Source organism: Mesoplodon densirostris, chromosome 11 (assembly GCF_025265405.1).
Source record: "Mesoplodon densirostris isolate mMesDen1 chromosome 11, mMesDen1 primary haplotype, whole genome shotgun sequence".
Lineage (NCBI taxonomy): Eukaryota > Metazoa > Chordata > Mammalia > Artiodactyla > Ziphiidae > Mesoplodon > Mesoplodon densirostris.
The window spans coordinates 59,280,451-59,424,629 of NC_082671.1; the positions used below are offsets into that span (position 1 = coordinate 59,280,451).

Consider the following 144,179-nt stretch of genomic DNA (forward strand, 5'->3'; position numbering starts at 1 on the left):
CTTATGCCTTAATTGTCAGTCTTAAATTGTTCTTTTTTGTTTCTTTTATTTTGTTTTGCTTTTTAGTTTGCTGCTTATTTTTTTCAGTGGCATGATACCATGCAAGAGAAACTGTTCTAGATTGTTAAAATTTTATAATACCTTACATGTAATTAAAAGTGGAAAATGTAAACAAAATTAATGGAGCAATAACTAAAAAATGAAAAATAATATTTTATGGTTCGTCTTACACCGAAATTAATATTAACCTAAAACATCATAATTTAGCACTGTTAGCTAGCAGACTTATTAAGATTCAGGGCAGTAACTAGCCTAGAAAAAGTACTTACATTGGCTTTCCACAAAACTAAAGCAGGTCTACCTGATGCATTAAGAATAGTAATGATATATTCTAGAATATTATAGCTTTAAATAAATTCTTGTAATACAAGAAAAAAGTTTGTAGATGTATTAATTACAAAAGGTAAAGTATTGTGAAAAAAATTTGGCAAATCAATAGGCAGAAATCCATCTAATACTCAGAATACAGAGGTTAATTAAAAGTAAGTTCTTAAGAGCCTGAATTCTTATAGTATTTTCACACAGAAAACAATGTTTCACAGTTACAGGCTGTAATGATAAACATGAGCCACCATCTCTTGAGTCACACAGTGGAAGAGATTTTAGAATGTGAATGATACCCCAACATAGATGTATATTTCAGGCTATTCACAATTAAGTTTTAAAAACATTATTTTCAATAATTATAATTCACTAAAACCTTCAAAAGTTGAAGTTTTTTCCCTCCATTTAGGGACCACTTTGAATAAAAATTTCCAACTGTTTGAACAAAATGTCATCAAAATTTAGAGGACTTGCTTACAAAAATGTTCAATAACAATGTAGGACAAACAGACTGATTATATTATAAAGTAATTCTTAAAGGACTCAAATGTTCATGAAATTCAATTAAGGAAAGGCAGCAAAGAGAGAAAGCTTTTAATGACATGCCGAAGTATTCTTTTTGTATTCAACATTAGTATTGTCTCAAAAACACTGTAATTCAGTTACATTAACTGTGCATATATAAAATTGTTTGAAACTGTGACAAGTGCAGCTTCTGTTTGGTAAAATATAAAGCCTCTTTGAATGCAACTATGAAATATATGTAAACCACAACCAATTCCAGGTATATCTTGGCTACACAGGTACATAATTTAGTAAGAACCCTGTTTTACCCATGATGCTATGATCCATCAAATTTGTATTCATATTATTATTGCAGAAGTAATTTTATCTTTAATGTTCTTCAGTTCCATGTGTCAAGTTACTGTCTGCAGCTATAATCACCTTAAAATAACTACTATATCTGAAAGTAAATCCTGTTGCTTTTCAGTAGGTTTGTAGCTTCAGATTGTCATGTGGTCAATGACATAACCATGAGAGATGATAAATGTTGGCACACATCTTGTACACAAGTTACAGATTCACATCAACTTAACTGAAAAACAAAATATCAGAACTTAATTTATCATTAAGTATTTATTTTTCTTTATTTGAGCTCCATGATGCAAAAAAGATTATAAAAGCATTACCAAAAAATATAAAAAAGAAAATAATTGTTGGCAAACCCACTACAGCAGCAACAGTCCTACTACTCTTTGTATGTTCTATCACAGGACTGAAAGGCCCCAATTCCTTATAGATACTTCACTGACACCTGATCTAAAATTTCCCAACCCCAGCCATGGTGGCTGGACAAATCTCTCCAACCTTAGCATGCAATGGTACAACTAGCTGGTACAACAAGCATCCATCAAGGATAGCAGCATTAAATACTTCCTACCCAATGCAGCAAGTTAGTTGCTCCAAGCTGCTCATGTCCCAGCACACTTAATTTTATCAGCAAGTGCTGATAAAATGAACAGCAAGGTCCTACTGTATAGCACAGGGAACTATATTCAGTATCCTATAATAAACCACAATGGAAAAGAATATGAAAAAGAATATGTATGTGTGTGTATATATATATGTGTGTAACTAAATCATCACTTTGCTGTATACCAGAAACTAACACAACATTGTAAATTAACTATACTTCAATTAAAAATAAAAACAAAACAAAACAAAAAACCTCCAAGACCAAAGCTGAACTGGGCATGCCACTAGGACCACAGGCATAAACCATGACTGTCCCAAGCAACTGAGATGATGTTCACTGTACAATTAAGTATTATCCCCATTTAACAGATGAAGAAAGAGATGTATAGAGACAGAGGTTAATTTACTGTGAAGACAATTTATTGTAAAGCTTAAGCTTCAAGGCACTTCACCTGAATATGCATGCCCTTTCCAAGCCCTGTACATAATTTTGTAGTCACAATTTTGTATTCTTTTTTCCATAAAGAGGGCTCCTTACAACCTGGATCTGCCCCTGTACAGAGGTTTAATAATTAACCCAAATTCACATAGCCCACAGTACCTAAAAAGGAGTTAGCACTGGTATTGATTTGATTTGGAGAATATACAGTCATATCGGAAAATGAAAAAATAGTATTAGTTGTTTTTTTCCCCCCCAAGCAGAATCCTAACTAGTATTCCTATCTTGGAGCCTTTCCTTGCTATATTCCAACCTACACACCAGTAACGTCACAAATAGTCATAAAGTACCACTTTCATTGTGTTACTTCTGAATTTGAATGAGTCTTCAATAGCAGATCAAATTTCAACTTCTCAGTCTGTCTTTCAACCTGTCAAGCAAATACCACACACACTGTAAAATATTTAAATATATAATCTTATCTCCAATTAGTTATGTAATGTTTATTTTCTTCTTTGTCTTTCTCCATCTGAACTTTCTTTCATCCTTGTTTCTGATTTGCCAAACCCTATCTAAAACTATCCTATGTTCTACTATTATTCACAGTATCTATTTTTTAAACCACATAGTTTGGCCTCTGACCTTAAACATTTTCAAGCTTAATAGCATGTCATATTCCCCCTCCCCCTGATAAACTATAAATCTATCAGAAAGAGACTAAATTTCGGTTATTTTGTACCCCGACCTGGCATAGCACCTGGTGCATAGCATTCAACAAATGTTTTGCACAGGTGAACATTTTAGGCCTACATTTACAAAGGCAAACCTCTACCTCACCTAAATTTAAACAAGGTTTTAATCTGTGTCTTTCTTATGACACTGGTCACATTCTTCAATCTAAGTTATAAAAAGGCGATCTCACTCTGAATAGCATATTCTGGCCCAATATGACTTGTAAAAAGTATAAAACAAAAATTAGAGTTCTAGGTCAATGATTCCCAAATAAAAATATTTTTTTAATTGGTAAGACTGACAAATTACTGATATTTTAATTTTGTCAAGAGAGGACTTAAAGGGGGAGAGGTACTTTAAAATCAAAAAAAGTAAGAGGAATATAATTTTAGAACAGTCCTTAAATTGAAAAACCTGACATTATCACTGATTAGCAAGCTTCAGGGACAGTAGATTGGGAACTGCTATCAGAGATGTATAAATTAGTTTCAGCTTAGATCAAATGTCTTTACCCTAAATGAGACTTTGTTTGAAGTGAAATGTTATGACATCTTGCAAAGATGTCCACAAACCATAACACTAAAGGCAAACCAAGTTAAGTAATTTAAAAAGGAAAATAAGGGAAGCTTACTTCTTTGCTAGCCCTTTCCCTCACGAAAGACATTTTATGTATAACTGGTAGAGTCCCTGAACTGAAGAGCAGCAAAAAGTCAAATGCCAAGAAAAACTGTAAAGACCTTTGCAACTATAAAGATGCTCCTATTAGATGATTCTGTAATTAAACTTAACATATATCAGGTGCCTATAATATACAAGAATACTCTCCCTCAGTTTAATGTATACAATCAAGTTGTTATGACCGAAACATAAACTTGCTAGAGCCTGCTTCATTCATTCCCTTGACAAAAAGGTATAGTCCCTTAAGTGTTTTCCTGTCCTTATGCAGACCCCCTCCCCACACTGTCTGCAAAATAATCCTGTCAAGTTCTTTAATATCTCCCCTCCCAATCCATCTCTTCTAAGAACTCTTGCTAAAGATTAGGTCTCCAACTTGATCGATTATTTATCTCACATCCTTTTCAACTTTTAAGAACCTGTATTTCATTGCTTCTCTGTGGTGTCTGTTCTGCTATCCTTCAAGGTTTAACATAATTTCCTGTTTCTCAATTCTCTAAATATCCGCAGCCCTTTATTTATCCACAGACCACTTTTACAATACACATGTTTCTATATAGCACTGTGTAGTGGTTAAGCACATTGTTCTCTAATCCTAACTCTGTCACTGATTAGCTAGGTGACCTTGGGTGAGTCACTTAACGTTAATGGTTTCCCCATCAGTAAAATGGGGATAACATCTGTACATACCTCATAGGGTTCTTGTTAAGAGTAAATGAGCTAATATACAAAAAGCACTTAGAACAGTGCTTGTTATACATTAAGTGCTGTTTATCTAGTATTATAGTCATTTACCTAATTCTAATCTCACCATTCTACCATATATTCTTTTTGTGGGCCAAAATTATATCTTTTCACTTCTGAATCCCCCCATACAGCTTAACAATGTCCTAAACATGTAGGCATGTAAAAATATACTTGTTGAATACTTAATGTTGAATGTTATAAGGGAGCAGTTGTTCTGAGGGGACTCTGTAAATGTTCTCCAGTTATTTCACTTGTCTATATTTTAAGTTCCTAACAGTTCCCAAAATTTTCAACCACAAAACCATCCTAACATCAGAGGGAAAGAAACAAGTACTCCAGGATGGTCTGGGATAAGAATTAAAATTTCTATTCTATAGTAGCTCCAATCAGCTGCTAGTGATTACTAAGCATTGTCTGGGATTCTGAGGCCCTTTATAGTCTCATGATCAGATGCCATGATCAACTAATCTTGTCAACTATTATAGTAGAAAGTGGAGGTACTCATCTTTTCACTACAAATCTGCAGTTTGACCCTAAGGAGCCCATTCACCCCCCTGCACTCCCACCATGCACAAGAAAATTCATTTAAAATTACATATTGTATCTTAAAATTTCACAGGAGTTTTGTATTTTGCTCTATAATGTATCCATGTTAGTTTAAATTTTTAAATATATTTTTCTCTGATCTCCGAGGAGATCTGATGCTCCAAGGAGATGTGTCATGTTTCTTCTGTGGTTTCTTAAGCCCCCTGTTACCTAATACCTCCAGGTACAGCACTACCTCACTTTGAGAAACACAGTCTTTGACTACACATTACCTGTGGTTTACTGCTTTTACATCCTCCCAATAGCAACTAAAATATTACTCCCTGGATAACCAGAAGTTTGAGATATATAACAGAATAAGAATAGCACTTTTACATTTTCATGCTTAAAATGTAACACATTAGGGCTTCCCTGGTGGCGCAGTGGTTGAGAGTCTGCCTGCCGATGCAGGGGACACGGGTTCATGCCCCGGTCCGGGAGGATCCCTCATGCCGCAGAGCGGCTGGGCCCGTGAGCCATGGCCGCTGAGCCTGCGCTCCCCGGCGGGAGAGGCCACAGCAGTGAGAGGCCTGCGTGCCACAAAAAAAAAAAAATGTAACACATTAAATGCTTAAGCAATTGTAAAATGACTTCATAGCTCATTTAATATTCACATTTTAGAAAATATTATAATCAAATTGTATGAAATTATAATCATATATCAACTAAATCTTGTGAAGCCTGTAAATGAATTTTCACTTTTCTCCAAAGTGGAAGTTTGATGGTAGAACACTAGCCAGGAATAATCAAGATGAATTTCTAAAATAAAATGCTAACATATTCTTCAACAGGATAAATGTGCCTGCTAAAATTATTGGGCACAGTTACAATATTTGGTGAATACAAAAATTGTCTTTCCTCTTACAAATTCGTTAGAATTTAAATGTGTTATATTCTAACCATATACCACTCTCCTGGGTCTTCTTGTGAAAAAAATTGTATTTAATGGCTTAGAGTTTCAATCAAAACAATTTTTTTCATCAAGGAATTTGATCAAATGAAATTATAGGCCCACATGATTTCCATCCTAGTGGACTTCAAGGTCAATAGCAATGAATAGGTTATATAAAACTAAATTGTCAACCCATGAAGTTTTATGTGATTACTCCTAAATACAAAGTACATTGTAAATTCTCTGTAAGTTATTAAAGTAAAAACTATTTATTTTATCTCACTTTAAAACGACCTATATTGGATTTTTATGGTTGATAGTGCCCCCCCCATCAATGTATTTAAGGGCCGCAAGGAATGTCCTCTTCCATAATACTTTGCAAATTCATGCGATTATATATTGACCTAAAAGAAACCCCTCCCAAGAAAGAGGGGCAGGGCGGGAAGAAGGCAGAAAAGGGCTCAGGTGCTCAGAGGCCTCATTAGAGGAGGACGCGGGACACAAGGTGAGCAGAGAACCGCATGGAAAGTAGCCCCACCCGTGAAGCCTTTGGAAACACAGCGGGGAGAAGCTGGATTGCTTCTGGTTTAGGAATAGAGACTTGGTGCTAGGATCTCCCATCTCAGATAACGATTGACAGACGCACTCCTGGGCTTCCCTGGTGGCGCAGTGGTTGAGAGTCCGCCTGCCGATGCAGGGGACACGGGTTCGTGCCCCTGTCCGAGAGGATCCCACATGCTGCGGAGCGGCTGGGCTTGTGAGCCATGGCCTCTGAGCCTGCGCGTTCAGAGCCTGTGCTCTAAAACGGGAGAGGCCACAACAGTTAGAAGCCCGCAAAAAAAAAAAAAAAAAGAAAGACGCACTCCTGACAAGTTCTTTCCAGCTAAGTCTGTGCATTCCCCACCAGGGCTAACGGAAGAGGCGCCATTATGGGAATGAATGTCCAGGGACTCAAATGCTACAGTCTGAGGCTCCAGCAGCACAACTCACCGGGATCCCCCGACCCAATTCATCTCCTCAGAACTTCGGCGCAAGAAGACACCGGGGTCGCGACAGGCTGTTGCTCTGACTTCTTCGTCTTGGGATGAGCGACACGTTCTTAGGCCTCAGATGGCCCCTTTTCGGCTCCAGGGAGTATGGCCCAGCCTCCCAACAGCCTCTGTGGCCTGGGGTAGGCTGCTTCCGGGCCTCCCGACAGGCTCTGCGGCCTGGGTTAGGCTGCTTCCGGGCCTCCCGACAGCCTCTGCGGTTTCTGCGGAGAACGTATCCTGACAGAGCCGCAAGCGAAGCTCTGGGGAAGCAGTCAGCCCGCCTTAAGGAGGAAGAACACAGATTTAACAGCTCAGGCAAGGGAAACCTAAGTAAATGGAATATCGGATTATGGCCACAGGGTTAGTGTTTCAAACCACCTGCACCATAATTTTGTTTAGTTCTGTATTGGTTTCAGACTTTTCATTCAGGTCAAAGACCAGACTTGGTGGAGAAAAAAAGAGGACAAAGTTATAGATCCATAATCCTAAAGATAATGTTTCCTTTCCCACTTACCACTCTTTCTCCAAATCCTTTAAAATCTTTCACTTGTAGTTTTAATATTCAGTAAACAGTTGTCTATTAGAAACATTGCACCATAGTAATTGATTATTCTGTATATTTTGTTATTTTTTGAGAGACCTTCATCAAAACTTAATTTAGCTGTAAAGGCCCAAAGACTTTAAACTCCTTACTGAAAAAAAACCTCAAAACAAAAATTGGGTTTTGCTGTTCATATCTGTGTTATGTTTGTATATCCTTACAAAAATTTATCTTACAAAGTGTTCTATGATATTTTGGTTAGAATCTAGGAATCTCTTATCCCAAACAAATGCACAAAATACTTTTTTTTCCCAATTGTCATGATTATTTTCCACATTTTAACCTGGGGAATATCTCATAATTTCAAATATAATACGTTTTCTGTTGTCATTAGGAAATAGTACCTAAAATAGGATTATGTCCCAGGATAGACATCTTGTGTAATCATATAAATACTGATTTTTATAACAAAAATTCAGTGAAGTACTAAAAAATTAGACTAGTTATTAGGTAGTTATTTGTAACAGCTGAAATGTTGACTTAAGATCTCATCATCAATGTTATGCCTCACATGAATAAGGCTAGCATGACTGATAGATAATAAGAGTCAAAGACTGAGCTGTTTTAGGGCCAGAGGGCAATTAGGTAACCTCTTGGGTCAGGAAACTGTTCAAGAAAGAAATACAGCACTGATAAAATATTTAGCATTTGTTGAAAAGGAAATCCATCCAAAATTCCTAAACCTTAATTTATCTTTATTACTAAAAATTATTTACTTTCTGGTGATTTACTATCTAAACACACAAGCATATATTATCTACATGATATATATTTTTATTTACATACCTATATATGTAGATCTCTTTATTATAAAAAATTACTTACATTTTACAGTTTATAAATCATATAGTTTTCCTAATATATGTAAATATGTGTATATGTTCTCTAACATATATAAAATGTATTTAATCCTGCTCTTCCATGGACATTGGTAGTATCCACTTTGACACGAACATTGAGAGTATCTCACTTGAGAACAGAGTAATTTAATAATTATTGCTTATTTTTAATTTTTATTTACTTTCAATATCTTTGTCTAAGATGATTTCTCCCCTCTGAAGAAAATTGTAATACTTCCCCATATAAAAACATGTAAACTTGACAAGCTTGAGTGGAAATTAGACTGAACTATGTTTACTATAGTAAGCAGTGATTTTTTTTTTTCCACCTCCCTTTTCTCTAGTTTGGAACTCAAATTAAATTAACATTATCGTTGCTTTAATTGCATCATGCCAGTATAAAAAAATGAAAGAAGTACTTTGACATTCATAGTTTCTTATTTAAATGGCATATATTTCCAACTGGAATTACCTATCTGGTTTTCTATCATCTCTGCCTTTCCTGAAGGCTTAAGCCTAGTCTCAGATGCTCAAATCAATCCTGGCCCTTGGGGGCAGGGTGGGATAAAGGGTGGGTGTGGAATTTAAGTGGTGATAGTTAAGCCTGTACTTTAGTGGCTTAACAACAAGTTAAATCTTATATTGACCTTTTCCCTAGTTCTAGTAACTGGACTTCAACCTTCCTTGTACCACATTTCTGGCAACCTAATTTCTCTTCTTGATCATTTTCTTTATACCCAGTTCCTCAGTCTAACAAGGTTTTCACTCCAGGCTTTAAAAGCTTTTTCCTGTACCCCAGCTTCATTACCAGTTGGTAAACTGACCTGCCTACATATTTAGGCCTGCATATTTAGGTCTCTAATTTTCTTTGCTTCTAGACTTCCCACTGCCCTGCTCCTCCCCTGATCTTGTTGTCCTATGCCAGTGATGCAGGCCACTTCTCTTGACTGCCGGCTGCTTTCTGACCCATGCATCCCTCTGTGTATCATGTTCTGCCAGCTGAACATCCTCCTACCACCCCCAGTTAAGTTTATCCTGACCCTCCACATGTCCTATCATAGTCAGGAGATGTGACATAAAGAATTAAAATTTATAAATGTAAGGCAGCCTTATTTTGACACATGAAAAGCATGAGATTAGGAACAAAAATTTTTTTGAAAATAACCACTATGACACTATGATCTCTATGTACAGACTTAGAAAGTCTTAATGGAATGATAGATTACTGTGCTAATATGGCCAGCTATAAAGAATCTTGCATGAATTTGCTACTCATGTATTAGTAAATCTGCTGAATTGAATGCAAACAAATGAAGAAATCTGTGATGATTCTTGGAACTCATATAGGTACCTGGAAAAGGAGGAGTTTGGAAAGTTTAAGAATATGGTTACTAATAAAAGTGAGGGTAGTTCTTTATTCACCATAAACTGAATAATGAAGATCACAACACTGAGGCAAGTTTTATATTCTAGCACAGGGTTTGGCAAACTTCTCTTGAGGGCCAGATAATGAATACTTTGGGCTCTATTTCATTTACCCAGTTCTGCCACTGTGGCTTGAAAGCCAAGAAGTAAATAAATGGGTGTGGCTTGAAAAACAATAAGTAAATAAGTGGGTATGGCTATGTTCCAATAAAACTTCATTTATGGACCCTGAAATAAAAATTTCATATAATTTTCACATGTCACAAAATATTATTCTTCTTTTGATATATTTTCAGCCATTTTTTAAATATAAAAACTATTCTTAGCTCATGGGCTATATAAAAATAGGTGTTGGGACAAATGTGGCCCAATGTTTGGGTTGTAATTTGCCAACCTCTGTTCTAGTTTAATGCATATCTTCCCAGGCTTCCAACTGACTAGAAATGTGTGTGTGTGTTGTGTATGGGGGAACGGGCGCAGTGGAGAAACAAAAATGTTTTTGCATTTTTGAGAATAACTCATCTTTGCCTAAAAACATGCCTTTTACATTTTTAAAAATATTAAAATTTTGCTTGACTGTTTAGCAGTTAAGTTCTCCATTAGAGATGTAGAGAATTTTTTAAAACACTTTTGATTTTTATCAAATAATCAAAATGGAAATGGGAAGTAGCCAGGAGATTATCTGTAAACCTAAACAAAACAAACAAAGCAAAAGCTTACAAAAGACAAAAACTGTTGCAAAATGAGGTAAGATCCTGGAGAAGCTATTTCTACCATCTAACTCCTGTTTGATTCCCAAATGGTTAACTTTTGATTATAAAGTAACATACCTCTAAGTAACAACTCTAAAGGACATAAGGGGGTGCTAGAAGTGAAACACTGCTCTCATTTATTTAATAGTCACCTTGTAAATAATCACCAATGCATCAGATCTCTATTGCTAAAAATAGCAATTAAGGGGTTGGAAGATTTTCATTATAAGGACAAGTAAACTTTGGAATGGACGCATAGCAAAGAATTATTTTCTATTATACAGAAGACTTATCTCCTATTTATTTACAAAAAAATAGGCTCAACTTGTCTGATAGGTTCTGGGACTTCATGTGAAATTACAGAGACGGAAAAAAAATTTAATGGGGGAGGGAGGAGTGCAGAAAAACAGATCCAAGTACTTGATACTTTGTTTTTTTCCAGTGCCCCTCCCATTTGTCACTTTCATCTCTCTCCCTTTCAGATTCATTCCATACCCTTTTCATTATATGTTGATCCTCTTGTCCCTCTTCCCTCATCTCCCCAGTTCCTCCTCCCTTATTCGTTTTTTAGCTCTTAGAAATCTCCCTTTCTTTTTGCTCTTCCTCTGTGGTATCTGCTAAAACCTTAGAGAAGTGATGTATTTTCTGAAACTTCTGTGGGTTTCTAAGTGACGCTGAGCATGCTCAGTCGCTAGGGCAGGTTTTGTCGCCAGCAGCTGCCCTGATTCGACCTCTCCAAAAATAGACATTTAACTCTCTGAACTGTTTAAGGATGTAATTCGTTTTGCTCTCTCTTCATTTTCAAGGTTCAAAGGAAAGCAGCGAGGATTCCAGGGGTCCCGTCGCCCCTACAGCCAATGAGGGGCCTGAGAGGGAGGAGCTTGGGGCTGCTTGGTGCAGCTTGAGCTTCTGAGGGAATCATCCCCAGTAGACGCAGTGGAGTCTGAGCTGTGCTGCATGTCACAGAACAAAATCTTAAAAAATAAAAACAAAAAACAGAAGAGGAGAAACGCTGCAGAGTATGGAACGCTATAGAACTTTCTGAAACATTTGCTTGGGATTCCCGGGGAGCATGATCTTTTAAAACCAATTCTTTCTGAAGCCGGTTTGGGTAACTGGGAAAATGATACATATGCTAAATGCAGCAGCTGATCGAGTGAAATGGACCAGATCGAGGACTGCTAAAAGGGCTGCCTGCGTGGTGGCTGCAGCATATGCTCTGAAAACCCTCTGTCCCATCATTGGCAAGCGTTTAAAGCAATCTGGCCACTGGAAGAAAAAAGAAGCTTACCCGGCTGCAGAGAATAGAGAAATACTGCATTGCACCGAGGCCACTTGTAAAAAACCTTCTCCTGGAGTGAATGCAGATTTTTTCAAACAGCTACTAGAACTTCGGAAAATTCTCTTCCCAAAACTTGTGACCACTGAGACAGGATGGCTCTGCCTCCACTCGGTAGCTCTAATCTCAAGAACATTTCTGTCTATCTATGTAGCTGGTTTGGATGGAAAAATCGTGAAAAGCATTGTGGAAAAGAAGCCTCGGACTTTCATCATCAAATTAATCAAGTGGCTTATGATTGCCATCCCTGCCACCTTTGTCAACAGTGCAATAAGGTACCTAGAGGGCAAATTGGCCTTGGCCTTCAGAACTCGCCTAGTCAACTATGCTTATGAAACCTATTTTACAAATCAGACTTATTATAAGGTGATCAATATGGATGGGAGGCTGGCAAACCCTGACCAGTCTCTTACTGAAGATATTATGATGTTCTCTCAGTCTGTGGCTCACTTGTATTCCAATCTGACCAAACCTATTTTAGATGTAATCCTGACTTCCTATACACTCATCAAGACTGCTACGTCCAGAGGAGCAAGCCCAATTGGGCCCACCCTTTTAGCAGGGCTTGTGGTATATGCCACTGCTAAAGTGTTAAAAGCCTGCTCTCCCAAATTTGGTAAATTGGTGGCTGAAGAAGCTCATAGGAAAGGCTATTTGCGGTATGTGCACTCCAGAATTATAGCCAATGTTGAAGAAATTGCCTTCTACAGAGGACATAAGGTAAGAAAGAAATTAAGGTGACGGGTGAAATGTGAGACTGTTCAAGCTGCCACTGCAGTGCTAGATACCATCTGTTGTACTGTTGATGGACCCACTTCTTTAGGGTTTTAGATTCTTATGACATTCAAACCTGTATTAAAATATATGCTTCATTACCTTTTTTAATCATAAGCTGTTAAAGAATTATAGGTAGAGTGCAAACTTTTCTAAAGTTTCATGAAAATAACATTTTCAGCATTCTAAAAAAGTCTACTTAGTCTCAGTTATCCAAATATGCTCAGAATTATCTCTAAAGCATTTTCTTAAAACTGAAATCCTAAGTAGATGGTCCTAGAACATTGAAGAAAATATATGTTTAGAAACTAAGTAAACATACTTCCACTGAGATGGAAAATTTAGGATAGTATTGTTTGTTTGTTTGTTTATCAAGAGAAAAAAAGTGCTTACATATGAAAGACAGGTGTGACAGTTTTGCATGCCTGGTCCATGATGGAGTTCCTCGGTTCTAAGAAGTGCAGGAAAGTGGCTTACAAATGGCATTTCCATTACTCTTAATGTTCAGTACCATATTTTGACACAAATAAAAAAAGGTAGTGAAATGAAATTTTGTCTAGCTTAGAGGGAAAAGCTAAGATTAGAGATGAGGAAAAAAGGAGTTCCAGAATGTTATTTTTAAATATTAAAGATATTCAACATTAAGCAGGTCCCTTAAATAGTTAACCTGATTACATAAACTTGCAGTACATTAAAGACTTTTTAAGGTGATGCATCTGAAATGTTAATACAAATGACTTGGCAAATGAAATAGTAAGTTATTCTAAAGTTGAAATGGTATTATAATTAAAAGGCAGAATTATTTAATTTTGAAACATCATCAATAACAACAAAAAAAGAAATTTTATAGTAGTACCAATCTGAAGAAGAAAATTTAAAGCAAATTTAGGACTTCTATTCCCACTTGAAAATTGGCTTAATATGTTGTAGTAATAATATTTATGTCATTCTTGAATCACTGAGCTCAGTGATATAAATTATAGCATGTTGTAGGCTTCTTGCATTTAAGACAAAACCTAGTAAATTGAGTTAGTTCAAAAGTGGAGTCTAATTACACATATACATGTCATGTGTTTATTTTCAGATATTTTTGCTGCAATCAAAATGGATAAGTTTCTGTTTATTCATGTCTTATGGAATATCATTTAATTTTAACATCTTATACATATAAATTTGAAAACATAAGTATAAATCACTTGTATATATTTATATTTAACATTATATTTACTGAATATCAGACATTTAAAAAATAATACAGATGTGATTACAACTAAATAATGACTAATTCTGACATTAATCTGTATTTATTGGTTGTTAGAATCACAGGTAATAGTATACTAAGTAAAACAAAATAATATGTAATTATCTTTAAAGAAAGTCCTCAAACATACATTATTTATTTTTATAGTTCATACTAGGTTAATTCTTATCTCTTTTTCTCTCCATAGGTAGAAATGAAGCAACTCCAGAAAAGTTACAAAGCTTTAGCAAATCAGATGAACCTCATTTTATCCAAACGTTTGTGGTACATCATGATAGAGCAGTTCTTGATGAAGTATGTTTGGAGCAGCAGTGGACTAATTATGGTGGCTCTACCTATTATCACTGCAACTGGCTTTGCAGATGGTGGTAATGGCATTTATGTTTAATATTAAATATATGTTTCTGATTATTTCTCTTTAAGGTGTCACTGCTGGAGTTATGTCAGTGAATTGTGTAGCCATTATTCTATAGTCCTTAATGGTCAGAAACAATGGCAGACTTTGCAACATCCAGTAATAAGACCAGCAATATGAAAGAAGTGACTCAAAAGACCTTTACAGTTCCATGATATTTCAGAAACCTCTGATGTAGTGTCTTTGGGAGTTGATCTTGAGCAATTTTAATTATACTGCCTAATATAGAATGATTCTCTAGTTTACAGTTCAACTCAACACAAATTAATACCTTCAAAAGGAGTATAATAGAAAGTCTCCACATGTGTTGTAAATTTCAGTTCTGCACATAGCATGCATTTAGTCTATAAATATTCTATAACTAGATCTGCCCTGATTTGAGATTTGAATAGTTGGTTGACTACATTAGACAATTAATAATACTGTTTCGGGGAGAGCTTCATGCCATGTAACAAGGTCTCCTCTACTTGTAGGTAATATAGAAAACCTCCTATTTGGTGGTATTGTGGGGATAGGGATTGTCAAGTTTCAGGGGTCTAATTCTATCCTACCACTGTCCCAGTGGGTTTTTTTATCAACATTTTTCATCCTTTGGAACAACTAAGAAAGGTAAAGACAAGGAGGACAATATTAAAATGTTATGTAATACTTGAGATGGGAGTTTGGGTCTTAATTGGCAGGACAGAGGGGGATTAATTAAAGAAGCAGCATTTTCCTCTCTTTTTCCAAAGTAAAATATTCCCCCTCCTCTTTAAAAACCACTTGACCAAAATTGGTCTTAGTGTTGAAGGAGCTAGACAAAAACATGGGCTTTGTGGTGAGACAGAGCTTTGCTCAAGTCTTTGCTTTCCCTCTTTCTGTCTGTGTCCTTTTAGTCATGTTAATTAAACTGTCTAAACCTCAGTTTCCTCATCTGTAAAATGAGAATCAGAAAGGCTACTTCAGAGTGGGGTGGTGAAGATTTAGTAGAATAATGTATCAAGAGCATGTATCAAGAACATTGACATGGTGACAATTATTGCCTAGAAAACAAAAGGCAACACTAAGAAAAATGTAACAGAATTCACACTATTTTACAGTTGTTTTTGGTGTAGAATTAAGTATTAATAGTTATTTGTTTGAAGTCATCCAATAAAAACAAGTAAAAAATTACCATATGCTTTAATATATTAAAACAGTGCTTTAATGCTTTACCAATTCTCACAAAAACACCTGTCAAATTTGAGTCATTCTTAACCTAAAATTGTTCATTTTGGTAAAGTAGGATTTGTCAATCCCTTGTGGTAAGTGCTCTACATATACCAAATGTACTGTGCAACTCAACTGTCTAATGGTGTATTTAGACCACTAGGAAAACTGAATTTTATCTGTTTATTTAATGTTTTCAAAATTCATTTTAAAAAGCTTCTATTGAAAAAAGCATTGTTAGTATTTTTAGATTTAATCCTTTCATAATGAAATAAAATAAATTGCTTTTTCAAAAGAGTATTAGAGAAAAAAAGACAAAAATGTACGGTCTTAAGATTAGTTTTACTAAGAAATTTAACAAAATTGTCAGATACTCATAGTGAATATCTATCCATCAGTTTATGGATATTTTAAAAGTTTCATGTATAATGTGTATTAGAAACTACCCCAGTGACAAAATTATGGTGTTGTTCTGTTAGTCTTTGGAAGAACTGGTCTTATGAGAAAACCCTGGAGTATTCAACATAGAACATAGAAAATACAGCTATTAATGGTGACAAATTAACCCCACAGAGAGCAATAAGAAGTAAACAATGTATACAAACAATCTAACAATCTTCTGTAGGTGATGTAATAAGATATTTAAAAATAAATCCTACAAATCTTGAAAATACAATAGTAAATTAAAGAAACAGCATTAAAAGTTTAGATTGAAATTGTGATAATAATCACATTGATGTAAGTGAAACAAAATAATTCTTAAAGCTTCTTTTCAAAAGAAAATTTTATAAAAAGAAAAGCAATGTAAGAATTTAATAGAAGAATAAAATGAATTCATATGATAATATTAAGAGAGTGTGCTTTGATATCTTCTATAATTTCTAAGGTTACTGTGTGTATGCTTATAATGTTCGTATGTATGTATTTATGAAATATATTTGACTTATGATGACATACCACATGAAAACACTAACTTATCATTTTACACAGACAAAATAATTAAGTTTTTTTTTAGATAATGATATTATCTTTGAGGCTTTAGGTCTTGGAATTAAATACTATCTATCCTAATCTAGTCTTCAATCTTAATTTATACTTACGCCCTGAGTTGTCTCTTACATTAGAGATAAATTAAGCACATGATAGTACATATTTTAATGCAAAATTAGATGGAAAAAATGGATGAATAAGAGGGATGGCAAAGAGGAAATGGAGAAAAAGCAGAAAAGAGGAAAGAAAGAGAAGAGTAAAGGAAGAAACAGGCCACTGTTCAAATCTTGGCTCTGCTATTTAGTAGTTATCCATCCTTAAGAAAGTTACAGAAACTTTATATGCCTCAGTTTTCCTTTCTTAACCATAGGAATAATAATATATATTTTACAGAATTGTTATGAAATTATAATGTGCCTTGAAGCAGTCCATGGCAAATAGTAAGAATTTAGGTGGAAGCAATGGTTAATATTTATTACATTCTTACTATACAGGCTCTGGTATCAGATTGCCTGGGTTCAAATGCTGGCTCTTTTGCTTATTGGGCTGTAACTTTGGACAAATCATTTAACCTTTTTGTGCTTCAGTTGCATTGAATCTGTAGGTTGCTTTGGGTAGTATAGTCATTTTCACAATATTGATTCTTCCAATCCAAGAACATAATATATCTCTCCATCTGTTTGTGTCATCTTTTTTTAACACCTTTATTAGAGCATAATTACTTTACAATGGTGTGTTAGTTTCTGCTTTATAAGTGAATCAGCTATACATATACATATATCCCCATATCTCCTCCCTCTTGTGTCTACCTCCCACCCTCCTTATCCCACCCCTCTACGTGGTTACAAAGCACCGAACTGATCTCCCTGTGCTATGCGGCTGCTTCCCACTAGCTATTTTAGTTTGGTAGTGTATATATGTCCACTTTGATTTGTTTCATCAGTGTCTTATAGTTTTCTGAGTACAGGTCTTGACCTCCTTAGGTAGGTTTATTCCTAGGTATTTTATTCTTTTTGTTGCAACGGTGAATGGGATTGTTTCCTTAATTTCTCTTTCTGATCTTTCGTTGTTAGTGTATAGGAATGCAAGAGATTTCTGTGTGTTAATTTTGTATCCTGCAACTTTACCAGATTCATTGATTAGCTCTAGTAGTTTTCTGGTGCCATCTTTAGGATTCTCTATGTATAATATCATGTCATCTGCAAACAGTGACAGTTTTACTTCTTCTTTTCCAATTTGTATTTCTTTTATTTCTTTTTCTTCTCTGATTGCTGTGGCTAGGACTTCCAAAACTATGTTGAATAATAGTGGACATCCTTGTCTTTTTCCAGATCTGTGTAGAAATGCTTTCAGTTTTTCACCATTGAGAATGATGTTTGCTGTGGGTTTGTCATATACGGCCTTTATTATGTTGAGGTAGTTTCCCTCTATGCCCACTTTCTGGAGAGTTTTTATCATAAATGGGTGTTGAATTATGTCAAAAGCTTTTTCTGCATCTATTGAGATGATCATACTGGTTTTATTCTTCAATTTGTTAATATGGTGTATCACATTGATTGATTTGTGTATATTGAAGAATCCTTGCTTTCCTGGGATAAATCTCACTTGATCATGGTGTATGGTCCTTTTAATGTGTTTTTATATTCTGTTTGCTAGTATTTTGTGGAGGATTTTTGCATCTATATTCATCAGTGATATTGGTCTGTAATTTTCTTTTTTTGTAGTATCTCTGTCTGGTTTTGGTATCAGGGTGATGGTAGCCTCACAGAATGAGTTTGGGAGTGTTCCTTCTCTGTAATTTTTGGAAGAGTTTGAGAAGGATGGCTGTTAGCTCTTCTCTAAATGTTTGATAGAATTCACATTTGAAGCCATCTGGTCCTGGACTTTCATTTGTTGGAAGATTTATAATCATAGTTTCAATTTCATTACTTGTGATTGGTCTGTTCATATTTTCTATTCCTTCCTGATTCAGTCTTGGAATTTCTAGGAATTTGTCCATTTCTTCCATGTTGTCCATTTTATTGGTATAGTGTTGCTTGTAGTAGTCTCTTATGATGCTTTGTATTTCTGCGGTGTCCGTTGTAATTTCTCCTTTTTCATTTCTAATTTTATTGATTTGAGTCCTCGCACTCTTCTTGTTGATGAGTCTGGCTAAAGATTTATCAAGTGTGTTTATCTTCTCAGAGAACCAGCTTTTAGTTTTATTGATCTTTGCTATTATTTTCTTTGTTTCTATTTCATTTATTTCTGATCTGATCTTTATGATTTCTTTCCTTCTCCTAACTTTGGGTTTTGTTTGTTCTTTCTCTAGTTCCTTTAGGTGTAAAGTTGATTGTTTATTTGAGATTTTTCTTGTTTCCCAAGGTAGGCTTGTATAGCTATAAACTTCCCTCTTAGAACTGCTTTTGCTGCATCTCATGGGTTTTGGATCGTTGTATTTCCATTGTATTTTGTCTCGAGGTAGTTTTTGATTTCCTCTTTGATTTCTTCAGTGATCTCTTGATCATTTAATAACATATTGTTTTGCCTCCCTGTGTTTGTGTTTTTAACAATTTTTTCCCCTGTAATTCATTTCTAATCTCATAGCATTGTGGTCAGAAAAGATGCTTGATATGATTTCAAATTTCTTAGATTTACCAAGCCTTGATTTGTGACACAAAGTGTGATCTATCCTTGAGAATGTTCTGTGTGCACTTGAGAAGAAAGTGTAATCTGCTGTTTTCGGATGGAATGTCCTATAGATATCAATTAAAGCTATCTGGTCTATTGTGTCATTTAAAGCTTGTGTCTCCTTATTAATTTTCTGTATGGATGATCTGTCCATTGGTGTAAGTAAGGTGTTAAAGTCCCCCACTATTATTGTGTTACTGTTGATTTCCTCTATTATAACCATTAGCATTTACCTTATGTATTGAGGTGCTCCTATTTTGGGTGCATATATATTTATAATTGTTTTATCTTCTTTTTGGATTGATCACTTGATCATTATGTAGTGTCCTTCCTTGTCTCTTGTAACACTCTTTAATTTAAAGTCTATTTTATCTGATATGAGCATAGGTGCTCGAACTTTCTTTTGATTACTATTTGCATGGAATATCTTTTTCCATCCCCTCACTTTCCATCTGTATGTGTCCCTAGGTCTGAAGTGGGTCTCTTGTAGGCAGCATACATATGGGTCTTGTTTTTGTGTACATTCAGTGAGACTGTGTCTTTTGGTTGGAACTTTTAATCCATTCTCATTTAAGGTAATTATCGATATGTATGTTCCTATTACCATTTTCTTAATTATTTTGGGGTGTTTTGTAGGTCCTTTTCTCCTCTTGTGTTTTCTGCTTGGAGAAGTTCCTTTAGCATTTGTTGTAGAGCTGGTTTGGTGGTGCTGAATTCTCTTAGCTTTTGCTTGTCTGTAAAGCTTTTGCTTTCTCCATCAAATCTGAATGAGATCCTTGTCGGGTATAGTAGTCTTGGTCATAGGTTCTTCCCTTTCATTACTTTAAATATATCATGCTACTCCCTCTGGCTTGTAGAGTTTCTGCTGAGAAATCAGCTGTTAACCTTATGGGAGTTCCCTTGTATGTTAGTTGTCATTTTTCCCTTGTTGCTTTTAATAATTTTTCTTTGTCTTTAATTTTTTTCAGTTTGGTGACTATGTGTTCAGCATGCTTCTCCTTGGGTTTATCCTGACTGAGACTCTCTATGCTTCCTGGACTTGGGTGGCTATTTCCTTTCCCATGTTAGGGAAGTTTTCAACTATAATCTCTTCAAATATTTACTTGGGTCCTTTCTCTCTCTCTCTTCTCCTTCTGGGACCCCTATAATGTGAATGTTGTTGCGTTTAATGTTGTCCCAGAGGTCTCTTAGGCTGTCTTCATTTCCTTTCATTCTTTTTTCTTTATTCTGTTCCATGGCAGTGAATTCCACCATTCTGTCTTCCAGGCCACTTATCTGTTCTTCTGCCTCAGTTATTCTGCTATTGATTCCTTCTAGTGTATTTTTCATTTCAGTTATTGTACTATTCATCTCTGTTTGTTCTTTAGTTCTTCTAGGTGTTTTTTCTTTAAATCTTCTAGGTCTTTGTTAAACATTTCTTGTATCTTCTCAATCTTTGCCTCCATTCTTTTTCTGAGGTCCTGTATCATCTTCACTGTCATTATTCTGAATTCTTTTTCTGGTAGGTTGCCTATCTCCACTTCATTTAATTGTTTTTCTGGGGTTTTATCTTGTTCCTTCATCTGGTACATAGTCGTCTGCCTTTTCATTTTGTCTGTCTTTCTGTGAATGTGTTTTTTGTTTCACAAGCTGCAGTATTGTGGTTCTTTTTGCTTCTGATCAGTTTTATTTCTTCTTAATGAGGCTATCAGTGAAAGCTATTATTCAAACCCCTTTTAACCCAAATTCATAAAATCCCATAATTATTTTAGATCATCAGCCACATTCTCTGAGCCAAAACTATTCTTAGCACTTTAACTGATACAGCAGTCACTATTTTGGTAGCTTGCTGAGAATCCTTTGTTAATTTTTTGTGGCTATCTAAATTTTATCACACATTTAAATGTGTTTAAGAATATCTACATTCTGTTCCCAGCCTACTTAGCCATTCAGGTCTTTCTCTCATCACTTATACTAACACTCAAAGCCTTTCTTTTTTCATTCTTCAAGGAAACATACTAACTTCAAGGGAACTAAAGATAGTTCTCTAGAGCAGTACTTAACTCTCGAGCTAGGAGGTCCCCATAAACTCATGGTTTTTCTGATACTCAAGTAAAATCAGTGCTTAACACCAACCCATACTGTAACTTGACGAGGTTATTATTCAATTGGCATTGCTTGAAATTTCCCTTCTTTGAGACATTGCTTATGCTGTACTTGTGATCTTTTAAAATTGTATGCAGTCTTTAAGGCCTCACTCCCAGTCTACTCCTCCATGAAGTATTTCTTGTCTCTTGCAGAAAGAAATTATTTTGGCATCCTTCAAATGTGTCATATTGGCTCTCCTCATAGGCTGCCCTGCATTGTTATTTGGGAACTTGTCTTCTTTCTCCTATGAAACTGTAAGCTTCCTAAGGAAAGAATCTGAAAATTACATTTAATCCTTGCATATCCTGTAACACCTTGCCTAATTTCTTGTAAATCCTGCTGTTCAGTAAATATCTGCTGAGTGAATTTTACCTTATATTATGCATGGATCCCTTTCAAACTCAGCTGAGCTGTCTATGAGCAAGTAAAGGTGAAAGTATCCAGTAGTTGTAGCAGGGCACATGTTAAATATTTGCATGTCATGGAGAAAAAAAAAAAAAAAACCCTTTTCACTTAGATAAATCCAAGCAAAATAAATAGCAAAGTGGGCCCATGGCTATTTATATTATTCTAATTTCTTCATTAATTTACAGCTTTCAATTTAGAATTTTGGTGATAGTCCATAGAAAGACTGGATAGAGAATCAAATTGATGCCAAGATTAAAGTAATGACCTGGAGAGAATAATTTTAAAGAATAATATTAAATGGAGTAGATATGCAATAATAACAATAACACTTAGAGAAAATAATAACACCTAACATTTAAGAGCAATTATTATAAACTCTGGATTAGGCTAACACTTTGCTTGTATTTCCCCTTTAAATCTCACAACAACCCTCTGAGATAGAATTGTTTGAGATATACTATTATTTCCCTCATTTACACATGAGAAAGTAGCATGGAGAAGATTAGTGGCTTGCTCTACTAACTTTACTACTTGCCATTAAGTAGTAGAGTCTGGACTCTAACTTGGTTTGACTTCTGGCTTTTAACCATAATTCTGCATTGACAGTAATTTAGGATATTTATCTATCCATCCATCCATTCAATACACATTAAGGAGTACTGTGTTCTAGACACTCTGGTGAGTACTATGAATAATGAATAAAATACAGTCTTGGGGCCTCCCTGGTGGCACAAGTGGTTGAGAGTCCGCCTGCCGATGCAGGGGATATGGGTTCGTGCCCCGGTCTGGGAGGATCCCATATGCCGCGGAGCGGCTGGGCCCGTGAGCCATAGCCGCTGAGCCTGCGCGTCCGGAGCCTGCGCGTCCGGAGCCTGTGCTCCGCAACGGGGGAGGCCACAACAGTGAGAGGCCCGCATACCGCAAAAAAAAAAAAAAAAAAAAAAAAAAAATACAGTCTTGCCCCTTAAAGAAGTTATAGTCCACTGGAAAAGCCAGACAAGTGTTTCCAGGAAAACCTGTACTAAAGAGTTAACTCTTTAAGAAAGATCTTGGCAAAAAAGAAAGTATATTAAAGTCAGAAAATATTATATATGCAAATACCAGAGAGTAAGCAGAATATTGCATGGTTGGGGTGTTGCTAAACTCTAGGGTGAAAGTTGAAACAGGTAGACAGAGCTAGATTATGAGGGTCAGCTACTTTGCATTTCTATTAAAGAATTAACACTAGAAATATTAGCTTAGATTGTAGTTAATGGTATTTTATTGACTGAATCAGTAGTATTTTATTTCCTAGCTCTAATAAGGGCAGGACGTTGACTTTGGTAAGGGTTGAAAGAATGCTAAATTAAAATAGTCTTAATTCCTATAGATTTAATTCTTCTAACTCTCCTTCTAGAAAAATAATAAGACAAAGGAAGATTTTTTTTTTCTTTCTTTCTTTTTGCGGTATGCGGGCCTCTCACTGTTGTGGCCTCTCCCGTTGCGGAGCACAGGCTCTGGATGCGCAGGCCCAGCGGCCATGGCTCACGGGCCCAGCCGCTCCGCGGCATATGGGATCCTCCCAGACCGGGGCACGAACCCGTATCCCCTGCATCGGCAGGCGGACTCTCAAGCACTGCGCCACCAGGGAGGCCTGGAAGATTTAAATAAAATCTGGTACAAACACTATTTTTAAAATAATTCATTAATTCCTAGGAAATTGCTGATACTAATGAAAAATTTTCATACGGTTGTTTTAGTCACAGTCTCATAGTACAAAACAAAACATTTAGTTACTTAAAAAATTCAACAGTTTTGTAATTTGCTTTTAGATCTAGAGGATGATCGAAAGCAAGCTATGGTTAGTGAGCGGACAGAAGCGTTTACCACTGCTCGAAATTTATTGGCCTCTGGAGCTGATGCTATTGAAAGGATTATGTCTTCATACAAAGAGGTACTTGCATTTCTTGTTATCAATTTGATTAAACTAAGATATATGAAAATGAAGCAAAAATGTAAATTACCACATATGTTTATTATTTTGGAAACATCTTTTCTCTACCAAAAATTGCTGAGTATAATCAAGATAAAGGACAACAACTCCCAAGTCTATTGCTGCTAATACCTTTCAGTTTTTATACTCTCAATTGTCAACTCCTTTTTCTGTCTATAGTGTGACATATTTGCTCTTAAATTTTACTAAAAGGTCCTTTGGTATGGATTTTGGAGCCAGAGTGCCTAAATCTAAATTCTTGCTCTAGTATTTACAAATTATATGAACTTTACCTGTTTCTGTCTGTTTCTTCATCTGTAAAATGGGGATAATGATAGTGATGACTTTGTAGTGTTGTTGTGATAGTAAGCACTTTGATAAGTGTTAGCCAATAATATTACTTATATACCTTGCAAACTTTTACTTATACTTCATGACAAGTCAAGCCTTACCAACCACGTATAAAAAACCCTTTTGTGATTCCACTTTCTTTCTGACTTCCCTGCAGAGTCAGGGTCTTCCTTCTCTGTGTTCATAGTACATCTGGTGCTTTACCACATTATTATTATCTATCTTTTGCGTAAGACCCTGAGTGGAAAGCAGGAACTATCTTATTCATCTTTACATTCCTAATATCTATTTTAATGCTTGGAATATTGTATATGGTCAGTAAATATTTGCTGAGAGAATGGTAATAAGACCTACAGATAACACAGGGTTAAGATTAAAAAACACTTTATTCAATTCAGATATTAAATAATATTCCCATGGACAGTCATTCTCACTACTAATTACTCTTGTGGCTTGTGTATCAATATAAATTGCCAGAGCATCATTATAAATTTAGCTATCTATTAAATTATCCTTGGATAAATTATATAAGATAGTTGCAAAGTTTGTGATTTGCTGACAAAACTTTTCAATCTCATTTAACAACTGATTTATTGAATTGGGTTTTTTTAAAAAAGGTAAAACCAGTTGTTTAGGGCCACAAAGCATGACAACTCAATTAAAACTTTTTTTTTCAAATAGTAATTTTGATAATCTGGAGACAGTTTTGGGGATAGCTTTTTCAGCTAATAAATTACTTATTATTAAAATTAAATGAGAAATCAAAATTTTATATATCTCACATTCAAACACTTTGCTATCTGAGTCATAGAGAGAATATCAGATCTTTTTTCTAGATTGTCTCCAACACAAGAAATTATTGCATTTTGTTTCATTTTGCCTGTATGTGCATTGAATCATAGAACTTTTACTTCTAAAGAATCTTATTACTCCTGTGAAAGCACATGAAAGCATCATGGATTCTCCACTAGCTCTAGAGGGAACAAGGTTTCTTTTTAGACAAACCCCCTTGTCTTATATCCGAAAGTAATTTGTCCACAGTCACGTTCTCATTTCTTTTTTTTTTTTTTTTGACACTCTTTGCCCATTCATCCCTGCATCCTGGTCTACTAACTCAATGCCTCCTGCCTTTCTTTAATTGACCTCCTCATTTGTTTCAGGTTTTTTTAATGCAACTATACTTACTTAGGTTTCTTTTGGATCTATATTTTGTTAATCCTTAGTTCTGATTTCCTCTACTTGGTAACTCAAGAGATTCTTCTAGATAACAGTTTAGAAATTATCCTATATAATAGCTATAACATTAATATATAGAAATGAAATACTAATCTAATTATAGACCTCTCACACAGTAGAGACATGTGGTAGAAGGCTTTTAACAATAATACCTGCTCATTCACTGTTTAAGTTTTGCACACACAAAAATCTTACACAATGTTGGTAATGTATTAGTCCATACTTTATTGTTTAAGAGACATTTATTAGTGACATGCCTTGCTTATTGATACCAATTTCCTACTAAACAGTTCTGTAAGGGAATGGTTTTTGTTGCTTCCTTTTCACTGAGAAAGATGGTCTTGATGAGTCACCTTTCAGATGAGTCACCTTGATAACAAGGTGTTCTTTTAATAGAAAAGCAGCAGAGATTCAACCTAAATTGGACAACTGGCAGAATAGGAGCAAGATACCACTCTATTGAGCCTTTTGAACTAAAGCAGAGATTTATCTCATCTTATAATCTCATCTAGAAAAAAAGTCATACTTAATATTTTTCTTTGGGCATATAAATCATGTTTGGCTTGAAAAGAAGCTGAATTTTGTGGGATTTGGACTGAAAAGGATTTAAAGCTTTTCACTGAGCTCACACCAATATTGGTATCCACTAGCAGGGGTATTTTCTCTGGCCAAACTTAGGAATTTTGACAATCAGTTTGACTCAGAAGTGTCTTTTCATAATAAGAAAAATATGCATTTTTCTTCTATTTAAAATCTTCTATTTTTAATTGAAAAAAGATATCAAAATAAAGAATCATTATTTCACTGAATGGATTTAAGCTTTTCACAAACCTAATTTCTGGAAATCAAATTTTCATGCAAACGGGGGCCAAATCAGAAAATTGATTGAAAGATTTTTAAGTCTCACTAATATTCTGAAGTCTTTACATTTCGCTTTGAACCCTGACTTGAATGAATAATTTTTATGTGTTTTTTAATTCCAATCAAACTTAAGCTGTCAACTTGCTATGCTGCTTTCTTGATAAGTTTTTTAGTGTTACTGGTTTTAGTTATCAGATGTACTATCTACTTTTCATGTATAATAAAATAGGATCTTTAACATTAAATCAAGAGGCTTATATGACTGCACATTTGTTTAAAAGTCTGTCTTGAGTATACTATTTTATCTCCCTATGTTGGTTTTAGATAACTGAATTAGCAGGCTATACTGCTCGAGTATACAACATGTTTTGGGTCTTTGATGAAGTTAAAAGAGGCATTTATAAGAGAACTGCTGTCTTGCAAGAGTCTGAAAACCATAGCAAGAGTGGAGTTAACGTAGAATTACCCCTCAGTGAGACACTGGAAATCAAAGGTATTAAACTCAAATGTTTTTATATTTTTTCTATATTTAAATGTTTAACGACAGAACCAAAGTTTTTTAGAAGATAGCTTTAAACAGATGTAAGAAACCAACATTTAGTTATTTAAACAGTTATTCCTAAAGTTAGTGCTGCATTTTGAGGAGTAGTGACTAATATTACCATAAAAAATATTATGCTATTTTTATTTAGGACAAAATGTCTAGAATTATTTTTAGAAACTGCACATATGGCAGAATGAATTGTTTGCGTTTAAAATTCAAATAACAGAATTAGAGCTAATGTCATACTATTCTCCATCATTCTATCATTTGGCTTGGTTATTATAGTTTTAAAAATTATAGTTTTCTATGTCTTAATTTCCTTTTTTCAACTGTGTTTTTTTTTCTATAGGAAAGTTTAATTGAGAGAAATAAGTAGTTATAAACAGTGTGGCTGAGTTATACCAGATAGAGTTTAGCTTTGCTCTCATTATGATATTAACATCATATTACAGTAAAATAATATTTCTGAGAAAGATTTTCCAAATAGATATGTCAAAATGTGCAAATTTACATTAGACTTTCTTTAGATATAGATATATTTACATTTATTTCTATGATTCATTAATGTAAATTATCTTTATAGTGAATTTATCTGTTATGCTACATTATACTTTAAGTTATTTAATTAGCAATAACACATGATAGCTTTTGAAACTTAAACTTTTCCTTAACTTATAGGAAAAGTTATTGATGTGGATCATGGAATTATTTGTGAAAATGTTCCCATAATTACACCAACGGGAGAAGTGGTGGCTTCCAAGCTAAACTTCAAAGTAAGATGATATTCAAGAATCTTCTGATTGTTGCCAACAGAATAATACAAAACAACTCAGAATTCATGTACTTTATATTAAATACTTGGAGGAGCATATGGAAAGGAGGGGAAATCAAGAAAGGTATGCACAGAGGCTCAATTACAGAAGCAGTTACTTCCTCAGAAAGCAGAGAGAAAGAAAAATTTGATTTCTACTGCTTTATGGCCTGGTTGAAAATCAAAATTAGAGTACACTGAGAGCCTATACAAAGTAACTTTTGGGAACAATAGGAAACTTCTTCAGAAATTAATATCTGGAAATACATTTTATTTTTTACCTTATAGGAGTTACTCAAAAAATACAAACCTATATTGTTATATATTTACTAAAATATGAGAGAAGTCATCAGCAAGTTTACATTCTCTAAATTTAATTTATATCTTCAATAATCACATCTTCTATTAGGAAAAAATGATCAGAAGATTCATGAATTGGAATTTAGCTTTTAATTCTGTTGAGAATAATAGTTATTTGTTATTTAATACTCTGTCTTGATTACAAAAACTAAGGTGCAAAAATAGCTAATAAATCTGAGACCCTGATTTAAAGTATTGTAAAATTCAAACACACATTTTGGAATCCAAGTACAAAATAATTTGCTGATAAGTATAATGGAGTTATCTGTGCGTAGTTCAAACAATGACATGATTGGACTTGATAACAGAATTAGAAACATGACCGTATATGTGCATTTAATGATTTTAATATGGACCTTAGTCTAGGTTTAATTATTAAAGATGTATTTGAAAATGCATAAGCCTGCTGGAAGAGGATAAGAAGTACTGAACAGGGAGAAATTCTGAGTTAATAAACGTAAGAGAAATTGTGTTTTAACTACAATTTGGATGGGCTCTATTTTTCCATTAATGGACCTATAGAGTAGCAATAAGGTGCTAATGATGCAGCATAATCTTAAGTAGATTTAAAATAAAGCCTTTGAAGAGGCCTACATGGGGTATTTAACTATTTGCTATTACTTCAGCAATTTTTAATATATGACTTTTTATAGAGGTTTTTCATCAGGTTAGGTTTCATAATATCAATTCTTGTTGCTCCATTTATTAAATAGAGGAAGAGTCTTGAATTCTCCCACCTACTAACTAAATACATTATTGTGGACACATAACACTCTTTCTGTGAAAAAATTCAGAACTCAGTATATTTTTATATAAAATGAATGTTAAAATACTTAATCTAGTGAAAGTATCATAAATTTTGAGGTTCTCCAATGGTATATTTTAATATAGTATACTTTTATGATAATTATTTATTTCTGAGTCAGACAGGGAGTTTTATTTAAAGTCTCAGGTCCCCAAAGTATAATACAAAATTTTGTTTCCTCTGCATGGATTGATAAATAAACAGGTTTCTAGAGGAAAACATTCTCGTTCTTATGTTAGCCTTTTGGAATTAAAAAACCATTTGGAGAAGAAAATTTCAGTAAATGTGGGAATTCTTTTGCCTCACACTGTTTACTAAACATCAGAAAACTTATGCTAAAAAATGATATGAATGTAGAAAAGTCTTCTATTACGACTCAAAATGTGTTAAATTTCTGGGAATTCCTAGTAGAGAATGACCCTATTAAATATTTTGTTTATATACCTTTTGCCATGGCACATACCTTTAAAAAATCTTTTGAAAAGTGTTTATGCTTCTACAAAATTAAACTTTCTTAACCCTCTCTCTACTGAAAGAGCAGAGCAAATCACAAAACCCTTTCTGGGTTCTTCCCAGGATTTTTTTTTAACTTTATTCTATCAAAATGGCATTTCAGTTTGCCTACAATTAGGGAGAAAAAATATCTGTGGTCAGATTTTATAGACTCAAGCTTGCTCCTGTCTTATGTCCTTGTGGTAGCTATCTTTATTGCCTGGAATGCTCTTCCACCAGATCTTACTTGTTGCTTCTTGTCACCAGGCTAAGGCAAAATGGTATCTCCTCAAAGAGGACTTTACTGACCACCTAATCAAAAGAAGCCCCCTTCCCCTGCCAACCTCACAATGCCACCATCTTTCCCTAACACATCTTCCTTTTTTGCTATCATAATAGCATTTATGACTAGTTAATTTTTTGTTCATGTGTTTATTGCCATCTTTGCCATTGAAATGTAAGCTCCACAGAACAGGAACTTTGTCTTGAGCAGCACTGTATCTTCTGTGCCTAGAAGAATGTCAAGCACATTTAGATATTCAATCAATGTTTGCCGAGGAAATGACTAATTACTTAGAATATAGATCTGAACCATTTTTGCTTTACATATATTTATTACATACATTCTTAGTTCTTTTATCAAACCTTCATATCAACCTTTTTTTCCTTCCCTTCCTCCCTTCCCCCTTCCTCTCCCTACCACATTCTTTCAGCAAAAAGATTTTAGCTTATGTTATACACAGCAAATGAGTAATGGATATACATGGATATGGTTCCTTATACTGACATAATACAAGTAATATAATGCTCTTTCACCTTTGAGTTTTCAACATAATGTATTCTACATCATGGACCTTAGATATTTGTATCTATACTGTACAAAGCTACATATACAGGCATACTGTAAATTTCTACCTCTCGTACTTTTATACTATATATATATATATTTTTTTTGTGTGTGTGTGTGGTACGCGGGCCTCTCACTGCTGTGGCCTCTCCCGTTGCGGAGCACAGGCTCCGGACGCGCAGGCCCAGCGGCCATGGCTCACGGGCCCAGCCTCTCCGCGGCATGCGGGATCCCCCCGGACCGGGGCACGAACCCACATCCCCCGCATCGGCAGGCGGACTCCCAACCACTGCGCCACCAGGGAAGCCCTACTATATTCATTTTTTAGTCACTGATTATAAAATATCATTTGTTCTTAGAAGTAAATCAGATTTTTAAATGTTCCTTTTTCTTGACCCTTACAATACCTTTAAAATAGCACATTGACAACTTCCTGATCCTATTGGGTGGAATAAGAAGTCATGAAATTTAACTGTTTAAATGATAAGTAAGCTGAAAGATTCTAAGAGAATCATCCAATCAACAATCGATAAATAGCTTAATTCACCCCTAGACATAAGACTAAATTACAGTCTTCTTGCTTGTCTCTGTCTTAATTTCCTAAACATATTTTCTCCATCTGTGAATAAACCAAAATTAGAATCATTTTATGTCTCTCATTATGGGCATTTGTGATTTCTGTAACATTTCAGACTACTGAATTAAACAACCCAGCTGACTTGTAGAACTCCAACTTACAAATACAACAGAGTTGTGTCTTAATTGAAGTAAATTTAATCAAATATTAATATAAATAAAATAAATTCAATCTATTTTAATTTAAATTAAATTTTTACAATTTCTTATTTCCATGTGGTTATGTTCCTATGTATTTGTGTAGTATGTGATGGCAAGACCTCAATGAAAATTTTGGGAAGTCAGTGCTCATTTGAAGAAGATCCATTTCTTTGGAATTGAATCATTTTATGATGCTTTTAGCGTCAGAGCGTAGTCAAAAGCCAGATTTGATGGTCTCAATCCCGATATGTTTTTCTTTGATTCCTTGCCCATCCTAGGTTATCATGTGTTTGAAAGTTTTTTAAAAAATCCCTTTTAAATGCTGCCAAATGAAACCATTTTTACATATTGTAATTTCTAATTTTATTTCTTACCTTAGGTAGAAGAAGGAATGCATCTTTTGATAACTGGTCCCAATGGTTGTGGGAAAAGTTCTCTCTTCAGAATTTTAAGTGGGCTCTGGCCTGTGTATGAAGGAATCCTATATAAACCACCTCCACAACATATGTTCTATATTCCACAAAGGTAGGTAAAGTTTCTTATATCACAATGAACAATTTCCTTTTGCTTTTGAATTATCTTGATTCCTTAAGCTCTTCTGTGGGTAATCTTTAAGCATGTTTTTATTGAGAGATGCAATTAAGGAAATAAAAATTATCCTAAAAAGTTTTATTACTGCTTTGATTATAATAGTTTCCAGGATACTAACAATTCTTTTCATTTTCACGTCATTGTAATGAACACTCAGAGACTATAGATGTTAGTCTCAAGGAGTAGCAGGCTACTCCAAAGAGTAAGTATATTGCCTTAGATGTCAGATTATCTCTTCTCACAAAAAATTAATAGTTCTTGGATAGTATACTAGTCTTTCCATCAAGCTGCATACATTCATATGTTCTAAAATTGTTCAATTATGTTTTAAGAGCCTCTGTGAAATAATCTTTATCACAATTCTGTTATATAATTAATTAATGATTTGAAACTACCTTAATTAAAAATATTTTACTCTAATAATGAGTGTAAAAGTAAGCATAGAAATATTTAAAAGGAACATTTTTCTTCTGAAGTTTTTAACTATCTTCCTTCATAACAATTTACAGGTGTCTAAACAGAAAGTTATACTTGAAAATTTGGAATATTCATTGTGGGTGAGAGAAAATTAAATTTAAAGAGAATTAAAATTAAATTCATCTGACCCAGTAAGTTTTCCATCTGTCATCACCCTGGGTTAGGTCGACGTCACAAAAGTACTCCTATTGTGTTAGAGGACTATTCTGTGGAACCTAATAGAGCACCTATGCTGAAATTATATTACAAGAGCAAATATAAAAGTTACATCAGGGCCTCCCTGGTGGCGCAGTGGTTGAGAGTCCGCCTGCCGATGCAGGGGACACGGGTTCGTGCCCCGATCCCGGAGGATCCCACATGCCGCGGAGCGGCTGGGCCCGCGAGCCATGGCCGCGGGCCTGTGTGTCCGGAGCCTGTGCTCTGCAACGGGAGAGGCCACAGCAGTGAGAGGCCCGCGTACAGCAAAAAAAAAAAAAAAAAAAAAAAAAAAAAAAAAAAAAAAAGTTACATCAAGTATGATGCTATCACATCTCTCTTCATCTTTTTCCTTTGTCAGAAAGTGTTTGTACAGTCCTGCCCACTGGACTAATTTTTAGATCATATGTTGTAGTTATGTGGATGAGGCTTTGTGGGGCTTTTTCTTTAAAGTAAGACCTATCAGAGTAGTAGGAAGCTATCTGAAGTGTAGAAGGATGAAGAACTGTATTGCCAGTAAAAAAATATTGGATGTGAGCAGTGCTATGAATACTTATATTTAACACAAAATAGATAACATCTGTAACAGCAGAATCATTGTCTCTTTCTGTCTGTGCTTTAGAATCCTTTTGGGAAATGTTCTGGATCTGAAAATTAAATAATACTGCCAAAGTTTAAGTTTCAGACATTAATGCATTAAGTAGACCGATTTTAATTTCTTATTTAGGTTTTAAAGCATAAAATCATGAGGAAATATTCTGTTACATCATAGAATCTACTCTTTTAATGCAGATAAAATTGTATACATAAATTTTTTTATTTTTTGCCATTTTAGATTTCATTTATAATATAGATACAGTTCTTGAATATAGCTATACCCTGAGCAATAAAAGACATTTCTCAGACATAAGAAAGTGCATAATCGGCAAAGTTATCCTTCAGAAATGAAGGAGAAATATTTTCCCAGACAAATAAAAGCTGAGGGAATTCATGTTCATTAGACCTGCCTTACAAGAAATGCTGAAAGGAGTTCTTCAAATTGAAATGAAAGGCTGCTAATTAGTAACAGGAAAACATATGAAAATATACAACCCTGGTAAATGTAAATATATAGTCAAATTCATAATACTCTAATACTGTATTATGGTGGTGTGTTAACCATCTAACTCTTAGTATAAAGGTTAAAGGACAAGAGTATTAAAATAACTATAACTAGTACAATTTATTAATGAATACACAATATAAAAAGAGGAAAATTATGACATTAAAAACATAAAAAGGAGAGAGTAAAACTTGCAAGATGTTTTATATACGCCTCATAGGAACCAGAAAACAAAAACCTACAGTAGATTCACAATAGATAAAGAGAAGGAAATCAGAGCATACCACTACAGAAAATCACCAATTCACAAAGGAAGGCTGCATGAGAGGAAGAAAGGAACAAGAGACAAAACAACCAGAAAACAATAAGATGGCATTAGTAAATACTTACCTGTCAATAACTAGTCTAAATGTAAATATATTGACTTCTCCAATCAAAAGACATAGAATGGCTGGATGGATGAAAAAACAAGACCCAACTTATTTGCATTATAAGACATTATAAGACACTCACTTCAGCTTTAAAGACACACATAGACTGAAAGTGAAGGGATGGAAGAAGTTATTCCATCTAAATGGAAACCAAAAGAGAGCAGGGATAGTTATACTTATATCAGAAAAATTAGATTTTAAGCCAAAATTGCTAAAAAGAGACAAAGAAGGTCATTATATAATGAAAATGGGGTAATTCATCAAGAAGATATAACAGTTGTAATATATGTACACTCAACGTCAGAGCATCTTAATATATTAAGCAAATACTAACAGATCTGAAGGGAGATAGACAGCAATAAATTAATAGTTAGGGACTTCAGTGCCCCACTTTCAACAGTTCATCCAGACAGAAAATCAACAGGGAAATATTGGACTTGAACCAATATTTAGACCAAATGGATTTAGTAGACATATACAGACATTCCATCCTATGGCAGCAGAATACACTTCTTCTCAATCATGCCTGGAACATTCTCTAGGAATATTATATGATAAGACACAAAATAAGTCTTAGCAAATTTAGGAAGATTGAAATCATACCAAGAATTTTTCCCATTATAACAACATGAGACTTGCAATCAATAACAGGAGGAAAGCTGAAAATTTTACAAATACATGGAAATTAAACAACACACTCTTGAGCAACCAGTGGATCAAAGAAGAAATTAAAATATCTTGAAAGAAATGAAAATGAAACACAGTATATGAAAACCTATGTGATGTGGCAACAGCAGTTCTAAAAGGGATATTTATAGCAATAAGTTAAGAAAAAAAGAGATCTCAAGTAAACCTAACTTTACATCTCAAAGGAACTAGAAAAAGAACAACAAATAAAGTCCAAACTTTGCAGAAGGAAGGAAATAATAAAGAGAAGAGCAGAAATAAATGAAATAGAAACCAGAAAACCAATAGAAAAGATCGATAAAACTAAGAACTGATTATTTGTAAAGATAATATTGATGAGCCTTTAGCCTATCCCTGGGATGCAAAGTTGGTTCAACATTGCAAATCAATAAATATGATACACCACATTAATAGAATGAAAAACAAATATCATATGATCATCTCAACAGATGCAGAAAAAGCATTTGACAAAATGCAATATCCTTTCATAATATTAACTCTCAACAAACTGGATCTAGCAGGAACATACTTCAACATAATAATAGCCACATTTGACAAACTCAGAGTTAATATCACATTCAATGTTGAAAGAATGAAAGCTCTCCCTCTAAGATCAGGAGCAAGACAAGGGTGCCCACTCTGACCATTCTCATTCAACAAAGTACTGGAAATCTTAGATAGAGCAATCAGGCAAGACAAAGAAATAAAGGCATTCAAACCAGAAGGGAAGAAGTAAAATTGCCTTTGCAGATAATATGGTCTTTCATGTAGAAAATCCTAAAGACTTCACCAAAAACATTTAGAACAAATCAATGAATTCAGTAAAGTTGAAGGATACAAAATCAACATACAGAAATCAATTGTGTTTCTATACACTAGCAACAAACTATCTGAAAAGAAATAAAGAAAAACTATTCCATTTACAATAGCATCAAAAACAATAAAGGAATAAATTTAACCAAGGAAGTGAAAGACCTATACACTGAAAACTATAAGACTTTGAGGAAAGAAACTAAAGAAGACACAAACAATTGGAAAGATATCCCATATTCATGGACTGAAATAATTAATATTATTAAAATGTCTATACTGCACTAAGCCATCTATAGATTCAATGCAATTCCTATCAAAATTCCAATGGCATTTTCCACAGAAATAGAAAAAACAATCCTAAAAATTTTGTGGAAGTACAAAAGACCCTGAATAGTCAAAGCAATCATGAAAAAGAAGAACATGGTTAGAGGCATCACACTTCCTGTTTTCAAACTCTGTTACAAAGCTATAGTCATCAAAACAGTATGGTACTAGTATAAAAATAGGCATAAACCAATGGAAGAGAATAGAGGGCCCAGAAATAAATGCCTGCATATGGTCAATTAATATTTGCCAAGAGAGTCAAGACTACTCAAGGATAATCTCTTCAATAAATGGTATTGGCAAAACTGGATAACCACATGCAGAAAAATGAAATTGGACTTCTTCTGTCTTACACCACTCACAAAACTGAACTTGAAATGGATTAAAGACTTAAATGTAAGACCAGAAACCATAAACCTCTTAAGACATAGGAAAAACTCCTTGACATTGGTCTGGGCAATGATTTTTTGGATATGACACCAAAAGCACAAACAATAAAAGCAAAAATCAGCAGGTGGAACTACATCAAACTAAAAATCTTCTACACAGTGAAGAAAACCATCAACAAAATGAAAAGCCAACCAATGGAATGGGAGGAAATATTTGCAAGTCTTATATCTGATAAGAGGTCAATATCCACAATATATAAGGAGCTCATACAACTCAATAGGAAAAAAAAAAAGCACAGTTTAAAAATGGGCAGAGGATCTTAATAGACATTTTTCCAAAGAAGATATACAGATTGTCCAACAGGTACATGAAGAGGTGCTCAACGTCACTAATCATCAGGGAAATGCAAGTCAAAACCACAATGAGATATCACCTCACACCTGTCAGAGTGGCTAATCTCAAAAGATAAGAAATAACAGGCGTTGGCAAGGATGTAGAGAAAAGGGAACCCCTATGAACTCCTGGTGAGAATGTAAGTTGGTGGAGCCACTATAGAAAGCAGTATGGAGTTTCCTCAAAAAATTAAAAAGAGAACTACTGTACGATCTAAACTCCCATGTTCATTGAGGCATGATTCACAATAGCCAAAATATGAAAACAACCTAAATGTCTGTCAACAGATGAATAGAAAGAGATGTGGTATGTATGTATATACAATGGAATATTCTTAAGCCATGAAAAAGGAAATCCTGACATTTGTGACAACATAAGTGAAATAAGTCTGACAGAGAAAGATTAATACTGTATTGATATCACCTATATGTGGAATCTAAAAAAGCTGAACTTGTAGAAACAGAGTAGAGTGGTGGTTACCAGGAGCTGGAGAGTGGGGGAAATGGGGAGATGTTGGTCCAGAGTACAAACTTACAGTTAGAAGTTGAATAAATTCAAGGAATTTAATACACACCATTGTGATTAGAGTTAATAACACATTATATACTGGTAGTTGTTAAGAGAGTAGACCAATGTTCTCACCATAAAAAAAGTGTTAATTATGTGAGTAATAGAAGTGTCAGGTAACAATATGGTGATAATTATTTTGCTGTATGTAAGAATATCAAATCAACATGTTTATAACTTGAACTTACACCATGTTATACGTCAACTTTATCTCAGTAAACCTGGAAGAAATATCACTGAGCTGTACACTTAAAAATGGTTAATATGGTAAATTTTATTTTACATGTATTTTACCACAGTTTTTAAAAGTGGAAAAAGAAAGGAAAAAAAGTGCAAAAATTCTAGTCTTTGCCCTCACGAGACCTATGTTATTTTGCAACAAACATAAATCACTAGGAAACTTTTTCTTAATTATGAAATTTACTCTTGCCTAGGCAAAAGGTCAACTACAACTTAGTTAAGAAAAATGAGAATGAAAGTCTATTTTTTAAGGCTTAATTTTTTTTAAGAATTAATGTTAAAAGTCATTTTATCTTGATTATAAAGCTTCTAGAAACATGAAAATTTGTATTTGTTTAAAATCCTATAGGACCAATATCTTTCAAAAGAGCATAAAATTTATTTAAATGTATATGTAAACTAGGAGAGCCTAAATATAGTATTTACATCTAGTATTCTAAAAGCTATTCATTTTTTCAAAAAAGTTTGAAAATAATCTTATGTGCCTTTATGATTTAAAAGAAAGCTGCTACATAGACGGGAGGGGAGTTTGGGGGAGAATGGATACATGTATATGTATGGCTGAGTTGCTTTGCTGTGCACCTGAAACTATCACAACATTGTTTATTGGCTATACTCCAATATAAAATAAAAAGTTAAAAAAAAAAAAGAAAGAAAGCTGCTACAACCTATTTCAAAATATTTGTCAGTAGGTAATCTTAAACTTTTCTTTTTAGGATATTCTTATTAATGAATATTATCTAGTATCTTATTGCATTAATTTATAGCAATAGAATATAGGTTAAGTACTAGTTTGGCAGAAAAAAACTGTAAATTAAATATAGAATTGAGTCTTATGTACCTACAGAATAAACTTCATAAGTCACAAACAGACCTTTATAATAATCCCCTTGTTTTCACTTTTCATGATAGAAAGATTTCTTGGTAGAGGATCAATCTCTTTATGCAATGATAAAATGTAAATTAATTGTTATTTTTATGGTGAAAAAGGAGTGGGTTTTGTTAAAATGGGTTTCTAATAATGTCATGTAGTGTACAGAAGAAAAAGTAAACTGAGGGAAAAAATGTTCTGATTAAGTATATTGGGACTGCTTATTTTTTTAATGAAATTTTCAGAGAATTTGAAGAGCTGCTATGGCTCAGTTTCAAGTTGGGAAACCTGAATTCCTGAGAAATTGTGAAATCACCTCAATATTTTCCCAGTTAATATCTTCTGTTACTTCAGCAATGTTAATAATGAGAACCAGATAAAAGAAAATCTTGGCCTTGTTTCAAGAATACAAATAAAAAGTTATTTGTGATGGTAGATGGTAAAATTCTTAGTTTTGCTCAGATAGTTCTTAAACTATTTTGGCAATCTTAGGCTGTTTGAGACTGAATTTCCTGAGCAATGTGACTATACTTTTTAAACTGATAGCTGAAACTCATTGTTCCCTACTGTATTAGCCATCTGACCCTCAGGAAAATTCTTACACTTGAATACAGATACTGAATTTCTTTTGTCAGTTCTTGGTGCACTTTGTCTTAACCACTTAAAGGTTGATTTATGATCTCCTGCTCTAGCTTTCACTAATCCACAAATTTATGGCTCATTAGTCATTTAGTAATTCCCTAGTACATCTCTGTCTTCAGCCATTAAAGACTCTGAAGCCCAATCTTTTTTTCTTTTTTTTTTGGCTGCGTCTGGTCATAATTGTGGCATGCGGGCTCTTTGTTGCTGTGCGTGGGCTACAGAGCACATGAGCTCAGTAGTTGCAGCTTTCGAGCTTATTTGTCCCGCGGCTTGTGGGATCTTAATTCCCCGACCAGGGATCAAACTGGCGCCCCCCACATTGCAAGATGGATTCTTAACCACTGGACCACCAGGGAATCCCTGAAGCCCAATCTTTAATTTGTTTAGTTCACTTGCTAACAAAATACTGTTGTATGCTAACACTTACCAAAATGGGAAATTGAAACATTTGGTGGGGTTTGGGGAAACAGCATGAAGGAGAGGAAGGGAAGGAGCGAAGAAGGAAAGAAAGAAGGAAGGGATGGAGGATGGAAGGGAGGGCAGAAAGCAAGACAGAAGATAATAGGTGTTTACTGACAAAAGGCACCAAAATCTCGGGTTCCTTTGTACTACTTAAAAAAAAAAACTCTCCAGGGTATCAGTTGTATACATCACATATTTCTCCCCAGCAACATTCTCCAGTTTGGCAACAACCCACCATGTAATTCTGTTTCCAAAGTTCCTTCTGTCACTACCCTTTCTTGGTAGAAATAGCTAGGGACAGAAATTTTAACCATGATCTTCTTACTACTGTAAACTTTATGCCCAGATATTTACACTAAGGCCAACAGATCTAAAATAGATTCAGACTTCCTACATATTTGCATGAAAAGATAATTTGTACACATTTCTGCCCGTACTTGACTTTGAAGTATGAGAAGTAAAAGGTTAAGAAAGTGAAAGGATTATAAGGATTGAATTAAATTTGACTAAGCATTTTTTAAAAGAAAAGAAAAGAAAAAAATGGGGGTGGAATAGTAGGGATATTTTATTTCATATCTTGGGAAAATTACTGTACTTTATTCTTTGTCAATGCTCTACTCTTTTTTTTTAATCAATGTTTATTAATTCCCTGCTAGAAGATACTTTAGAGGATACTGAATAAAGAAAGACACACTCTTAATGTGTGTTTGTGTCTAATTTGGTTATAAACAAAAACATGCAACTATGTCCTATAAAACCCAGGATAAATGCCTCAAGAAAGACAAGAGATGCTATAGAAATATTCAAAATGAGAAAAAATATTGTAGAACAACATGTCACTTGACCTGGGTTTTGAAAGTTAGAATTTTAACAATTGTCATAAATTGGATGTTTCTCAAATGTCTAAGTAGAGCAGAAATGCCACAGATTCAAGTAAGCATGAGTCTTCTGTTTTTGTTTTTAGGATACTTCCTTCTAAGCAGAGCTGTTCTATCCACCCTCCTTCTAATACACCAAGCTGAGTAAAGCAATTATTTATTATTAATATTATGTCATTGGTACATACTGAAGATAATAGCATCCATCCCCTAGGTCCTTAATCATTCCTAAGATGTTCTTTCAGCTGAAGTTCTTTGAATTACTTTTTAGAGTTCTCTAGTGCTTTGGGGGTCTGCCCTTTCCCTAGTATCCACCTAAGAAGCTCATCTCCTCTTTTTGAATAAATGACATAATCTTAGCAGGTTAAATTTTAGTCTATTACAAAGTGAAAGAGAGGCATGGACATATATACACTACCAAACGTAAGGTAGATAGATAGTGGGAAGCAGCCGCAGAGCACAGGGAGATCAGCTCAGTGCTTTGTTGCTTTGTGACCGCCTGGAGGGGTGGGATGGGGATGGTGGGAGGGAGGGAGATGCATGAGGGAAGGGAAGTGGGAACAGATGTATATGTATGACTGATTCACTTTGTTATAAAGCAGAAACTAATAAAAAAACAAAACAAAACAAAACAAAAAAAACATTTTAGTCTATTAGTGCTTCTTGAAAAACATAGCAAAAGAAGACAGTAACTTGTTTCTACAACACTCATTTTCTTTTTTGGTCAGAAGATATTTGAAATTATAAATAACATATTATCAGCTCAGTATTTATTTACTAACTACTTCATTCACAAGATATTATATTCAAGTATCATGTTACTTAATCTTCTAGACTAAGTGTAAATGCTGCTTAATAGATAAAGTAGCTATGAATCATAGTTTTAAATTAAATACAACATTAAAATCCTAAATTTGGTTGTACACAGGAATAATAGCACGACTAATTAGATTGTACAGAGAATTAAATATAGATAACATTACTTCTATCTTTTAACATATGAACAGTACCTATTGATCACTCTCTGCATGTCATGCTAAATAGATTATTTTAAATGATTAAATTTGAGTTCAAAGGGATTATAAACTTTAATACTTAGAGTTGCACACCAGTTTAAAGCCAGGGTCAGAGTTCACCAAATCTTGGGATACAAATCCTCTGTATTCACTGCCTCTCATTGCAGGTTAATAAAATAATCTTATTAAAAACATCTACCTCAGGTAGAAAAAAAAAAAAGCCCTACAGTTTGACCTTAAAATCTTTTCTCAGACAGTCTTAATCTAAATTAATAAAATAAAAAGATTCACTAACACTGTCCCAAATATATGGGGAATAACAAACTATCATTCTTTTATAGTTTGCATTCACTTCCAAAAATTTCTATATTCTTCAACTGTTTCTCTTAGAAGAGCTTATGACATGAAATCTCATCTTTTAGAAGTGCCAACATGTAATCCATTGTTTTCTTTGATGGCATTTCCACACATCCCTTTAACGATATAAGTTATGTATTTTTTAAATAAGGTGAATTAATATTGATTTTTATTTTGACAGTCTTAATGACCTCTTGAGATAATTGGTGGATCCTAGGGCATCTTGAGCAAGGGCTGAGCATCTCTGGTCTAGTACTACTAACACAAGCAATTACTATATATTAGTCACTGCTTACATATATTACATGTTTCTGATTTTTCTGTATGACAACTCATAAAGTTGGTGTTAGTATCCCTATTTTATAGATGAGAACACTTGGAGAGGTTGAAGTCATTCCACTGATAAATTTTGGAGACAGCATTTAAACTTTGGTGTGTCTGATTCTAAAGTCACTTTGTCTTGCTTATTGCTAGCGGCAGGGTACATGTTCCTGAAAAATTACTACTCTCCTGCCTGCCCTTCAAAGTGAGTATCACCAGTTAAGGTTGTTTGCTTGGTATGCTGAATCTGTACTAATATCAAGCTATTGTTTGGAAGCAGAGGTCCTTATAATTCTTGGGGTATAGGGCAATCCAAGCCAATTTTAGCATAAAGTTTAGCACAGATACTTGGCTGTCATTCATTTATGTTAATGTGAAACAAGCTATATTCTTGTGTAAAAGTGAAATTCATTTAAATTAAACTATGTTAAAATCACTTTCAAATTAGAATATGTTCTCTGTTCTTTCCTATTCTTCTGAAATCTATTTCTCTATAAAATATAAAATAATCTTTCAAAAATATACCCGTAGTTTTAAATCAGACTTCTTGCAGAAATGTAAAATAAGCAAATCTTAATTTTCATGATGCATTATGGCATAAAAAATTATTATTTACCCTTTAAGTTGTCAAAAGAAGAGATTATCTTTTGCAACAAAGACTGTATTTTGTGTTAGGAAGTTCAGCAGAATGGACAGAATACTTAAATAACACTGGTAACAGCAGCATTGCCACAACTGTACTGCATGCTAAGATGTGCCTGCGTCAAATAAGTTCTGTAGATATTTTAAAATATGAACTTTCTTTTGAATTGTTTCTTTATGAATGCCTTCCAAATCCAGGATTTCCTCTTAGGAGGGATAAGAGAACTATGTTGTACAACAGCATTTTTTAATCCACACATTTAAAACTAGATAATGACTATTAAGGAACCAGAAAGCACATGAGACCAGAAAGGTGGCTAGAAGACCTAATTTACCTCCTTTCTCCATGGAAGAGAGGGTGCCCTCATAGTCAGTAAAGAATTTTTGGTGTGATACTTACTTTTCTTCTTTTTGCCTAAGATCTCAGATTAAAAAATGAGGGTGTGATCTGGAAGAGGACGTACATGAGAATATGGGGTCGTGCTACTTTAGATATCTTGATGACTGTTTTCTATTGAGTCTCTAGCTTTCGGACTTTTTGATGAATCTCTAGGTGCCAAAACGAGATAGGGAGAGCCTCTGAAGGACAAGGAGTGTATTTACTTAAGTAAGATGCAGGCTAGCCTGAGTGGACTGTTGATCTGAAAGGGCACTGTAGTAAAGGAAAAATGTAATATGGCTTAATCCAGGCATACTCATGGAGCCCCATACCTAAAAGGTTATACATACACTGATCTTGTTGCCCCCAAATTAGACAAATCTGGACTTGAGGAGAGGGAGTTGTCACTGGAACAGATTTTGCCCTTTTTGAGTCACTGTTGAATAAATCTTTATAGAATATAATCTAGAAAGGGCATGTCTCTGTACAGCACTCTGTACAGCACTGGGGGTATTCTACTAAGTCTGTATTATACCTATTGGCATACTGTAACTGTGCAATGAATGTCTGATGAATGATTTAATAAATGAGTGAATGAACATCTCCACTGATTTGGTTTCTACTGCCAAATTGGTCTGGCTTATACTAATTAGGAAGCAAACTATTTATTTTCTTGCTTGCACTAGGTATGTCACAGAATCTTCTTTGTGATGGCAATAAATATTTGTCACTTAACATATCTTTTTTAAAAGAAATTATTTTAGCCACGAATAAGGCTCAGTAGTATTGCTATAGCTAATTCACTTCTATTCCTTTGCTTTCTGACTATTAGATTCAAATCAAGTAAACTTTGCATAAATATCTTTGGACAATTGGCTCAGAATGATAAACTATACATTTTAGTACCTCCTGTGTATTAATTGGTACAGTTCAGTTTTTAAAAATCTCTAAAAGATCTATAAATATAAGAATGATTTCCCATAGCTTTTTATTTTTTGCTTTAATTTTTATTTATCACTTGGAAAAATGTTAAGGATACATTTTTTTCATATTTAACTCTTTTATAGGCTAATTTATAAAAATGATAATGGAAAAATCTTCCTTTGCATATAAAAGTTTTCATTATTTTATGAGTCAATTATTAGGTTAAACCAAATGGAATTGCAATTTTTGTAGGTCAAATATAAGGAATTTCATACAGTAATCTAATATAATGATAAATACAACAAAGTTGACTTTTAAAAAGTTTGCACTCTTCCCAGTTTGGGAGTACTTTGATTATTACACTAACAGTATTTTTATCACTACTTGGAAATAAACATAGTCCCTGCTCTTAAAAGGCTGTGCACATATCTCCTTTGGTACCTAGAAATATCTTACCTTAGAAATGTAATTTCAATAATGGTAAGTATATCTTTTCAGTTGGGAATTTCTTCTTTTTTGCTACATATTTATTTTAAGACTATTATGAGTGACTTATGCATTGAGGACTCAAATCTAATTGTTGCTGTTCATGAAAAAATTCTGATGACATGATTGGTTCTAGAATATACATTTATATGAATTATTAATAGCTAGATTTTATGGCTTTCAGATTGCTAACTTATTACTATGGTAACACAGCAGTACTTAGCTGTACCTTATTCTTAAACTTAACACATCTCATGCCTTAAATACATGAGTATTGCTGTAAAATTTTTATCAATATTGTTCACAATTAAATTCTAGTTGACTGTGAAATATTTAGCATTTTGGGTGATCATTCCAAAGACTTCAAGTACAGAGCTAACATTTCTCAGTGCTTTCTTCTTCCTACTTTGCCTCTATTAAAGAGGAAAAGAGAGAATAGTATAAACCCTAATAAATGTCAATACATTTTGCCAAGAATCATATATTGTCAGATATTTAATATAGAAAAGTAGGCAGTATAATACAAATTATAGAAGTACCCTGAGACCTTGTAATATAACTGTAAAAAGCCATAATCCCTGGGAGTGGATTTGATCTCTAATAATTTTACTTTAATTTTACTATTATAATTAACAGTTTTAAATATAGATGCATTCAAAGTAATTTCAGATTACAAAGGAAATTTTGATAATTGCTCAAATAATGATAATCTAAATTATAGTATGACACCTGTAGCTTTATTCCAATATCTTTTCCACAACAAATAGAGGTAATTCTGGATTTTACCTAGAGAAAATAAATTGAAACTAGATAACATTATCTTTTTGATATCTACTAATTGTAAGCAATCTATTTCTTTTGTTGTTTGGACTATGTTTATACTTTCTGATGGGCCAGAGCAAGTGACATGGTAATTGATCTACCTGAAATATTTAGAAGATAATCTGAATAGGTCTATATATCTAGAAAGGAAAGTTTAGTAAAGAGTACTTTAAGTCCTTATCAATTATGTATAACTGTGGTAGCACTAGAGAAACTTGAGCTAACTTAAAATGTTAAATTCCAGGCCTATGAGCAGGAGAAAGGATCACAAGCAAACTAATCATATAAACATGGGATATAGGGTCCTCCATTTTTTTGTGCTTTCAAATAGATTCAACATCAACCCAAATTTCCTTGCTATAGCCTTTCCAGAGAATTCAGTTGTAACTTTATAGTAGTATTTTTAAATAATTATATTAATAAAATCTATTAATAGAGTATCCTTAGTTGCTATGTACCTCAATAAACACATATAGAACATGTTATTTTTACCATTTCACATGATCATAAAACAATTGAGAAAAAAAGGAACTTTAATAAAGCAATATTTTTGGGTCCTTAATGAATATATACTTTTATGAAATATTTTTATATAATTTCATCAATATTCCGTTCACATAAATTTTCAAAATAGCAATTTTCATATTCTATTAAATCATTTTGAGTAACAGTAAATCAAATAACAAATTATGTAGACATTTAATTTAAATCTCTTCCTGATTGAATTTTTTAAAACTTAGTAGCTAAGAGTGTCTTCCTTTTAGCTCTGTTTTTACTTTTTTAAAATTTTGAGAATGCATATTCAACATATTATTAGGCTTATAAACACAATAAGAAATTAAGCATTGCAAAGCAAAACTTAATTATAATTAAGAGTTTTTATGAGATAAATTTTCATATCTGTTCATCAAAGAGAATTGACAGATTTCAGAAGTCATAAAGAAGTCATAAATAATATTAAATGAATCTTTTAAAGAAGTTACAAAGTTTTAAAAATCAATTTTATTTGTTTATTTATTTACTTATTTATTTATTTTTGGTCGCGTTGGGTCTTCGCTGCTGTGTGTGGGCTTTCTCTAGTTGCAGCAAGCGGGGCTACTCTTCGTTGCGGTGCGCAGGCTTCTCAGTGCGGTGGCTTCTTTTGTTGCGGAGCACCAGCTCTAGAGCGCGGGCTTCAGTAGTTGTGTCACGCGGGCTTCAGAAGTCGTGACTCGCGGGATCTAGAGCGCAGACTCAGTAGTTGTGGCACACGGGTTTAGTTGCTCCACGGCATGTGGGATCTTCCCAGACCAGGGCTGGAACCCATGTCCCCTTCATTGGCAGGCGGATTCTTAACCACTGCACCACCAGGGAAGTCCCGAAGTTACAAAGTTTTTTAAATTAATTTTTTTTGGAGTATAGTTGCTTTACAATGTTGTGTTAGTTTCTACTGTACAGCAAAATGAATCAGCTATACATATGCACATATCCCCTCTTTTTTGGATTCCCTTCCCATTTAGGTCACCACAGTGGATTAAATAGAGTTCACTGTGCTATACAGTATGTTCTCATTAGTTGTATATTTTATACATAGTATCAATAGTGTATATGTATCAATCCCAATCTCCCAATTAGAAGTTACAAAGTTTTGCTTCTTCAAATTCCTTTTACAAAGAAAACATTTGGCAGCCTTATGCATATTGATACCTTTGAGGTCCCATAAATTGCTGCAGTGAACTAAGTGGTGCTCCAGTTACTAAAAGAAATATTTCTGGGTAAACGAGATACTTAAGTGTTTAACAGAATATACTCTCTAAAATCTAGGTAATTATGTATTATTTATTAATCATGTTGAGAATAATAAAAATTTACTATGGGAATAAAACCACATGTCTTTTAGCTGGCTAAATAGAAATTCTTTTGTATCTGCTTTTTTCTTTTTTTTTTTTAAATTGAAGTATAGTTGATTTACAATGTTATGTTAGTTTCTGGTTATAGCAAAGTGATTCAGTTACATATATATTCTTTTTTAAATTGACCTATAGTTGATTTACAATGTTAATTACTGCTGTACATTGAAGTGATTCAGATATATATATATATATGTATATATATATATATATATATATATACACACACACACATTCATACATATCTATACATTCTTTTTATTTCTTTCCCATTATGGTTTTTCATAAGATATTGAATATAGTTCTCTGTGCTATACAGTAAGACCTTGTTGTTTATCCATTCTATATGTAAAAGCTTACATCTGCTAATCCCAACCTCCCACTCCATCCCTCCCCCAAACCCCTCCCCCTTGGCAACCACCAGCCTGTTCTCTATGTCTGTGAGTCTGTTTCCACTTCATAGAGGGGTTCATTTGTGTCATATTTTAGATTCCACATATAAATGACATCATATAGTATTTGTCTTTCTCTTTCTGACTTACTTCACTTAGTATGATAATCTCTACTTGCATCCATGTTGCTGCAAATGGCATTATTTCATTATTTTTTTATGGCTGAGTAGTATTCCATGGAATAAATAAACCACATCTTTATCCATTCATCTGTCAATGGGCATTTAGGGTGTTTCCAAGTCTTGGCTATTGTGAATAGTTCTGCTATGAACATAGGGGTTCATGTATCTTTTTTTTTTTTTGAATTTTTGAATTTTATTTTTTTTATACAGCCGTTTCTTATTAGTTATCCATTTTATACATATTAATTTATATATGTCAATCTCAATCTCCCAATTCATCACACCACCACCACCACCACACCCGCCCCCCTTGCCACTTTCCCCCATTGGTGTCCATACGTTTGTTCTCTAAATCTGTGTCTCTATTTCTGCCCTGAAAACCGGTTCATTGTAGCATTTTTCTAGGTTCCACATATATGAGTTAATATACGTTATTTGTTTTTCTCTTTCTGATTTACTTCACTCTGTATGACAGTCTCTAGATCCATCCACGTCTCTATTGACCCAATTTTGTTCCTTTTTATGGCTGAGTAATATTCCATTGTATATATGTACCACATCTTCTTTATCCATTCATCTGTCGATGGGCATTTAGGTTGCTTCCATGACCTGGCTATTGTAAATAGTGCTGCAATGAATATTGGGGTGCATGTGTCTTTTTGAATTATGGTGTTCTCAGGGTATATGCCCAGTAGTGGGATTGCTGGGTCATATGGTAATTCTATTTTTAGTTTTTTAAGGAACGTCCATACTGTTTTCCACAGTGGCTGCACCAAATTACATTCTTACCAACAGTGTAGGAGGGTTCCCTTTTCTCCACATCCTCTTCAGCCCTTGTTATTTGTAGACTTTTTAATGATGGCCATTCTGATTGGTGTGAGGGGGTACCCCATTGTAGTTTTGATTTGCATTTCTCTAATAATTAGTGACTTTGAGCATCTTTTCATGTGCCTATTGGCCATCTGTTTGTCTTCTTTGGAGAAATGTCTATTTAGGTCTTCTGGCCATTTTTGGCTAGGGTTTGTTTGGTTTTGTATTTGAGTTCAATGAGCTCTTTGTATATTTTGGAAATTAAGCCCTTGTCAGTCACATCATTTGCAAATATTTTCTGCCATTCTGTTGGTTGTCTTTTCATTTTGTTTATTGTTTCCTTTGCTATGCAAAAGCTTGTAAGTTTGATTAGGTCCCATTTGTTTATTTTTGTTTTTATTTTTATTGCCTTGGGAGACTGACCTAAGAAAACATTGGTACAATTTATGTCAGAGAATGTTTTGCCTATGTTCTCTTTTAGGAGTTTTATGGTGTCATGTCTTATGTTTAAGTCTTTAAACCATTTTGAGTTTATTTTTGTGTACAGTGAGAGGGTGTGTCCTAACTTCATTTATTTACATGTGGCTGTCCAACTTTCCCAATACGACTTGCTGAAAGACTGTCATTTTCCCATTGTATATTCTTGCCTCCTTCATCAAAGATAAATTGCCTATAGGTGTGTGGCATTTTCTTTTCCAGTATAGGTTATTACAAGATGTTGAATATAGTTCCCTGTACTGTATGGTAAGACCTTACTGTTTATTTATTTTATATATAGTAGCTTGTATCTGCTAATCCCAAACTCCTAATTTATCCCTCACTTTCCCCTTCCCCCTTTGGTAACCATAAGTTTGTTTTCAAATGAACTTATTTACAAAATACAAACAGACACACAGACATAGAAAACAAACTTATGCTCTTTTTTAAGATATTGCCCTTTCACATAGGTAGATAACTAAGTTGAAATGAACTTTTTTGTCTCCATAATGGTTTATTGAATGCCTACTACGTGCCTGTAGTACTGTACCAAGTGCTCTACATTGCTTTATAAAAACCTACTGCTTCGGGGCTTCCCTGGTGGTGCAGTGGTTGTGAGTCTGCCTGCTGATGCAGGGGATAGGGGTTCGTGCCCCGGTCCGGGAGGATCCCACATGCCGTGGGGCGGCTGATCTCGTGAGCCATGGCCGCTGAGCCTGCGCTCCGGAGCCTGTGCTCCACAACGGGAGAGGCCACAACAGTGAGAGGCCCATGTACAGCAAAAAAAAAAAAAAAAACCTACTGCTTCATTTAATCCTCATAACAAATGCAGTAAAGTGAGTTACTTTACAAATGACGTAACTATAGCTCAGAATTTGGGTCACATTGCTAGTAAATGGTGAGATTGAGATTCCAGTCCAGAACCATCTCTCCAAAGCCTATTATCACAACCATGACTCTATACTGTCTTCCCCAAAATGTAGATATAAAATATAATTTCATCAAATATTTCCAGTTAATCAAGTCTTATGGTGGAATCCTGTAGAAACACCATTGAAACGAATGTTCAGATGTATTTTAATCATTACAGTCTCAGTTATGTATTGTGTCATGGCTGTTCTGTGGATTGAATTATATTTGGGGTTTATGCTAAGGGTATCTATACTTCTGATTTACATTAAGTTGGAACTGGCATCACTTTGTAAGTTAGCTAAAGTATTTTTTTTAACAGAAAATATCTATATTTTCCAAAACAAGAGAAAATATATGAGAAGAGTGGCATTGTTTTACATTAAGTTCTTTTTACATAGATTTACATCACAGTTTTTTTTAATTCAAAGTCACAAAAATTATAATTATCCTCATCAGTTCACTCAGCCCCATGTAATTAATTTTTTTATCTTTATCTTTTGTTAGCACTTTTATGAATTTATCAGTTTTCCATTAGAGTTCTGAAAATGCTTATTCATTCACTTCAGCAGTATAGTCAGTTACCAGAAACAAGTACTTGTCAGAGTCTTTTGAATTCTGTGAAGATGAAACTCTTTTACAAGAACATTTTTGCAAGAACATCAAAATACACCCAGAACTGTCTATAAATGACAAAAGACTTAAAAATGACCATGGTTAAAGATTTGATGAAAGTTCATAATAATGCAATTGACAAGGAAATTTAGTTATTTCTGAGATATACATTTTAAAGTAATAATTAAAATTATGACTTATAACATTATACCAGAACGTATAAGATTTTTATGAAATTCATGTAATGTCTGAAACATTTATATTAACATATTTCCATACAAATAACCCAAAGAAAGTTTAGTATTAATTTTTTGTTTGAATTTTTTTAAAATTTTTTGCTTTATAACAAATTTAATCAGTTATACATATACATATGTTTCCATATCCCCTCTCTTTTGCGTCTCCCTCCCACCCTCCCTATCCCACCCCTCCAGGCGGTCCCAAAGCACCGAGCTGATCTCCCTGTGCTATGCGGCTGCTTCCCACTAGCTATCTACCTTACGTTTGGTAGTGTATATATGTCCATGCCGCTCTTTCACTTTGTCACAGCTTACCCTTCCCCCTCCCCATATCCTCAAGTCCATTCTCTAGTAGGTCTGTGTCTTTATTCCTGTCTTACCCCTATGTTCTTCATGACATTTTTTTTCTTAAATTCCATATATATGTGTTAGCATACAGTATTTGTCTTTCTCTTTCTGACTTACTTCACTCTGTATGACAGACTCTAGGTCTATCCACCTCATTACAAATAGCTCAATTTCATTTCTTTTTATGGCTGAGTAATATTCCATTGTATATACGTGCCACATCTTCTTTATCCATTCATCCGATGATGGACACTTAGGTTGTTTCCATCTCCGGGCTATTGTAAATAGGGCTGCTATGAACATTTTGGTACATGTCTCTTTTTGAATTATGGTTTTCTCAGGGTATATGCCCAGTAGTGGGATTGCTGGGTCATATGGTAGTTCTATTTGTAGCTTTTTAAGGAACCTCCATACCGTTCTCCATAGTGGCTGTACCAATTCATATTCCCACCAGCAGTGCAAGAGTGTTCCCTTTTTTCCACACCCTCTCCAGCATTTATTGTTTCTAGATTGTTTGATGATGGCCATTCTGACTGGTGTGAGATGATATCTCATTGTAGTTTTGATTTGCATTTCTCTAATGAGTAAAGATGTTGAGCATCGTTTCATGTGTTTGTTGGCAGTCTGTATATCTTCTGTGGAGAAATGTCTATTTAGGTCTTCTGCCCATTTTTGGATTGGGTTGTTTGTTTTTTTGTTATTGAGCTGCATGAGCTGCTTATAAATTTTGGAGATTAATCCTTTGTCAGTTGCTTCATTTGCAAATATTTTCTCCCATTCTGAGGGTTGTCTTTTCGTCTTGTTTATGGTTTCCTTTGCTGTGCAAAAGCTTTTAAGTTTCATTAGGTCCCATGTGTTTATTTTTGTCTTTATTTCCATTTCTCTAGGAGGTGGGTCAAAAAGGATCTTGCTGTGATTTATGTCATAGAGTGTTCTGCCTATGTTTTCCTCTAAGAGTTTGAAAGTGTCTGGCCTTACATTTAGGTCTTTAATCCATTTTGAGCTTATTTTTGTGTATGATGTTAGGGAGTGATCTAATCTCATACTTTTACATGTCCCTATCCAGTTTTCCCAGCACCACTTATTGAAGAGACTGTCCTTTCTCCACTGTACATTCCTGCCTCCTTTATCAAAGATAAGGTGACCATATGTCCATGGGTTTAACTCTGGGCTTTCTATCCTGTTCCATTGATCTATCTTTCTGTTTTTGTGCCAGTACCATACTGTCTTGATTACTGTAGCTTTGTAGTATAGTCTGAAGCCAGGGAGCCTGATTCCTCCAGCTCCGTTTTTTGTTCTCAAGATTATTTTGGCTATTCGGGTTCTTTTGTGTTTCCATACAAATTGTGAAACTTTTTGTTCTAGTTCTGTGAAAAATGCCAGTGGTAGTTTGATAGGGATTGCATTGAATCTGTAGATTGCTTTGGGTAGTAGAGTCATTTTCACAATGTTGATTCTTCCAATCCAAGAACATGGTACATCTCTCCATCTATTTGTATCATCTTTAATTTCTTTCATCAGTGTCTTATAATTTTCTGCATACAGGTCTTTTGTCTCCTTAGGTAGGTTTATTCCTAGATATTTTATTCTTTTTGTTGCAATGGTAAATGGGAGTGTTTCCTTGATTTCACTTTCAGATTTTTCATCATTAGTATATAGGAATGCCAGAGATTTCTGTGCATTAATTTTGTATCCTGCAACTTTACCAAATTCATTGATTAGCTCTAGTAGTTTTCTGGTAGCATCTTTAGGATTCTCTATGTATAGTATCATGTCATCTGCAAACAGTGACAGCTTTACTTCTTCTTTTCCCATTTGGATTCCTTTTATTTCCTTTTCTTCTCTGATTGCTGTGGCTAAAACTTCCAAAACTAGGTTGAATAAGAGTGGTGAGAGTGGGCAACCTTGTCTTGTTCATGATCTTAGTGGAAATGGTTTCAGTTTTTCACCATTGAGGACGATGCTGGCTGTGGGTTTGTCATATATGGCCTTTATTATGTTGAGGAAAGTTCCCTCTATGCCTACTTTCTGCAGGGTTTTTATCATAAATGGGTGTTGAATTTTGTCAAAAGCTTTCTCTGCATCTATTGAGATGATCATATGGTTTTTCTCCTTCAATTTGTTAATATGGTGTATCACGTTGATTGATTTGTGTATATTGAAGAATCCTTGCATTCCTGGAATAAACCCCACTTGATCATGGTGTATGATCCTTTTAATGTGCTGTTGGATTCTGTTTGCTAGTATTTTGTTGAGGATTTTTGCATCTATGTTCATCAGTGATATTGGCCTGTAGTTTTCTTTCTTTGTGACATCCTTGTCTGGTTTTGGTATCAAGGTGATGGTGGCCTCGTAGAAAGAGTTTGGGAGTGTTCCTCCCTCTGGAAGAGTTTCAGAAGGATAGGTGTTAGCTCTTCTCTAAATGTTTGATAGAATTCGCCTGTGAAGCCATTTGGTCCTGGGCTTTTGTTTGTTGGAAGATTTTTTTTTTTTTTTTTTTTTTTTTTTTTGCGGTATGCGGGCCTCTCACTGCCGTGGCCTCCCCCGTTGCGGAGCACAGGCTCCGGACGCGCAGGCTCCGGACGCGCTGGCTCAGCGGCCATGGCCCACGGGCCCAGCCGCTCCGCGGCACATGGGATCCTCCCAGACCGGGGCACGAACCCGTATCCCCTGCATCGGCAGGCGGACTCTCAACCACTTGCGCCACCAGGGAGGCCCTGTTGGAAGATTTTTTATCACAGTTTCAATTTCAGTGCTTGTGATTGGTCTGTTCATATTTTCTACTTCTTCCTGATTCAGTCTTGGCAGGTTGTGCATTTCTAAGAATTTGTCCATTTCTTCCAGGTTGTCCATTTTATTGGCATAGAGTTGCTTATAGTAATCTCTCATGATCTTTTGTATTTCTGCAGTGTCAGTTGTTACTTCTCCTTTTTCATTTCTAATTCTATTGATTTGAGTCTTCTCCCTTTTTTTCTTGATGAGTCTGGCTAATGGTTTATCAATTTTGTTTATCTTCTCAAAGAACCAGCTTTTAGTTTTATTGATCTTTGCTATCGTTTCCTTCATTTCTTTTTCATTTATTTCTGATCTGATTTTTATGATTTCTTTCCTTCTGCTAACTTTGGGATGTTTTTGTTCTTCTTTCTCTAATTGCTTTAGGTGCAAGGTTAGGTTGTTTATTCGAGATGTTTCCTGTTTCTTAAGGTGGGATTGTATTGCTATAAACTTCCCTCTTAGAACTGCTTTTGCTGCATCCCATAGGTTTTGGGTCGTCGTGTCTCCACTGTCATTTGTTTCTAGGTATTTTTTAATTTCCTCTTTGATTTCTTCAGTGATCACTTCGTTATTAAGTAGTGTATTGTTTAGCCTCCATGTGTTTGTATTTTTTACAGCTCTTTTCCTGTAATTGATATCTAGTCTCATAGCATTGTGGTCGGAAAAGATACTTGATACAATTTCAATTTTCTTAAATTTACCAAGGCTTGATTTGTGACCCAAGATATGATCTATCCTGGAGAATGTTCCATGAGCACTTGAGAAAAATCTGCATTCTCTTCTTTTTGGATGGAATGTCCTATAAATATCAATTAAGTCCATCTTGTTTAATGTATCATTTAAAGCTTGTGTTTCCTTATTTATTTTCATTTTGGATGATCTGTCCATTGGTGAAAGTGGGGTGTTAAAGTCCCCTACTATGAGTGTGTTACTGTCGATTTCTCCTTTTATGGCTGTTAGTATTTGCCTTATGTATTGAGGTGCTCCTATGTTTGGTGCATAAATATTTACAATTGTTATATCTTCTTCTTGGATCGATCCCTTGATCATTATGTAGTGTCCTTCTTTGTCTCTTCTAGTAGTCTTTATTTTAAAGTCTATTTTGTCTGATATGAGAATTGCTACTCCAGCTTTCTTTTGGTTTCCATTTGCATGGAATACCTTTTTCCATCCCCTTACTTTCAGTCTGTATGTGTCTCTAGGTCTGAAGTGGGTCTCTTGTAGACAGCATATATATGGGTCTTGTTTTTGTATCCATTCAGCCAATCTGTGTCTTTTGGTGGGAGCATTTAGTCCATTTACATTTAAGGTAATTATCGATATGTATGTTCCTATTCCCATTGTCTTAATTGTTTTGGGTTCGTTATTGTAAGTCTTTTCCTTCTGTTGTGTTTCTTGCCTTGAGAAGTTCCTTTAGCATTTGTTGTAAAGCTGGTTTGGTGGTGCTGAACTCTCTCAGCTTTTGCTTGTCTGTAAACATTTTAATTTCTCCATCAAATCTGAATGAGATCCTTGCTGGGTAGAGTAATTTTGGTTGCAGGTTTTTCTCCTTCATCACTTTAATTATGTCTTGCCACTCCCTTCTGGCTTGTAGAGTTTCTGCTGAGATATCAGCTGTTATCCTGATGGGGATTCCCTTGTGTGTTATTTGTTGTTTTTGCCTTGCTGCTTTTAATATGATTTCTTTGTGTTTAATTTTTGACAGTTTGATTAATATGTGTCTTGGCGTATTTCTCCTTGGATTTATTCTGTATGGGACTCTCTGTGCCTCCTGGACTTGATTAACTATTTCCTTTCCCATATTAGGGAAGTTTTCAACTATAATCTCTTCAAATATTTTCTCAGTCCCTTTCTTTTTCTCTTCTTCTTCTGGAACCCCTATAATTCGAATGTTGGTGCGTTTAATGTTGTCCCAGAGGTCTCTGAGACTGTCCTCTGTTCTTTTCATTCTTTTTTCTTTATTTTGCTCTGCAGCAGTTATTTCCACTATTTTATCTTCCACCTCACTTATCCGTTCTTCTGCCTCAGTTATTCTGCTATTGATCCCATCTAGAGTATTTTTTATTTCATGTATTGTGTTTTTAATCGATGCTTGTTTCATCTTTAGTTCTTCTAGGTCCTTGTTAACTGTTTCTTGCATTTTGTCTATTCTATTTCCAAGATTTTGGATCTGGGAAATAGAATCTTTTAGCTAAAGTATTGACTCCTAATATTTCCTTGTATTTCTTCTTAGTAGTCTCAGGATACCAACTAAAAAATTGTTCACTGGCCCTGATGGTCAGTATCTATTTTATGCTACTGTTATTATTACCAGATATTAATTTAAGATAACATCATATTATATAAATGCTTAAAATGATGGAAATAAACAAATAAGTTTTTGTCCTAATTCTGTTTTTAAAAAATATATGGTTAGACTGGAGAGGGAAGAAAATCAGAGAGCAGGAGAAGACATATGGAATATGGTAGAAGAAAAGTGACTAGAAATGATGCAGCCACTTGGGAAAACAACTGGTCAGTTCCTCAAAAAGTTAAACATAGTTACCATATGCCCCACTCCTAGGTGTATGCCCACTATTCATAATAGCCAAATAGTGGAAACAACTGAAATATCCAGATTAACAAAATATGGTGTATCCATACAATGGAATTTAATTCAGATATTAAAAGGAATGAAATACTGCTACATGCTACAACATGAGTGAACCTGAAAATATTATGCTGACAGAAAGAAGACCACAGATTGTGTGATTCATACATATGAAAATATGTGAAATTTCCAGAATAGGCAAATCCACAGATACAGAAAGTAAATTAGTGATTGCCAGGTGTTGGGAGGAGGAAAGAACTAGGAGTGCCTGCTCTTAGGTATGGAGTTTCTTTTGGGGGTGAAGAAAATGTTCTGGAATTAGATACTGGTGATATTTACATGAGCTTGTAAATATAGTGAAAATCATTGAATTTTACACTTTAAAAGGGTGCATTTTATAATGTGAATTATATCTCAATTTAAAAAATATGACTAGCGATTCCTTATATTTGCGAAGACTCCATTGAAAATCTTATTACATGAATGAATATATGTATAATTGAAATATAAATATTTTGATTTTCAAATATTAGTTAAATCTCTTACAAAATAAATTTTTGTGCTATCTATCCTTCAACTAAATCATTTGCATGTTATGGGAAAATAGGTAGAGAATTGATCTACAAACACAGTTTGTATTTAAAACCTTTAATTCTCTCTCTGTACACACACACACACATTGTTTTTTTTCAAGTAAGTTGCTATAAATAAATCTTCACCCCTAACTTCTTTAGGGTGTACGACCCTTTAGCAATGCAGAGGTTAGAGGCGCTGACCCCAGCACAGTTGAAAATCCATGTATAATTTATAGTTGGCCCTTTATATCTACGGTTCCACATCTGCAGATTCAACCAACCACAGATTGTAAAGTACTGTAATATTTCCTATTGAAAAAAAACCATGTATAAGTGGACCCATGCAGTTCAAACCCATGTTGCTCAATGAGGAACAGTATTTTCAAAGAGCAAGAATAGCCTCTAGGGCCTCCCTGGTGGCGCAGTGGTTGGGAGTCCGCCTGCCGATGCGGGGGATACGGGTTCGTGCCCCGGTCTGGGAGGATCCCATGTGCCGCGGAGCGGCTGGGCCCGTGAGCCATGGCCGCTGGGCCTGCGCGTCCGGAGCCTGTGCTCCGCAACGGGAGAGGCCACAACAGTGAGAGGCCCGCATACCGCAAAAAGAAAAAAAACAACAAAAAAAAAAAAAAAAAAAGAATAGCCTCTAACATAGACATAGTGTGATGATCAAATTCATGAAAATTAACACTGATATAATATTATCTGAACATACATTTTTTGGTTCTCAAACCGGCCCTTGTACACAGAGGGCAAGAAGAGACAGAAGAAAGAGGCAGACCACTCCAGATTGGTGGATGGCAGGTTTAATAAGCAAGGGAATTTACATTTGAGGCTTGTCATGGGCAGCCTCAAGGTGAGCCTCTCCACTTCTATCCACCAGAATCTTTAATGTTTACATAGAGGCCTTAATGGGGTTCAGTCATGTATACCATCCATATGGTCTCAACACCACATTGCTCCCTCAACTCTGTGTCCTTGAAAATAGTTAGTGGCTGTGGGAACTGTGGGTTGAGCATACATTCCAAGGTCAGGGAAGGGGGTTGGAGTGTCAGATTGCCTGGGTCCAGCTCACAGGTCAACTGGCAGTGAAGTCCTCTTGATTACCTCCTCCAACAACTTTCCACATTCAAATTTTGCCAATTGTCATAATACTACTCTTTATAATAACTTGTTTTTCTCAGTCCATCATCATACATTATATTTTAGTTGCCATGTTGCTCTAGTTTCTTTTAATGTGAAAGAATTCCTTAGCCTTTCTTTGTTTTTTATGACATTGATATTTGTAATGAGTGCAGTACTGTTGTTGTTGTTGTATATTCATAAAGTCCCACAATTTGGGTTTATCTGATAGCTTCCTAATGATACAATACAGTTTACACATTTTTTTGCTACCTGCATAATAATACTACCTGCATTAGTTTCCAAGATCTACTGAAACCAAAAAGTTGCTGGTCTGAAACAACAGAAATTTATTTTCTCACAGGTCTAGAGACCAGGAGTCCAAAATCAAGGTGTTGGCAGGGCCACCCTCCTTCTGGGAGCTCAAGGGGAGATTTTTTTCTTACCTCTTCCAGCTTCCAGTGGTGCCAGGCTTGTGACAGCATAACTCCAATCTCTGCCTCTGTCTTCACATGACTTTCCTCCCTGTGTTTTTCCTCTTCTTTAAAGGTATTTATTGGGTTTAAGACCCATCTGGTTAATCCAGGATAATCTTATCTCAAGATCCTTAACTTAATTACATCTGCAAACACCTTTTTTTTTTTTCCTAAATAAGATCACATTCAAAAATAATAGGGGTTAGGACTTGGACATATCTTTGAGGTCCACAATTCTACCCTCTATACTTCCTAAATGCTGTTGTGACCTTCTCAAAGGATAGTATCAGGATGCAGCAAATGTACACAGAACGAGGAAATAGATTTTTGTTCAAAAAATTATGAATTCATGCTGATACTCTAATTCAAATTAAACATTACAGTATATTTTTCTCACCTTCCCACATTTCATATTTGTATCTTCCTTCTTCCACAGGGAGAACCTTACCTCCTAACGTTATTAAAATGTTTACTTACTTGGTCAATCCTACAACATAGTTTCAGAATTGCTACGCCTATAGCAACAAGAAACATGAACAATTAGTTTTAAGGTTTCTTTGTGGTTCTTTTGGTTTTCAACTGAAATTATGTAACCAAATTTGAAAGTTACTTGGATCAGTCCCTCCTCCCCGTTTTATGTGGTTATGTTATTCATTTGATATACTTTTCAGTTCATTTGTTTCTGTTTGTATTCAATTTTAGGGTTTCTTCTTTCATTTTACTGGTTAAATTAAAAAAATAATAACACTTTAACATGATTCTAACAGTAAAAACTATATAGAAAGTATTCTTAAAGAGGTCTTTTCACTCCCTTATCTATTCTGCCTTGTTCCTCCCATCTCCTATAGGTAACTGATTTCGTCAGTTTCTGGTTTACTGTTTCCTTTTGTAAATATAAGCAGACAGATGTACATTTTCTTATTTTGCTTTCATTTTATATAGAAGTGGTATACTACATATTAGTGGTTCTATCAAATGGGGGTGGTTTTGTCCCCTAAAGGGACAAAATAATATTTGGAGACATTTTTTTTTTGTCACTGCTGCAGTGGATGCTAGTAGCATCTGGTGCGTAGAGATCAAGTGTTCTGCTAAACATCCTATAATACACAGGATATACCTCAGTGACAAAGAATTATCTGATTTAATATCTGATTTAATATCTCCATAATACCACTGTTGAGAAACCCAGCTATATATCTACTTTGCACTTTGCTTTTCAACTTAACAATATATTATGTAAATCACCCTATATCAATTCATAGAGATCTTCCACATCCTGTTTTATAGCTGCATGGTTCAGGTTCTATAGTTTATTCAGTCAGTCTCCTTCGTATGCACATTTAGGTTGTTCTCAATATTTTGCAATTACAAAGAATGCTGTAATGGATAACTTTACACATTTTTTTGTGAATGGTTGTGTATTTTTGGAAGTATATCTTTAAAATAAATTCCTAGAAGTGGGTCAAAGACCACATGATATATTGGTTTGTAGAATTCTCTCCAAAGGGTTGTACCATTTTGCATTTTCACATTGTATGAAAGTTCCTTGTGTCTCCATAGACTTGCCAATTGAGTGAGTTGTCAAACTTTTGAACTTCTACCAATGTGATAAGTAAGAAACTCAGTATAGTTTTAATTTGCATTTCTCTTATTGTGAATGATACTTTTTAAGTTTTGTTTGTTCACATTGCTGGGTCAAAACCTCAAATTTTATGTTTAACCCAAATAGTTTTGGATGAAATACAGAAGCAACATTTATAAAATACAACAGAACAAGTATGTATTTCTCTGCTGAAAACATCCAAGTATTTCTTGTAGAAACTTTTCTTGTGGCTATGTCTCTATATGTTTTTACATGAATATAACAGTGTTTTATCCTGCCACACCTGAGAGAGAAATACTCATCACCAGGTAATAAATATAATCCTAGAAATATGGTATTTAAAGTCTGCTCTGGAGTTTTCAGACCACCAGAATGTCACATGGGGTAAACTAAACTGATTTTGTACTAAGATTCTTGTGTTTTTGGTGTTTTACAGGCCGTACATGTCTCTTGGAAGTCTTCGGGATCAAGTCATTTATCCAGATTCAGTGGATGACATGCATGATAAAGGCTATACAGACCACGATCTAGATTGTATTCTACATAATGTTCACCTCTATCATATAGTTCAAAGAGAAGGAGGTAAGGTCTATAATTTGTGTTTTTTTCATGTATTTAAATTAATTTTTAAAAAATAAACTTGGGTTTAATTTGAACGTATGCTGTTGTTGGAACATAGCACATAAGTAAAGATGGAGTTCACAGCTTTTGTTGCTTTTCCATTATTGACATGCTCTTTTCTGCTTATGTTATATTTCATGCAGCACACTAAGCTTTTTACTAAGTCTGCTGCTAGCATTTGAAAACAGTTTTTTTGAGGGAGTCATATTTTAATGTACATGTGTCCCTGAGGCCATAGTCAATCTAAATCTATGTAAAGTTCATGACAGAAATATTCTCCTGTCAAGCTCTCAACTTACATTAAATGTAATAATTTGAGAAGTAGGTATCACAAACTTATTTATTTTCAGACCCACAGTCTTACCAATACACTTTTTTCTCTAAAGCAACACATAGAGAATTAGATAAAACATAGAAACTTCTGTACTGTAGTATTTCAACATAAAACATACTTTTGAAAAAGTAGGAATAACAGTTATACATATTAGCTCAAAAAAGAATTACTTTCAAAAAACAGAATTACTTTCAAATAACTTGATAAAAAATATAATTTGATAGCCTAGAAAAACTAATGAAATAGCAAGCTAGAATTCTAGGTTAAATTTTGCATGGGTTTGATGTTTTATTTTTTAGCCCATTTACATTATCAAAAGAAGCAGGGTAAAGACCTAAATGTAAGGCCAGACACTTTCAAACTCTTAGAGGAAAACGTAGGCAGAACACTCTATGACATAAATCACAGCAAGATCCTTTTTGACCCACCTCCTAGAGAAATGGAAATAAAGACAAAAATAAACACATGGGACCTAATGAAACTTAAAAGCTTTTGCACAGCAAAGGAAACCATAAACAAGACGAAAAGACAACCCTCAGAATGGGAGAAAATATTTGCAAATGAAGCAACTGACAAAGGATTAATCTCCAAAATTTATAAGCAGCTCATGCAGCTCAATAACAAAAAAACAAACAACCCAATCCAAAAATGGGCAGAAGACCTAAATAGACATTTCTCCACAGAAGATATACAGACTGCCAACAAACACACGAAACGATGCTCAACATCTTTACTCATTAGAGAAATGCAAATCAAAACTACAATGAGATATCATCTCACACCAGTCAGAATGGCCATCATCAAACAATCTAGAAACAATAAATGCTGGAGAGGGTGTGGAAAAAAGGGAACCCTCTTGCACTGCTGGTGGGAATATGAATTGGTACAGCCACTATGGAGAACGGTATGGAGGTTCCTTAAAAAAACTACAAATAGAACTACCATATGACCCAGCAATCCCACTACTGGGCATATACCCTGAGAAAACCATAATTCAAAAAGAGACATGTACCAAAATGTTCATAGCAGCCCTATTTACAATAGCCCGGAGATGGAAACAACCTAAGTGTCCATCATCGGATGAATGGGTAAAGAAGATGTGGCACATATATACAATGGAATATTACTCAGCCATAAAAAGAAATGAAATTGAGCTATTTGTAATGAGGTGGATGGACCTAGAGTCTGCCATACAGAGTGAAGTAAGTCAGAAAGAGAAAGACAAATACTGTATGCTAACACATATATATGGAATTTAAGGAAAAAATGTCATGAAGAACATAGGGGTAAGACAGGAATAAAGACACAGACCTACTAGAGAATGGACTTGAGGATATGGGGAGGGGGAAGGGTAAGCTGTGACAAAGTGAAAGAGCGGCATGGACATATATACACTACCAAACGTAAGGTAGATAGCTAGTGGGAAGCAGCCGCATAGCACAGGGAGATCAGCTCGGTGCTTTGTGACCGCCTGGAGGGGTAGGATAGGAAGGGTGGGAGGGAGACGCAAAAGGGAGGGGATATGGAAACATATGTATATGTATAACTGATTAAATTTGTTATAAAGCAAAAAATTTAAAAAATGAATAAAAAAAGAAGCAGGGTAGTACAGTAATTAAGAATGTAAGCTTCAAAGTCAGAGTTCTAGAATCAAGTCTTAAATAGATGGGGGACCTTCAAGATGGTGGAAGAGTAAGACGTGGAGGTCACCTTCTTCTCCACAAATACATCAAAAATACATCTACATGTGGAACAACTCCTACAGAACACCTACTGAACACTGGCAGAAGACCTCAGACTTCCCAAAAGGCAAGAAACTTCCCATGTACCTGGCTGTGTGGCTGACAGGGTCTCAGTGTGCCTGTTGAGTGTCAGGCCTGAGCCTCTGAGGTAGGAGAGCTGAGTTCAGGACATTGGACCACCAAAGAGCTCTAGGCCCCACGTAATATCAGTCAGTGAAAGCGATCCCAGAGATCTCCATATAAACGCTAAGACCCAGCTCTACTCAAGGACCAGCAAGCTCCAGTGCTGGACACCACATGCCAAATAACTAGCAAGAGAGGAACACAACCCCACCCATTAGCAGAGAGGCTGCCTAAAATCATAAGTTCACAGGCACTCCAAAGCACACCACTGGACACAGGACCTGCCCACCAGAAAGACAAGATGCAGCCTCATCCACCAGAACACAGGCACCAGTCCCCTCCAACAGGAAGCCTACACAACCCACTGAACCAACCTTACCCACTGGGGGCAGACAATAAAAAGCAATGGGAACTATGAACCTGCAGCCTGTGAAAAGGAGACCCCAAACACAGTAAGTTAAGCAAAATGAGAAGACAGAGAAATATACAGCAGATGAAGGAACAAGGTAAAAAACCCACCAGAACAAACAAATGAAGAGGAAATATGGAGTGGACCTAAAAAAGAATTCAGAGTAATGAGAGTAAAGATGATCCAAAATCTTGGAAATAGAATGGAGAAAATACAAGAAATGTTTAACAAGGACCTAGAAGACCTAAGGAGTGAACAAACAATGACAAACAACACAATAAATGAAAAAAAAAATCTCTAGAAGGAATCAATAGCAGAATAACTGAGGCAGAAGAACGGATAAGTGACCTGGAATATAAAATAGTGGAAATAACTACTGCAGAGCAGAATAAAGAAAAAAGAATGAAAAGAATTGAGAACAGTATCAGAGACCTCTGGGACAACGTTAAACACAACAACATTCTAATTATAGGGGTCCCAGAAGAAGAAGAGAAAAAGAGACAGAAAATATTTGAGGAGATTATAGTTGAAAACTTCCCTAATATGGGAAAGAAAATTGTCAATCAAGTCCAGGAAATGCAGAGAGTCCCATACAGGATAAATCCAATGAGGAACATGCCAAGGTACATATTAATCAAACTATCAAAAATTAAATACAAAGAAAAAATATTAAAAGCAGCAAGGGACAAGCAACAAATAACATACAAGGGAATCCCCATAAGGTTAACAGCTGATCTTTCAGCATAAACTCTGCAAGCCAGAAGGGAGAGGCAGGACATATTTAAAGTGATGAAAGGGAAAAACCTACAACCCAGATTACTTTACCTAGCATGGATCTCATTCAGATTTGACAGAGGAATTAAAAGCTTTACAGACAAGCAAAAGCTAAGAGAATTCAGCACCACAAACCAGCTATACAACAAATGCTAAAGGAAATTTTCTAGGCAGGAAACACAAGAGATGGAAAAGACCTACAAAACCCAACCCAAAACAATTAAGAAAATGGTAAGAGAAACATACATATCGATAACTACCTTAAATGTAAATGGATTAAATCCTCCAACCAAAAGACATAGATTGGTTGAATGGAAACAGAAACAAAACCCGTATATATGCTGTGTACAACAGACCCACTTCAGACCTAGGGACACATACAGACTGACACTGAGGGGACAGAAAGAGATATTCCATGCAAATGGAAATCAAAAGAAAGCTGGAGTAGCAACTCTTGTAACAGACAAAAAAGACTTGAAAATAAAGATGAGACAAGAAGGACGCTACATAATGATCAAGGGATCAATCCAAGAAGAATACAACGATTGTAAATATTAATGCACCCACCATAGGAGCACCTCAATATATAAGGCAAATGCTAACAGCAATAAAAGGGGAAATACACAGTAACACAATATTAGTAGGGGGTTTTGACACCCCGCTTTCACCTATGGATAGATCATCCAAAATGAAAATAAATAAGGAAACATAAGCTTTAAAGGACACATTAAAGAAGATGGACTTAATTGATATTTATAGGATTACATCCAAAACAACAGAATACACTTTCTTCTCAAGTGCTATGGAACATTCTCCAGGATAGATCATATCTTGGGTCACAAATCAAGCCTTTGTAAATTTAAGAAAATTGAAATCATAGCAAATATTTTTTCTGACCACAATGCTATGAGACTAGATATCAATTACAGGAAAAAAAACTGTCAAAAATACAAACATATGGAGGCTAAACAATGCACTACTAAATAACCAAGAGATCACTGAAAAAATCAAAGAGGAAATCAAAAAATGCCTAGAAACAAATGACAATGGAGACACAACGACCCAAAACCTATGGGATGCAGCAAAAGTAGTTCTAAGAGGGAAGTTTATAGCAATACAATCCTACCTCAAGAAACAAGAAACATCTCAAATAAACAACCTAACCTTACACCTAAAGCAATTAGAGAAAGAAGAACAAAAAAAAAAAACCCAAGTTAGCAGAAGGAAAGAAATCATACACATCAGATCAGAAGTAAATGCAAAGGAAATGAAAGAAACAGTAGCAAAGATCAATAAAGCTAAAAGCTGGTTCTTGGAGAAGATAAACAAAACTGATAAACCATTAGCCAGACTCATCAAGAAAAAGAGGGATAAGACTCAAATCAGCAGGATTGGAAATGAAAAAAGAGAAGTAACAACTGACACTGCAGAAATACAAAGGATCATGAGAGATTACTACAAGCAACAATATGCCAATAAAATGGACAACCTGAAAGTAATGGACAAATTCTTAGAAAAGCACAACCTTTCAAGAATGAACTAGAAAGAAATAGAAAATATAAACAGACCAATCACAAGCCCTGAAATTGAAATTGTGATTAAATATCTTCCAACATGTATGGACACCACAGGGAGAAAGTGGTGGGTGGGGATGGTGTGATGAATTGGGAGATTGGAATTGACATATATACATTAATATGTATAAAATAATTAAATGATAAGAACCTGCTGTATAAAAGAATAAATAAAATTAAATTAAAAAAAATCTTCCAACAAACAAAACTCCAGGACCAGATGGCTTTACAGGTGAATTCTATCAAATATTTATGAAAGAGCTAACACTGATCCTTCTCAAACTTTTCCAGAATATAGCAGAGGGAGGAACACTATATAATAATAATGGCCATATGTGACAAACCCACAGCCAACATTGTTCTCAATGGTGAAAAACTGAAACCATTTCCACTAAGATCAGGAGCAAGACAATGTTGTCCACTCTCATCACTATTATTCAGAATAGTTTTAGAAGTTTTAGCCACAGCAATCAGAGAAGAAAAAGAAATAAAAGGAATACAAATTGGAAAAGAAGAAGTAAAACTGTCACTGTTTGCAGATGACATGATACTATATATAGAGAATCCTAAAGATGCTACCAGAAAACTACTAGAGCTAATCAATGAATTTGGTAAAGTACCAGGATACAAAATTAATGCACAGAAATCTCCTGCATTTCTATACACTAATGATGAAAAATCTGAAATAGAAATTAAGGAAACACTCCCATTTACCATTGCAACAAAAAGAATAAAATATCTAGGAATAAACCTACCTAAGGAGACAAAAGACCTGTATGCAGAAAACTATAAGACACTGAAGAAAGAAATTAAAGATGCTGCAAACAGGTGGAGAAATACACCATGTTCTTAGTTTGGAAGAATCAACATTGTGAAAATGACTATACTGTCCAAAACAATCTACAGATTCAATGCAATCACTATCAAATTACCGGTGGCATTTTTTACAGATCTAGAACAAAAAATTCACAATTTTATGGAACCACAAAAGATCCCTAATAGCCAAAACAATCTTGAGAAAGAAAAATGGAGCTGGAGGAATCAGGCGCCCTGATTTCAGACTATACTACAAAGCTACAGTAATCAATACAGTATGGTGCTGGCAGAAAAATAGAAAGATAGATTAATGGAACAGGATAGAAAGCCAAGAGATAAACCCACACTCATATGGTCACCTTATCTTCGATAAAGGAGGCAAGAATATCTAATGGAGAAAAGACAGCCTCTTCAATATGTGGTGCTGGGAATGCTGGACAGTTACATGTAAAAGAATGAAATTAGGGCCTCCCTGGTGGCGCAAGTGGTTGAGAGTCCGCCTGCCGATGCAGGGGATACGGGTTCGTGCCCCGGTCTGGGAGGATCCCATATGCTGCGGAGCGGCTGGGCCCGTGAGCCATGGCCGCTGAGCCTGCGCGTCCGGAGCCTGCGTGTCCGGAGCCTGTGCTCCGCAACGGGGGAGGCCACAACAGTGAGAGGCCCGCATACCGCAAAAAAAAAAAAGAATGAAATTAGAACTCTCCTAACACCATACACAAAAATAAACTCAAAATGGATTTAAGACCTAAATGTAAGGCCAGACACTATGAAACTCTGAGAGGAAAACATAGGCAGAACACTCTATGACATAAATCCCAGCAAGGTTTTGTTGACCAACCTCCTAGAGAAGTGGAAATAAAAGCAAAAATAAACAAATGGAACCTAATGAAACTTAAAAGCTTTTGCACAGCAAAGGAAACCATAAACATGATGATAAGACAACCCTCAGAATGGGAGAAAATATTTGCTAATGAAGCAACTGACAAAGGATTAATCTCCAAAATATACAAGCAGATCATGCAGTCAATATCAAAAATAAACAACCCAATCCAAAAATGTGCAGAATACCCAAATAGATATTTCTCCAAAGAAGACATACAGTTTGCCAACAAACACATGAATAGATGCTCAACATCACTAATCATTAGAGAAATGCAAATCAAAACTCCAATGAGGTATCACCTCACACTGGTCAGAATGGCCATCATCAAAAATTCTATAAACTGTAAATGCTGGAAAAGGTGTGGAGAAAAGGGAACGCTCTTGCACTGTTGGTGGGAATGTAACTTGTTACAATCACTATGGAGAACAGTATGGAGGTTCCTTAAAAAACTACAAATAGAACTACCAGATGACCCAGCAATCCCACTACTGGGCATATACCCTGAGAAATCCATAATTCAGAAAGAGTCATGTACCACAATGTTCATTGCATCACTCTTTACAATAGCCAGGACAGGGAAGCAACCTAAGTGTCCATTGACAGTTGAATGGATTAAGAAGATGTGGCACATATATACGATGGAATATTACTCAGCCATATAAAGAAATGAAATTGAGTTATTTATAGTGAGGTGGATAGACCTAGAAACTGTCATACATATTGAAGTAAGTCAGAAAGAGAAAAAAAAATACTGAATGCTAACACGTATATATGAAATCAAAAAAAAAAAATTGGTTCTGAAGAACCTAGGGGCCAGACAGGAATAAAGACACAGACCTAGAGAATGGACTTGAGGCCATGGGGAAGGGTAAGGGTAAGCTGGGAATGAAGTTAGAGAGTGGCATGGACATACATACATTACCAAATGTAAAATAGATAGCTAGTGGGAAGTAGCCACATAGCCCAGTGAGATCAGCTTGCTGCTTTGTGTCCACCTAGAGGGGTGGGATAGTGAGGGGGGGGGGGAGACGCAAGAGGGAGGAGATATGGAGATGTATGTATACGTATAGCTGATTCACTTTCTTATACAGCAGAAACTAACACATTGTAAAGCAATTATACTCTAATAAAGATGTTGAAATAAAATCTTAAATAGCTCTGTTCTCTGTATCTTCACCTCTAAAGTGGGAATAAATATCTACCTTATAAAGATTCTGTGAAGATTAAATTAGACTGTATGTAAAGTATTTAGAACAGTGGCACATAGTAAATGTGTAAGAATCAGTTGCTAAAGGTAATAGAACTAGTTGATATTGATACCATGATATTTTGTCTTTGTGTGATGGTACTTGATATTTTATATAGAAAGTTCACATGTATTAATTTATTGATCCTTACAATAAGCAAATGAGTTAGGCAAAAGCGGCATTATTCTATTTATTTTATTGTGTTTATAATATCATAATTCATAAGTGCTGTAAATATGGAAAGAAGGTTTTCTTTTTGTTTCATATGGTCAACTTTTCCCCAGTTTTAAAACACTGTGGCTGAATAACAGCTGCCTGTTAATTTTGGGTAAGTTATTTTGGGTAAGTTTGAAATCGAACAATCTGAATAGAAATTTATAATAAACATGAGATATTCTATCCTTTTAGAAGTCAAAAGAAATTCTGGAACTGTTTTTAAGAATTTTCTAACCTTAATAATGTAATAGTAATTGTTATGGTTTATTGAGTACTTACTCTGCAGAATATAACATATTAAGCAATTTACAGTGTCATCCTGTTTAATATTTGTGACTGCCTGATGATGTGGGTTTTACCAACTTCCTTTTACAGATGAAATTCAGAAGTTTAATAGTTTACCCAGGGCCCTCAGCAAGTGGTGGAACAGGGATTCAAACACAGATGGGACTTGAAAGTCAATATTCTATATTAGGCTATGCTACTGCGCTATGCTATCTTAGCTTCTTAGATGCTAATAAGACTTGCTATATCCTTACACATTAAAAAAAACAAACGCTAAGGAAACCCACTTTACTTGCCTAGTCCTTAAAACATGAAACGTGTTTTAAAGCAAAGCAGGAAAGCATTTAAATTTGCAAGGGCATCACTTACTCTGGAAGAAGCCTGCTGAAGTTCTAGTAAGATTAGCTAACACTTTGCTTAGAGATATTCTTTGCTTTAGTAAAAGATGGATTTTAAAACTATGTTTTATTTCATCAAAGATATTACAAGATAGAAAGGAGTAGAAGTGTTAATGAATAGACGTGAACTAAAGCAGTTTGTTCATCTTTAGGAAGCAGGAAAACTGTTCACTTCTTAGCTGACTTATTCTCACCATTTCAACATCAAAGATGATATCATGACTTAGAGTTTTGATTTATATGTTCTCTGATCATGAAATATTGCCTACTAAAACTTTTGGGTTTAGTGGAACAAAGGACATGATTTATTTAAATACATGAAATTAAAGCTTCCTTTGACCCAAATACTTTTGTCTTGTGCATTCTCAGTTGAGGGGGGAAATTTTTTTAAGCCCAGAATTTTTCTCCACTGTGTAGCAATCTGAACCTATTTGTCAAATCCTCATTTATGTTTCATAAATGCTATAAAGTTAAGTCATAGAGAAAATTTTATTTCAACAGTTTTCACTAGAAGCAAGAACTTTGAACCACATGGCATTTAGAGATTGTTTTTTCCTAATATAAAATTATGGTTTTAAATAGATAGAAAATTCCTGGAAGTTTGCCCAAGAATAAACATTGGTCCCTACTGGGGAGTATCATTGGGAAACAGGGAAAATCTTATTTTCAATCCAGGGCACAAGAAACAATGAAACTCTACTTCTTATTTCCTTTCCCTTTGACCAAGTTTATTTAGAAAATTTAATAAAGATGAAAGTTCAGCTGAGGAAGAATAAAGAAAGCAAAGAGCCTGGATTTTTTCCAAATGGAAAAATTAAGCCTTGAATACTCTGGGATTTGGAAATATCGTGTGTGTGTGTGTGTGTGTGTGTGTGTGTGTGTGTATGTGAAGTTTTGACAGTCATTTTCCTCTTTGAAAATCAGGTTTTGCCTAGTCTGCTCCATTTTATGATATTCCCACTTCAGAAAAATACTTGATATGGCTGTCTTCCTAATAGGCCCCATGGTTTTGTTTCTAAGTAACGTTTTCTTCTTATTACAAAATTAAGAAAGGCCATAAAATAATTTTAAAATAATAAAATTTTCAAATATTATAAAAATGTATAGCTTAGAAAGTAAAAGTCTCATAATTCTATTCCCAGAGAGGTTGTGTATGTGTATTTATTTACAGAAATGCAATCATAATTTATATATGTATATGTGTTCTTGCTTCTAGTGAAAATTCTTGCTTCTAGAAAGAAAATTTTCTCTATGACTTAATTGTATAGCATTTATGAAACATAAGTGAGGATTTGAAAAATAGATTCAGATTGCTATACAGTAGAGAAGTGTTCTGGGCTTAAAAAATTTCCCCCCTGCCAACTGAGAAGGCAAAAGAGAAAAGTATTTGAGTCAAAGGAAACTTTAATTTTACATATTTATATAAATCATGTCCTTTGTTCCACTAAACTCAAAAGTTTTACAAGGCAATCGAAAAATCTGCATACAACTTATAGTAGGCTGTCTCTAACCAAGGTTCCTCCATATCTGCCATTCTGCATTTGTGGATTAAACCAACTGCAAATTGTATAGTACTGTAGTATTTACTATTGAAAAAAATACATATATGAGTATTTCACAGTTCAATCTGTGTTGTTCAAGGGTCAACTGTATACAAACACACACAATTCTGCAATTTGGTTTTCCATATAAAAAATACTCTAGGTACGTTTCTATATCAGTATGTATTCTATATCAGTAGGTTATTGATCTAACCTATTTAAAAAAAAAATAGAAGGCTTGCTTTTTAAATAAATAGCCAACAGAAAGTCCTGCATATAAATAGACCTGCATATAAATCGTAGCTCTAATATATAGCTGTGTAAAATTTGATATATCAATTTCTCCATGAATTTCAGCTTATCGACCTATAAAATAAAACTAATAATAGCTACCTAATAACGTTGTGAGATATATAATGAGAAAACTCATATAAAGTACCAGGCAGATGGAAACCATTTAAGTTAGCTCCTGTCATACCCTTTGTAGACTTTGCAGTAAGCCTATGCAAATCTGTTGATCTTTTCTCCCACCACCCTCCAAAATAAGTCTGTCAACTCTTTGGAGATATTCAGGAACAAACACATTTTCAGTGTCAGTATTTGGAATTCTTAGAAGACGTTTTGTCAATGTAAGTAATTATTACTGGTAAAAAATATCAAATCTAAAATAAAATGCTTAAAAATAAGGCTCTCTAGCTTATCCAAGCATTTCTGAGAAATATCAGGTTCTTTGTGTTAATAACTTAAACTTGCTAGGAATCACTTGTCTAGATAAAAACTGTAAAAGATGCTCTCTTTAGTTAAAAGATGCTTTATAAAATATATACTTATATATATTTTAAAGGATGGGATGCTGTTATGGACTGGAAAGATGTCCTGTCAGGAGGGGAAAAGCAAAGAATGGGCATGGCTCGCATGTTTTATCATAGGTAAGTATATTATACTCAAGTAATGACTATTCCATTGTTGTAACCAAAAAATGTTTGGATAGGATTCCGTGCCCTCATCTTTAGTCTGAAAATATTTTTCTGAAAAACTAGTGCTTAGAATTTACAGTTTTCTAATTTCCTAGGTTATTTTTTAATGTGACAGAAATCTCCAAGTATTTTTTAAAATTTTTTGTTGAGTAATGTTAGATGACAAAATTAAATTTTTATATGTCCTAAGTTTGAAAGTAGGATTATTACTAATTTTAAAATGTGAAGAATACATAACCACTGTTATACTGTTGTGAACACAGGAGGTAGACATTCAGTAATACTTCTCAATTAAATTATTAAATTCAAACTAAATTAACTTTCTAACCACTCACTAGCCTATAAAACTTAGTAGTGCTCTCCTCTTTGAAAATCAGAGGCATATCCAATGGAAAAAGGAACTAGCCAGCCTAAGTCTTCAAGGACTCAGAAATAAAGAGATGCAGGAAAAAATTTCTCTTGATAAAACTTTTCTATTTGCAACCAGCTTCATAGCCTTTTGAATTCAAGGTACCAAACATAAGACATTGGAAAGAAGTATTAAAGCTCTTCTGATTTATTCTTCTTTTTTGTCCTATTCTTCTGTGAAAAATAAATTCCCTTTTTTTTTTTTTTTTTTTTACATTAGGCCTCTGGTAATGAAAACCTGAGTTGTTACTCACTTTTAATACTTATATCTTGGGCAAAAAAGCCCAAGAGTTATGTACATGAATGCCTGAATAGACCATAAGCTGGGGCATATGCCATACTCTTTTTTTATTTATTTATTTTTTTCTTTTTGCGGTATGTGGGCCTCTCACTGTTGTGGCCTCTCCCGTTGCGGAGCACAGGCTCCGGATGCGCAGGCCCAGCGGCCATGGCTCACGGGCCCAGCTGCTCCGCGGCATATGGGATCCTCCCAGACCGGGGCACGAACCCGTATCCCCTGCATCGGTAGGCGGACTCTTAACCACTTGCACCACCAGGGAGGCCCCATATGCCATACTCTTGAAGAAGCTCCAGTGGAAGCAATAATAATTTCATAGGGAACATTTAAAAGCTGATAAAAACCACACAAAAAAAATTATCAAGTAAGCTTCATTAAACACTTAGCAACAAGATGGCTACCAATTTTTTAAAAAATCTTTTATTATGGAAAAACCATTACAACTTCATCAAAGAAGAGAAAATTGTAAGATGAACCCCATATTCTCATCACACTGATTTAATACAGCACTTCATTTATCTATTTTTTATTTATGAAGCATTTTAAAGCAAATCCAAAACCATGGAATTTTTTCATTAAATACTTTGGCATCAGTCTCTGAAATATTGGGATATTTTCTTACATAATATGTCATAATCATAACTAAAAATTTGATCATAATCATTTAAAATCATTTAATACCTGGTTCATATTCATTTTCCCTGATTGTCTCAAAAATATCTTTTTATACTTGGTTTGTTCAAACCAAGATGCAAACAAATTTTATATACTGAATTTTGTTGTTATATATCTCTTAATTATTTTTTAATTTAAAGAGTCTCTTCTTCTCCCTGCCTCTGTCCCCTTCCCCCATCTTTTATGCCATTGACTTGTTAAAGAAACTGGGTCAGTTGTCCTGTAAGAATGTTGTCCTTTCTATATTGATCTGATTCCTTCCTCATGAGATCCCTTTACCTCTTTCCTCAATCTCCTATTTGTCTTGTAAACTGGAAATTAGAGCTAAAACCTTGATTATATTTAGGGTCAGCCTTTTTGGTAAGAATATAACATAAAATATTTATCATTAAAAATAATTTAAACAACTTTATTAAATATAATTATATGTTTATTTTATAAAAGTAGAAAATTAGATAAGTAAAAATAAGAAAAAATCTGTTGTCTCACTACCTGTACTACCTGTACTACCTGTAACACATAAAAGTTTGGTATAGTTTTTTTCTCTATTTTGGATACAAAAGTTGGTTGTTATTTTTTAATGTAACTACTTTCATACAGTATACTGCAGTTTATATCCCTCTTCTTTTTTTTTGGCCACACCACACGGCTTGAAGGATCTTAGTTCCCTGACCAAGGATCGAACCCAGGCCCATGGCAGTGAAAGCACAGAGTCCTAACCACTGGACTGCCAGGGAATTCCCTATATCTCTCTTTTTATTTTGTATGCTATTATGTGTACTATTATGTAATAGCTAGCCAGGGTTTATTTATTAGTATTATCATTAGTGTTATTATTATTATAACATTTATGTACCAAATACATAAATGTATTTAAGTATACAATTCTATGACTTTTGACAAATGTATATACATTATGTAACCAATATCCCAATTAACATAAAGTATGTTTCCATCACCATAGAAAGTCTCTCATGCCCCTTTCCAGGCAAATCTCTCTGTAGACAATTTCTGTTCTGATTTCTATCCTCATAAATTACTTCTCCTGTTCTACAATTTCATATAAATTAAATCATACAAATATGTATGATTTTGTGTTATACCTGGATTTTATTAGTGAAAAAATATTGTGTAATAACATGGTATTTGTAATAACGACACAGTTAGTTCAAGAATACGGCAAGCTAAAAAAGTATGCACCAAAATTTGTGAACTCAGAATTTTTAGTGAAGTGCATTTTAGAATGACCTTTTTGAGATGATTTGGTGAGATTCAAGAGTAAACTTTACAGTGCGACGTTTATGACTAGCTGTCACCAACTATTACCCTGAATCTGTTTGAGCCTCATCCATAAATACTCAGTAATATGATCCCCAGCATAATTGGTGAAATGTAATATAATGGAATGTAAGGTATGATCATAAATTTCTCACTATGTCAGTGTGTTAATAAGATAAGCTCTGTAAGAAAAAACAACAGGCATTAATAAAAGATGCTAACCTAAAGAGATTTTAAGTACCTATAACTTAAAATAAATACTTGAAACTTTTGTATCTAAAATATTTTGGATATAATGTGATACTGAATAAAAATAAAGTTATAACAGTGGAAAGAATTTAGTGCTCCACAGAAAGATGAGGGAAGATGAGCAAGTTGAAAAGCAAAATTTATTGAGAAGAAAATAAAATGAAATAGAAATGCTAAATCCGGTGAAGGAGGACCTGCACTGTTGGTGGGAACGTAAGTTGGTGCAGCCACTGTGGAAAACAGTATGGAGGTTCCTCAGAAAAATAAAAATAGAATTACCATATGATTCAGCAATCCCACTCCTGGGCATATATCTGGACAAAACTATAATTCAAAAAGATACATGAACCCCTATGTTGATAGCAGCACTATTCACAATAGCCAAGACATGGAAACAACCTAAATGTCCATCAACAGATGAATGGATAAAGAAGATGTGGTACATATATATAATGGAATACTGCTCAGCCATAAAAAAGAACGAAATAATGCCATTTGCAGCAACATGGATACAACTAGAGATTATCATACTAAGGGAAGTAAGTCAGAAAGAGAAAGACAAGTACCACGTGATATCATTTATATGTGAAATCCAAAATATCACACAAATGAACTCCTCTATGAAATGGAAACAGACTCACAGACAGAACAGACTGATAGTTGCCAACGGGGAGGGGCTTGGGGGAGCGATGGAGTGGGAAGTTGGGATTAGCAGATGTAAGCTTTATATATAGAATGGATAAACAACAAGGGCCTACTATATAGCACAGAGAACTGTACTCAATATCCTGTGATAAACCATAATGAAAACCAATATCAAAAAAGAATGTATAGGGGCTTTCCTGATGGCGCAGTGGTTAAGAATCTGCCTGCCAATGCAGGGGACGCGGGTTTGTGCCCCAGTCCGGGAAGATCCCACATGCCACGGAGCAGCTGGGCCCGTGAGCCGTGGCCTCTGGGCCTACGTGTCCGGAGCCTGTGCTCCGCAACGGGAGAGGCCCGCATACTGCAAAAAAAAAAAAAAAAAAAAAAAATGTATAGGGACTTCCCTGGCAGTCCAGTGGTTAAGACTCCATGCTTCCAATGCACGGGGTGCGGGTTTGATCCCTGGTCAAGGAACTAAGATCCCACATGCCACGCAGTGTGGCTGAAGGGGGAAAAAAAAGTGTGTGAAGTGTGTGTGTGTGTGTGTGTATCTGAATCACTTTGCTGTGCAGCAATGATCAACACAACATTGTAAATCAACTATACTTCAATAAAAAGTAAAAATAGGGCTTCCCTGGTGGCACAGTGGTTAATAATCCACCCGCCAATGCAGGGGACACGGGTTCGAGCCCTGGTGTGGGAAGATCCCACATGCCGTGGAGCAAATAAGCCCGTGCACTACAAGCCTACCCTCTAGAGCCTGCAAGCCACAACTACTGAGCCCACCTGCCACAACTACTGAATCCTGTAGGCCTAGAGCCTGTGCTCCACAACAAGAGAAACAACCGCAATGAGAAGCCCACACACTGCAACAAAGAGTAGCCCCAGGTCACCACAACTAGAGGAAGCCCACACACACCAACAAAGACCCAGTGCACCCAAAAGTAAATAAATTTTTTAAAGTAAAAATTTTTAAAAATCGAGTGAAGGAAAAGTATAATAATGAGAAAGTGCCTCCCCTCATTCTCAAAGGGTTAATAACAAGATTTGAGCTGTAATGTGGAACACTTGAGCTAACTAAAATGGAGAACTTTGGCAAGGAGTATTAAGTATCAAAGTTGTATACTCTTTTTGAGAGGATTTTAATTTTTTTTAAAGGATTACTAATTTTATTATTTTTATTTTTGGGGGGTACTTTTTGCTTTTTTTAAACAACTTCATTGGAGTATAATTCTTTACAATGTTGTGCTAGTTTCTGCTGTATAACAAAGTGAATCAGTTATACGTATACATATATCCTGATATCCCCTCCCTCTTGCGTCTCCTTCCACCTTCCCTAACCCACCCCTCTAGGTGGACACAAAGCACCGAGCTGATCTCCCTGTGCTATGCAGTTGCTTCCCACTACCTATCTACTTTACAGTTGGTAGTATATATATGTCCATGCCACTCTCTCACTTCATCCCAGCTTACCTTTCCCCTTCCCTGTGTCCTCAAGTCCATTCTCTACATCTGCATCTTTATTCCTGTTCTGCTTTTTTTTTTAGATTCCATATATATGTGTTAGCATATGGTATTTGTCTTTCTCTTTCTGACTTACTTCACTCTGTATGACAGACTCTAGGTCCATCCACCTTGCTACATATAACACAACTTCATTTCATTTTATGGCTGAGTAATATTTCATTGTATATATATGACACATCTTCTTTAACCATTCATCTGTCAATGGACACTTAGATTGCTTCCATGTCATGGCTATTCTAGATAGTGCTGCAATGAACATTGTGGTACATGACTCTTTTTGAAGTATGGTTTTCTCAGGGTGTATGCCCAGTAGTGGGATTGCTGGGTAGTATGGTAGTTCTATTTTTAGTTTTTTAAGGAACTCCATACTGTTCTCCATAGTGGCTGTATCAATTTACATTCCCACCAACAGTGCAAGAGGGTTCCCTTTTCTACACACCCTCTCCAGTACTTACTGTTTGTAGATTTTTTGATGATGACCATTCTGACTGGTGTAAGGTGATACATCATTGTAATTTTGATTTTGCATTCCCTAATAATTAGTGATGGTGAGCATTCTTTCATGTGTTTGTTGGCAATCTTTATATCTTCTTTGGAGAAATGTCTATTTAGGGCTTCTGCCCATGTGTGAATGGGGTTGGTTTTTTTTTCGATATTGAGCTACATTAGCTGCTTGTATATTTTGGAGATTCATCCTTTGTCAGTTGCTTCATTTGCAAATATTTTCTTCCATTCTGAGGGCTGTCTTTTTGTCATGTTTATGGCTTCCTTTGATATGCAAAACCTTTTAAGTTTAATTAGGTCCCATTTGTTTATTTTTGTTTTTATTTCCATTTCTCTAGGTGGTGGGTCAAAAAGTATCTTGCCGTGATTTATGTCATAGAGTGTTCTGCCTGTGTTTTCCTCTAAGAGTTTTATAGTGTCTGGACTTACATTTAGGTCTTTAATACATTTTGAGTTTATTTTTGTGTTTGGTGTTAAGGAGTGTTCTAATTTCATTCTTTTACATTTGGCTTTCCAGTTTTCCCAGCACCACTTATTGAAGAGACTGTCTTTTCTCCACTGTACATTCCTGCCTCCTTTATCAAAGATAAGGTGACCATATGTGTGTGGGTTTATCTCTGGGCTTTCTATCCTGTTCCATTGATCTATAGTTCCAGTTCTCTGCCAGCACCATACGGTTTTGAATACTGTAGCTTTGTAGTATAGTCTGAAGTCAGGGAGCCTGATTCCTCCAGCTTCGTTTTTCTTTCTCAAGATTGCTTTGGCTATTGGGGGTCTTTTGTGTTTCCATACAAATTGTGAAATTTTTTGTTCTAGTTCTGTGAAAAATGCCATTGGTAGTTTGATAGAGATTGCCTTGAATCTGTAGATTGCTTTAGGTAGTATAGTCATTTTCACAATGTTTACTCTTCCAATCCAAGAACATGGTACATCTCTCCATCTATTTGTATCATCTTTAATTCCTTTCATCAGTGTCTTATAGTTTTCTGCATATAGGTCTTCTGTCTCCTTAGGTAGGTATATTCCTAGATACTTTATTCTTTTTGTTGCAGTGGTAAATGGGAGTGTATCCTTAATTTCTCTTTCATATTTTTCAACATTAGTGTATAGGAATGCAAGAGATTTCTGTGCATTCATTTGTATCCTGCTATTTTACCAAATTCACTGATTACTCCTTCTAGTTTTCTGGTATCATCTTTAGGATTCTCTATGTATAGGGTCATGTCATCTGAAAACAGTGACAGTTTTACTTCTTCTTTACTGATTTGGATTCCTTTTATTTCTTTTTCTTCTCTGATTGCTGTGGCTAATACTTCCAAAACTATGTTGAATAATAATGGTGAGAGTGGGCATCTTGTGTTGTTCCTGATATTAGTGGAAATTGTTTTAATTTTTCCACCATTGGGAACAATGTTTGCTGTGGGTTTGTCATATATGGTCTTTATTATGATGAGGTAATTTCCCTCTATGCCTACATTCTGAAGGGTTTTAATCATAAATGGGTGTTGAATTTTGTTGAAAGCTTTTTCTGCGTCTATTGAGATGATCATATGGTTTTTCTTCTTCAATTTGTTAATATGGTGTATCACATTGATTAATTATATATATTGAAGAATCCTTGCATCCCTGGGATAAACCCCACCTGATCATGGTGTATGATCCTTTTAATGTGCTGTTGGATTCTGTTTGCTAGTATTTTGTTGAAGATTTTAGCATCTATGTTCATCAGTGATGTTGGCCTATAGTTTTCTTGTTTTGTGACATCTTTGTCTGGTATTGATATCAGGGTGATGGTGGCCTCGTGGAATGAGTTTGAGAGTGTTCCTCCCTCTGCTATATTTTGGAAGAGTTTGAGGAGAATAGATGTTAGCTCTTCTCTAAATGTTTGATAGAATTCACCTGTGAACTCATCTGGTCTCGGCCTTTTGTTTCTTGGAAGATTTTTAATCACAGTTTCAATTTCAAGTGCTTGTGATTGGGCTGTTCATATTTTCTGTTTCTTCCTGGTTCAGTCTCAGAAGGTTGTGCTCTCCTAAGAACTTGTTCATTTCTTACAGGTTGTCCATTTTATTGGCATATAGTTGCTTGTAGTAATTTCTCATGACCTTTTTTATTTCTGCAGTGTCAGTTGTTACTTCTCTGTTTCATTTCCAATTCTGTTGATTGATTTGAGTCTTATCCCTCTTTTTCTTGATGAGTCTGGCTAATGGTTTATCAATTTTGTATATCTTCTCAAAGAACCAGCTTTTACTTTTATTGATCTTTGCTACTGTTTCCTTCATTTCTTTTGCATTTATTTCTGATCTGATGTATGTGATTTCTTTCCTTCTGCTAACTTTTGGGTTTATTTGTTCTTCTTTCTCTAATTCCTTTAGGTGATAGGTTAGGTTGTTTATTTAAGATGTTTCTTGTTCCCTGAGGTAGGATTGTATTGCTATAAACTTCCCTCTTAGAACTGCTTTTGCTGCAGCCCATAGCTTTTGGGCTGTCGTGTTTTTTTTCTTTTTAATCTTTATTGGAGTATAATTGCTGTACAATGCTGTGTTAGTTTCTGCTTTATAACAAAGTGAATCAGTTATAAATATACATATGTTCCCATATCTTTTCCCTCTTGCATCTCCCTCCCTCCCACCCTCCCTATCCCACCCCTCTAGGTGGTCACAAAGCACCGAGCTGATCTCCCTGGGCTATGCGCTGCTTCCCACTAGCTATCTATTTTACATTTGGTAGTGTATATATGTCCATGCCATTCTCTCACTTCGTCACAGCTTACACTTCCCCCTCCCCATATCCTCAAGTCCATTCTCTAGTAGGTCTGTGTCTTTATTCCCATCTTACCCCTGGGTTCTTCATGACTTTTTTTTTCATAGAATCCATATATATGTGTTAGCATATGGTATTTGTCTTTCTCTTTCTGACTTACTTCACTCTGTATGACAGACTCTACGTCCATCCACCACACTACAGATAGCTCAATTTCGTTTCTTTTTATGGCTGAGTAATATTCCATTGAATATATGTGCCACATCTTCTTTATCCATTCATCTGATGATGGACACATAGGTTGCTTCCATCTCCTGGCTATTGTAAATAGAGCTGCAATTAACATTTTGGTACATGACTCTTTTTAAATTATGGTTTTCTCAGGGTATATGCCCAGTAGTGGGATTGCTGGGTCATATGGTAGTTCTATTTGTAGTTTTTTAAGGAACCTCCATACTGTTCTCCATAGTGGCTGTACCAATTCACATTCCCACCAGCAGTGCAAGAGTGTTCCCTTTTCTCCACACCCTCTCCAGCGTTTATTGTTTCTAGATTTTTTGATGATGGCCATTCTGACTGGTTTGAGATGATATCTCATTGTAGTTTTGATTTGCATTTCTCTAATGATTAATGATGTTGAGCATTCTTTCATGTGTTTGTTGGCAGTCTGTATATCTTCTTTGGAGAAATGTCTATTTAGGTCTTCTGCCCATTTTTGGATTGGTTTGTTTGTTTTTTTGTTATTGAGCTGCATGAGCTGCATGTGCTGCTTGTAAATTTTGGAGATTAATCCTTTGTCAGTTGCTTCATTTGCAAATATTTTCTCCCATTCTGAGGGTTTTCTTTTGGTCTTGTTTATGGTTTCCTTTGCTGTGCAAAAGCTTTGAAGTTTCATTAGGTCCCATTTGTTTATTTTTGTTTTTATTTCCATTTCTCTAGGAGGTGGGTCAAAAAGGATCTTGCTGCGATTTATGTCATAGAGTGTTCTGCCTACGTTTTCCTCTAAGAGTTTTATAGTGTCCAGTCTTACATTTAGGTCTTTAATCCATTTTGAGCTTTTTGTTGTGCATGGTGTTGGGGAGTGTTCTAATCTCATACTTTTACATGTACCTGTCCCGTTTTCCCAGCACCACTTATTGCAGAGACTGTCCTTTCTCCACTGTACACTCTTGTGTCCTTTATCAAAGATAAGGTGACCATAAGTGCGTGGTTTTATCTCTGGGCTTTCTATCCTGTTCCATTGATCTATCTTTCTGTTTTTGTGCCAGTACCATACTGTCTTGATTACTGTAGCTTTGTAGTGTAGTCTGAAGTCAGGGAGCCTGATTGCTCCAGCTCCGTTTTTCATTCTCAAGATTGCTTTGGCTATTTGGGGTCTTTTGTGTTTCCATACAAATTGTGAAATTTTTTGTTCTAGTTCTGTGAAAAATGCCAGAGGTAGTTTGATAGGGATTGCATTGAATCTGTAGATTGCTTTGGGTAGTAGAGTCATTTTCACAATATTGATTCTTCCAATCCAAGAATATGGTATATCTCTCCATCTATTTGTATCATCTTTAATTTCTTTCATCAATGTCTTTAATTCTCTGCATACAGGTCTTTTGTGGGCCGTCGTGTTTTCATTGTCATTTGTTTCTAGGTATTTTTTGATTACCTCTTTGATTTCTTCAGTGATCACTTGGTTATTTAGTAGTGCATTGTTCAGCCTCCATATGTTTGTATTTTTGACAGTTTTTTTTCCTATAATTGATATGTAGTCTCATAGCGTTGTGGTCAGAAAAAATATTTGCTATGATTTCAATTTTCTTAAATTTACAGAGGCTTGATTTGTGACCCAAGATATGATCTATCCTGGAGAATGTTCCATGAGCACTTGAAAAGAAATTGTATTCTGTTGTTTTGGATGGAATGTCCTGTAAATATCAATTAAGTCCATCTTCTTTAATGTGTCCTTTAAAGCTTATGTTTCCTTATCTATTTTCATTTTGGATGATCTGTCCATAGGTGAAAGTGAGGTGTCAAAGTCCCTTACTATTACTGGGTTACTGTCGATTTCCCCTTTTACAGCTGTTAGCATTTGTCTTATATATTGAGGTGCTCCTATGTTGGGTGCTTTAGTATTTACTATCGTTGTATTCTTCTTTGATTGATCCCGTGATCATTATGTATTGTCCTTCTTTGTCTCTTGTCTTTATTTTAAAATCTTTTTTTGTCTGTTATGAGAATTGCTACTCCAGCTTTCTTTTGATTTCCATTTGCATAGAATATCTCTTTCCATCCCCTCAGTTTCAGTCTGTACATGTCCCTAGGTCTCAAGTGGGTCTCTTGTACACAGCATATATATGGGTTTTGTTTCTGTTTCCATTCAACCTGTCTATGTCTTTTGGTTGGAGGATTTAATCCATTTACATTTAAGGTAGTTATCGATATGTATGTTCCTCTTACCATATTCTTAATTGTTTTGGGTTGGGTTTTGCCCGTCTTTTCCTTCTCTTGTGTTTCCTTCCTAGAGAATTTCCTTTAACATTTACTGTATTGCTGGTTTGGTGGTGCTGAATTCTCTTAGCTTTTCCTTGTCTGTAAAGCTTTTAATTCCTCTGTCAAATCTGAATGAGATCCATGCTGGGTAAAGTAATCTGGGTTGTAGGTTTTTCCCTTTCATTACTTTAAATATGTCCTGCCTCTCCCTTCTGGCTTGCAGAGTTTATGCTGAAAGATCAGCTGTTAACCTTATGGGGATTCCCTTGTATGTTATTTGTTGCTTGTCCCTTGCTGCTTTTAATATTTTTTCTTTGTATGTAGTTTTTGATAGTTTGATTAATATGTATCTTGGCGTGTTTCTCATTGGATTTATCCTGTATGGGACTCTCTGCACCTCCTGGACTTGATTGACAATTTCCTTTCCCATATTAGGGTAGTTTTCAACTTTAATGTCTTCAAATATTTTGAATATTTGAAGAAGAATATCTCTTCTTCTCTTCTACTTCTGGGACCCCTATAGTTAGAATGTTGGTGTGTTTCATGTTGTCCCAGAGGTCTCTGATACTGTCCTCTATTCTTTTCATTCTTTTTTCTTTATTCTGCTCTGCAGTAGTTATTTCCACTATTTTATATTTCAGGTCACTTATCCATTCTTCTGCCTCAGTTATTCTGCTATTGATTCCTTCTAGAGAATTTTTTATTTCATTTATTGTGTTGTTCATCATTGTTTGGTTGCTCTTTAGTTCTTCTAGGTCCTTGTTAAACGTTTCTTTTATTTATTTTCTCCATTCTTTTTCCAAGATTTTGCATCATCTTTACTGTCATTAGTTTGAATCCTTTTTTAGGTAGACTCCCTATTTCCTCTTCATTTGTTTGGTCTGGTGGGTTTTTACCTCGCTCCTTCATCTGCTGCATATTTCTCTGTCTTCTCATTTTGCTTAACTTACTGTGTTTGGTGTCTCCTTTTCATAGGCTGCAGGTTCATAGTTTCCATTGTTTTTGTTGCCTTCCCCCAGTGGGTAAGGTTTGTTCAGTGGATTGTGTAGGCTTCCTGTTGGAGGGGACTGGTGCCTGTGTTCTGGTGGATGAGGCTGCATCTTGTCTTTCTGGTGGGCAGGACCACGTCCAGTGATGTGTTTTCGTATGTCTGTGAAGTTATTATGATTTTAGGCAGTCTCTCTGCTAATGGGTGGGGTTGTGTTCCTCTCTTGCTATTTATTTGGCATGTGGTGTCCAGCACTGGAGCTTGCTGGTCCTTGAGTGGAGCTGGGTGTTAGCATTTATATGGAGATCTCTGGGAGTGCTTTCACCAACTGATATCATGTGGGGCCTGGAGCTCTCTGGTGGTCCAGTGTCCTGAACTCAGCTCTTCCACCTCAGACACTCAGGCCTGACACCCGGCCAGAGCACCAAGACCCTATGAGCCACATGGTTGTGCCAAGCCACTCTGGTCCAACAGGCCTTGACCAAGAGGATTTTAATTTTAATGTTTAAAGAATCACCAGAAAAGTCCCTTCTTATGGTGGATAGACTAGATCCTTCTCAAGACTCACTCTTCTGATGATGCACCAAAAGAGAATGGAAGGAAAATCTGAGAAACAATGTTATCTAATGTTTTACTTCATTATATCAGTTTCAGCATACAACCATTGCTTAATATATTTACATATGTGCACACACAGACACACACACACACTCACAGCCTGTCTCACCAAGTAAACAAAGTGTTTGATACATCTTACATCTGATAGGCTAGGGGTTGCTATAACAATGGATGGTAAGAAATATACTATTTTTCTAATTCTAAAATGGCATCTCTTCTGTTTAGCTCAATGCACTCTAAAAAATAAATACAATACAATAAGTAAATTAATTACTGAAAAGGGATTTATAGAAAAAGGAAAATTTTACTACCAACCTCTCTGTTTTATACTTCCTTTTCTTCTCCCTCATTTCCACTTATGAAAATAATCCACAAACAGAAATCAACTCTGAGACAAAGAAATAATGCTTAATACTTAAACCACAACAGTAACCAAAAGCTAACCCACAAAACTATTTCTGTTGTCAAGGGGCACCTGCAGTGATCTTTTAATTCTTTGCATAGAGAGCTGATATTAAAGTAAAATGGAGTGTTAAAGTTGGCTTTGACTCCTGTATCTATTATCCCTGACTATACCTCCCCCCCACCAGTAGGTAACAGGACCTTATTGATAAGCAAGTCCATCATAGAAAAACAGTTTGCAGTGCTAAATAATTATTTATGCTGAATGTGAAATTAATACTGGTTTCAATTTGTGTCTTTTCATTGTCATTTATTTTATTTTTTACAATGTATTTTTTATTGAATTATAGTTGATTTACAATGTTGTGTTAATTATTCCTGTACAGCAAAGTGATTTGGTTATAAATATATTACATATATATATATATATATATACACACACACACATTCTTTTTTTAAAAATTCCTCTCCTATGGTTTGTCATAGGATACTGAACACAGTTCTCTGTGCTATACAGTAGGATCTTTTTCTTAATCCGTTCCATATATAATAGCTTACATCTGCTAACCCCAACCTCCCACTCTATCCCTCCCCCAACCCCCTCCCCCTTGGCAACCATAAGTCTGTTCTCTATGTCCATGAGTCTGTTTGTTTCACAGATAGGTTCATTTGTGTCATATTTTAGATTCCATATATCATATCCATATGATAGCTCTAGTTGCATCATGTTGCTGCACATGACCTTATTTCATTCTTTTTTATGGCTGAGTAATATTTCAGTCTGTATGTGTGTGTGTGTGTGTATGTGTGTGTGTGTGTGTGTGTGTGTATACTCATTTTTATCCATTCATCTGTCGATGGACATTTAGATTTCTTCCATGTCTTGGCTATTGTAAATAGTGCTGCTATGAACATAGGAGTGCATGCATCTTTGCAACTTATAGCTTTATCTGGGTATATGCACAGGAGTGGGATTGCTGGATCATATGGCAACTCTATTTTTAGTTTTTTTGAGGAAACTTAATACTCTTTTCCATAGTGGCTGTAACAATTTACATTCTTACCAACAGTGTAAAATGGTTCCCTTTTCTTCACAACCTCTCCAGCATTTATTATTTGTAGACTTTTTTTTTTTTTTTTTTTGCGGTATGCGGGCCTCTCACTGTTGTGGCCTCCCCCGTTGCGGAGCACAGGCTCCGGACGCGCAGGCTCAGCGGCCATGGCTCACGGGCCCAGCTGCTCCGCGGCATATGGGATCCTCCCAGACCGGGGCACGAACCCGTATCCCCTGCATCGGCAGGCGGACTCTCAACCACTTGCGCCACCAGGGAGGCCCTATTTGTAGACTTTTTGATGATGGCCATTCTGACTGGTGTGAGGTGGTACCACATTGTAGTTTTGATTTGCATTTCTCTAATAATTAGCAATGATGAGCATATTTCCATGTGCCTTTTGGCTATATGTATGTTTTATTTGGAGAATTGTCTATTTAGGTCTTCTGCCCATTTTTCAATTGGGTTTTTTTTTTATTGTTGCTTTTATTGAATTGTAAGAGCTGTTTGTATATTTTGCAAATTAAGCCCTTGTCAGTCACATCATTTTCAAACAGTTTCTCCCAGTCTATAGGTTGTCTTTTCATTTTGCTTATGGTTTCCTTTGCTGTGCAAAAGCTTACAAGTTTGATTAGGTCCCATTTGTTTATTTTTGCTTTTATTTCTATTGCCTTGGGACATTGAACTAAGAAAACATTGGTACAATTTATGTCAGAGAATGTTTTGCCTGTGTTCTCTTTTAGGAGTTTTATGGTGTCTTGCCTTATATTTAAGTTTTTAAGCCATTTTGAGTTTATTTTTGGTGTGAGGGTGTGTTCTAATTCCATTTATTTACATGCAGCTGTCCAACTTTCCCAATACCACTTGCTGAAGAGACTGTCTTTTCCCCGTTGTGTATACTTGCCTCCTTTGTCAAAGATTAATTGTCCATAAGCGTGTGGGTTTATTTCTGGGCTCTCTGTTCCATTGATCCATATGTCTGTTTTTGTGCCAATACCACACTGTTTTGATTACCGTAGCTTTGTAATATTGTCTGAAGTCTGAGAGGGTTATGCCCCCTGCTCTGTTCTTCTTCCTCAGGATTGTTTGGCAATTCTGGGTCTTCCAGGGTTCCATATAAATTTTAGAATTATTTGATCTAGTTCTGTGAAAAATGTCATGGGTAATTTGTTAGGGATCACATTAAATCTGTAGATTGCTTTGTGTACTATGGCCATTTTAACAGTAAAGAACGTGGGATACCTTTCCATTTCTTTGAATTATCTTCAATTTCCTTTATTAGTGTTTTGTAGTTCTCAGCATATAAGTCTTTCACTTCCTGGTGAAGTTTATTCCTGAGTATCTTATTTTATTTTATTTTTTGCTGTGATTTTGAAAGGGATTGTTTTTTTGCATTCCCTTCTGATATTTCATTGTTAGTGTAAAAAATACAACCCATTTCTGTATATTAATCTTGTAACCTGCTACCTTGCTGAATTCATTTCAGTTCTTCTCCTCCAATTTGGATACCTTTTATTTCTTTTTCTTGCCTGCTTGCTATAGCTAGGACTTCCAATACTATATTGAATAGAAGAGGGAGAGTGGGCATCCTTATCTTGTTCCAGATTTTCGTGGGAAGGCTTTCAGCTTTTCACTGTTGAGTGTTATATTGGCTGTGGGTTTGTCATAACTAGCTTCTATTATGTGGAGATATGTTCCCTCTTTACCCACTTTGGTAAGAGTTTTTATCATGAATGGATGTTAACTTTTGTCAAATGCTCTTTCTGCATTTTTCAATATGATCATGTGGTTTTATCTTTTCTTTTGCTGATGTGGTGTATCGCATCGATTGATTTGCTTATGTTGAACCGTCCTTGTGAACTTGGGATGAATCCCATTTGGTTGTGGTGTATGATCTTTTTTATGTGTTGTAAGATTTGGTTTGCTAATTTTTTTGCGAATTTTTGTGTCTACATTCACCAAAGTTGTTGGCCTGTAATTTTCTTTTTTGGTGATGTCTTTGTCTGCTTTTGGTATCACAGTGATGGTGGCTTCATTAGAATGTCTTTGGGAGTGTTCTCTTCAACTTTTTGGAAGAGTTTGGGATGGATCAGTGTAAGTTCTTCTTTGTATGTTTGGTAGAATTCTCCTGTGAAGCCATCTTGTCCTGGACTTTCATTGTCATTTATTCTAAAATATCAGAATTTCTTCAGAGGAAGTTGTCCTGGTAAATACTTGGTACTGATTTTCAACCTTGAAATAAACAATAAATGACAGTGCATGAGTTGACCTTTGGTCCCATTAACAAAACTAAGTCATGCTACTGAGTACCAAATAAGTCCAGACAGTCTTGAAAGAAGACAGAGAAAGGGAAAAAAGATAAAGAGCTGTGGGGTAAAAATGAAAGGGAGAGAGTTATCAGAAGGAAATGGTGGCAAATGATAGGTGCCTCTGATAGTAGTAAACAATCATTTCCAGAGTAAAAATTGAGCTAGGAAAAAAAAATTGTTGAGTATAATCAGAAAAATATTTACTGATTTTTTTCCTTAAGAAAATGGTCTCAAAGTTACTAGGTTAAATGCCTACTCTAAATTTGTCAGATTAAACGTACTTACTTTTGCAGGGTCTTGGATCAATTAAATTCCATTAATTGTGATTAGGTACTCACATTGTTCATAAAATTATCTTCTCAATAAATGTTTGCCAACAGGGTTGTGACCTGTTTGATAGTTAGCTACTATGTGTAATGTATTTTTTGTGTTAATTAGTCAGAACCTTGTCACCAAGAATGAACCTGCATGCTGCAGGAAAGTGCATTCAGTAAGCTGTCTCATTTTTCCTCTGCCTCATATTCATGATTCACCCATCTGCAATAAAGCATATTGTATTATGAGCAGGAATCAAAAAATCTATTTTAAAATCTAAGAAGAGATGTAGAGAACAAATATATGGACACCAAGGGGGAAAGGGGCATGGGATAAATTGGGAGATTGGGATTGACATATATATATTATTGATACTATGTATAAAATAGATAACTAATGAGAACCTACTGTGTAGCTCAAGAAACTCTGCTCAGTGCTCTGTAGTGACCTAAATGGGAAGGAGATCCAAAAAAGAGGGGATATATGTATACATATGGCTGATTGACTTTGCTGTACAGTAGAAACTAACACAACATTGTAAAGCAACTATACTCCAATAAAAATTAATTTAAAAAGTAAAATCTAAGAAGAATATGAAATTCTAGTCTGAAGAGGGGTAATGACTGCTTTTTTGTTTTATTATTTATCACCTTTAATATTGTCATTTTTATCTTTTTCTCCTTTAAAATTGTTAACATTGCAGCTCATATTGCCCAAAGAAAGATTTACAATTCAAAATGAAAAATTTTAATCTATTTGTGCTTATTTTAAGACCAAAATATGCATTGCTGGATGAATGCACCAGCGCTGTCAGCATTGATGTTGAAGGAAAGATATTTCAGGCTGCAAAAGGGGCTGGAATTTCCTTACTTTCTATAACACACAGGCCTTCTCTTTGGTAAGTGTTTCCAATGCTCATTTATGATAGATGATTTTTTTATATTTCTGAAAGAATAACTTTGCCAAACTTTTTACTATAGAGCATAAGACATTTCAGTTATTTTCTGCCTGTATTTCTGTTAACGTTAAACTATGTCTAAAAGAGTAAAATCACTCTCAAGCTAAAGGATGAAGTTCATGTATTTGATAACATATGACAGAGATTAGTGATCTTTTCTGTATACTTCTGAGTAACTATGTTTAGGGTTTTAAGGTTTCCAAAAATTTGACCACCCAATGGGTGGGACCTTACCAAAATTAAATTGAAAACAATGTATTTCCATGTCAAGGGAAAAATTGAAATGTGAAAATACTGCTATTAAAATATGAGAGCTAAAATAAAAGTAATGGAAGAACAAAAGGTACCCCAAACCTAACATTTTAACAATGAATTTTTTGAAAATTATCATCACACTCCAATAATTCTGAAAGGAAGTAGAAAAATCCACTGATTTTTTTAAAACTGAAACAGTCATTATTCTATAGCATACACTGGGAAAGAACATATTTATATAATTTACATCACCTTTTTAGTTCTTTTTTAAAAATCCAGGAAAAAAAATATCACAACTTGATATCCCTCCAAATGATTAAGTTGGAGAAAGCACAGGAAAGAAAAAGTGTGGGGTTTTTTGCTTTGTTTTAAGGAAAAATGAACAAAACTGTTTTATAAATAATATTTCATAAAACCTAATGGGCCCTCCCATCAGGAAACTTGCACAAGCCTCTTAGATAGCCTCATCCACCAGAGGGCAGACAGCAGAGGCAAGAAGAACTATAGTCCTGCAGCCTGTGGAACACAAAACCACGTTCACAGACAGATAGACAAGATGAAAAAGCAGAGGGCTATGTACCAGATGAAGGAACAAGATAAAACCCCAGAAAAACAATGAAATGAAGTGGAGATAGGCAACCTTCCAGAAAAAGAATTCAGAATAATGATAGTGAAGATGATCCAGGACCTCGGAAAAACAATGGAGACAAAGATCGAGAAGATGCAAGAAATGCTTCACAAGACCTAGAAAAATTAAAGAACAAACAAACAGAGACGACCAGTACAATAACTGAAATGAAAAATACACTAGAAGGAAGCAATAGCAGAATAACTGAGGCAGAAGAAGGGATAAGTGAGCTGGAAGACAGAATGGTGGAATTCACTGCTGAGGAACAGAATAAAGAAAAAAGAATGAAAAGAAATGAAGACAGCTTAAGAGACCTCTGGGACAACATTAAACGCAACAATATTCGCATTACAGGGGTCCCAGAAGGAGAAGAGAGAGTGAAAGGACCCGAGAAAATATCTGAAGAGATTATAGTCAAAAACTTCTATAACATGGGAAAAGAAATAGCCACCCAAGTCCAGGAAGCTGAGAGAGTCCCATACAGGATAAACCTAATGATAAACACTCTGAGACACATAATAGTCAAATTGGAAAAAATTAAAGACAAAGAAAAAATATTGAAAGCAGCAAGGGAAAAACGACAAATAACATACAGGGGAACTCCCATAAGTTTAACAGCTGATTTCTCAACAGAAACTCTACAAGCCAGAAGGGAGTGGCATGACATATTTAAAGTGATGAAAGGGAATAACCTACAACCAAGATTACTCTACCTGGCAATGATCTCATTCAGATTCGATGGAGAAATCAAAAGCTTTACAGACAAGCAAAAGCTAAGAGAATTCAACACCACCAAACCAAACCAGCTCTACAACAAATGCTAAAGGAACTTCTCTAAGTGGGAAACACAAGAGAGGAAAAGGAACTGCAAAAACAACCCAAAACAATTAAGAAAATGGTAATAGGAACTTATACATCAATAATTACCTTAAACATGAATGGATTAAATGCTCCAACCAAAAGACACAGGCTCGCTGAATGGATACAAAAACAAGACCCACATATACGCTGTCTACAAGAGACCCACTTCAGACCTAGGGACATGTACAGCCTGAAAGTGAGAGGGTGTAAAAAGATATTCCATGCAAATGGAAATCAAAAGAAAGCTGGAGTAGCAATACTCAGATAAAATAGACTTTAAAATAAAGAATGTTACAAGAGACAAGGAAGGACACTACATAATGATCAAGGGATCAATCCAAGAAGAAGATATAACAATTATAACTATATATGCACCCAACATAGGAGCATCTCAATACATAAGGCAACTACTAACAGCTCTAAAAAGAGGAAATGGACAGTAACACAATAATAGTGAGGGACTTTAACACCTCACTTACACTAATGGATAGATCATCCAAAATGAAAATAAATAAGGAAACAGAAGTTTTAAATGACACAATACACCAGATAGATTTAACTGATATTTATAGGACATTCCATCCAAAAACAGCAGATTACACTTTCTTCTCACGTGTGCACGGAACATTCTCCAGAATAGATCACATCTTGGGTCACAAATCAAGCCTCAGTAAATTTAAGAAAATTGAAATCATATCAAGCATCATTTCTGACCACAATTGTATGAGATTAAAAATAAATTACAGGGAAAAAACCACAAAAAACACAAACACATAGAGGCTAAACAATACATTACTAAATAACCAAGAGATCACTGAAGAAATCAAAGAGGAAATCATAAAATACCTAAGGTGAAATGACATTGAAAATACGATGATCCAAAACCTATGGGATGCAGCAAAAGCAGTTCTAAGATGGAAGTTTATAACAATACAATACGACCTCAAGAAACAACAAACATCTCAAATAAACAATCTAACCTTACACCTAAAGAAACTAGAGACAGAAGAACAAAAAAAAACCCAAAGTTAGTAGAAGGAAAGAAATCATAAATATCACAGCAGAAATAAATGAAATAGAAACAAAGAAGACAGTAGCAAAAATCAATAAAACTAAAAACTGGTCCCTTGAGAAGATAAACAAAATTGATAAACCATTAGGCAGACTCATCAAGAAAAAGAGGGAGAGGACTCAAATCAATAAAATTAGAAATGAAAAAGGATAAGTTACAACTGACACTGCAGAAGTACAAAGCATCCCAAAAGACTAGTATAAGCAACTCTATGCCAATAAAATGGACAACCTGGAAGAAATGGACAAATTCTTAGAAAGGTATAACCTTCCAAGACTGAACCAGGAAGAAACAGAAAATATGAGCAGACTGATCACAAGCACTGAAATTAAGACTGTGATTAAAAATCTTCCAACAAACAAAAGCCCAGGACCAGATGGTGTCACAGGTGAATTCTATCAAACATTTAGAGAAGAGCTAACACCCATCCTTCTCAAACTCTTCCAAAAAATTGCAGAGGAAAGAACACTCCCAAACACTTTCTATGAGGCCACCATCACCCTGATACCAAAACCAGACAAAGATACTACAAAAAAAGAAAATTACAGACCAATATCACTGATGAACGTAGATGCAAAAATCCTCAACAGGGCTTCCCTGGTGGCGCAGTGGTTGAGAGTCCACCTGTCGATGCAGGGGACATGGGTTCATGCCCTGGTCCGGGAAGATCCCATATGCCATGGAGTGGCTGGGCCCCTGAGCCATGGCCACTGAGCCTGCACGTCCAGAGCCTGTGCTCCACAATGGGATAGGCCACAACAGGAGAGGCCCGTGTACCACAAAAAAGAAAAAAAAAATCCTCAGCAAAATACTAGCAAACAGAATCCAACAGCACATTAAAAGTATCATACACCATGAGCAAGTGGGATTTATCCCAGGGATGCAAGGATTCTTCAATATACGCAAATCAGTCAATGTGATATACCATATTAACAAATTGAAGAAGAAAAACCATATGATTATCTCAATAGATGCAGAAAAATCTTTTGACAAAATTCAACATCCATTTATGATAAAAACTCTCCAGAAAGTGGGCATAGAGGGAACCTACCTCAACATAATAAAGGCCATATATGACAAACCCACAGCCAGCATCATCCTCAATGTTGAAAAACTGAAAACATTTCCTGTAAGATCAGAAACAAGACAAGGATGTCCACTCTCACCAGTACTTTTCAACATAGTTTTGGAAGTCCTAGCCATGGCAATCAGAGAAGAAAAAGAAATAAAAGGAATACAAATTGGAAAAGAAGAAGTAAAACTGTCACTCTTTGCAGATGACATGATACTATACATAGAGAATCCTAAAGATACCACCAGAAAATTACTAGAGCTAATCAATGAATTTGGTAAAGAACCAGGATACAAAATTAATTCACAGAAATCTCTTGCATTCCTATATACTAACGATGAAAAATCTGAAAGAGAAATTAAGGAAACACTCCCATTTACCATTGCAACAAAAAGAATAAAATACCTAAGAATAAACCTACCTAGGGAGACAAAAGACCTGTATGCAGAAAACTATAAGACACAGCTGAAAGAAATTAAAAATGATACAAACAGATGGAGAGATATACCATGTTCTTAGATTGGAAAAATCAATATTGTGAACATGACTGTACTATCCAAAGCAATCTACAGATTCAATGCATTCCCTATCAAATTACCAATGGTATTTTTAATGGAACTAGAACAAAAAAAATCTTAAAATTTCTATGGAGACACAAAAGACCCGGAATAGACAAGACAGTCTTGAGGGGAAAAAACAGAGCTGTAGGAATCATACTCCTTGACTTCAGGTTATACCTCAAAGCTACAGTAATCAAGACAATATGACACTGGCAGAAAAACAGAAATATAGATCAATGGAACAAGATAGAAAGCCCAGAGGTAAATCCACCCACCCATGGTCAACAAATCTATGGCAAAAGAGGCAAGGATATACAATGGAGAAAAGACTGTCTCTTTAATAAGTGGTGCTGGGAAAACTGTACAGCTACATGTAAAAGAATGAAATTAGAAGACTCCCTAACACCATACACAAAAATAAACTCAAAATGGATTAGAGACCTAAATGTAAGACCGGACACTGTAAAACTCTTAGAGGAAAACATAGGAAGAACACTCTGACATAAATCACAGCAAGATCTTTTTTGATCCACCTCCTAGAGTAATAGAAATAAAAAGAAAAATTAACAAATGGGACCTAATGAAACTTAAAATTTTTGTAAACCAAAGGAAACTACAAACAAGACAAAAAGACAACCTTGAGAATGGGTGAAAAAATTTGCAAATGAATCAGTGGACAAAGGATTAATCTCCAAATATATAAACAGCTCATGCAGCTCAATATTAAAAAAACAAACAACCCAATCCAAAAATGGGCAGGAGAAAAAAAAAAAACCTAATGGTATTTCCCCTTTTTAAAAAATTATGATACCATTTTTATCATTCCCCTACTTTTTTATTGATTCATCATCATAATAATAGTTGCTAATGCCGATTCAGCACCTATTCTATTCCAAGCTCATTTTATTTAAGCCTAATAATAACACTATAGAGTATAGGTAGTCTAATTATTCCCATGATACAGATGAAGAAACTGAGAGCTAGAAAAATGAGAAAAATAATTTACTATGATCATACTCCCTATACTCTACTATATTGCTCTATGTATTATAAGGAGCTCAAAGTGTATCTCATGTATAAATCATAAAAACACTTTTTCATTCACCCTGCGTTCTACTCTACATTCGCATTTCTATTTCATAAATCAAAATCTTTTCCTTTGACATGTTAGTAACTATATAATGGACTCTATATGCTTTGGCTGATCACATATATGCCAAAGCTGTCATTATGTACATGACTTCAAACCTAGACTAAAATTGTGAGTAAGCTGAGCATTCCATGTAGATCAGGCTTTAACTGTTCAAACCTCTTTGACTGAATTCTACTTCTATAGAGAAGATAATAATCTATTTCACACTTTATTTAAACATTCAGATTTTTCATATTTTTCTTTCCTCAGATAGTTTACCTAAAAATAGAGGATTTCATGAAGTGACCCTTTCTATGGAATTTTGTAGTTTGTCTCTCTGTTGTTAAAGAATTAATTAGCATCTGGAGTGATAGGACCCTGATTTGCCAGTCTCCCCAGAGGCAGTCTGTATCTAGTCCAGGATGAGGTAGAGTCCATGTCAATGAGTGTGATTGCTCTGATTTCCCCTTGGATAAAACCAACAGGAACTGGTTTAAGACAGTCATGACATATGCCTGAGGAACCAGGCCAGAAGAACTCTTGAGTCCTTTCTGGCTCTTAGTCCTGGTGTTTTTATGACTTCTATCAATGGGTTATTATGCCTTCCTGTCATTTATTTCCTATTCAAGTAGCCTAAAGAGGCACTGGAAGCATATTCAGCCATTTTTTTCTTAATTTAAGAACAAAGAGGTTTTTGTTGTTGTTGTTGTTTTTAAGACCTTTTTTTAGTTTTAGGTTCACAAAAAATTGAAAGGAACAGAAATATGCCTTATACTCTCTGCCCAAACATGCATAGCCTCCCTCATTATCAACATCCCCCACCAGAGTGGTATAATTGTTACAATTGATGAACCTATACTGACATATCATTATCATCCAAAGTCCATAATTTACATTAGGGTTCACTTAGTGTTGTTCAGTCTATGGGTTTGGACAAATTTATAATTACATGTATCTATCATTATAGTATTATGTAGAATATTTTCACTGCTCTAAGAATCCTCTGTGCTCTGCTTATTTATCCCTCCTTCCCCAACTCCTAGAAACCACTCATCTTTAATGTTTCCACAGTTTTTCCTTTTCCAGAATGTCATATACCTGGAACCATACAGTATGTGGCCTTTCAAATTGGTTTCTTTAACTTGGTGATGATAGTCATTTAATTTTCCTCCATGTCTTTTCAAGGCTTGCTAGCTCATTTCTTTTTAGTGCTGAATGATATTCCACTGTTTTGATGTCACAGTTTGTTTATCCATTCACCTACTGAAGGACATTTGGTTGCCTCCAAGTTTTAGCAATTATGAATAAAGCTGTTATAAACATTCATATGCAGGTTTTTGTGCAGACATGAGTTCTCTCAAGTCCTTTGGGTAAATATCAAGGCATTCAGTTACTGGATCATACTGTTAAGAGTATGTTTAGTTTTGTAAGAAACTGCAAAACTGTCTTCCAAAGTAGCTCTACCATTTTTCATTACCACCAGCAATGAAAGAGAGTTCCTATTGGTCCACAGCTTTACATTTGGTGTTGTCAGTATTCTGGATTTTGTCCATTCAAATAGGTAGGTAGTGGACAATTTTTTAAACAAATAATAAAATCAAATTTTATACTTTCTAACAAGAAAAACATGTTTTTAATTGCAGCTACCCATAGTATATTTCCCCGTAAACTGAAAAGCGCATTAGTTCTGCTTTATGAAATAGTTTAGTCATTTTAGGTTGTAGAAATCTATTATTTCTGATTATCCTTTCTTCCTACATGAAATTCTTATTTTCCCTGAAAAGATTTCAGAAGAGGAAAATATGTATTATATTTTCCTCCATAACAACAAATGGGTAATTGTTGATTGTAAAGATGAAAATCAATACCAGTATCAGAAGAGGTCAAAAATTATAGAAGCTTATTAAATTATCTGATTCCTGAATATAATTACAATTTTATAATTATCACTATCCAGTGCTTTATCTTATTTGTGTAGAATGTCTGCAGATTATTTCCAATGAGGCTCTGTTAAAATAGTAGTTTCTTTTAAATTCCCCTGACTAAGATAAACTCTGAAATATTATTTTAGCCCATAATATAGAACACACCTTTGAATATCAGGTCATGAAACACCTATACAGTTTCTTCCCCCATGTAAAAACCAAATAATGTTATAGGACCAGAGTGATGAGCCAAACCTCCAATATAAATTGAAGATGGAAGTTGCTCAAGTTCTGAACTACTGTGTTCTAAAATTGTTCCTGGTTGTAGACCCAAGGTTAGGAAAGCCCAAGAGAAGTTGAGAATGAAATAAACAAAATGATTTTTTTACTATTATTTCTCTTATCACCATCCTTCTTTTGTTTTTCCATTACTTTTGTTTTAGCTCTCATATTTTAATAACACTTTTGTCACATTTAAATTTTTTCCCTTGATTTAGGAATACATTGTTTTCAATTTAATTTTTGTGAGGTACCACCCATTGTGAGGTCAAATTTTTGGAAAACTTAAAACCCTAGTTACTCAAAAGAATATGGAAAAGATTAATCTCAGTCATATGTTATCAAACATGTGAACTTCAGCCTTCAGCTTGAGAGTGATATTTACTCTTTTAGACATAGTTTAACTTAGTTTAGTTTCCCCATCTTACAGCATGTTAAAACCACCCAAACAAAATAGGATGAAACCCAAATTTCTATCAATTGGTGAATGGATAAAATGTGTAATACAATGGAATATTATTCAGCCATAAAAATGAATGAAGTACAACCACTACAACTAGATGAACTTTGAAATCATTTTGTTGGGTGGAAGAAGTCAGTCACAAAAAGCCACATTTTATATGAGTACATATATATGAAATGTCCAGAACAGAAAAATCCATAGAGTCATAAAGGAGATTGGTGGTTCGCAGGAGAAATTGGGAGGGACTGCTAATGTGTATGAGGTTTCTTTTTGGGGTGAAGAAAATATTCTGGAATTGGATAGTGCTGATGGTTGCATGAGCTTGTAAATATACCAAAAATCATTGAATTATACATTTTAAAAGGATGAATTTATGGTATATGAATCATATCTCAGTTTAAAAATGGAGGTAGGGGCCTCCCTGGTGGCGCAAGTGGTTGAGAGTCCGCCTGCCGATGCAGGGGATACGGGTTCGTGCCCCGGTCTGGGAGGATCCCATATGCCGTGGAGCGGCTGGGCCCGTGAGCCATGGCCGCTGAGCCTGCGCGTCCGGAGCCTGCGCGTCCGGAGCCTGTGCTCCGCAACGGGGGAGGCCACAACAGTGAGAGGCCCGCATACCGCAAAAAAAAAAAAAAAAAAAAAAAAATGGAGGTAAAAGCTACTTGATATACCCCCACTGATCATAGTAAATAATGACTGATGAGAGCTTAAAAGAGAGCAAGAAGTGAGAAAAACTGTAAGAGAAAAAACTGAGGACACATAAGAACATGTGCCTCTTCAGCATAGTGACAAAATGCAGTGGCTCAGCCATGCAAGGACAGCTCTGTCAGAGATTGGTGACCTTAGCCTTCATTTAGGAGAAGGTGAACTGCCTTCTGTCTCATCAATAAAGTCATCTCTATACCTCTCTGAAGTTCCTAATTATGAACTTGAGCCATGAGAAAAGAGATTAAATTATATGAAAGCATGGAAGTATTGATAGCTGAAGATTTCTATCAGTTCATTTTTTAAAATGTTTTAAAACTTTAATTTTTGAGAAATTTTTACTTATGTTGACTAACTCATTCCCAAAGGATAGTGTACTAATGAATTGGTATTTTATTTCCTTTATTTTTCTTAGTTATTTTTTAATAGCCTTTAAATTTTTTACTTTCTTCCCTCTGCTTCCTTTCCTTATTCCCATTCTAAGTATGCTTTGATATTTATTCATACTGGGCTATGAATATAAGTAGATGCAACAGTATGTCTTCCTTTGCAATTCACGTATATTCACAATATAAAATTAATTTAATACAAGCAATAGAATTTCCTAGAGGCTAGACTAATGACTTTTGGAGTAAAAAAATCACAATATTTTACCTCTTGAGGGATTCTTGAAAATCAAATGTAAAATAGGCACCTTACTTAAAATTTGCCTTTGGATATCAATTAGAATGATAAATTTATAACTAAAATGGCTTTTTGTAATTATTGCTAATAATATTATTTCATTTTGATTATGCAGGAAATACCACACTCATTTATTACAGTTTGATGGTGAAGGAGGTTGGCGCTTTGAACAATTGGACACTGCTATTCGTTTAACACTAAGTGAAGAAAAACAAAAGCTAGAATCTCAGCTAGCTGGAATTCCCAAAATGCAGCAGAGACTCAATGAGCTATGTAAAATTTTGGGAGAAGACTCGGTGCTGAAAACAATAAAAAATGAAGATGAGACATCCTAATTTATTTTTTCATGTTTTAAAAGTTAATTTTTAGTTAAAGGCTCAGAGACACTGTTATAGGGCATGCATTGTGTTAAGCTAAGCACAGAGGAAAAAAAGACAGCAAGAAATGTTTTATAAGGTTTTAGCATCAAGGAAATATAAGATCTGACTTTTCAGAAGAAAATAAACAAATGCATTATGTAAGATTAGTCATTATGGCTTATACTAATTTCTAGTGAAAGCCTGATTCATATGTAAAACAGGATTTTCTAGGCAACTTCATGATGAATACTAGATTTGCTAATGTGTATGTGTTGTGTCTGAAATTCTTAACAAACATGGGACATATCTTGAGAATGGACAACTTAAGAGCAGTGTTTGGGTTGAAACAAGGTACATAAAATTAGAAGTTTGAGTAACATTTCTATCCATTTATGGTTTTTAGATTTAACAGCTAGAATTCATGTTCCTTTATTGCTAGTGGTCAACTAAACCTGTGTACAAAACCTCTAACAGTTTGACAAATAATTTCAATATGAAAGAAAGTCTTTTAATGGCAGTGGTTGAAAGAAAGAAGCATGGCTCTACTTCTTTTATATGTACAAAATATCCTATTTTTAATTTTAGATTTTGAGCATCTCATGGGCACATATATTCATTTTAATGAGAATCTTACATATTTGTTAATAAACTTTCATTTTAAAAAGAGAATTGCCAATACAGAAAAGGAGTATCCAAACAATGTTTGTCTCAGCCTGTTACTTTACTTGGAAGGATTATATATCGCAAATTCTGTCCAGAAATACTTAGCTTGTTTTTGTCCCCAAAGGAGGAGTCCACCACATTTTGAAAATAGCAGTGCTATAATAGAATAGAGGGATTTTCAAAATCATAGTAGTAATAACATGCATTGGAATAGTACTTTATAATTTACAATCCTCACTTACATCAATTAATTTTAATCCTGTGGCAAACTTTTGAGGCAAATATTTTTTTTCCTAGTTTGCTTTGGAGAAAATTGACACTCAGATTTGCCCTAATCATGCAGTTTATTTAGGGGCAGATCCAGGGGTCAAATGAATTTCCCCTGTTTCCCTGGTTCAGTGCTATTTTCAGTATTATCCTTGAAATTCAACTGGGCTATAATAGCAATAAAAGTTAGATGAGATGTTGAAAAGAATAAATTTAGTCATGTTAGTGTTATTTGATTATTGTTTACAAGGTATGGAAATTTAAGTACAAAATGGAAAGGTTATTGATCTGTGGTTTAAAATAGGTCAGGAGGGCTTCCCTGGTAGCGCAGTGGTTGGGAGTCCACCTGCCGATGCAGGGGACACAGGTTCGTGCCCCGGTCTGGGAGGATCCCACATGCCACGGAGCGGCTGGGCCCATAAGCCATGGCCGCTGGGCCTGCGCATCCGGTGCCTGTGCTCCACAACGGGAGAGGCCACAACAGTGAGAGGCCTGCATACTGCAAAAAAATAATAAAATAAAATAAAATAGGCCAGGAAAGTTAGCAAATCTTTCAGCAGCTATGCACTCATATGCAATATTAATGTACCCCTACAGCCAGCATTCAGAAGGGGAATTGTGTTATAAATCAATTTAATATTTATTGACCATAATGAGAAAGAATCTGTATGGAATAGTCATATGAAATAAATCTTATATATTCGATTGCCTTGGAGTTGGAAGTATGAAAGCCAGGACTACCATTTTAATCTCCTACTGCGTATGCCACCATGTTGATAGGCCAGGGAAAATGGAAATGCTGTTATTAGTGGTTTAGGATTTTATTTGCATATTTAGACACAGCCATAATAGATGCTAAGTCAGTGATTCTCAGACTTTTTCAGTTGGTAGAGTACCTGGATATCATTCATGATGCTTGTAATAGAACATGTAATAGAATCATGACATTTTCATATTTTCAGTTCTTCCATGCTAAGACATTTTTAATTATCAATAAATGTAACCACCTTATGTGAAGGAATGTAATATAAAATCAAAACCAGTACATCTAAGTTTTTCTGTTAGTATCATTAGCTGTTCATTTATTCATTTGTCAGTTACTACTACTTCCTATTAGAAAAGTAAGGCAGACATCAAAGGTTTAAAAAAAATGCATGGAACCAAAACTTAAACTTGATAAAAATTATTCATTAATCTAAGTTCTATATTAACAGTTATTCAGTTTATATGGCTGTAGGGAAAATTCTGGAGCAAGTAGCTTAAGTTAATTTTTAAAGGTATAAGAAGAAAATGAAAAGTCCTCATTTGAAACATGTACATAATTTTTATGCCTTAATTTTCTTAATTTGAAAAATAAAGCATTTAGGAACCAACATATTGTGTTTTGAAACTTTGAAAAGAATGCCAAAACAAATATTAGATTTTTAATTAGCCCTTACTTAATATATCCTACCAACTGGCTGAAGTAAAGAACTCATGATTTATAATGTACAGGATTCAAGGGTGTTTAAAATTCTCTATTAAAAGCTATACACACTGCAGTTTAAATGTTAAAGTTCTAAGAGAAACATGTTTTGCTTGTGCTTTTTTGTGCCTGTTTTTTTTTTTTTTTTCTGAATTTTCTTCCATGACCAATATCCTTTAACTTGCAGGGGAAAAAAATCTTTAATTTGAACTTGTATTTATGTTTCATTTAACTGTTTACAAAATGGTCCAATGAGTATACCATATTTTACTATTCTTATAGTTATATTTTGTGAAAAATGTGACAAGATTGAGAAATGAAGTAGCCATCTTTGAATATAGATGAGGAAAGGAAAAAGAAAGAATATTTCAATTTTCAAACAAGTTTTACCATGTTACCTATTTGCCCCAATTATTTTGACTTCCGTTTGTTTTGTTTTGGTCAAAAAAAGCTGTAAGTTTATAGAGCTTGATTTTTAAATGTGCTTTTTTTGGTTAACTTATAAACTTGGAAAATAAGTTTCATTCTATGAAAATGTTGCGTTACATTTCTACAGCATGTAATGTTATGCCAAGCATGAGTCTAAAATAGTGTGCATTCTTGTCGACAAGATAATGTGTAAAAATCTTTCTCCGTTAATCTCAAGGTGAATGATATACCTTGAAATTCAATCCGAGTTTACATTTGTTTCCAATGGGAATAGTTTTCCCTTGATAGTAATTTAGTTTTTTGTGTCAAATTTTGTTCTTCCAGTAAAGGTATAAATGAACATGTTAGTTTTTTTTGAAACTTTGCTTCCAAATATAATTTCATATTTGGCAATAGTTTTAGCTTATTAAAACCTGTTTGGAATAGTTTTTTGATTCCATAAGCCTAGAAAAATTTGTTATACATTGGAACACTGATCCAGAGAATGTTACACACTTTTGAGATGTGCATAAAATGGTAATGGTTATTAAACCATTGATTAAAAGAGATGTCTTTGATATAACTACTTTATGGGCAAAATTATTTTCATTTAGAAGTGTAAAGTACTTTCACATAACCCAGAGTATTTACAGGTCTGATTATTTATGTTTAGGTATGATTAAGAGTTGTAATGTTTGCCACATGAGAACTTTCAGGTGGATGTATAAAATATTTTTATTAAAAGCATCCCTTCTTCATTGCTGGTGCCTTTCCTGATTACCAAGTACAAAACGGCTTTACAGTTTTTATTGTGAAATTTTCAAAACCAATTATCTATACTTATAAGCAGGGGTTGAGTAGTAGTATTAATGAAAGCAAATGAGAAAAATGCCCTTAATGGTAAAAATCACTATGTGGTTAAGCTACAATGTGGTTATGATGTGAATACATTATAATATAGTCTCCATCCAGTATGCAGTTATTTGAGCTCAGCATTACTTGTGAGTTCCTAAATCATCATGAAAAAAACTTGATTAATCAAAGAAATTACAGATTATTCCAGTGATAGAAAATATCTTATTTCTATATTTTAAATGATTCTGTTGGGTGTCTACATACACTTCAGTTACAAGTTGTATGATGCACAATTTTGTCAAGTACTGTGTACAGTAGTCACCAAATAGTTGTTTAAATATTTATTTTCTATATTAATTCAACACATTTATTTATTAAGTACCAACTTATGCCAGACACTGTGCTATGTTCTAGGAATGAATAAAATACGGTCCCTCTCCCAAGAAGCTTACGGTCCCCTGAAAATTAGGAAAATGAGTACCTTCATTCAGAGAAAAATTCATTAGCTGCTACTCATCGTTTACCAAGTAGGCACAAAGCATCGCATATACATTGACTCATTAAATCTTCACAAAACTCTAATAAAAAAGGAAAGTGAGAACAGAGAAGTTAAGCAATTCATCCAACCTAATGCAGCTACTAAGCTATAGAGCTGAAATTTGAACCTAGAAATATTTGATTACAAAGCCTTTGCAACTCCCCTTCACCTTCCTTTTAATTAGTTTAGGTCATTTTTCATTATTACAGTTTTTAACTCTAAAGTTGTAGTATATTTTTTAACTGTCTCAGGGTTTCTGGTTAACCAAAAAGAAGCTTTTTTTTTTTTTCATCTAAAAAGGAAATTTGTCACACAAATTATATTTTTCCTTGTTTTTATTATAAACGATGGATATGGTCCTATGGGAGAAGGAGAGCAGAAGGCAAATTTTCAGATATTTTGAGGAAGAAATTCCAAATCGGTTAATGTTTATTAATTCAGTAAATATTTATTGACACATTCAAGGTACCAGTTACCATGCTAGGGATTCAGAAGTGAAGGAGACAAACCTTATCTCAACCCTCATGAAACATTTTAGTACCTCAATACTCAACAAGTTTATGCCTGTTAGATATTGTTGTCCCATCTAAATGGTATATTTGTTTTATAGTGTCTTCTCAGTTCTTATATTTCTTGCCTAAGACCACTCTCTTGCAATATTTAAGCAATAAGCATTTTTTGGCAACAGAATTCCCTTGATTATACACTTAAGGGCTTCATAAGCCTCATGCCCTCCAACTTGGTCTAAATTACAAGGTCCAATAAAACCAGTCTGTAGGACTATATCATCCTTCACCAGTAGGTGCTCCCATACATTTAGCATGTTGTCTTGAAACCTGAGAAATATGAGCTTCTCAAGTTCAAACCATGTAAAGTGAGCCAGTTTTGTACAATGAAAAGCATCTCTCTCATGTTAACACAAAACGAAGATAACTATAGCAGAAAAGTTCTAAAAAGCAAAACACAAAGCAAAACAAAAACAACCAAAAAATCCCCAATAATTATAAAAGTAAATAGACAAGGGTTCCAGAGTTAAACATATTTAAAATGATATGCTTTATCTCTGTACTTGTGTACTAATGTAGGTGATATGGTGATTAAGTATTCACCTTATGTATTTTTATGAAATTTAATGCCTATAAAATAGATAAGGCATCAATGAGGCAATGAAATATTAAACACTAAATGATATTCACTTGGCTCTATCATTTAATTACAGCTTGATCTGTATAAAAGAGGAGACAACTTTATATATCAAATATTTAATTTTTACATATTGAATATATTAAATTTAATACTTAAAATGTATTGGGTCTAGACATTATGCAGATATATAAAGTTAGCCAAGTTTACACTAGAAATGTGTCAGAACTCACACAGGGTGAGGCAAAAGAAGTCCTATAATCAGATGACATTTTATTGGGAAACTAATGTAATGGGAACTTTTGCAATACAGATATTGACAATTCAAGAGTAATAAAAATGGTTGAAACAATAATCAAAGTCCCCTTGTTTAGGACAGCTTGTTGCTCAATATGGGAAAAGTTTCCAAGATCCATGTAAGTGGGGTTTAGATAAATGAGGTTAATGTAGATCCAAACAGATACATATATTTTCCTGCAACCTAACACACACACACACACACACACACACACACACACACCTTAGAAGTTTAATAGTTTAATACAAAAGCAGCATAACGATCTTGAGAACTAAAGTAACAGAATAATTTTTTTATTGTGATAAAAAACATAAAGTTTACCATCTTAACCATTTTCAAGTGTATTTTTCAGTAGAGTTAACTACATTCACATTGTTGTGAGACAGATTTCTAGGACTTTTTTATCTTATAAATCTGAAACTTTATCAATAACTCCTCTTTCCCCCTCCTCCCAGCCCCTGGTAACCATCATTCTACTTTCATGAATTTGCCAATGTTAGATACATCATCTAAGTAGAATCATACAGAATTTGTCTTTTTTTAACTGGCTCATTTCATTTAGCATAACATCCTCAAGTTTAATCCATATTGTGGCTTGTGAAAAGATTTCCTTCCTTTTGAAGGCTGAATAATATTCCATTGTATGTATTACCACCTTTCATTTATCTTTTCATCCATTGAAAGGATAGGTTGCTTATTCCTCTTGGATATTGTATATAGTGCTGCTATGAACATGGGTGTGCAAATATTTCAAGACCCTGATTTCAATTATTTTGGATATATACCCAGGAATGAGATTGTTGGTTCATATGGTAGTTCTGTTTTTAATTTTTGAGAAACCTCTATTCTATTTTCCATGGTGGCTGTACCTATTTACATTCCCTCCAACAATACACAGGGATTTCCTTTCTCCACATCCTAACCAACACTTATTGATTATCACTTGTATTTTGATGATAGTCATTCTAAAAGATGTAAGGTTATGTGTCATTGTGGTTTTGATTTGCATCTCTCTGATTATTAGTAATGTTGAACATTTTTTCACATGCTTCTTGGTCATTTGTATATCCTCTTTGGAGAAATGTCTATTCAAGTCCTTTGCCTGAAGAATTTTTTAATTAAAACTTGTTTCATGATGTTTAGGACTGCAGTCTGTTTCTTTTGCTTCCAAAAGCTGTCTCCCCTTACCCCTCATCCATCCTTCTGCACCTCATTTCTTTGGATGTACATGGCAGGTGTTCCCTTTTATTTCCTCCCTTATTCATTTTCTTTCTCAAATCAGGAATGTCTTTATTCCACCAACTTCATCTACCAAAACTCTATCTAGCTTTAAGGATGTCTTAAATTCTTTCCAGTTATACAAAACTCTTTCTTTTTTAATGCTTACATAGCACTTTATTTAAAATCCTGTCATCACATTTATCTCATGCTACATTTTATTCAATTTTATTCATTTGTCACATAATCTAAAAGAACCCCCCAACAAGTTCCTCTCTATCACATCAGTTTTATTTATGAAACATTTCTCCATTTATCTTATTCATTAATTTCTTAGTTGTTTCTCTCTGTCTACTACCTTTGCCCTCCATAGACTGTGAACTCTGTGGACCAGGAATTTGCTTGTATTATTCATGGCAATATTTATAGCACCTAGAACAATACATGGCAGTTGGAGGACATTTAAAAGTATTTGTTCAATAGGTGCATAAACGGATGAGTAAACAAATGAATAAAAATAGTGCAAAAGAACAAAAATGAAAGAATGAAAATGAATTAATGAGAATGAGTGAAATCACTGAGGAAGAGATATAAAAAGAAGTGCATTCTCTCCTTCATATCCTCATAAACTAAAGCCATACTGCTAGGTAAAACTATAATGTGTATTTTTTTTTCTTTTCTGCTGAAAAAACTTGAGCATGTTGGGATTTCATACTATTTGCTTCATCCACCTTCTTTCCTTTTCTCTAGGATAAGTTAAGAAGTAATACACTGGTCTCAGTCTTCCCAACAGGATGCTGATTATAAAAGTTCCACATAATTTGCTGATTCAGTAGAAATTAGATATCACATTAACTGTCTAATTGGATCACCTAGCTCCATGTTTTCTTTCTTTCTGTGATCCCACAAGTGTATATCCTTCCTCTTTCTACTTCTCTGGGTAGGTGTCAACACCCCTCATGTCAAGTAGAATAGGCCCAGGAATTCGTAGATCTTATACTCTCATTATTATCAATCCCAATGACCATAAAGAGGTCTTTCTCCAAATTAGAGACATGAATAGACTTTTGCTTTCTTTAATGTTTACATAAATTCAATAGCAACTGAACAACTTCACCCTAACGACCACTAGACTCCTGATGGTAAGCACAAAAGGGTGAATTCAAAGGCTAAAGCAATTCAATTCCAACCCATAACAGAGTCTATTAGAATGCAACACTTCTTCTCGCCTCACAACAAGCCTCAGGTGTAGGCTATGTTGGGCAATGATTTGTGAAATGCAGCAGGACCCTGTGGGGTCCTCCCAGGTATACATTCTTTCTGTGTCCCCTGTTTCTTTTGTGTAGGAAATAAGCTTCGTTCAGCATCCTTGACCTTCTCTGAGTTCCAAAGGGAAGATTCAAACAGCTGCTTATCAGAGAAGGGAGGGAATGCAGAAACAAAGAGGAGCAGTCAAGAAACAGTAGTACAGCCATGGAGTAGGGTCCTGGTTCCTCCTCAAGGAATATATATAACAAAATACCTTTGAATTCTTCTGAAGGAGAAAAGGCCCCCAACCAGGTGGAGGATGGTAACTTCAGACTGAGCACAAGGGTCCTGGAACACTGTCCTGGTTACCTCACCACCAACCAATCAGAAGAAAATCTGCACACAGTGGAAGATAACAATGACTCTGACACCCCTCCTCAGATGATTCTCCCTTTAAAAACTTTCATGGCTGAGCAGAATATTCAGAGCTGGTTTTTGGACATGAGTCCACATTCTCCCCAGGTTGCTGGCCTCCTGAAAAAAAAGTAGCTTTATCCTTTTCCTTTTCATCTCTTGAGTATTGGCTTTCAAGTGGCGAGCAGCTGAACCTGAGCAGTAACATTAGGAAAACAGACTTTGGAGAAAGACTGTTTTGTTGAGTCCTGCCTCTGCCACCTTCTTGATGACCATGTTACTTAATCACTTAATCTCTCTCCATCCCTTGGGTTTCTCATTTTTAAAGTAGAGATAATAATATTACTTACCTCATAGTATGTTGGGAAGATTGAATGTATTCATACTTATAAAGTGCTCAGGAGAGAGCCTGGCATATGCTTATAGTTATTGCCATTTATGCATATACTGGTATGAGTTATCTAAATAAAAATCTAATCAGCATCCCTCAGGAAATGGTTGGTTTTGATTGAGTCATGGAAAAGAGAGGGCTAATTTAGGAGAGAGGGGTGGTCCTTTTGGATTAAGAGACCACCCCAGGTCTGACTTGTTAGAAGACAACTAGCTTAGTGTCTGATATATTACTATACATCAGTAGTTACTCAATATGTTTGTGGAATAAATGACTGAATAACTGAATAAATAAATTAGCTATTAGCAGAAGAAAAAGGGAGATAGGCACACACAAAAAAGGTAAAAATGCTTTCTTTTGCAATTTTGCCTAGAGTCCAAATGCTAGTTGGCATATCACTTAAATCATATAGACTTTGCATTGGGTCTTTGCAATGGGTCCACTGGTTACTAAAGCCTAAAATTATGTATAAACTGATGTGTCCAAAAAGTTAAAACACTAATCTTCCTCTCAATTTAGTTTCTCCAGTCCCAAGTGTGCCAGTGTCCCAACACAATTTTGGCAGATCCACTTTTTTTATTTCTTCCATACAATCCCCTAAAGGGAAGAGGACATGAGGAGGAGAAAGGGACTTGTAGAAAAAGAACAATAAAGAGAAAGATAAGAAGGAAAAATGGTAATATGTGACTGTGGTTGTAGTGACAATGGAAGGTATGTTTAGAGAGGAGAGGAATAGTAATTCTGGAGACCTATGACCTTCATCACACTGGCTTCCCTCATCTCTGTTACCTTCTCAAGTGAATTTCCAGATTCCCAGGGAACACTTGAATAGATGCTTATTGAAAATCCTTTTTCATTATGATGAGGATGGAAAGTTGGAATGTACCCCAACCTCTTACTGATCTATTTTGACCTATCATATTACCTGAAAACTATATTGATCACACCCATCCAGGAAAACTCCAATCATGTGTGATCCTAATCACTGGTTCTCTTCATGCCTGGACAGGAGCAGCTGAGTGTTGGTGGAGCAAGTCACTCTTCACAGTGAAATGTTCACTAGAAAGTTATGATGATTCAGTACCACTCTGCAATCCTATCATATTTCTTTAGTTCATTCACTCTCTCACTCTCCACAACTCTCTGCTCTCTGAACAAATGCGACCCTAGCTCCTTCTCCTTTTCACACAGCTCATTTGTTCTACACCTTGTCCCTTCTCACAGAGGACTGCTTCTTTTGTTTCCTCAATCAGTTGCTCCAAGGAATACTCCTCGTTACCTCCTCATTCCTCACAGTCCATATCTAATTCAGCACCAAATTCTGTTCATTTTGCCTCCTAAAAAATAACTCTCAAATAAGTCTGCTTTCCATCTTCACATTAGCAAAGTTCAAGGAGAAATTATTTCTCTCACTTGGATTACTGCCATTGCTTCCCAACCAATCTCATAGTATCCATTCAATAACTCTTAAAATTCAATCTATTCTTTTAAAAAGTTTAAATATGTTTTTCAGTGTGATATTGTACATATACTGAAAACTGCACAAAGTGTGAATATACAGTGAAATACATTGTCACAAATCCAACAGCTGTTTAACCACCACCTAATAAATAGGGCATTGCCAGCACTGAAGCCCACCTAATGCTCCCTTCCAATAATTATTCCCTCCTTCACCACTCGTAGTATAACTACTATCCTAACTACTAACACCACACATTAGTCTTGCCTGCTTTTAATTTTATGCAAATAGAATGAAACTGTATGTGTCTTTCTGTGTCTGGCTTTTATCTAACATTATGTGCTTGAAGTTCATCCATGTAGTAGTTTTCAGTCTTAGTTTGTTAATTCCCATTTTACGTAGAAATCCATTGTATACGTAAGTGACAATTTACTTATTCGTTCTACTCTTAATGAACATTTGGTCTGTTTCTAGTTTAGGGCCATTAAGAACAGTAAACTGCTATGAAGATTTTTCTACGTGTCTCATGCTACACATGGGCACACATTTCTCTTGGGCCTATCCACTCTAGTCACAACAGTCAGAGTGATTTTCCTAATGCAACTCTAATCCTATTGTTCTTCTCTCAATGACTTTCAATAACTCTTGGGAAAAACTAAAATCTTAATTTGGCCTATAAAACCCTGCATAATCTGGATTCTCTCCTTCCAGAGCCTCTTCTTGAACAAAGCCTTCTTTGCTCCAATTTCTTCTTTCATTCCCTGAAATGGGAAACATACCTTCTTGTCACAGGGTCTTTCACATCTTCTTTATCCATACATCAATTGATGGACACTTAGGTTGTTTCCATATCCTAACTATTTTAAACAATACTGCAATGAACAAAGGGGTTCACATATCCTTTTGGATTCGTGTTTTTGTTTTCTTTAGATATATACCCAGAAGTGAAATTGCTGGATCATGTGGTAGTTCTATTTTTAACTTTTTGAAGAAACTCCTTAATGTTTTCCATAATGGCTACACCCCAACAGGGCACAAGGATTCCCTTTCTCTACGTCCTTGCCATTACTTACTATTTCTTATCTACTTGACAATGGCAATTCTGACACGTGTGAGGTGATATTTCATTGTGGTATTGATTTGCATTTCCCTAATGATTAGTGACGTTGAGCATCTTTTCATGTGCCTGATGGCCAACTGTATGTTTTCTTTAGAAATATGTTTATTCCTCTGCCCCTTTTTAAATTGGATTGTTTTTCATTGTTGAATTGTATAAATTTAAAAATATATTTTGGATATTAACCTCCTCTCAGATATCTAATTGCAAATATATTTTTTCCCATTATGCCTTTTAATTTTGTTGATGGTTTTATTTCCTGTGAAGAAACTTTTTAGTTTGATGTAATCCTACTATTTACTTTTGCTTTTGTTGCCTTCACTTTTGGAGTCAGGTCCCCCAAAAAACATTGCCAAGATTGATGTCAAGGTGCTTACCACCCATGTATTCCTCTAGGACTTTTATGGTTTCATGTTTTATATTCAAGTCCTTAATCAATTTGGAGTAATCTTTTGTGTATGGTGTAAGACAGTAGTCTAATTTTATTCTTCGTATGTGGCTGTCCAGTTTTACCAGCACCATTTAGTAAAGAGACTATCCTTTCCCCATTACACAATCTGCACTCCTTTGTCATAAATTAATTGACTATATATGCATGGGTTTCTTTCTGGGCTCTCTGTTTTATTCCATTGGTCTATATATCTGTTTTTATATCAATACCATAGGGTTTGATGTCTATAGCTTTGTAAAGTCATGAAATCAAGAAGTGTAATGCCTCCTTCTTTGTTCTGCCTCAAGACTACTTTGGCTATTTGGAGTCTTTTGTGGTTTCATACAAATTTTAGGAATGTTTTTTAATAGTTCTGTGAAAAAGGACATTGGAATTTTGATAGGGGTTGCATTGAACCTGCAGATTTCTTTGAGAAGTATGGCTATTTTAATGATACCAATTCTTCCAATCCATAAACACAGAATAGCTTTCCATTTATTTTTGTCTTCTTCAATTTCTTTCATCAATGTCTTATAAATTTTAGTGTACAGGTCTTTTACCTCCTTTGTTAAAATTATCGGTTATTGTTTTGATGCAATTATAAATAGGATTGTTTTCTTAATTCTCTTTCTGATAGTTTGCTGTTAGTGTATAGAAGTGGAACAAATTTTTTTATATTGATTTTGCACCCTGAAACTTTACTGAGTTTGTTCATTTGTTATCAGTTTTTTTTGGTGGGGTCTTTAAGGTTTTCTATGTGTAAAATAATGTCATCTGCAAACAGTGACAGTTTTACTTCTTACTTTCTAATTTGGATGCTTTTATTTCTTTTTCTTGTTTGATTGCTGTGGCCAGGACTTCCAATATTATGTGGAGTGAAAGTGGTAAAAGTGGACATCCTTGTCTTCTTCCTAATCTTAGAGGAAATTCTTCCAGTTTTTCACTATTGCGTATGATGTTAGCTATAGACTTGTCATATATGGCCTTTATGATGTAGAGTTATGTTCACTCTGCCAACATTGTGGAGAATTTTTATCACAAATGGGTGTTGAATTTTGCCAAAAAAATTTTTCTGCATCTATTGAGCTGATAATATGATTTTTATTCTTCATTTTGTTAATATATATCACATTGATTGATTTGCAGATGTTGAATGATCACTGGAACAAATCCCACTTGATGATGATGTATGATTATTTTAATGTATTGTTGGATTCAGTGTGCTAATAGTTAGTTGAGGATTCTTGCATCCATGTTCATCAGTGATAGTGGTTTGTAATTTTCTTTTTTTTTTTGTAGTGTTCTTGCCTGGTTTTGATATTAGGGTAAAGCTGGCCTCATAAAATGAGTTCAAAAGTGTTTCCTCTTCAATTTTTTAGAAGAGTTTGAGACGTATTAAATCTTCTTTGATTGTTTGGTAGAATTCACCATTTAAAGCCATCTGGTCCTGGACTTTTGTTTTTTGGTAGGATTTTGATTACTGCTTTAATCTCCTTACAAGTAATAGCGCTATTCAGATTTTCTCTTTCTTCCTGATGAAGTATTGAAAGATTATATGTTTCTAGAAATTTATCCATTTTAGATGGTTGTCTAATCTGTTGGTGTATACTTTTTCATAGCAGTCTCTTATGATTCTTTTATTTCTGTAGTGTCAGTTATAACTTCCCATCTTTCATTTCTAATTTCTAAAAAAAAAGCCCCTGCCTTTTTTCTTAGTGAGTGTAGCTAAAGGATTGATAATTTTTTTTTTCTTTTGCGGTACGCAGGCCTCTCACTTCTGTGGCCTATCCCATTGCAGAGCACAGGCTCCAGACGCACAGGCTCAGCGGCCAAGGCTCAAGGGCTCAGCCACTCCATGGCATGTGGGATCTTCCTGGACCGGGGCACAAACCCATGTCCCCTGCATCGGCAGGCGGACTCTCAACCACTGTGCCACCAGGGAAGCCCCAGGATTGATAATTTTGTTTATCTTTTCAATGAACATGTTCTTGGTTTCACTGATTTTTCCCTATTGTCTTATTAGTCTCTCTTTTGTTTATTTATGCTTGGACCTTTATTATTTCTTTCCTTCTACTAAATTTGTGCTTCAGTTATTTTTCTTTTTCTAGGTCCTTTACATGTAAAGTTAGATTGCTTGAGATTTTTCTTGCTTCTTGAGCTAGGCCTGTATCAGTATGAACTTGCCTCTTAGAAGAGGTTTTGCTGCATCCCCACAGATTTTGGTTTGTTTTATTTTCATTTTCATTGTATTAAGGAATTTTAAAATTTCCTCTTTGACTTCTTCATTGGCCACTTGTTGTTCAGTAACATGGTGTTTATCTTAACATATTTGTTTTTGTTTTTGTTTTTGTTTTTCAGTACACGGGCCTCTCACTGTTGTGGCCTCTCCCGTTGTGGAGCACAGGATCTGGACGCGCAGGCTCAGTGGTCATGGCTCACAGGCCCAACCACTCCGCGGCATGTGGGATCTTCCCAGACTGGGGCATGAACCCGTGTCCCCTGCATCAGCAGGCGGACTCTCAACCACTGCGCCACCAGGGAAGCCCTGTTTTAACATATTTGTGATTTTTAAGTTTTTTTCTTGTAATTGATTTCTTGTTTCATACCATTATGATTGGGAAAAGTGCTTGATATTATTTCAACATTCTCAAATTTATTAAGACGTGTTTTGTGGCTTAACATATGATTTATCCTGGAGAATGCTCCATGTGCATTTGACAAGAATGTATTCTGCTGATTTTGGATAGGGTTTTCTGTATATATATATATATATATTAAGTTCCATGGTGTAAAACTCATTTAAGGCCAAAGTTTTCTTATTGATTTTCTGCCTGGATGATCTATCCATTGATGTAAGTGGGGGATTAAAGTCCCCTACTATTATTGTATTGCTGCCAATTTCTCCATTTAAATGTGCTAATATTTGCTTTATTTATATAGGTGCTCTTATATTGGGTGCGTAAATATTTACAAATGTTATATCTTCTTGTCATTACCCCTTTATCATTACATAATGCCCATCTTTGTCCCCCATTAAGCCTTTTATTTTAACGTCTATTTTGTCTGATGTAAGTAGAGCTACCCCAACTTTCTTTTGGTTTCCATTTGTATGAGACAACCTTTTCCATCCCTTCACTTTCAACGTGAGTGTGTCCTTACATCTTAAGCAAGTGTCTTGTAGACAGCATATAGATGGGTCTTTTTTTTTAAATTTACTCATCCATTTTATGTCTTTTGACAATAATTTAGTTCATTTTCATTTAAAACAATTTTTTTTTTCCAGTATGCGGGCCTCTCACTGCCGTGGCCTCCCCCGTTGCGGAGCACAGGCTCCGGACGCGCAGGCCCAGCGGCCATGGCTCACGGGCCCAGCCGCTCCGCGGCACATGGGATCCTCCCAGACCGGGGCACGAACCCGTATCCCCTGCATCGGCAGGCGGACTCTCAACCACTGAGCCACCAGGGAGGCCCTAAAACAATTATTGATAGGTATGTACTTATTGCCTTTTATAACTGTTGTTTAAAATGTTAGTTAAATATTGCCAATTATACACAGAATTATATGGACAAACATATAAGTGCCTTTTCTTAAAATATACCTTAAGCATGAGAATATATTTGAACACTTTCATCTTGATGGAATGTTAATCTTGGAGCCTCCAACTATTTGGTCCTCTCCAGTGCAGCTGTAAGGTACAGACAGGACTCTCACTGCCAGCAGCATTCCTGTGGTAAAATTATGTGGGGCCTAGATTGTCCTCAAATTATCAGAGCAACATTTTTTTAAATAAGAGAATGGTGAACAACTAACAAACAAAAATACAAAGAAGCATCCCAGAAATAAGGCTCTGCTGTATGTGGGAAAAGTAGGTGATAACTATAAAGTGTAACTCCTGGATTGGATATTTTACATGAATTTTTCATTTCTTTATTGTTTACATTTTTAGTTGATACTTTTAATCATATAGGGTATTTGGTATTATATATATATATATACACACACATATATATATATATATATATATATATATATACCCACTCTTTTTTTTTTTAGATTCTGTTCCCACTTACTCCATTACCCTTGTGCTATACAGCAGGTTCTTATTAATTATCTATTTTTTATATAGTAGTGTGTATATGTCATTTCCAATCTCCCAATTTATCCCTCTCCCCCCTTATCCCCTGATAACCATAAGTTTGTCACATCTGTGACTCTACTTCTGTTTTGTAAATAAGTTCATTTGTACCCTCTTTTCAGATTCCACATGTAAGCGATATCATGTGATATTTGTTTTTCTCTGTCTGGCTTATTTCACTTAGTATGACAATTTCTAGGTCCATCCATGTTCCTGCAAATGGTATTATTTTGTTCTTTTTATTGCTGAGTGATATTCCATTGTATATATGTACCACATCTTCTTTATCATTCCTCTGTTGATGGACACTTAGGTTGCTTCTATGTCCTGGCTATTGTAAATAGTGCTGCAATGAACATTGGGGTGCATGTATCTTTTTGAATTATGGTTTTCTCTGGGTATATGCCCAGGAGTGAGATTGCTGGGTCATACGGTAGTTCTATTTTTACTTTTTTAAGGAACCTCCATACTGTTCTCCATTGTGTCTGTATCAATTTACATTCCCACAAACAGCGTAAGAGGGTTCCCTTTTCTCCACACCCTCTCCAGCATTTATTGTTTGAGATTTTTTGATGATGGCCATTCTGACCAGTGTGAGGTGATACCTCATTGTAGTTTTGATTTGCATTTCTCTAATAATTAATGATGTTGAGCATATTTTCATGTGCTTTTTGGCCATCTGTATGTCTTCTTTGGAGAAATGTATATTTAGATCTTCCACCAATTTTTGATTGGGTTATTTGTTTTTTTGATGTTGAGCTGCATGAGCTGTTTGTATGTTTTGGAGATTAATCCCTTGTCAGTTGCTTCATTTGCAAATACTTTCTCCCATTCTGAGTGTTGTCTTTTGGTTTTTTTTATGGTTTCCTTTGCTGTGCAATAGAGATTATACATTTTTAATTGAATGTATGGATGTATTTTGGACTTTAAATTATTTGAATTGAACAATCTGCAAACTGGCTTTACTGCTAAAAGTTTTCTGCCCTCACATTTGTCTTTTGTCTTTTTTTTTTCAGAAAATGGTTTAGAGTAAAATTTCAAGGAAAAATAAAATTTATTTTTTAACTATATATATTGTAGAGGTAATGATTTGAAAAATATAACACTTACCTGTTCGTATTTGTTTAAATACCTGGTTCCTTCATTATTAATATTATGTGTTTTATTAGATGTTTTCTAATATCTCTTCAACATTCTGTAGTTATTTGATTCTTCTTTGATTCTTTGATTTTATCCTCTGATCCCAGTGTGATCAGGATGAGTGGAATTATATCTTATTATATATCCCTCTAGTGGCTAAAATTTAAAAGGAGTGCAATATTAAGGGAGAAAAAGAATCACAGTTGTTCCAGGGAAAGAATATGCATTTAGAGAAGGAAAAGGGTCAGGAGGAACAGAAAGTAAGTGAACTAGAGTGTGAGAGAAAACTTAAATAAGAAGTCAGGTATGTAAAATAGGTAGATGAGGAGATGAGTCAATATTTTCTAAGCAGACATTGCACCAGGAACTTATCATGTATTTTCTCACTTAATGTTCACAAAAGCTCTACAAAGAGGATACAATCACTATTTCATAGGCAAAGAAGTTGAAGCTTAGAGGATAAAATAACGTGTTCAAATCATACAATTAGAAGCTGTAGAGTTGGAATTTGATTCCCTTAATATCCAGTGAAGTTGGAAACATTGAAGATTAAGTGGATGTTTTCCTTTATTCCTTATAGGGTTGCAATTTCCTGTTGGCTCAACAACTGGATGAGCAAGGATATGATAGATGGACGTTACAGGGCTACCACCCTAACACACACCTATCCACCTACTTATGGTTCTTGTGGAACTGGAAATGAGGGGTGGAGTTCATTGATGACATCCAGGTTCGTAGCTCCAAACATGATGCATTAGCTTAAATAGATGAAGAAAAAAAAAACCCAACAACCCAGCAACACCATGACAATTTGGGCTAAAGAAGTAGTTTGTATATCCTAGTTCTGCAAAACATAGTATTCATATGCAGGAATTCTTCATGACCTTGGGTTAAGAGAGATAATAGCCTTCATCTCTCACATATGCCTGCTATTTCTTATTTTTCTTTATCATTTTCATGACATGTAACACTGTCATGAAAATACTGTATCTATAGCCAAAGGCTAGGGATGGGCTGTATTTAGTAAAACAATACACTGGTTCTAGGCAATATCTTGACACAGTGAATAGTTTTAAGGATATGTCTCAGGCAATGAAACATGTACCAAGGCGTGCCTGTTAAATTCTAAATACTGCTTGTCAAAATCTAGAGCTTATTGTTTTCTGAAGCATTTTTTTCTTAATGTTTGAAGGAACTCCTAACACATATAAAGAAAAAAATTTCCTGTAAGGTAGATCTCACTCGTACATTGCCTACTTGACTATTTAACTTAGAATTTTGAATATGTTTTATTTTATTTATTTGTTTGTTTGTTTGTCTATTTATTTATTGTGGCACATGGGCCTCTTACTGCTGCGGCCTCTCCCGTTGCGGAGCACAGGCTCCAGACGCACAGGCTCAGTGGCCATGGCTCATGGGCCCAGCTGCTCCATGGCATGTGGGATCTTCCCAGATTGGGGCACGAACCCATGTCCCCTGCATCGGCAGGCATACTCTCAATCACTGTACCACCAAGGAAGCCCATGTTTATTTTTTTGTTTAAAGATTATTAGGAATGAGAAAAAATTCATGAATGTCTTTCCTTAGTCTATGCCCTCAATAGATTATTTATTGATGTGTCAAGGCCCATCAGTTGTTCTGTTTCTTGATGCTATTTGTATACTTCTTTTATCCTTTTATAAGATTTTAATTTCCTTTGAAGAAAATGTTTTATTTATTATGATAATTTTATTTTTTAAAGTAAAAGTAGTACTGACAAGTCAAAAAAATCAAAGTGTATAAGGAAAGCATTCACAATTTCTATCTTTTCCATTTAATCCTATCGCATAATATATATCCCATGTGATCAAATTGGTGGGTAATCTCCAAACCTTTCTTTATTTTCATACCAATATATACAGGATTTATTTCCTTTTTATTGTTTACTCCACATGTAATTCTGTAACTGCAAAAAATTCTTACTTATTATAGACATTTGCTCTTAAATTACTTATTTCTAATGTTCATTTTAGTAGGAGCATATTATTCAATACTATCAATGCACTGTCCCACTATTGATAAATATTTTGTTACCAATTTTTTAACACTGCTATAAGAAGATTTGTACCCAACCAAAAAGCTCTTAGAACTAATAAATGAATTTGGTGAAGTTGCAAAATATAAATTTAATTTACAGAAATCTGTTGCATTTCTACACACTTATAGCAAACTATCAGAAAGAGAAATCAAGAGGAAAATATCATTTATAATGCATTAGGAAGAATACAATACCTAGAAATAAATTTAACCAAGGAGGTGAAAGACCTGTGTTCTGAAAACTATAAGAAAGAAGTTGAAGATGACACAAATAAATGGAACGATAGCTTGTGTTCTTGTGTTGGAAGAATTAATACTGTTAAAAAGCCCATACTACCCAAAGCAAGCTACAGATTCAGTGTAACTCGAAATGCCCATGGCATTTTTCACAGAACTAGAACAAACAATCCTAAAATATGTAATGGAACAACAAAAGACCTCAAATATCAAAAGCAATCTTGAGAAAGAAGAACAGAGCTGGAGGTATCACACTCCCTGACTTCAAATTATACTACAAAGCTACAATCATCAAAACAGTATGGTATTGACACAAATACAGACACATAAACCAATGGAACAGAATAGAAAGCCCAGAAATAAACTTATGCTCATATGGTCAATTAATCTACATCAAGGGAGGCAAGCATATACTTGAGGAAAAGACAGTCTGTTCAATACATGTTGTTGAAAAAACTGGACAGCTACATGCAAAGAATAAAACTGGACCACTTTCTCACATCATATAAAACATAAACTCAAAAATGGATGAGAGATTTAAATGAAACCATAAAACTAGAATAAAATATAGGCAGTAATATCTTTGACATCAATCTTGACAACATTTAAAAAATTTGTCTCCTTGGGCAAGGTCAACAAAAAGCAAAAGTAAACTAAAAGGACTACATCAAACTAAAAACCTTATGCACACCAGAGGAAACTACCAACAAAATGAAAAGGCAACCTACAGAATGGAGAAAGCTATTTGCAAATGATATATCTGATAGGAGGATGTTATCCAAAATATATAAATAAATACATATGGCTCAACATCAAAAAAAAAACCACCAATAAAAGATGGGCAGAGGATCTGAATAGTCACCAGAGAATACATATAGACGGTCAATAAGCACATGAAAATGTGCTCAACATCACTAGTCATCAGGGAAATGCAAATCAAAACCACAATAAGACACCATCCTACAACTGTCAGGATGGCTACTATCAAAAAGACATAAAACAAGTGCTGAAGAGGATGTAGAGAAAAGGAAATCCTTGTGAGTGTTAGTGGGATTGTAAATTGGTGTAACCACTATGGAAACAGTATGGAGATTCCTCAAAAAAACTAAAGATATATTATCATATGATCCAGCTATTCCACTTTGGGGAATTTACCTGAAGAAAACAAAACAAAACAAAACAAATACCCCACTAATTTGGAAACATACATACATCCCTATATTCACTGCAGCATTATTTATGATAGTCAAGATATTGAAGCAATCTAAGAATCCATCAATAGATGAATGGATAAGAAAAGATGTGATAGCTATACACACACACACACACACACACACACACACACACACACCACAGTGGAATATTATTCAGCCATAAAAAAGAACAAAATCTTGCATTTGAGGCAACATGGATGGATCTGGAGGGCATTATGCTAAGTGAAATAAGAGAAAAACATTGCATGATTTCACTTATATGTGAAGTCTAAAAACCAAAACAAATGAATAAACAGAACAAAATGGAAAAGAGACTCATAGATACAGAAAATTAACCGGTGGTTGCCAGAGGGGAAAGGGATGGGGGGATGGATGAAATAGGTAAAGAGGATTAAGGCATACAAATTTCCAGCTATAAAAATAAATAATTCATGGGGATGTAATGTACACACAGGTAATATAGTCAATAAACTATAACAACTATATATGGTGGTAGATGGTAACTGAACTTTATTGAAGTGATCATTTCATAATGCATAAATATATTGAATCATTATGTTGTACACCTGAAAATAATATATTATCTTATGTTAATTGTAACTAAAAAAACAGATTTGTAACTAAGTTCCTGCAGAATAATTTCTCAAAAATGGGCTGGGAGAATTAATAGATATTTTCAAAGGTCTAATCAAAAAGATAGTAGCACTCCCTTCAGGGATACATAAGAATATCTGTTTGACTGCTCAGCTCCCAGTACAGAACATTATCAATCTTTTAGTGTTTACCAAACTGGTGAAAAATAATACCCTATTATTTTCTAATTTGCTTCTTCCTGACTATTGGAGGTTACAAATATCTTTTCCCATGTCCTTTTTTAAACCTCTATTACCTCACATAGTTTCTTCTTTGTCCCAAGTCCTGCCATCATTCTGAATCTTTTCAATGTACTTGTGAATTAATCATCCAAAAACATGGCCACTTTTTTCCTTGGCATCTTCACCTATAATGATATTCACCTCCACCTGCATAAGCCATCCACTTCCATGGCTACAGATGAACTTGTCATCATCTGGAACTACTTGAACTTCTAAACTAAACTTAGATATCTTATTCAGAATACCGCATTCTTTCAGCTATTCTACTTCTCTTTTTCAGATACTCCCACAATAGCTGTTAATCCACATAATTCAGATTTCCAGTCCCATCTCTTTGTTTTCTGTAAAAAGATCATCTCATAAGCAAGAATGCTCTTCAAAAAATGAAGCGATCAAAGCTGTGGAAAGCAATGCTTCTTACTCTTCTTTGGGATAATATAATATCCATGATTTTCAATATGAGAAGCTGTAGGGAGTGTTTAGAAATATTGGGATTGTTTGGGGTTGTCACAAATACTAAGGGTTCACTACTGATATATGTGACAGGCTTCTAGGAGAATGGTATATGTCCTTCAAAACCAGGAACTATTCCACACAAAGAAGTATTGTTCTATCCAACATACCAACAATGGACATTGTTAGGAAACACCACCTCCCTTTTTTTTTTCTTTAATTCAGCAAATGGGCAGGATACAAGATTTTTTTTCACACACACACACTGTATTTTATTTTTACAAGAGATAAATAAACTGACACCAAGCTTTATAAAAGGATGACAACAACAAAAGCAACAATGATTGCAATTACCAAACATGAAACACACTCATACTATGTCATAATATTGACATTCAGTCCAGTAATCCTCCACTGTAACATCTCCTTTACTTTACAGTGAAAATTGATTTGTATATTTTTTCCCTCTGAGTCCTCGTGGGATTTTGTTTTTTTATTCAAACAGAAAGTCACAAAATTTCTAATCATCCTCATCAGTTCACTCAGTCCCATGTAATTAAATTTTTTTTCATCTTGATCTTTTGTTAGCACTTTTATGAATTCATCAGTTTTCCATTAGAGTTCTGAAAATGCTTATTCATTCAGTTCAGCAGTATAATCATTTACCAGAAACCTGTACTTGTCAGAGTCTTTTCCATAAATTACTTGAAGATGAAACCCTTTTATAGGAACATTTTTGCAAAAGCATCAGAGTACACACAGAACTGTCTGTAAATGACCAAAGATGTAAAAATGACCACGGTTAAGGATTTGATGAAAGTTCATAATAATGCAACTGACAAGGAAATTTAGTTATTTCTGAGATATACATTTTAAAGTAATAACTAGAATTATGACTAACAACATTATACCAGAACATATAAAAATTTTACAAATATCATGCAATGCCTGAAACATTTATATTAACATGAAACATTTATATTAACATATTTACATACAAATAACACAAAGAAAATTAAGTATTAGATTTATTTTTGTTTGCTTGGTTTTTTTATGCTGCAGGTTTTTATTAGACAACAATTTTATACACATCAGTGTATACATGTCAATCCCAATCGCCCAATTCAGCACACCACCATCCCCACCCCACTGTGGTATTCCCCCTTGGTGTCCACACATTTGTTCTCTACATCTGTGTCTCAACTTCTGCCCTGCAAACCAGTTCATCTGTACCATTTTTCAAGGTTCCACATACATGTGTTAATATACGATATTTGTTTTTCTCTTTCTGACTTATTTCACTCTGTATGACAGTCTCTAGATCCATCCATGCTCAACAAATGACTCAATTTCGTTCCTTTTTATGGCTGAGTAATATTCCATTGTATATATGTACCACATCTTCTTTATCTATTCGTCTGTCAATGGGCATTTAGGATGCTTCCATGACCTGGTTATTGTAAATAGTGCTGCAATGAACATTGGGGTGTATGTGTCTTTATGAATTATGGTTTTCTCTGGGTATATGCCCAGTAGTGGGATTGTTGGATCATATGGTAATTCTATTTTTAGTTTTTTTAAGGAACCTCCATACTGTTCTCCATAGTGGCTGTATCAATTTACATTCCCACCAACAGTGCAAGAGGGTTCCCTTTTTCCAAACCCTCTCCACCATTTGTTGTTTGTAGATTTTCTGATGATGCCCATTCTAACAGGTGTGAGGTGATACCACATTGTAGTTTTGATTTGCATTTCTCTAATAATGAGTGATGTTGAGCAGCTTTTCATGTGCTTCTTGGCCATCTGTATGTCTTCTTTGGAGAAATGTCTATTTAGGTCTTCTGCCCATTTTTGCATTGGGTTGTTTGTTCCTTTAATATTGAGCTGCATGAGCTGTTTATATATTTTGGAGATTAATCCTTTGTCTGTTGATTTGTTTGCAAATATTTTCTCCCATTCTGAGGGTTGTCTTTTGGTCTTGTTTATGGTTTCCTTTGCTGTACAAAAGCTTTGAAGTTTCATTAGGTCCCATTTGCTTATTTTTGTTTTTATTTCTATTCCTCTAGGAGGTGGATCAAAAAAGATGTTGCTGTGATTTATGTCAAAGAGTGTTCTTCCTATGTTTTCCTCTAAGAGTTTTATACTGTCGGGTCTTACATTTAGGTCTCAAATCCATTTTGAGTTTATTTTTGTGTATGGTGTTAGGAAGTGTTCTAATTTAATTCTTTTACATGTAGCTGTCCAGTTTTCCCAGCACCACTTATTGAAGAGACTGTCTTTTCTCCATTGTATATCTTTGCATCTTTGTCATAGATTAGTTGACCGTAGGTGTGTGGGTTTTTTTCTGGGTTTTCTATCTTGTTCCTTTGATCTATGTTTCTGTTTTTTTGCCAGTACCATATTGTTTTTTTTGTTTGTTTGTTTGTTTTTTTTTTTTCTTTTTACGGTATGTGGGCCTCTCACTGTTGTGGCCTCTCCCGTTGCGGAGCACAGGCTCCGGATGCGCAGGCCCAGCGGCCATGGCTCACGGGCCCAGCCGCTCCGCGGCATATGGGATCCTCCCAGACCGGGGCACGAACCCGTATCCCCTGCATCGGCAGGCGGACTCTCAACCACTGCGCCACCAGGGAGGCCCCATATTGTTTTGATTACTGTTGCTTTGTAGTATAGTCTGAAGTCAGGGATTCTGATTTCTCCAGATCTGTTTTTTGCCCTCAAGACTGCTTTGGCAATTCGGGGTCTTTTGCGTCCCCATACAAATTTTAAGAAGATTTGTTCTAGTTCCATAAAACATGCCATTGGTAATTTGATAGGGATTGCATTGAATCTGTAGATTGCTTTGGGTAGTATAGCCACTTTCACAATATTGATTCTTCCAGTCCAAGAACATGGTATATCTCTCCATCTGTTGGTATCATCTTTAATTTCTTTCATCAGTGTCATAGTTTTCTGCGTACAGGTCGTTTTTTTCCCTAGGTAGGTTTATTCCTAGGTATTTTATTCTTTTTGTTGCAATGGTAAATGGGAGTGTTTCCATAATTTCTCTTTCAGATTTTTCATCATTAGTGAATAGGAGTGCAAGAGATTTCTGTGCATTAATTTTGTATCCTGCATCTTTACCAAATTCATTGATTAGCTCTAGTAGTTTTCTCATGGCATTTTTAGGATTCTCTATGTATACTATCATGTCATCTGCAAACAGTGACAGCTTTAATTCTTCTTTTCCAATTTGTATTTCTTTTATTTCTTTTTCTTCTCTGATTGCCATGGCTAGGACTTCCAAAACTCTGTTGAATAATAGTGATGAGAGTGGACATCCTTGTCTCATTCCTGATCTTAGAGGAAATGCTTTCAGTTTTTCACCATTGAGAATGATATTTGCTGTGGGTTTGTCATATATGGCCTTTACTATGTTGAAGTAGTTTCCCTCTATGCCCACTTTCTGGAGAGTTTTTATCATAAATCGGTATTGAATTTTGTCAAAAGCTTTTTCTGCATCTATTGAGATAATCATATGGTTTTTATTCTTCAGTTTGCTAATATGGTGTATCACATTGACTGATTTGCATATATTGAAGAATCCTTACATCCCTGGGATAAATCCTACTTGATTGTGGTGAATGATCCTTTTAATGTGTTGTTGGAATCTGTTTGCTAGTATTTTGTTGAGGATTTTTGCATCTATATTCATCAGTGATATTGGTCTGTAATTTTCTTTTTTTGTAGTATCCTTGTCTGGTTTTGCTATCAGGGTTATGGTGGCCACATAGAATGAGTTTGGGAGTGTCCCTTCCTCTGCAATATTTTGGAAGAGTTTGAGAGGGTTGGGTGTTAACTCTTCTCTAAATGTTTGATAGAATTCACCAGTGAAGCCATCTGGTCCTGGACTGTTGTTTGTTGGATGATATTCAATAACAATTTTAATTTCATTACTTGTGATTGGTCTGTTCATATTTTCTCTTTCTTCCTGGTTCAGTCTTGGAAGGTTTGTGCATTTCTAAGAATTTGTCCATTTCTTCCAGGTTGTCCATTTTATTAGCATAGAGTTGCTTGTAGTAGTCTCTTAAGATGCTTTGTATTTCTGCGGTGTCTTTTGTAAATTCTCCGTTTTCATTTCTAATTTTATTGATTTGAGTCCTCTCCCTCTTTTTCTTGATGAGTCTGCCTAATGGTTTATCAATTTTGTTTATCTCCTCAAAGAACCAGCTTTTAGCTTTATTGATCTGTGCTATTGTTTTCTTTGTTTCTATTTCATTGATTTCTGCTCTGATCTTTATGATTTCTTTCCTTCTCCTAACTTTGTGTTTTGTTTGTTCTTCTTTTCTAGTTCCTTTATGTGTAGGGTTAGATTGTTTACTTGAGGTTTTTCTTGTTTCTTGAGGTAGGCTTGTATAGCTATAGACGTCCCACTTAGAACTGCTTTTGCTACATCCCATAGGTTTTGGATCGTCGTATTTTCATTGTCATTTGTCTCTAGGTATTTTTTTATTTCCTCTTTGACTTCTTCAGTGATCTCTTGGTTATTTAGTAACGTACTGTTTAGCCTCTATGTGTTTTTTTTTTATGCTTTTCCCCTTGTATTTGGTTTCTAATCTCATAGCATTGTGGTCAGAAAAGATACTTGATATGATTTAAATTTTTTAAAATTTACTGAGGCTTGATTTGTGACCCAAGATGTGATCTAACCTGGAGAATGTTCTGTGTGCACTTGAGAAGAAAGTGTAACCTGCTGTTTTTGGATGGAATGTCCTATAAATATCAATTAAATCTATCTGGTGTATTGTGCCATTTAAAGCTTCTGTTTCCTTATTTATTTTCATTTTGAATGATCTGTCCATTGGTGTAAGGGAGGTGTTAAAGTCCTTCACTGTTATTGGGTTACTGTTGATTTCCTCTTTTAGAGCTGTTAGCAGTTGCCCTATGTATTGAGGTGTTCCTATGTTGGGTGCGTATATATTTATAATTGTTATATCTTCTTCTTGGATTGATCCCTTGATCATTATGTAGTGTCCTTCCTTGTCTCTTGTAACATTCTTTATTTTAAAGTCTATTTTATATGATATGAGTATAGCTGGTCCAGCTTCTTTTGATTTCCAGTTGCATGGAATATCTTTTCCCATCCCCTCACTTTCAGTCTGTATGTGTCCCTAGGTCTGAAGTGGGTCTCTTGTAGACAGCATAAAGATGTGTCTTGTTTTTGTATCCATTCAGCAAGTCTGTGTCTTTTGGTTGGAGCATTTAATCCTTTCATGTTTAAGGTAATTATCGATATGTATGTTCCTATGACAATTTTCTAAATTGTTTTGGGTTTGTTTTTGTAGTTCCTTTTCTTCTCTTGTGTTTCCCACTTAGAGAAGTTCCTTTAGCATTTGTTGTAGAGCTGGTTTGGTGGTGTTGAATTCTCTTAGCTTTCACTTGTCTGTAAAGCTTTTGATTTCTCCATAGAATCTGAATGAGATCCTTGCTGGGTAGAGTAATCTTGGTTGTAGTTTCTTCCCTATCATCACTTTAAGTATATCATGCCACTCCCTTCTGGCTTGTAGAATTTCTGCTGAGAAACCAGCTGTTAACCTTATGAGAGTTTCCTTGTATGTTATTTGTCGTTTTTACCTTGCTGCTTTCAATACATTTTCTTTGTCTTTAATTTTTGCCACTTTGTTTACTATATGTCTCAGCGTGTTTCTCCTTGGGTTTTTCCTGTATGGGAGTTGCTGTGCTTCCTGGACTTGGGTGGCTATTTCCTTTCCCATGTTAGGGAAGTTTTTGACTATAATCTCTTCAAATATTTTCTCTGGTCCTTTCTCTCTTCTCCTTCTGAGACCCTTATAAATCGAATGTTGTTGTGTTTAATGTTGTCCCAGAGGTCTCTTAGCCTGTCTTCATTTCTTTGCATTCTTTTTTCTTTATTCTGTTCTGCAGCAGTGAATTCCACCGTTCTGTCTTCCAGGTCACTTATCCGTTTTTCTGCCTCAGTTATTCTGCTTTTGATTCCTTCTAGTGTAGTTTTCATTTCAGTTATTGTATTGTTCATCTCTGTTTGGTTTTTCTTTATTTCTTCTAGGTCTTTGTTAAAGGTTTCTTGCATCTTCTTGATCTTTGCCTCCATTCTTTTTCTGAGATCCTGGATCATCTTCACTATCATTATTCTGAATTCTTTTTCTGGAAGGTTGCCTATCTCCACTTCATTTAGTTGTTTTTCTGGGGTTTTATCTTGTTCCTTCATCTGGTATATAGCCCTCTGCCTTTTCATCTTGTCTATCTTTCTGTGAATGTGTATTGTGTTCCACAGGCTGCAAGATTGTAGTTCTTCTTGCTTCTGCTGTCTGCCTTCTAGTGAATGAGTGTTCCCACCCCCCTTAATAATCTGATTAAAAAAGAAGAATGCAGATGTAAATACATTGTTTTATGGTTTAAGGGGTTCTACTGACCCCTGATGCCCATTAATGGAGTCCAGATTTTAAAACTCCTGCATAAACTACGTAGTGTTTAAAAATACAGTTGGCAGTATTCAACTCTTTCAAAGCTTCCTCATGTTGATATTTCTGTCATGCTTGAACCCCACAAAATAAACTGCTCTTCTTTTTCTGTCTTTTAGGAAAGTCTAGTTAAGCATGAATACCATGGCCCCTTCATTTTGATTTTCCATACAATGCCCGAGATGTTATAATTTTCACAAAGAACTTCACCACTCTAAGAATAATTTTTAAGACACTATAAAATGCACATATTTTGTGTAACAATATTACTCTTAATTATAAATGCCCTCTTCTATTTCATACTCTGCCTAAAGAAGGTATTAGTAAGAAAATTTATTTTCCTTCTGTTCCTTGAAAAGGGATTATGTAGGACTCACAGTGCCCTGGACAATCTAGATCAATTATAGATTTTAAGGAGGTTCTTAATCTTCACAAGAAACATATTCACATAGAATAAAGCATCAACAATTATGCTAAATTTTCTTCTCCTCAAAATTGGGTAGAGTTGTTTCTTCTTTCCTTAATTAGATATATAAAAATTGCTGTTCATTCTAATATGGTTTAAGTTCCATTTACTATGTCACCTCTTTTTTATCTCTCCACATACCTTCACTCCCTTTGCTTCTATCATATTTAACTGGTATTTCACCCTTCTCTGCTTTTTGTCATATTGTTTTTTTTTTTACTCATTATTTTATCAGTGGAAGCATATCCATCCTTCAAAACCCAACTCAGCATTATTTTGTCCATAAATTCTTTTCCTTATTAACTACAATCAGAATTATTTAGTGATTTTTCATTTCTAAATTGCATAACATTATCTCTTTTATGGTTTTATTTGATTATGTCACATGTAGTTAATTGTATATTTAATGTATGCCTTTCACTAAATAGTAAACTCCTGGAGATCAGAGCTATCTCTTTTTCATATTTGGGTCCATGTCTCACAGGACACAGCACCATGCCTTGACTACATCTAAAATATCTGCCTTTTCATTTCTTTAACAACACACTATTCATTTCCCCTTCAGCAATTATCACAAGCTGTAATTATTTTCTTTATTTACATATATATTTACTGTCTGAATCTTTCAATAGAATGTAAAGTCCGTGAGGAAAGGGACCATGCCTATCCTAGTTACCATTGTTTCTCCAGATGAAAAAGGAGTTAATCAATAACTGCTTGTTTTTCCATAAATTTAGCCTCTAGATTGTCCACATCTTGAAGCTATGGACTAATGTACAATTTATCTTCAGATTATTCCCTAATGTGTAGTAAGTAAATGCTAGTTAAAACCATACATGGAGAGAGGAGGTGGTCAATATGTTGGAGTAGGAAGACACTGAACTCAACCCCTCCCATGGACACACCAAAATTACAACTATTTACCCCCAAAAAATCCCCAAAACAAAAACAAAAAATCCCAAGTTACAGCTACTTACAGAGCAACTAGCTATGAGAGTAACCTGAGACTAGAAGAAAAGATTTTCTACAACTAAAGATATAGACAGGAACCACAATGAGACAGGTAGGTGGGGTGGAGACACACTAAAGTCAAGACCCACACCCCTGGGTAGGCAGTGCACAAACAGAAGAAAAATAACAAATCGCAGAGCATCTCCCCAAGAAGCAAAGGGTACAAGCCAGATCTAGGAAACATAGAGAATACCAAACTAGATGAACACAAAGAGGTCCACACCAAGATACATTATAATAAAAATGGCAAAAATTAAAAAGAAAAAGAAAATCTTAAAGGGAGCAAGGGAAAAAGAATCTTTAAAGAAGCCCAAAGAATGCTCATAAGAACATCAGCTAACTTTTCAGGTGAAACTCTGCAAACCAGAAGGAAGTAGCATAATATTCAAAGTAATGAAAGGAAAAAAACCTACAATGAAGAATACTCTACCAGGCATGTTTATCATTCAGATTTGAAGAGGAAAAATTTTTTCACAGACAAGCAAAATGTAAAAGAGTTTAGCACCAGTAAACAAGTTTTAAAAGAAATGTTAAAGGAATTCCTCTAAGCAGACTAGAAAAGACCACAATTACAAACATAAAAATTATGAAAGGAAAAAAATCTCATTGGTAAAGAAAAACATATAGTTAAGGTAGCAGATCAACCACTTATAAAACTAGTGGGAGAGTTAGAAAGCAATCATCTATATTCACAATAAGTAGTTAAGGGATACACAAAACAGAAAGATGTAAAAAATGTAGAGTGGTTTGAATGTGTTCAAAATGAGATCATCAAGTTAAAATATATAACAAACATAATAATAAAGAATAATAATCAAATCACAAGAAAGCAAAAGAAAAGAAGAAGAAAGGATAAAAATATAACTACAGGGCTTCCCTGGTGGTGCAGTGATTGAGAGTTCGCCTGCCAATGCAGGGGACACAGGATCGTGCCCCAGTCTGGGAAGATTCCACATGCTGTGGAGCGGCTAGGCCCGTGAGCCATGGCCGCTGAGCCTGCGCGTCCGGAGCCTGTGCTCCACAATGGGAGAGACCACAACAGAGAGAGGCCTGCGTACTGCAGCAAAAAAAAAAAAAACAAAAAAAAACAAATACTAGATAACCAAAAAATGGCCATAGTACATACCCATCAATAATTAATTTAAATGTAAATGCTCTAATCAAAAGTTGTAGCCTGGCTGAATGGATTTTTAAAAAAAGAAAAAAAAAAGAACAGTATATATGCTGCCTACAAGAGACTGACTTAAAGACACACATAAGCTGAAAATGAGGAGACAGAAAAGTATATCAAATGCAAATGGAAATGAAGAGAAAGCTGGCATAGCAATACTTATATCAGATAAAACAAACTTTAAAAGAGACTGTACCTAGAGACAAAGACGGGCATTACATAATGATAAAGAGGCTAATATTTATAATATTTATAATAACAATTATAAATATGTATGCACCCAACATGGGCACACCTAAATACATAAAACAAATATTAACAAACATAAAGAAAAATATTTACAGTAATACAATAATAGTAGGGGACTTTAACACCTCAGTTACATCAATGGACAGATTTTTCAGACAGAAAATCATTTAGGAAACATTGGCCTTAAATGACACATTTGGCCAGATGGAATTAATAGATACATACAAAATATTTCACCCAAAACAGCAGAATACACATTCTTTTCAAATGCACATGGAATATTCTTCAGCATAGATCTCACACTAGGGCACAAAGAAGTCTCAATACATTTAAGAAGATTGAAATCATATCGGACATCTTTTCCAACCACGAAGTATGAGACTAGAAATTACCCACATGAAAACAAAATCTGTAAAAACACAAACACTTGGAGGCTACTCAACATTCTTCTACACAACCAATGGTCAATGAAGAAACAAAAGAGGAAATAAAAAAATACTTGGAGACATGAAAATGGAAACACAATGTTCCAAAATCTATGGCATACAGTAAAAGCAGTTCTAACAGGGAAGGTCATAGCAATGCAAAACTACCTCAGGAAACAATACAAAATCTTAAATAAACAATCTAAACTTTACAGCTAAATGAATTATAAAAAGAACAAACAAACCCAAAGTTAGTAGAAGGAAAGAAATAATGAATATCAAAGCAAGTATAAATAAAATAGAGACCAAAAGTAGAAAACATCAATGAAACTAAGATGTAGTTCTTTGGAAAGATAAACAAAATTGGTAAACTTTTAACCATATTCATGAAGAAAAAAGGAAAGGGTACAAATTAACAAAATCAGAAATGAAACTGACATCACTGAAATACAAAGGATCATAAAAAATTACTATGAAGAGTTATACACCAATAAAATGGACAACATGGAAGAAATAGAAAAATTCCTAGAAATGTATAATCCCCCAAGACTGAATGAGGAAGAAATAGAAAATATGAACTGGCCAATTACTAGTAATGAAATTGAGTCAGTAAAAAAAAAAAAGTCCCAACAAAGAAAAGTCCAGGGGCCTCCCTGGTGGCGCAGTGGTTGAGAGTCCGCCTGCCGATGCAGGGGATACGGGTTCGTGCCCCGGTCTGGGAGGATCCCATATGCCGCGGAGCGGCTGGGCCCGTGAGCCATGGCCGCTGGGCCTGCGCATCCGGAGCCTGTGCTCCGCAACGGGAGAGGCCACAACAGTGAGAGGCCCGCATACCGCAAAAAGAAAAAAAAAAAAAAAAAAAAAGAAAAGTCCAGGATGAGAAAACTTCACAAGTGAATTTTACTAAACATTTAAAGAAGAAGAAACATTATTCTTCTCAAACTATATCAAAAATTGAAGAGGAAATAATGCTTCTAAACTCATCCTACAAGGCAGAATCACCCTAATACCAAAACCAGACACCAGCAATTTAAAAAAAGAAAATTACAGGCCAATATCACTGATGAGTATAGATGCAAAAATCCTCAACAAAATATTAGCAAACCAATTAAACAGTAGGTTAAAAGAATCATATGCCATGGGATTTATCCTGGGGTTACAAGGATGGTTTAATATCTACAAATGAAACAGTGTGATACTCCACATTAACAACTTGATTCATAAAACTAATATGACATCGCAATAGATGCAGGGAAAGTTTTTAACAAAATTCAACATCCATTTATGAGACAACCTCTCTAAAAAGTGGGTATAGAAAGAATATACCTCATTATTATTATTATTATTTTTTTTTTTTTTGCTGTACGCGGGCCTCTCACTGCTGTGGCCTCTCCCGTTGCGGAGCACAGGCTCCGGACACACAGGCTCCGCGGCCATGGCTCGCGGGCCCAGCCGCTCCGCGGCATGTGGGATCTTCCGGGATCGGGGCACGAACCCGTGTCCCCTGCATCGGCAGGCGGACTCTCAACCACTGCGCCACCAGGGAAGCCCTATACCTCATTATTATAAAGACTATATATGACAAACCTGCAGCCAAAATCATACTTAATGGTGAAAAGCTATAAGCATTTCCTCTAAGATCAGGAACAAGGGTGCCCACTCTTGCCACTTTATTCCACATAGTATTGGAAGTCTAAGCCACAGCAATCAAACAAGAAAAAGAAATTAAAGATATCCAAATTAGAAAGGAAAAAGGAAGAGTGTCATTGTTGCAGATGACATGATACTATATATAAAAACCATAAAGTTGCTACCAAAAAGCTATTAGAACCTATAAATGAAATCAAGGAAATTTCAGGATAAAAAATTCAGAAATCTGTTGCACTTCTATATACTACTAACAATTTAAGAAATTAAGAAAACAATCCCATTTACAACTGCATCAAAAAGAATAATACCTAAGAACAAACCTAACCAAGGATGTTAAAGAGTTTAACTCTGCAAAGCATAAAACTTTGATGAAAGAAATCAAAGATGACACAAACAAATGGAAAGACATACTGTGGTCATGGATTAGGAGAATTAATATTGTTAAAATAACCATACTACCCAAAGCAATTTACAGATTCAATGAAATCTCTATCAAAATAAAAATGGTATTTTCACAGAACTAGAACAAATAATCCTAAAATTTTTATGGTACCACAAAAGACCCCAGAGCCAAAGCAATTTTGAGAAAGAAGAAAAAAGCTAGAGATATCATGCTCTCTGATTTTAAACTATATTACAAAGCTAAAATAATCATAGCAGTATGGAACTGGCATGAAAACAGACACTAGATCAATGGAACAGAAAGAATATAGAAATACAGCCATGCTTATACAGACAGTTAATCTGTGACAGAAGAGGCAAGGCTATACAATGGGGAAAAGACAGCTTCTTCAATAAATGGTTTTGGAAAAACTGGAAAGTTACATACAAAAGAATCAAACTGGACTACTTTCTCACACAATATATAAAAACAACAACAAAAGCCACCTCATAATGGACTAAAGACTTAAATGTAAGACTGGATACTATAAAACTCCTAGAAGAAAACATAAGCAGTATAGCCTTTGGCATCGGTCTTAGCAATATTTTTTTTTTGGATTGTTTTCTCAGGCAAGGTAAAAAAAGCAAAAACAAACAAATGGAACTTCATTTAAAAAAAAGCTTTTGCACAGTGAAAGAAACCACAAATGGAATGAAAAGGCTGCCTACTGAATGGGAGAAGATATTTTCAAATGATATATCTGATAAGGGGTTAAAATCCAAAATATACAAAGAACTCAACATCAAAAAAACAACCTAAAAAAAAAACCGATTTAAAAATGGGCTGAGAATCTGAATAGACATTTTTCCAAAGAATACATAGTGATGTCCAACAGACATGTGTAATGATGCTCAACATCACTAATCATCAGGGAAATGCAAATCAAAATCACAGTGAGATATTACCTCACACCTGTCAGAATGGCTATTATCAAAAATACAACAAATAAAAAAGTGTTGGTAAAAATGTAGAGAGAAAGGAACAAGTGTACTGTTGGTGGTATTATAAATTAGTACAACCATATATAATACATCTTCAGAAAATGAAAACACTAATTCGAAAAGATACATGCACCCCAATGTTCATAGCAGAATTATTTATAATAACCAAAATATATGGAAGCAACCTAAGTGTTCATTAAGAGCTGAATGGATAAAAAGATCTGGTATATATAACAATGGGATATTATTACTCAGCTATAAAAAGGAATGAAATTTTGCTATTTGCAACAATATGGATGGGCACACAGGGTATTATGCTTAGTGGAACATCAGACATAGCGTGACAAAGAGTGACAAATACTGTGTATTACCACTTAGATGTGGAATCTAAAAAATAAAACAAATGAATGAATATAACAAAACAGAAATAGACTCACAGATATAGAGAAAAAAAAAACGAGTGTTTACCATTGGGGAGAGGAAAATGGAGACAGGCAAGATAGGGGTACAAACTACTATGTATAAAACAGATAAGCAGCATGGATATATTGTATAGCACAGGGAATTATAGCCATTATCTTGTGATAACTTATGATGGAGTATAATACATAAAAAATTGGAATCACTATAAAACACCTGAAACTAATATAATATTGTAAATAATATTTAAATCAACTGTACCTAAAAAATACTAGAATTGTAAAAAAGAATTTTTAGTTAGGCTTCTATAGGCAAAGTTGTATGAGATATGGTAAATAATTTTGTGACTTCTATTGACCTAAAATAAAAGACTAATAACCAATTCACCTCAAAGTGGTTTGCATTCATTATCCAGAAAATTGTTCTATTCTTCACTGATAGTCACATTAATATTCACTATAATAGCTTCATACTTAAAAATTACTTTTGACATGAATTGATATTTAGATTAATTTGTGGAGTGTTTTCCTCACTAATTGAAACAAAAGATTTATATAACTGCATCAGGTCACACATATCCTCATAAATGCTATTGAGTAGAGCAATAGTTTAAGTCAATTTATTTGTTTACTTTTACTGTAAATCCTGTCTGTCTTATTCTGTTTGGGCTGCTATAACAAAAATATCATAGACTGAGTGGCTTATAAACAATGGAAATTTATTTCTGACAATTCTCTAGGCTGAGAAGTCCAAAGTCAAGTTCCCCCCAGATTCAGTGTCTGGTGAGAACCCACATTTCATTTCATAGACAGCTGTCTTCTTGCTGTGCTCTCACATGGCATAAGGGACAAGAGAGTTCTCTGAGAACTCTTTTATAATGGTACTGTTCCCTTTCCCTTATGACCTAATCACCTCCCAGAGGTCTCACTTCCTAATACCATCACACTGGGGGGTGGGGGGTGGGTTGTAATTTCAACATATGAATTTTAGATGAGACTAAAACATTCAGTTCATTAGAGTGTCCCAAAGCACTGGCTTATATTATCATTCTTTATTTCAGCATGCATTACATTTAGTATAAAATAATCATATTTACTCACATTGCTGTATAAGTGTGTACTGTGGCTAGACTGAACAACCCATTTTAAAATGAGCATCTTTGTCAGTCTCACATTTGATATAAAATACTAATTTGACAGTAGTAATTATACAAGAATCTTTCTATAAAATATCTTAATTATTCTAAGACCTCAAGAAAGGATTATATAAGTAGAAGGTCTTTTATTTTGTTTTTATTTCATATCAAAATATATAGAAATTAGATTGCTTTCTTAAGATAACAGGACATCTGTTTTAAAATATTAAAGACCTGATATGGAGCTTTAATAGTGTTTGATAAATTTATCTGACTTCATTACCTTTTTGTTGGATCCTTAAATGAAGCATTTTTCATGAGAGAAAAACTGATTTATAACAGATTAAAGAGTACTAATGGCTCAGGCAAGCACATCCTTTGTATTCAAATGCCATTTCATGAGCACACTCTCCTAAACAAGGTCAGTAGCTTCATTTTAATGTATGAAAATCATCCATTTTTATGGACACTTAAGACAGAGATGACAAATCCAATAAAATACAAAATCTCCCACTAGAATGGAATGCCTGGAACTGGAGCTTGATAGATGTTTGTTAAATGACTTAAATATGTGCTTTAAATGGAGCTTGAATATATCTTGTCAAAAAGGGAAATCTTTAGCTCACATTCAGAAATCACTGGATTGTAGATATTACACTAACCATTAAATAGCCAGATAAAGCTTTGCTTTCACTTTTCAAAGTGCTAAAAATACATTGCTAAGACTTTTAAAAGCACTAAGAAAAATGGACAATTAGACCTCAACAAATCATAAAAATCCTATTCTAAAGGAGGAGCTGGGCAGTAAGAAAAACATGAAGTTTTCCTAATGTAGGGAAAACAGTTTGCTATATAAAAATATGAGATATTAAATTCTCTTTGTGTATTTTATTATGTTTTATTTATTTTTTTGAAGTATAGTTGATTTACAATAGTATATTAGTTTTAGGTGTACAATATAGTGACTCAGTATATTATCAGATTATACTCCATCACAAGTTATTACAAGATAATAGCTATAATTCCCTGTGCTATACAATATATCCTTATTACTTATCTATACTACTTATACAGAGTAGTTTGTATCTGTTGATCTCATACCCCAAATTTGTCCCTCCCCCCTTCCTTATCCCCTTATCCCCTTTGGTAACCAAAAGTTTGTTTTCTATATCTGTGTGTCTGTTTCTGTTTTGCATAACATTTATTTGTATTATTTTTTAGATTCCACATATAAGTGAAAACATACAGTATTTGTCTTTCTCTGTCTGTCTTATCTGACTAAGCATAATATTCTCTACATCCATCGACATTGTTTCAAAAGGTAGTATTTCATTCTTTTTTATGACTGAGTAGTATTCCATTGTATATAAATACCACATTTTCTTTATCCATTCCTCTGTTGATGAGCACTTGGTTTGTTCCCATGTCTTGGTTATTGTAAACAGTGCTGCTATGAACATTGTGGTGTATGTATCTTTTTGAATTAGTGTTTTTGTCTTCTTCAGATATATATCCATGAGAGGAATTGCTGAATCATATGATAATTCTATCTTTAGCTTTTGGAGGAATCTCCATACTGTTTTCCATAGTGGCTGCACAAATTTACACTCTCACAAACAGTGTACAAGTGCTCCCTTTTCTCTACATCTTCTCCAGCATTTGTTATTGTGGTCTTTTGGATGATAGTCATTCTGACAGGTGTGAGGTGACATTTCATTGTGGTTTTGATTTGTATTTCTCTAAAAATTAGCAATGAGCATCATTTCGTGTTGGCCATCTGTATGCCTTCTTTGCAAAAATGTTTAGTCAAATCTTCTGCCCATTTTTTTATTGTATTGTTTCTTCTTTGATACTGAATTGTATGAGCTATTTGTATATTTTGGATATTAACCCTTGTCAATCGCATCATTTGCAAATCTTTTCCCCCATTCTGTAGGTTATCTTTTTCATTTTGTCCTTTGCTACTATTTGTTTCAAATATAGTTCTCCCTGTGTTCTCTTCTAGTAGTTTAATATTTTCATGTCTTACATTTGGTCTTTAAACCATTTTGAGTTTATTTTTGTATTTAGTGTGAGGGAATGTTCAAATCTCATTGTTTTACAAGTGGCTTTCCAGTTTTCCCAGCACCACTTATTGAAGAGACTCTCTTTTCTCCACTGTATATTCTTCCCTTCTCTGTCATAGATTAATTCACCACAGGAGCATAGGTTTATTTCTGGGCTCTCTATTTTGTTCTATTGATTTATATGTCTGTTATTGTGCCAGTACCTTGCTGTTCTGTTTACTGTTGCTATGTAGTATAAAGTCTGGGAGAGTGATAATCTCTAATTTTGTTCTTTTTTCACAAGATCACTTGGAAAATCAACAGGGGTCTTGGAATGAATTTTAGGATTGTTTGTTCTAATTCTGTGAAAAATATCATGGGTATTTCGATAGGAGTCTTGTTAAATTTGTAGATTGCTTTGGGTAGTATTGCCATTTTAACAATATTAATCCTTTCAATACCAGAGCACAGGTTATCTTTCTATTTCTTTGTATTATCTTCAATTTCCTTCATTGATGTTTTATAGTTTTCAGAGTATAGGTCTTTAATTTTCTTGGTTCAGTTAATTCCTAGGTTTCTTTCTTTCCTTCTTTCTTTCTTTCTTTCTTTCTTCTGATGAAACTGGATTGGGTTTTTTTTTTTTTACTTTCTCTTTCTGATATCTCATTATTAATGTATAGAAACACAACTGATTTCTGTATATTACTTGTATCCTGCTACCTTGTTGAAATCATTTATTAGTTCTAGTAGTCTTTGTGTGGAGACTTTAGGGTCCTCTATGTAGTGTATCATGTCATCTGCAAATAGTGACAGTTTTGATACTTCTCTTCCTATTTGGATACATTTTATTTCTTTTTCTTGTCTGACTGCTGTGGCTAGTACTTCCAATACTTTGCCAAATAGAAGCAGTGAGAGTGGGCATCCTTGTCTTGTTCCTGAATTTAGCAGGAAAGATTTCAGCTTTTCATTGCCCGAAGTCTGGGGTGCTTCTAGGGTACCACTTGAGTAAATGCCAACAATGACCACTGCTGCCCCACCTGGGCTCTGCCTGAGAACCAGGTTACCTCTGTGTCCCAAGGTTGTCATGTCTTTTCCTAGGTCCCAGTCACCCTAGATCCAGTGTTGCACTGTGGCACAGAGCAAGTGGGGTCTGGGCATTCACTCACCTTGGGCTGGGGAGCATGGTGAAGCAGTTTCTTGGGAAACCTAGCAGCTGCTAAGGCAGATCCCTCTCTGCCTTGTTTGAGGGCATCCAACACCTGCACAGTCCTCTCTAGTGGAGTCCCTGATTCTCCAGCATTTCTATCTGTTCCAGAAGTTCTCCAGCCAGCCAAAGGGGCTTGTCTACTATGCATAGGGCCTCAAGACTGGGATGCCCAGTCTGTGGCTCAACCCTTTCACTCCCCAGAGCAGGTGTTCACTCATGCAATCTACCTATTCCTCTGAGCCTCCTCCCAGGGGCACAGGTCTTCTCATTCCAATTACATGTGTATCTTTCTTTCAGCCTTTGTTGTACAAGAGTCCTTCTGCCAGTTTCCAGTTAGTTTTCAATGAGAATTCTTCCACATGTAGATGTATTTTTGGTGTGTTCATGGGAAGAGGTGACCTCCATATCCTTTTAGCCCACCATCTTAATCTCTCCCTGTGGAAATTCTTAAATCTTAACTCTTAAATTCATATCTAAATTATGCAAAAACATTGATAATAAAAGTCTTGCTATTGAGTACCACAGTAAAACCCATAAAGAATGCACACTTTGGAAAGAAGAATGTTGTATAAGGAGTTTATTATAATGACTGAATTGTGATAAAATCAGGCTCAATTGGTTCTGAATTTTATACAGTTCTTTCTGTTTTCTTCTAGTATAATGGAAAGTAAATGTTTCTAGTGAAGAACAGAGTGTCCACCAAAAATTGCAAAACACCTTAATGATTTTTTTAACATCTAACTAGTAATTAAACTTTTTAAACCAAATTTTCTAATATACTTATGGCATTTTCAGGCTTAAATTTTCAAAGACACACTGTGCCACTGATGAAGAAACTACTAGTTTCCTGACTAATGTTGCCTCTGTGGAAATGCTCTGTGGAGGACATTGAATTTGGAAAGGGGCACAAGATGGGGGTCAACTACCTCTGTTCTGTTTATCATCTTCTTACTGCCACCCAAAGAAGAAAGTAATCTGGAGAAAACATGGCAAAATTTAACATTTATCATATTTTGAGGCTTACTTTCTCTTTTTACAAAGTAGATAGTATTGTGACATGGTTAAGACCCAGACTGCAGAGTCAAGTGATCTGCATTCACATCCCAGTTCTGCTGTTTATTAGCTACCTTACATCAAACCTCACTTTTTTCACTGTAAAATGAGGAGAATTGATGTGTTTGCCTCAAAGTGTTACTGTGAAAATCTAATGACTCAATACATGTAAAATGCTTGAGAACAAAACCTGGTGCCTAGCCACTGATATGAGTACTTGCTACTATGATTACTTTTTGTAAATTTGAAATTTCTCATAATTTGAAAAATAAAAGGAAAGGAAATGTCATATAAAGTTAAATTTTCTCCATTCATTCTGAAAATTGAAGACAGAAGTTAAATTCTTTGAGAGGAAATTCTGTGGGAACAGACAAGCACTCAAGAGTGTGTTTTGCACTGTATTGTTGGAGATTTTAAACAAGGCATACTTTTTTTAATTAAGGAAAATAATTTGTGTCCTGAATCTAGAAAATGCACATTTCTACTATAGGCTTAAACAATATTACAGTTAAATTACATTCAAGTTTAGTTGAAATATATGCTCCATCTAAAAAGCCAAGGGAATTGCAGTGATTGCTTACTATTTTCTAATCAGCTGTTATAAGAATGATTTTGCATCCCTTTCAGTTTTGATTTACTTCATACCATTTCACCTAACACTCTATAATCACTAATTAGATAATTAGTTTCATTTTACATATGAGGAAAATGATGGTCAAGGTGTTTCCCTAACGTTACATGGTAGAACTGGGCCTTAAATACCAGGTCTTTGAACTCCAAAACCAGTGCTCTTAAAATATATACTGCCTTCTTTGGTTAGGTATCATTATCAGAAAAGTTTGCGGGAGCTAAAGGAGTATGCCAACAATAGAACAAAACCAAAAATAATTTGCTGTTGTATCTAGTTCAGGTTAAGAAAGTTGCTACCTCTTTAGTTCATTTCTACAAATATTTTTTCATGCCTCCCTTTCAGCTCCCAATGATTTCCATTTAAAATGGTTAGTAGTACATTCTGAGAGACTTTATGAATTACCCAGGGTGTGTATATATGTGTATATGTGTGTTTTCACAATCTAGCATAGGTGCACACACACAAATTTGTATATGTATACATATCCTATAGTGTAAATCTATGCCTCTCCTTTATTCCCCTCCATACCTATCAGAAAATTAACACATGGCTACAGAATCATGACAAATGACTTAATTAATGTCTAAGTTAAGTTCTTTAAATTAGTGAGAAGAAACAATCTATAAATACAATGAAGTGGCATGATTTTTATAAAAACATTTAATCAAAAATGATAATTCTAAACCATAAAGATAATATTCACACTACTTTGTAGGGAAGATGTTTGAATTATCTAGTTAGTGATTATAGAGTGTTATTAAAACACTATGTAATTATTATTGGATCTGAGTCTCATTCTATGTAATTAATTCAATGAGAATTTTATTATTACCCTTTTAATTTTAGAATTTTATTCCTCATACAAGAATCTCTGCAATATATCTGTGTGCTTAATATGGTAGTTTTCTTTTTCTAACTACCTGTTGAGAAAGAATTGCTGAAACCAATGAAATTTCTATGTGGACACAGAGGATATTATGAAACACTATGGATTGTGATACAAAGTTATCTCCTAGTTGAGGATTCAATAAGTTAGTTCCTTGACCCAATTAGTAAAACCTCTGAAAAGGAACTATCATACTTAATTTTAGAATCAACACCAAAAGTTGATAAGCTAGTATTTCTTTACTACATACAAACTGTGATCATATAAACTTTTTACAATGCAAATATTGGACTTGAAGTCATGAACATCATTTAGTCAATAGAGCATTGAAACTAAAGATCCAACTCCAGCAGTTAATACCTGTATATTTGGGCAGGTAATTCCTTAATGTTGCTCTCTTTTCCTTTTCTTTTTGACTACAGAAATCAAACTAAATAAAATAAGGGTTCTCAAAACTCAAAATGTAAAACAGCATTTGCAAAGCCTTTTCTAAATTGTAAAGTGTTATACAAATGTTACATTATTAATGTTATTTTCTTGCCTTTGATGCTCACCAAAAAGTGCTGCTAAAGGGTCATTGTCTAGTTCCCTCTCAATCTTCCAGAAGTCAGGTTTATCCTTTTAAAATTATGTTTTAAAAGGACTTTTTCCCTGAGTGGTAAACTTGAATATATCACGGTAGGTAATGCTCCTATGTAGAATATATCTCAGAACATGTGACTGACTTGAGTTCAGAGAAAACAAATTATTCCAAAAGTACCTAAAATAAATGCATTGCATGGACTCAAGATTGGGAGCAAATGCATGGACTTCAGTAAAGCTTCACAGTCATTTTAAATAAATGAAGCAATTTCATTTGCTTTCTTCATTTTACAGTCCAGTAAACATTCATTGATATCTCAGAGTTTAGTCCTTTCTTCCCAGCTTTATTGAGAAATAGATATATAACATTGTGTAAGGTTAAAGTGTACAATGTGTTGATTTGATACATTTATATATTGCAAAATCTGTACTACTGTATCATTAGCTAACACCTCGGTCCTGTCACATATTTACTGTTTCTTTTTTGTGGTGAGAATTTTTAAGATGTTTCTTAGCAACTTCCAAGTATATAATACAGCATTATTAACTATAAGCATAGATTATAGATAAACATTTTTCTGTGCATATAAAATCTTATATGCACAGAAAATCTTATATATTCTGAGGATTAAATATACAGCATAATATAAATATAATCCTATATATTTAATATACAGGAGTTAATACATTTAATTATGTAATTAAATATAATCCTGCATATTTAATCCTGTGCTAATCTTATAATTGGAAGTTTGTACCCTTTAACCAACATCTCCCCATTTTCCCCACCCCCAGCCATGGTAACCACTACTTTACTCTCTCTTTCTATGAATTTGGCTTTTTGAGATTCCACATATAATGGATATTATACAGTGTTTGTCTTTCTCTGTCTGACTTATTTCACTTAGCATAATGCCCTCAAGGTGCATACAAGTTGTTGCAAATGGCAGGATTTCCTTCTTTCTCACAGTTGAATAATATTTCATTGTATATATTTCAATGTATATACTACATATTCTTTATCCATCCATCTTTTGATGGACACTTATGTTGTTTCCATATATTGGCTATTGTGAATAATGTTGCAATAAATATGGGAGTACAGATATTGTTTTGAAATCCTAATTTTAATAACTTTGGATATATACCCAGAAGTGTGATTGCTGGAGTCTATCATAGTTCTATTTTTAATTTTTGGAGGAACTCCATACTGTTTTCCATAGTGGCTGCCCAAATTTACATTCTCATCAACAGTGCACAAGGGTTCCTTTTTCTCCACATCCTCACCAACACTTTTTACCCCCAGAGCTTGGCCTTATCCACTTAAGGATGCAGAGAAGTGGCCATGGGTCCACCTTATCTGCCAGAGAAGAAAACTATGGGGTCAGAATTAGGATTGCAGCTCCATGGTGACACTGAGCTTTCTAGAATAGGATTAGAGGACAACTATTAGGAATATGAAGGAAAATAGTGTTTGTAAACTCTGCCTCAGGTCTCACTTGAGTTCCAAACCACCTACAGTTGATAACTTCACTGGTCAGAGATATTATTTATGAATCAACATAGGCTTAGCTATTTACTTTTTCAGTGTGTTTATTGGTCTTAAGAATGTTAAGAACTGTTTATTTACTTATTTTTTAATTGAAGAGATTATTTAAGCTAACACACAAGTTTTGTGTGTTGCTGTAAGGTAGTTTCATATCACATCTAGAGATTCACATAGGTGTAAAGAAGTATGAGTTCTTTTCTTGGTTGCAGTTTTCTTCACCCCACAAAAGTCAATAAGATGCCAACAACCTTTACTAAATTCCAGTGGTCGTGAAAGTTAACCTATTAATACAGTCACCAGGGGATTTTTTAAAATATATATTTTTAGGTCCCAAGCCCTGAAGTTCTGCTTTAGTAGGTCTATGTGCAGCATGAGAATTGACAAGCACATATAGAAAACACTGCCCTCCTCTTGCCTGCTTCCCTCAAAATAGCATTATCATTACCTTTATTATTACCACATCATCACCATTTATTACGGAGTTTATTACATTCCATGTACTATGCAAAGTACTTTTAGTTTAACACTTAAAATCCTGAAGGATAAGTGCATTTAATAATATGGAAACTGAAAAATAG

General features: G+C 34.9%; 1 protein-coding gene across 4 annotated transcripts; it reads left to right on the forward strand.

Moving 5' to 3' along the window:
* Window positions 1-11,701: 11,701 nt before the first annotated feature.
* ABCD2 (ATP binding cassette subfamily D member 2) lies at window positions 11,702-99,193 on the forward strand. Of its 4 annotated transcripts, none has more exons than XM_060113239.1 (10): window positions 11,702-12,637; window positions 14,140-14,320; window positions 23,562-23,683; window positions 26,495-26,663; window positions 27,393-27,487; window positions 31,186-31,331; window positions 60,252-60,397; window positions 71,623-71,707; window positions 89,037-89,162; window positions 98,974-99,193. In XM_060113239.1, the coding sequence occupies exons 1-10, from the start codon at window positions 11,702-11,704 to the stop codon at window positions 99,191-99,193; spliced, it is 2,226 nt and encodes a 741-aa protein (XP_059969222.1). The 4 variants fall into 4 exon arrangements, with proteins under 4 accessions (XP_059969222.1, XP_059969223.1, XP_059969224.1 ...); XM_060113240.1 differs by having other exon boundaries at window positions 23,568-23,683; XM_060113241.1 differs by lacking the exon at window positions 89,037-89,162 and having other exon boundaries at window positions 23,568-23,683.
* The last annotated feature ends 44,986 nt before the right edge of the window (window positions 99,194-144,179 follow it).

Bases quoted from the DNA above. Each gene is read 5' to 3' on its own strand.
- ABCD2 (XM_060113239.1), top strand. From the start codon at position 11,702: ATGATACATATGCTAAATGCAGCAGCTGATCGAGTGAAATGGACCAGA. The intron at 14,321-23,561 runs GTAATGGCATTT...ATTTGCTTTTAG, and splicing joins AACTGGCTTTGCAGATGGTG to ATCTAGAGGATGATCGAAAG. The intron at 71,708-89,036 runs GTAAGTATATTA...GCTTATTTTAAG, and splicing joins GCTCGCATGTTTTATCATAG to ACCAAAATATGCATTGCTGG.